The sequence below is a fragment of the Thamnophis elegans genome, chromosome 14 (assembly GCF_009769535.1).
Source record: "Thamnophis elegans isolate rThaEle1 chromosome 14, rThaEle1.pri, whole genome shotgun sequence".
In the NCBI taxonomy this organism is placed as follows: Eukaryota; Metazoa; Chordata; class Lepidosauria; order Squamata; family Colubridae; genus Thamnophis; species Thamnophis elegans.
Genome location: NC_045554.1, coordinates 21977425 through 22120403, shown reverse-complemented (window position 1 = coordinate 22120403; position 142979 = coordinate 21977425). Strand labels below are relative to the sequence as shown.

The following is a 142979-nucleotide window of genomic DNA, read 5'->3' as shown; positions in this document are numbered from 1 at the left end:
TCTCCAGGCTCCTCAGGAAGCTCATCTCCTGCATTGGGATCGTCCCCTGGGCTCGCCTCCACACCATAGACCTGCAGTGGTTCCTACTTCCCCACCAGAGGAACAGAACATCCAACGCCAGCTTCAAGGTCCTAGTGACCCCGCAGGTACTGCTCTCCCTTCACTGGTGGAGGCCTTCCTCTCTGGCGAAGGGATCTCTGTTCAGGGAACCGGACAGGCTGGTCCTCACCACGGATGCAAGTCCGTTCGGCTGGGGAGCCCACCTACAGTCCCAGCTGGCCCAGGGCTGGTGGACACCGACGGACCTGTGGAGGAACATCAACTGGCTGGAGCTAAGGGCAATCCACCTAGCCCTGCGGACGGGCTAGCAGACGGTCACCGGGAAGCACATCCTGGTTCTCACGGACAACATGGCGGCAAAGGCTCACATCAACAAGCAAGGGGGCACCCACTCCGTGGCTCTTCGCGATGAGGCAAAGTGCCTGGGGTGCTGGGAGGAGCGGAACCTCCTGTCGATTCGAGTGGAGCACATCTCCGGAGTGGACAACCAACAGGCAGACTGGCTCAGCAGGGAGACGGTGGACCACGGGGAGTGGCAACTTCATCCCAGCACCTTTGCCCACATCAGCCAGAGGTTCGGTCATCCGACAATGGACCTCTTCGCCACTCCATCGAATGCACAGGTTCTGAAGTTCATATCCCGGTTTCCCACACAGGAGGTGGTGGACACCGACTCACTATGTTGCAGGTGGCCGGCAGGCCTCCTGTACGCCTTCCCCCCGCTCTCTTTCATACCAGGGGTCGTGAGGAAGCTAGTGGCAGAGAGGGCAGAGATCATCCTTGTAACCCCTCACTGGCCACGGCGACCCTGGTTCGTGGATCTGGTGGAGTTGTCAGTCCTTCCCCCTTGGCGTCTCCCACAGGAGAGGGTAGAGCTGTGCCAGGGGAGTCTGATCCACCCAGACCCAGAGTGGCTCAATCTAACCGCCTGGTCTTGAGCGGGAGCAATTGAGGGTGTCCCAGATCTCTTCTAGAGTCATCAGCACCCTGGAGGCTTCCAGAAGGAGATCCACTACCTGCATCTACGACGTGACATGGGCCGCCTTCGCCGTCTGGTGCCAACCCAGGCAGGTAGAGCCTTCATCAGCCTCCATCCCTCAGGTCCTGGACTTCCTCCAGGACGGCTTGGATAAAGGTTTGGCTCACAACACCCTATGCAGACATGTATCAGCTCTAGCCATCATTCTCCGAGGGGATGGCTCACAGTCCCTCTCCCAGGTTCCAGTCATCAAGAGATTCCTTAGGGCAGCAGCCAACCTCCGGCCTCCGGTGGTCCACTGGTTTCCCACCTGGAATCTTCCCCCAGTTCTCCAGGCACTCCTGGAGCCACCCTTCGAACCCCTTAGGGAAGTTACCCTTCAACTTCTCACCCTCAAGGTTGTCTTCCTTGTGGCCATCACCTCGGCCAGGAGGGTTTCCAAGTTTAACGCTCTTTCTTCTAGGGCCGACCTCTGTACTTTCCACAATAACAGAGTCGTCCTCAGACCTGACCCGGCTTTCATGCTCAAGATCAATTCCCCCTTCCACAGGGGACAAGAGATCAATCTCCCAGACTTCTGCCCTCACCCTTCCTCTGAGAGGGAGAAGTCCTGGCATCACCTAGATGTAAGAAGGGCCCAGCGCATTTACCTAAAGCGCACAGCCCCCTTCAGACGGTCAGAGGCACTCTTTGTCTCCTACCACACATCTGCCAAAGGCGCCAAGGTCTCGCCTACCACCATCAGCAGGTGGATTAGGCTGGCCATCTCCAAGGCCTACGAGGCCCGAGGGCTGCCCGTGCCACAGGGCATTACTGCACACTCCACTAAGAGTGCAGCCACCTCAGCGGTCTGGTCCACCCAGGCCCCCATCGAGGACATCTGCAGAGCTGCAGCCTGGTCTTCTCCTTCACCATTCATCAAACATTACCGGCTAGATACCTATGCCTCGGCCGAGGCATCCTTCGGGAGGCGGGTTCTTCATGGTGTCCTGGACACTCGGGCAACTCAGGCCCAATAATCCCTCCCATGGACATCTAGCTTGGGTATGTCCCACACAGTGACTCCTCCCACGCCCCACCTTGGAGACTGTCAGTTGGTCCTACCTGAACTGCATGTCTCAAGGGTGGGCGTGGGAGCAGTCACTTCCTGCCTGTCAGGCGCCAGCGCCGGGCCTGAGTGGCATTCACAGACCATTCACGTTTCAGGAAGAGAAGCTGCCATTGGTTTTGTTTCCTTCTCTTCCCTTCCAGGTCCTTCTTACGAACCATCGGTTAATCTGAGGAGTCTCCAGGAGGAACAGAGGATGTGACCTCAGATTTCCTCAGTCTCCAGGCAATTGGGCCGTAACAATACCCACACAGTGACTGCTCCCACGCCCACCCTTGAGACATGCAGTTCAGGTAGGACCAACTGACATTCTATAATAGGAAATAATAAACTTACTTAACCAAGAAAAAGTTGTATTCAAAATATTTTGAATATAATCTATTTATTCACATGGAATGAAAAAAGATGGCAACCATGGCTGTGCAATCAAAACTCTGCCCATTAATCACAGTTGTTATCTTAGCTTTACTGACCCCACAGCAGAGGCCCCATTGATCATTCCATTGTTCTAAACAATGTGATGTTATCCCTGTGGGTTGAATAAAAATTAACAATAAACGTATCAGGCATAAGTTATTATTTTCTAAAGAGAATTTGCTCAGACTTCAGTTTTCCCAACAGGTTTTGTTTAAAACAATTCCAGCAGCAATACGTACTATGGCAGCACTCTTGTTTGTGAATAAGCGCATGTCTCTGGTACTGCTATAACGAATATAGTTCCCAAGATACATCACAAGCCAATTGGACCTCTCGGGATTGCTGGGATTGTAGCATCGTGGTCTGCTTTTGCTTGCTGTATGAAAAATTATTCCAGTTATTTTTAAAGAAATCTAATTCCAGACACTGGTCTCTTTGATACATTTTTATCCTGGTTTTTATTTTATAGTTTTTAAAGTACTTTAAAGCACTTGCATTTTTAATACCACTAGAAAATGCTATAAACAAACTAGCTAATATTAATACAATGCTAAGAATTAGGAGTTAACAATGTTATGGGATCCAGACTGGTGGCAATTACTGGTATCGTTTTCTTTCTGACTGTTCCTGGCAGAAAACCAGCAGGATCAGTCTGTGGTCATCTCAACTCCAAGACTTGAGATCAAGACAGATATATCACACTGTCATAGTGACACATAAATAAGGGATTTCTACTACAGCAAGCAGTTTGAAATAGATATATGACTTTTTCTTCCTCCTTTAAACTTGTGAGGGAAACTTTATGTGCAGGAGTTTTGACAGACCTTTTTACATGAGGACTCCAACTTAGGTGGACATTGGCTTTTATAAGCCAACCTATTTCAAACTACATTGAAGACTTGTAGAGACTTAATGAACCTCATTCTGATGTGAAGGTCCTTGTGCCATGTGCTGATCTGAGAAGGTGTTACATGTGAGCTATGTATGGTTACATGTTGGGCCTATAGTCAGCTCTACATGCAGCACCTCTTGCGAGGGAAAGAGAAAGAAAACTTCTTCCATGGCCTTACCAATCAGATAAGCTTTGATGGAAAAGTAAATTTCTTCTTCCTTATCTTTGAACATCACAATATTTCCATTCAGTTTGTTCACTCTGCAGAATGAGAGGTATGGAGTAAATATTGGCCAGTAGAGAGAGAGAGAAAATCTCAGAGAAGCAGACTTCTTTCTTGCAAACTCATTAGCTTTACTAGCTGACCACCACTTAGCCAAACTATTAGATAAACACATAAAAATAAACAATCTCTTTGATTCAGAATTCAAAATCTTATTGGGTGTAATGTAAGTTCCAACAAGCAGAACATAAATAAAATGTTGAATGGAAGAAGCTAGAGACATTTTAAAGATATTTTAAAGGATTAATAGAGTTGGAAGGGACCTTAGGGACCTAAGCAGGGGACCCTACACCATTTCTGACAGATGGCAGTCCAGTTTCTTTTTGAAAACTTCCAGTGATGAAGCTCCCACAACCTCCAAAGGCAAGTTGTTCCATTGGTTGATTGCTCTCACTGTCAGAAAAGTTCTCCTTATTTCCAGGTTGAATATTTCCTTGTTCAGTTTCCATCCATTGTTCCTTGTGTGGTCTTCAGGTGCTTTGGAAAATAGCTTGACCCCCTCCTCTTTGTCACAGCCCCTCAACTATTGGAAGACTGCTATCATGTCTCCCCTGGTCCTTCTCTTCCCTAGACTCTTCCCTAGGCAGGCCCACTTCCTGCAACAATTCATCATATGTTTTAGCCTCCAATCCCCTCATCATACTGGTTGCTGTTCTCTGTACTTTTCCTAGAGTCTCACCATCTTTTTATAGTGTGGTGACCAAAACTGGATACAGTATTCTAGGTGTAGTCTTACTAAGGCTTTAGAGAATGATATTAATACCTCACTTGATCTTCATTGTATCCCTCTGTTAATGCAACTTAGGATTGCATTGGGTTTTTTGGCTGAACCACTGCTGGTTCATATTTAATTGTTTGTCCTCTAAGACTCCAAGATCCCTCTCACAGTTACTGCTGTTAAGCCTGGTTTCACCCAGTGTACCAAAGATAGGAATGAGTATACAATTAGTGTACCAATGATAGGAAAGAAAATTGACAACACTCTCATTATAAAATGCTTATAACAATAACCGCTTCATAGTGCTTTACAGACCCCTCTAAGTGCTTTACAAAGTCAGCAACTTGCCCCCAGCAATCTGGGTCCTCGTTTTACTAACCTCGGAAGGCTGAGTTTAAGCCAAACTCCTGGTTATGGGCAGTTGGCCTGCAATGCGGTATTCTAACCACTGTGCCGCCATCACTATAATTGCTTATAGAAAGCAAGTCTTCTTTTTCAAAAAATGCTAAAGAGTGGGGATGTTGGAACATGTGAGAGAGTTGTATGGGACCTATTCTGAATTAGATCTATTTGTTTCCCAAAGATGTGTCCAGCTCTAGCTCCTCCATTCCTAATTCCCATTAGTTGGATACTGCAGTGCCATCTATCTGGAGAGTTCCAAAGTGAGGTAGGACTCCATGTCAGCATATTGACATGGCTACATACTTACATTTTTTGGAATGTCCCACAGCTGGTGTTCAAGGTCTCACTAGCATTCAACATATCACCATTAAGAAACATGAAGAAATCAGCCAAGCGTCTATCCAGCCACAAGGACACCTCAGCCTCTTCGCTGCTAGAAACCACACTGGGCCACAGCCCAGCCAAAAGAGCTGCCTTGGTGCTGTTTGGAAGAATGTCCTGCAAGAGGAAAGCTGTAGAACTAAGATCTGAGTGCTAGAAATCTAACCAGGGATGAGAACAATAAAAAAACAACAATGCCGATACATCTCGTGGGCCAATTATGCCCTTTCCTTGACTGGGAGGACCTAGCAATTGAACTTTGCCAGCATTTCAGACAAGGCTGCCCTCTAGGCCATCTGCAACGGGGTTTTTTAACCACAGCAACTTTAACATGTGTGTACTTCAATTCTCAACCAGAACTGAGGTTGAGAAAGACTGTTATGAAAGTTATAGCTGGTTCAAAATGTAGCAGGGCAAGCAGCAACGGACATGTGTCACTGCTGTGCCATGAATGCAATTCAAGGCGCTGGTACTTACTTTTAAAGGCTTTCATGGCATAAGATCTGGTTACTTGAGAGACTGTGCCCCCCTCCCCCAGCCTTTTTGGTACATTTAGCAGGAGTGGGCGGACGGGACGACATCAGTTTCCTTCTCTTAAACGGTGTCACAGATTTGTTTTATTGGCTGTTTTTAGTTCAGCCTTTTAAAATGTTTGTTTTTGTCATTGTTTAATTTAGTATTACATTCTGTAAGTTGCCCAGAGTCCCTGGAGTGGGCAGCTATATTAAATCTAGTTTATAATAATGTTTATACTGTACATACATATTATACTTAAAGCTCACTTTCTAATAGTTTGTTAAATAAGCCATAACTGTTTCTTACAATAATATTTTTCTGGTAAAGTCTGTCAATAAATAAGCCAGTTTTATTATAGATCTTTAACACAGCTGTCAAGAAAGGATCATCATCAATGAATCCCTCTCTAGAAAACAGGTCAGCTAGATCATATGCCGGAACAGTATTCACAATCTGAAAAAAAAGAAAAAGAATAGAAAATCAGCATCCAAATAAGACTAGTGTCAAGCGCTGCAGGGGGGAGGGGGTCCAGCCCCAAGTTCCTGCCCAACTGCCCGTGCAAATCCAGGAATCAGCTCCACCAGCTCCCGCACCTTCCCAATTTCGGGCAATGTTTGATGGGACTCCTGGAAAGCTAGCCTATTTCCTAAATGGAGTTTGGGCACACATCAACCAATACAGAAATCAATACCCTTACGACCAGGAACTGGTTTCGGCCGTTACGGAAGGAATGAATGAGGGGGAGGCATCCGAATGGGTAGCAGAGCTCCACGATGAAGCAGCTCCTGAATTAGAAGACGCTGATGGATTTGTTCAACAGATGCGAATCCGATTTAACAGTATTGCCGAACATGTGGAAGCGGAAGCACAAATCCAAGGGTTGAGGCAGGCCAGGCATCCCGCAAAAGAATTAGTTTGGGAGTTTAGGAGAAACTCGTTCAAGAATGCCCTAGATCCTGAACTGAGAGGGCGTGCAGCATCCGAGGGGTAACGGAGCACATCCAGAATTGGTATACTACTGCAGTTATTCTGGACCACGACCTCAATCCCCACCAAAATCCGACCACTGAAAAGCTGGCTAGAAGACCCCTGGGATGCCGAACCCAAACAAAGCAAGCCAAGCCATCTACCCCCAAATCAGCTGGAACAATAAAGTGCTACTGGTGTAGCCAACATGGGCACAGAGCTTTGGAATGCTTGGACCTGGCCCCAATCCCACAAGCGCGTACCCCGCCACAAGTGGGACAAGAAGGACCCCATGAAAACCACCCAAAAAGAGTCATCTCGCCGACCAAATGGACGAAGTCTCTCCCCAACCTGAGGAGACAGTCTGCCAGACGGTGAAACCCTTCCAGGCTCAGCAGAGGAAAACAGCAGCGAAGATGACCTGATGATAACTACAGCTGTCTGCCCCTTTGTCATCAAAGCCAAACTTACATTGTGTGGGAAGGGGGTAGAAGGGAAGGTAGAGGCAGTCTTTGCCACGGGCTGTAGATGTTAAATAGGAGAGGGGACAGGACCAAGCCCTGCGGCACCCCATATTTGAAGGGCCTAGGGGTCGACCTCTGTCCTCCTACCAACACCGACTGCGACCTGTCAGAGAGATAAGAGGAGAACCACCGTAAAACGGTGCTTCCCACTCCTACCTCCCCCAGTCTTTGCAGAAGGATACCATGGTCGATGGTATCAAAGGCCGCTGAGAGCTCAAGAAGCACCAGGATAGAGGAAAATCCTCTATCCCTGGCCCACCAGAGATCATCGGTCAGCGTGACCAAAGCAGTTTCGGTGGAGTAACCAGGCCTGAAACCCGACTGGAAGGGATCAAGATAGTCAGCTTCATCCAAGAACCGTTGGAGTTGAAAGGCCACCACCTTCTCAACAACCTTCCCAACAAAGGGTAGGTTGGAGACTGGACGATAGTTATTAAGAATAGCTGGATCTAGAGAAGGTTTCTTAAGGAGGGGTCTCACCACCGCATCCTTTAGGGGCTCCTGTAGAGAGGTGTTAATAATTCTCTGGAACCAGCCTCGTATAACCTCCTTGCTGGCAGAAACCAGCCAGGAGGGACACGGGTCCAGTAAGCAGGTGGAGGCACTTACCGCTCCCATGGCCTTGTCCACTTCCTCAAGAGTAACAGGTTGGAACTCAATCCAAGAAATCCAATCAAGGCCCACCCCCGGCATCTCGGCAGGAACTGCCCTAGTGGAGTCCAGGTCCATCCGAATCTGGGCGACTTTATCCGACAGAAACTGAACAAATTCCTCAGCTCTTCCCTGCAAGGGTTCCTCCACATCCCTCCCCTTCAGAAGGGAGCGGGTAATCCTAAACAGGGCGGCCGGGCGAGATTCTGCGGACGCAATAAGAGTGGAAAAATGTGCACATTTTGCCGCCCGTATCGCCACGAGATAAGCCCTAATATAGGCTCTTAGCAATGCTCAGTCAGATTCGGAGTTACTAGCCCTCCAGCGTCGCTCTAGGCGTCTCTTTTGGTGCTTCATCTCCCGGAGTTCCTTGGTAAACCAAGGAGCCCTCCTGGATCCACTGCCATGGAGAGGCTGCAAAGGCGCAATCCAGTCAAGAGCCCCAGCCACCACTATATTCCAAGCAGTGACCAAGGACTCTGTTGGGCTGCGGGCAAGGGAGTCAGGTATATCCCCAAGCTCCGTTTGAAATCCCAATGGGTCCATCAGTCGCCTGGGGCGGAACCACTTAATCGGCTCCACCTCCCTGCAGTGGGGGAGTGGTTTCCGAAAGTCCAGCCTCAGTAGGAAGTGATCTGACCATGACAGGGGCGAGATCTCAATGCCCTCTAATTTCAGATCACGTCTCCACTGCCCCAAGAGAAACACGAGGTCGAGCGTGTGTCCCGCTGTATGAGTTGGGCCCAGAATTACCTGGGTCAAGTCCATGGAAGCCATGAACTCCTGCGCCCCATCAGAGCATTCGCCAAGAGATGGCAGGTTGAAATCCCCCAATACTATAGGTTTGGGGAATTCAACCACCAGTCCGGCTACTGACTCCAGGAGCGCAGGCAGGGTTGTTGCAATGCAGCTGGGAGGTAGGTACATTAGCAACAAGCCCGTTTGACCCCCAAGGTCCAACTTCACCAGAAGAGACTCACATCCGACAATCTCCGGAGCAGGGATCCCACGAGAAACCAGTGACCTTCGGATGATGGCAGCTACTCCCCCACCCCTTTTCTGATGTTGCAGTTGGTGAAGCACCTGAAACCCTTCAGGGCACATTTCAGAGAGGGGGACTCCTCCCTCATGGCCCAACCAGGTTTCAGTAATACATGCCAGATCTGCCCCCTCGTCTAATATCAGGTCCCGGACGAGGGGAGCTTTGTGAATCACAGATCTGGCATTTAGCAACAACAACCTGAGGCCAGGGCCCTGATCATCCTTGCCATATGGTCTTTGAGATGAGCTATTTGGGCTGGAATGAGGGAGTTCTTAGGTCCCTTCCCAATAGTCAAAATAATTAACCCAGTAACAGTTCAACTCAGCCCGCCTAGAATCCTAGGGAAGATTCAACCAGTTTTTCACTGTAGCTTGCTGAAACCTGTGATTGGGTCTAATTTAAGACCACAGACCCAACCAACCCCTTCTCCAGTAGTAAATCAGGGAGAAACTCACTACAAAGTGAAAAAATAGACTCTAGATTATATAGAGGTCATTTACAATATTTAGTACATTGGGAGGGATACCCTTTGTCTGAAGCTACATGGGTAAAAAGTGGAACGTAAAAGCTGACAAGTTAGTGAAACAATTTCATGATAAATTTCCCGATAAGCCAAAGAGGCTCCCTGGGGGAGGGAGGTGGTTAGTTATACTTATGTTAACCCCCTACATTATTCTCTTTACAGGTCATGCTTTTCTTCTGAGGGGAGGCTGCCTGTCAGGCCTGCAAGCCATCTTTTCCTTTTGGGACTTTAGGCCTGCAACACTTTCTATTATGCATTTTCTATTGTGGGAACATGGGAGGGGGGATTATACGGAGTTGGGTGATATGTAGCCATAACAAAATTATTTCTAGAAAGCCAAGGTCACTCTTTATCTCTACGCCTGTCCGGAACTGGATGGGTAGAAGCTGCCAGTGTGGCCGTGGGAGATTGGGCCATGAATTTGTTGGTGTAGGGGCAGGCTCTTGAACTTTCAACTGGGTGAGAAAACCTGGAAGCTTTCAGATTCGGGCTTTCCCAGATGTGCCAACATGGCTCTCTTAATAAATTAGAACTTTGAGGAATCCTTTGCCTTGGACTCTGGTTTACTTTTGGATGCTATTTGGAACCTTGACAACTAGAGGCTAGTGAGGTTAGCATAGCGAGGTAGCAAGAAGGACTCATGCCCTGATTGTACAGGAGAACAGATAATTTTTTTTTTGTGGGGGGGGGGGCAATGCAGCTCCCCAGTGTTGGCTAAGTGGGATATTTTTCACGGGTCGTTCCTGCATGAATGATTGAGAGCCAATTTGAGCTAGTGGTTAAGGAACTGGGCTAGAAACTGGGAGACTGTGACTTCTAGTTCTGGCTTAGGAAAGAAAACCAGCTGGGTGACTTTGGGCCAGTCCCTCTCCCTTAGCCCACAACTTCAGGCTCAGTCAACAAGCCAGCCAACCAATTCCTACCACAACTAATAGATCAACAATCTGCTGAACAACAATCTGAAGCAGAAATTAGGAAGAAAAAAAATCTGCATGCATATTTAGATACAATTTTGTTGTGAATGAATAACAACAGTACCTTTGGGAGGTCAGAGGAGGGAATTAAAGTTTCCAGATCCTTCAAAGTCAGGAAGTCAACAAAACCCTGAAATGTCTTTTCTAGAAACACCCAAAAATTGGTGTGTGAAACATAGCATCGAAGAGAGGAGACTGAAGAAGTCAAAGAAGGGAGGACAAAAGATATTTCAATAAAAATCAGGTAACATCATTTGGTAATTTTTAAATTTCTCAAGTAAAAACATTATCAGGATGTTTAATATTTGAAACATCAAGCTTGATTTTTCCAAAATTAGAAATTTATACTTGATTTAAACATTACCCTTTACTGAGGATGAAAGTAAAGCCTACATCCTTAGTAATAATCATACTGATATTTATTTAAAACATTGATAATGTGAAGTTCCTCTTATGTATCATTTTAACAATCATTACAAGAACTCTGTAAAAGGTAAGTCAACACTCTGAGCCCCATTGGAGGATCCAAGAGCAGAGGGATGTAGCCACAGGGGAACAGAGCATCCTTAGGCATCTAACCAAGTCAGCTAAATAGGGTTCTTGTGAAAGTGTCCTTCACCCCTTATAGTCTCTGCTGTTCTGCCCCCTCCATCCAAAATGCAGCACACCAGCCTTTTGCTTGGGGCAGCTTAAAGCACTGGGACTGCTCTGATTACTAGTTACCTGAGATCACCCTAAGGATGGCTTCGAAAACTTTCTGTCGGGTAGCATTGCCAAATTGACCAAGAGAGCCATTTAATAGAGTTACTCTGTAATACAGAAAAAGTATTATTACTCTCAATCATTCAGAAAGAATGCAAAGTGCTCAAAAGGGCTGATATGCAAGACAGACAGGTGCAGGTGCCATGAAGGCTCCTGTCTACATATCTAGCTTAGACTTGAGTGTGTTGTGCAACAAGGCAACAAGGAATGTAAAGCCTACGAGAAAATAAAGAATCCCTCCAAGCCATGAATCTCTTAGGAAAGCCAATTGTCTCACATCTCCGGTCTGTAATATATAACATAATATAATATAATAACATCTATTTACTAAAACTAGTAAAGTCACATATTTATTTGGACAGCCTTATAATCCAGTAGATAGATATGGTGTGTGTGTGTGTGTGTGTGTGTATGTGATATGTGATATATGACATATGAAATATGACAAATCTATAACAATAACAATTAATATGGCGCTTAAAATAGCAGAATTAAAGAACTTATTGAAATGAAATAATTGTAAATATGTAATAGAGCTCATACACAGCATTGACAGCAGAACAATTTCTGGTCTCCAGATCCTCAAATAAGAGTGGAACAAGTGAACTGTTTATTCCTGATATCAATTTTGGGAGATATTGCATCATCCAGTGTGTCAACTCCACATCATCTGCCTTTCGAAGTATGGGCTGGGCTGCCACCAGCAAGTGCTCCAGAAGGCTGGCTTGGACCTCCTTTGGCAGGCTAACATTGTCCTTGAAAAGGAAGATCAAGCAGAAGAGTGTGACTGAATTATTCTATTATTTCTTGAGAAAGGTATTAGATGAAAGTAGAAATTAGATGTTTGGGCACCAGGTGGACTCTCTCATAATCAGATGATACTTTGACAAAAGTTTTGCAATTGTGCCTATTCCTAATATCTATCCAAGGATTTCCCTTGATGGGTGCACTTCCGTTTCAAGGGACCTGTTCCATCTGAAACTGCCTTAGAATAAAAGTCACATCCTGCTAATGAACTCTCATCAGTGTATCTCCTCCTCACTTCATCTTGGCTATAATACTCATTGGAAGAATAACAGGTTGGAAGTCTTCTAGTCCAACCCCCTATTCAGGGAGGCCCTATGCCATTACAGTCAAATGGCTGTCCAATCTCTTCTTAACAAATTCCAGTGATGGAGCACCCACAATGGCATGATGTTTCACTGATTAATTGTTCTAACTGGCAGGAAAATTCTCCTTAATTCTAATGTTTAATTCTCTCTTTGTTAAACTTCCATCCGTTACTTCATGTCTTGCCTCAGATGTTTTGGAAAATAGGTTGATCTCTCTCTTTTTTGTAATAGCTCCTTAGATATTGGAAGACTGCTATCGTGTCACTCCTAATTCATTAAACTAGACATACCCAATTACTGCAACTGTTCTTCATGTGTTTTCGCCTCCAATCCCCTAGTCATTTTTGTTGCTCTTTCTGTATTCTTTCCGTGACCCGTCAAAAGCGCGGTCGACAAAAGCACGGTCGACAAAAGCGCGTACCTGACGTCATCAGCAGCGCGACGAAAAAAATTAAAAAATAAATTAAATTAAAATTAAAATAAAATTAAAGCAAGCCGATTCACATAAAGGTAAGGGTTAGGGTTAGGGTTAGGGTTAGGTTAAGGGTTAGGGTTAGGGTTAGGGTTACGTTAAGCGTTAGGGTTAGGTTTAGCGTTAGGGTTAGGTTTAGGGTTACGTTAAGCGTTAGGGTTAGGTTTAGCGTTAGGTTAAGGGTTAGCGTTAGGTTAAGGGTTAGCGTTAGGTTTAGCGTTAGGTTAAGGGTTAGGGTTAGGGTTAGGTTAAGGGTTAGGTTTAGGGTTAGGTTTGGGGGGGTTAGGGTAAGGTTTTCGCTTTAATTTTAAATTTACCGCTCACAGCGCGATGTTTTCATCGCGCTGTGATGACGTCACGTACGCGCTTTCGTCGAGCGTGCTTTTGTCTACCGCGGGTTTGTGGTGGAACCATTCTTTCTAGAGTTTCAACATCTTTTTTATATCATGATGACCAAATAGAGTGGTAAGGAAAAAAAGATGGGGAATAGATCCACATTTTTTAAAGGATGTATTTTATACATGAATCAAGACTCAAAGATGGAAAAGCTAGCTTTCCAATGTGTCCAGAAAAAAATGAATGATACATCATTTTAGAAAGTTTACTAAGATCAATGTATGAGAACTATATTATGTAGATTCTAAGTATGACTTTGGGCCAGTAAGTCTCTCTCAGCCCAGCATACCTCACAGGGTTGTTGTTATGGGAAAATAGGAGGAGGAAGGTGTGAAGGAAATGCTTGTTATTTGTAAAAATAAAAAGGTTGGATACACATTAAATAAATAAAGTATATGAAATTATGTAGATAAATCAAACAAATAAATGATTTCTAGAACAGAAAGTTACCTCAGTGAAACATGGAAAAAAGAATAATTCAGCACCATATAGGAAAGACAAAGCCAGGAGGACACAAAAAAATAAGTAATTGGAAGCCATCTTATTCAAATAAAATTTTCAAATAAAAGAATTAGTTACTGACTTTTAGCCTACAAACTCATCCCCCAGTGTCCTAACTGTGACTCAAAGATGCTTCATTAAATGTTCTTTTGGGACCCAGTCCCATGAGGCCATCTTCGTCTCATCCAACCCATGAATTTTATCTATCTAATCCAATGTTAATGCAGTGTTTCCATCTCCTCCCAAAACAAGTCTTGTGGAGGCTGGTGGCAACCACAAATTTGTCAGTCACATTTTAGCCCCATGTGTGTAAATAGTTTGTGGTTCAGAGTGTCATACAAATTGTTAGTTGGTCTTACCTGAACTGCATGTCTCAAGGGTGGTGTAGGAGCAGTCACTGATAGGGTATTGTTACGGCCCAATTGCCTGGAGACTGAAGTAAATCTGAGGACACTCCCTCTGCTCCTCCTCCTGACTCCCCAGATTAACCAATGGTCCAGATGAAGAAGAACCTGGAAAGGAAGGGACAGAGAACCCCCCAACCTCCTTCCTGGACCCTGACTGATCTGTAGCTATCTACTCAGGCCCAGCGCTGGGCGCCTAAGGGTGGGAAGTGACTGCTCCCACACCAACCTCGAGACATGCAGTTCAGGTAAGACCAACTGACAGTCTCCGAGGTGGGGTATGGGAGGAGTCATTGATAGGGGCATACCAAAGCTAGATGTCCATGGGAAGGATTATTGGGCCTGAGTTGCCCGAGTATCTAGAACATCCTGGAGAACCCTCCTCCCGAAAGATGCCGAGGCATACGTATCTAGCCGGTAGTGTCTGATGAAAGGTGAAGGTGAGGACCAGGCCGCAGCCCTGCAGATGTCCTCGATGGGGGCCTGGGTGGCCCAGGCCGTCAAGGTGGCAGCAGAGAGAGAAGGCGTACAGAAGGCCTAGCGGCCATCTGCAGTGTAGGGAGTTGGTGTCGATTGCCCACTGTGTTGAAAACCACGAGATGAATCTCAGAACCTGAGCATTCAATGGAGAGGCGAAGAGATCCACAGTCGTGTGGCCGAACCTCTGGCAGATCTGAGTGAAGATGCTGGGGTGAAGTTGCCACTCCCCGTGGTCTACCGTCTCCCTGCTGAGCCAGTCTGTCTGCTGGTTCTCCACTCCAGAGATGTGTTCTGCTCGGATCGATAGGAGATTCTGCTCCGCCCAGCATCCCAGACGCTTTGCCTCATCGCGTAGAGGTACAGAGTGAGTGCCTCCCTGCTTGTTCACGTGGGCCTTGGCTGCCACGTTGTCTTTCAGTACCAAGATGTGGTTCCCGGTGACCATCTGTTTGAACCGCCGAAGGGCTAGGTGGATCGCTCTGAGTTCCAGCCAGTTGATGCTCCTCCGCAGGCCTGTCGACGTCCACCGGCCCTGGGCTAGCTGGGACTGCAGGTGCGCCCACCCCCCCAGCCGAACAGACTTGCATCCGTGGTTAGGACCAGTCTGTATGGCTCCCTGAAAAGAGAACCCTTCGCCAGGGATGGGGACCTCCACCAGCAGAGGGAGAGAAGTACCTGGGGGGGTCACTAAGACCCTGAAGCTTGCATCACTTGTCCCGTTCCTCTGGTGAGGGAGGAGGAACCACTGCAACTCTTTGGCATGAAGGCAAGCCCAGGGGACGATCCCGATGCAGGAGATGAACTTCCCGAGAAGCCTGGAGAGAAGAGCTATGGGAACAGATCGAATCCTGTGAATCTCCTGAATCAATTCAACAATGCTGTCCCTACGCTCCTGGGAAAGAAACATCTTGCCCTCCACTGAATCAATGATGGTGCCCAGGTGTTGAAGTCTAGTGGAGGGGACAAGGTGACTTTTCTCAAGGTTAATAGAGAACCCCAGGGACCTCAGGGTACTAATGGTGGTACTGAGATCCCCTTCTGCACGGACAGCCGAGGGGGCTAGTACGAGGATGTTGTCAAGGTAACAGTGTAGGTGAACTGGGAAAGAGCGGAGGTGGGCTGCAGCCATGGCCAGCACCTTGGTGAAGGTTCTGGGGGCCGAGGCCAACCCGAAGGGAAGAGCCCTGTACTGGTAATGAAAACCCCGGTACAAGAACCTGGGAAACTTGCGGTGATCAGGGGCAATCATGATGTGGAGATAAGCCTCCGTGAGGTCAACGGAGGCTAGGAAATCCCCCTGTCTGATCCCCTCTAGGATGGACTTGAGGGAAGCCATTTTAAACTTCCGGTAGACAATCCTGGAATTTAATAGCTTGAGATCTAGGATGGCCCTTCCCCCCCCCCAACTCTTGGAGTCTAGGAAGAGGTGGGAATAGAACCCTAACTCTTTCTCCCCCTCTGGAACTGGTTCGATAGCGTTAATCTCCAGAAGGTGACGAATGGCCTCGGTCATGAGGGTGCGCTTGACCGGGTTCTTTAAATAAATAAACTCCATAGCATATAATCACATGTATACTATTACATAGTCAATTTAATGTTGTATTATTAAGTACTTACATCAATTCATCTTACCATCTACTACCAAAGAGAAAAAATAAAAACCCAGTTATTGACTCTTCTGCTCCCCATACACCATATTTATACCTTATCCAACACTTTCTTCCCCCTCTCTCTTCCCCCTTTCTACATCCTGTCTTCCCTCCATCATTTTCTACTCTACTTCCCCTTCTTTTCTCCTTCTCCTCTCTCCCCTTACCGCTCCTCCTTATAAACCTCATCTTCCCCCTTCACCCTCTATCCTATCCCTCTCTTCCTTGACCGGGTTCTTGGAGGAGGGAAAGGTGCAGAATCTACTGGGGGGTTGGGAACAGAACTCCAGGTGGAGTCCCAACCTGACTATCTGGAAGACCCAGGCATATGTGGTGATGCCCTCCCAGGGGTCTTCGAAGGAAGAGAGGCGAACGCAGATGGGGTGACCCGATCCCGAATCACTTAGCCCTGCGGAAGGGGTGGCCACCCCCCCTCGAAAGGGCCACTTGCCGGGCTGCTGGAACCTATATCTATCCCTGGAGAATTGCCTATACCCCTGTCTGGGATACCTGGGAGCAGAGTACCTCTGCTGTTGGAGATCCTGCTCAGGTGGCCGATAGGATGATCTCCTGGAGTAAGGTGCCGCCCAGTGGTCTGCACGTCTGGATGTGGGCGGGAAGGCCTTCCTCTTGTTTTTGTCCTCGACGAGGATGGGGTCCAATGAGGGTCCAAACAGCTTGTCGACTGTGTACTTTGCTTTCGCAAGATGCCACTTTGCCCAGAACTCGGCCTGCCAGTGGCGAAGCCATAGGAGACATCTGGATGCCACTGAGGATGACAAAGCCCTGGAAGAATACTTTACCACGTCCAGGGTAGCATCTGCCAAGAACTGGGTCACCGCCATCAACTTCATGATGTCCTGTAGCAGTCTCATGTCTGATGCTGGTGTCCTATCCTGGATCTGCTCCAGCCATAAAAGGGTGGACCTATTAAAGAACGAGGCGGCCGCTTCCACCTTGATCGCCCATGAGACAGCCTGGAAGGTCTTGCGCATGACCAGCTCCGCTCTCCTGTCCTCTGCCTTCAGGCAGTTAGAGATATCTCCTGTCATCACGGCAGAAGCGGAAGCCACTGGGGCATCCATGGGAGGAACCTGTAAGGCTTGGGCGAAAGCAGAATTTAGGTTATAAAATCTGCGATCGTTACTCCTTGGGGTGGGAAAGGAACCAGGCTTGGACCACTGGGACTTGAGGTCCTCCAAGAAGAGGTCTGGGGTGGGAATCTCTTCCTTCTCTACCTGGGGCCTGTGGAAGGAGCCCTGCTTCTTCCCCCCACTAGTGCTAGGAGTAGCAGAGTTCTGACTACCAGCTGGGGGCGGATCCAAATCTGTGGTGGCTTTGGCCTTGCACAGCAAGGAACTGAATAAGGCAGGAGGAAATAAAGTTAAAGATTGTATGATAAAATGGGCTCAAAATATTGAAGAACCAATAATGTTGGATACATGGGAAAGAATCTGGGTAAGAAATGTGAAATTTACACAAGCTCAAAATCTGAGAGAAAATTTTTACAAGATGTTCTATAGAAGGCATTTAGATCCTAAAAAGTTGGCTTCTATGTATCCGAATGTACAGCCTAAATGTTGGAGGTGTGGTTCTCTCGATGCTACATATTATCATATATGGTGGACCTGCCAAAAGGTTAAGGCATTCTGGATAAAATATGATGGGTTATGCAAAATATTTTTAAAAGAAGGATAAAGTTTACTCCTCAGTTATTTTTACTAGGTATATGTACTGATTTTACAGTGGCAGAGACTAACTTGATTCTGCACCTAATAACTGCAGCAAGACTGTTGGTGGCACAATACTGGAAGAAGGAAGACTTGCCTACAATCCAAGAATGGACATTGAAAGTCACAAACTTAGCCGAGATGGCTAAAATATTGGCATATCTTAAAGATCACTCAAATGAGAGATATAAACGAGACTGGAAAAAATGGATTGACTATATACAAAATAAATACGGGACCAAGAAATTCCAGTTAGCCTATGCTTAAGATCAGAAATGATTTAAACTGTTTAAAGTTAGTTCAGTAAGAAGAAGCTAAGGTCAATGTAGAATGTCATTAATTTCTTTATTTCTTTTTTCTCAATAGATTTTAGACTGTGTTAGTTAAAAATCCATACCGTGTACGGGTTCCGGGAAGTCGGGGGGGGGGGAAGGAGGAGGGGGGTTGGGGGGGCGGAGGGAGGGAGGGGCATACAAAAAAATTGTACTTCAATGTTTTAATGATTGACGAATGATGAAATATTTGTGTTTTTTAAAAGAAATAAAACCTTTTTTAAAAAAAGTAGGAGAGAGGGGAAGAAAGAGGAGAAGGGGAAAGAGAGGGGAAGAAGAAGGAAGGAAGGAGAGGAGGAAAGAAGAAGTCAGAGAAGGGAGGTTGAGAAGGAGTAAAGTTGTTGCAAAATAAGATGGAGGCACAGGATGGCAGGGAAGTGACCCAAACTGTATTCTATATATTGTAAGAAAATAACGATAAAGATTAATGATGAATAGATAAATGTTAATAGCAATTCTAAGAGCGTATATTTGTGAATGAACTTGAAAGAGAAAATTAAAAACTTTAAAAAAAAAAAGAGGTCTGGGGTGGGAATCTCTTCCTTCTCTACCTGGGGTCTGTGGAAGGGGCCCTGCTTCTTCCCCCCACTAGTGCTAGGAGTAGCAGAGTTCTGGCTACCAGCTGGGGGTGGGTCCAAATCTGCGGTGGCTTTGGCCTTGCGCAGCAAGGAACTGAATAAGGCAGGAGGAAATAAACCTGTGATGGTAGGGGCCTCTGAGGCTATGGCATCCTCGTCCTCTGAGAAGCCCAAATCCTTCTGCTCCTCCTCCCCTGATTCCGAGCCCTCGCTAGCAGTGGAGGGTGAGAGGGCACTGGGATCCCTAGGGGCTGAGGACCCTGGCTGGGCTGTGTGCTCTCGTGGGGCCCCATGAGTAGACCAGTGCCTGGCTCCCTGGAATTGGTGCTGCATGCCTGAGGCAATGCCATTTGCAATGGCTCTGGCTAACACATTCTGGAAACTCTCAGAGAGCTCTGGGTAGGCAGGGGAGAGGCTTGGGGGTTCCCTGCTATCCCTGATGCCAGGGGATTGAGGGGCCAAGCGTTGCCTGGGGGAACTCGTTGCCCTGTAGCCAAATAAGCCACCCCTCGCTCTCGGGGAATGGGAGGGCAATAAGGGAGGGGACAAGGGACTGCCCTCCCTAGAGGCTCTCCCTGGACCTGGAGTGCCAGGATCCTCAGCTAAGGGAGAAGGCCTGTGGGGGGAACATGATCTGGCTGGGGAAGCGCTGATGGTATCCCTAATCCTCCTTCCAGCTGCTCTAGTTAGGGAGGCCTCCTGCCTGGGCCTCTCCCTCCTGGATGACATGGAGGAGCACTTCCTGGGAAGTGATCTCCCCCTAGACACCGAGCCTACCTCCCGAGAGGTTCCCTCGCCCGGGTCTGAACCCCCTGGTGAGCTTGGAGCAGCCGCTCCTCTGCTCCGGGTGGCCTCCGCCATCGCAGTACTCACGGTTAGCAGGTTCTCTCTCTCTCTCTCTCTCTCCCCCCCCCTCTCTCTCTCTCCCTCCCTCCCTCCCTCCCTCCCTCCTCTTATGATAAATCGGGGTCTCTCTGCGATTCGCGGATCCGGCGCTCCTTCGGATCCACGCTCTTCTCAGCCACCCGCCGATCTGTGGGTCGAAAAGAGACTGGTGCACCGCTCTACACTGGGCCCTCTCCGGATAACCGGCAGAGCTCAGGCCCGACAACTCCTCTCTGCCACGCGGTGCTAGGGTGCTGCGGTGACTGTGACCAGTACGCCTCCAAGCCTCATACATGCTCCCTTGGATTCAAATGGCAACCGTCGATCATGCGGTCCGATCGCCTGTGGTGGTTCCGGCTGAAACGCTCCTCCTTCCTCTTGCCGCAATGCCTCCGATGTCCTCGTTGATCTGTCCGCTTCTCTGCTCGAACGGCCGTGGCGTGCGAGGTCTGGGTTCCTGCCCCCCCGGGTGTCAGTGGCTCGGGGCCCGCAAGATTGCAGCAAGTGCAGCTCGTGCTTAGGCAGGTAAGGGGTGCAATAAAAAGAGGTAGGAGGTTCAAAGGCAAAAAAATTCCAAAAAGAAAAAGAAAAAAATCTGGAGAGTCACTGAATAGATCCTCTTAGGCCGAAGACTGAGGTTAATCTGGGGAGTCAGAAGGAGGAGCAGAGGGACTGTCCTCAGATTTACCTGTCTCCAGGCAATTGGGCTGTAACAATACCCTATCAGTGACTCCTCCCACATTCCACCTCAGAGAGAAGATTTGACGGAATTGCAAAATCAATATAATTGAATGCAGCCTTAATGGTTGCAAACACTTCATAAAATGTAATGCCACCTGATCTGCTGTCATACCTGTCTGCTGAATTCGTTAATGTATTCTGTCAATGTAGCTGTTGTTATGAGATGCATCACACTCTCAACATCTTTGGGTGTCTTCAGAGCTCCATCACTGGCAGAAAACTGTGCAAGTTGCCTGACTGTTAGTTTCTTGAGAACAACCAACTAAGAAGGAAAACGGGCAGTGGAAAAATGAGAACTGCAATAAAACTACAGCTTTCTAGCCTATATATTCAAACATCTCAACTCTTTTTTTTAAAAAAAATGCTCCTATTTTTCACTTTTTCATTTACAGAGAAATCCTAAACTTATGAAATATTTTCATGATACAATTGATCCACAAATAAGAGAGGTCTGCATTCAGTACATTTCTCTTTTAATGAATTGACCAAGTTTTACAGAAAGATTTCACTGAAGATTGAATTCAATGTTGAAAAAGTGATTGTAGATAATGCACATTTATTCTATGTTCTGCAATACAATCAGCATGGTCACAGTAGTCCCAAAGGGGCTTTTCAAAAAGATAACTTGGTTTTCTTTGTTTTTTTCTTGAAAATGATTTACTTCTCATCCATGACCTGGATGATTGAGAATCGCCATAGACGTATGTATGGACACAGGAAGGATCAGCTGCCATGGAATTTTGCTCCATCATAACATATCTGAAAATTGAAGCGTACCTATTGATGGTAAATGGTATACCTGTTCTTTTCTTTTTAAAAATTTGTTTAACTTTTTTAATAAATACAAATAATACAAATATAGTAAATACAAACAGAAAGAAAGAAAAAAGAAAAAAACACAAATATTATAGTGTACCACCACCCCCAGAGACCATTTAACCCCCCCTTTATATTTCTTCATCTATAACAACCAAAAGATATACAATATATTCTAATTGTGTCCTTACACCCTCCAAAGGAACATATATTGAGTAGGTTTATTCCCTTTGCCTTCCACAAACACTTATTTTATAACATCCCCCCATATTTCATTATAACTATTTACTTTAATCATCCCTTTTTAAAATTTAATTTCTGTTGTTAATTTACCATTTGTTGCCATACTCCAAATTTCATTATACCACTCATTTCTTTATTCTTTGAATATCCCAATTTCATCCTCAATATTTAGCCATCACTAATCTAGCTGCCATTATCAAATTTACAATCAATTCCTTTTTTTGTTTCATTTAGATTCCATTTTTCCATGAGCAACAGTAATGCAATCCTAGATGACATCTCTAAATTTACCTTCGACAGTGCTCTAATTTCTCTAAACACCATGTCCCATATTTTTGTGCACTATCACAATCCCACCACATCTGTTTATATGTTCCAACCACTTTCTTGCACCTCCAACAAATCTTTGTATATTTACCATCTATTTGATTTAATTTACGTGGTGTTAGATACCACCTCCATATCACTTATCATCCATTTTCCTTAACTCTTATATACACTTCTATTCCAAATATTTTTCCAATCCTTATCATTTATTTCTTCCAAATCTGATTCCCAAATTAATTTTAAACCTTTTGCTGCTCTTCTAATTCAGTTACTATTTTATATACTTTCCCTATTCTTCCTTTCCCTATATAGTCTTCATTCATCTCACATTCTTTTATAATCATTTCAAATTTTGTTAACTGTCTATCTTTCTCCTTGAATCTTTCTTCCACTTTTATCTCTAATTTTATTTGTTACTTACTGCGGGAAAATACTTGAAGCTGATTGGCCAAGCCGTTTGACAGCTCCCTATAAAAGGGCTAGCTGCCAAACGGAGCGGCACTGGATTGTACATAGTTGTTCTAATAAAGAGCAGTTGAGCCTGAGTCTGTCTCATCCATTCACCCAACTTAACACTGGTGACGAAGGTGGGATTGGAAGACAACTAGGCATAAAAAAGAGTGGCAAGTTCAAATTTGCTTGACTGAACAAAATGACAATGCATGCCCCTCCAGCTCCTTTTGACCCAGCTACCAAACACTGGGATTCCTACATGATGCGGTTTGAGTGCTTCATGGTAGCCAACGATCTTCTAGGGCTCTCCAACAACCGAAAAAGAGCCATGTTCCTGAGCTACTGTGGGCCAGAAGTCTTTGACACCTCCAAAGTTCTCTCTGAGGCAATGCCGTTTATTTTATTCCTACTCTTAGGTAGCTCTCCTGTCTCCCTCCATCAGCAACTGCTCTATAGAAACAATGCACCTCTAAGCTCATTGCTTCTTCATTGCTACTCTGGTCAGAGGCCACTTGCAGATAGACCTGGCTTTTATTTTGTTTAATTCTTTTCCCTACAAACATTTTTTCCAATACATCTTGATTACAGATCCTTTAGTTGTCTTATTATAACACAATAATATGAAATAAATGTTTCATAATAATATGAAATAAATAAATAAATATCACCCAAAAAATGTAAAAACATACAAAAAGAAGGAAATGGTTGATACAAATCAAAGTTGATCAAATACAATAAGACTTAGGAAACTTCATTAGCCAAGAAGTAAAGACTGAATCAATTACTTACACCACTGAACTTGGAATTCAAAGAAAGAAACTCTTGATACTTGGCATATTGGCTGAAACGTGCAAAATTGACCAATAACCATGAGGTGCTGTTGAGGTCCTTTGTGCAAGCTGATCCTGCAATTAAACAGTTGGCAATAAGGTTAGATTATAAAGAAGCTCTAAAAGAACTAGGATGGTGTGGAAGTACAAAGTCTTGCATTTTAAAGATCTCTGCACCTACTTTTCCAATTGAATACTTTCTTTTCTTATTCTGTCCCTATTCCCTTCTCCTGAAATTTATTTTTCCCTTTTTATTATATTGTCATAAATTGTGATGTTTATACAATATTATTATTAACATTCTATTATTAAGATAGCTTAATGTGCTGAACAGAAAAAAATGTCAGTATTGATTATAACTGGATGATAATATTACAATCATAAAATTATTTGTTTTTTTCACATCACAGTATTAGTTATATGATAATGGTTTCAATCTTAAACTTGTAACGTAAATTGTCCACTAAAGGAGGGGAGGGTGGGGAGAGATAAAGGAAACAAATTTAACAAAAGGTAAAATACCTAAAAGACAAAAAAATATTTCCAAATCCATTGCTCAGAATTTCAATTATCCCCAAATCAAGATAGATTACTGAGGATAGGGTTCCATTTGCTATCCGAGACATTTAGAGTGGGTGCAGTTGGGGGGCTCATTAGCCCATTCATTTCATGGAATATTTAAACAACAATGGCTAGGTTTGAATCAGCTGTGATTTGGCAGTTTGTGGCTTGTGAGTTGTGTGAACTCACAATTTCCTGTTATATTAGAGTAGTGCACATAATATGAATGGGTCTAGCTAAACTGATTTAAACATTTTGAGTAATCCAACCAGCATATGGAAAGAGGACATTAAAACATATGATGAACAGTTGCAGGAACTGGGCATGGCTAGTCTAATGAAGAGAAGGACCAGGGCAGACATGATAGCAATATTCCAATATTTGACGGGCTGCCACAGAGAGAAGGAGGGTCAAGCTTATTTTCCAAGGCACCCGAAGGCTAGACAAGGAATAAGGGATAGAAACTGATCAAGGAGAGATTCAACCTAGAAATAAGGAGAAATTTTCCAACAGTGAGAACAATCAACCCATAGAAAAGAAGTTGCCTTTGGAAGTTATGGGAGCTTCATCATTAGAAGCTTTCAAGAAGAGACTGGACTGTCATCTGTTAACTCATGCTCATTCTTTGGGGGCAACTCATAAAAGGAGTGGAGTTCGATTACATTGTCCCCCCACCCCACCCCAGGTGTTCCAGATGACCAATCAGCAGAAGGACTGAGGGTTCCCTGCACTCCACGGGGTCTATTGAAAAACTGTGGGAAGAAGAGGGGAACGACCGTTGACTTACCTGTGCTGCGAGGGGAATCCAAGCATGGGTTAACTTTGTCCATTAGCCTAGAGACTGAGTTATGTAAATTGGTGACCACGCCTCCTCTGACTGGATGGGTCAGTTTTGTACGTAGCCCAATAAGTTGGAATAGTCATTTCAGAGTAAGTCAAGTCATAAGTCAGGTAAAAGTCAGTCATAGTCAAAGTCACGAACAGCCCTGGCCAGCCGGAGCTACGGGCGGGTTTGGATTCCCCTCGCAGCACACATAGAAGGACCGTTCAGGTAAGTCAACAGTCGTTCTCCTGTGTGCTGCTTGGGGAATCCAAGCATGGAACATGCCAAAGCAATTAAGAAACAGGGCGGGAGCCAGGCTGGCCAGGGTCCCCTGTGGAAGGGAGCACCTGCTGCAAAACTCGCCGCCCAAAGGAAGCCTCGGCCGAGGCATACACGTCAACCCTGTAGTACTGGATGAACGGGGATGGTGTCGACCAGGTAGCCGCACTGCAGATTTCTTCCACCGAAGCCTGCGTGGCCCAGGCTGCCGTGGTGGCCACACTTCTGGTAGAGTGAGGAGTGATGCGCCTGGGAACCGGACGAGACTGGCTGTCATAAGCGAGAGCGATGCACGCCTTCAACCATCTGCCTATGGTATGGGAAGACACCTTCTGTCCCATGGAGGATGGTTGAAAGGACACGAAAAGCGCCTCTGATCGCCAAAAGGATGGAGTGTGTTTCATGTAGCGACGAAGAGTTCTGCGCACATCCAGGTGATGCCACTGGCACTCCTGCGGATGAAAAGGGTTGGGGCAAAAGTCCGGAAGGACGAGTTCCTGAGCCCTGTGAAATAACGTGTTGACTTTTGGAAGAAAGGCCGGGTCCAAACGGAGGATGACTCTGTTGGGATGGAATATGCAGAGATCCGCCCGAACTGACAGCACTGCCAATTCGGAGACCCGCTGGGCCGATGTAATAGCCACCAAAAACACAGTCTTAAGAGTCAGTAGCCGAAGGCTAATGGATGTAATAGGTTCGAACGGAGAGGCCATGAGCGCCCTGAGCACCAACGTCAAATCCCACATAGGGTAACGGTGTATGGTCTGAGGCCGGATGTTAGCCGCTCCCTTCAGGAAGGCTTTGACCTGTGAATGCTGAGACAAGGAACGTCCCTGACCGCCCACAATCACCGTGGAGAGGGCCGTAACCTGTCTGCGAAGCGTGTTGGGCGCCAAGCCTTTGTTAAGTCCAGATTGCAAAAAGTCTAAGACTTGGGGAACTGAAGCTTGGAGGGGGTCCACCCAGGCATGGCGGCACCACCTGCAGAAGGCCTGCCAGGTGGCCTCATAAATACGAGTGGTGGAAGGGCGACGGGCCGCTTGGATTGTGTCGATGACCTCACTGGAATAGTGAAGGTCGGTCAGAATAGCCCGCTCACGTGCCACACGGCTAACTGCAGCAACTAGGGGTTCGGATGTATGAGGGCCCCCTGGTTGAGCCAGATCTGGTCGTCCGGGATCCTCCACGGGCATGAGATCGACAGGTGCACAAGGTTGGCATACCAGGGGCGCCGGGACCACATCGGGGCCACTAAGAGGACCTCCACTTGCTCCGTCAGTATTTTCTGGATGACCGTCGGAAGAATCGGCAGCGGCGGGAAAGCGTAGAGAAGGCCGTCTGGCCACAGGCTGCACAAAGCATCCACTCTCTCCGCACCAGGAGTCACGTACCTGGAGTAAAAGCGAGGCAGTTGCGCTTTGTGAGGCTGCGCGAACAAGTCCACTTCCAGATGGCCGAACCGGCGAGAGAGTTGTTGGAAGAGGTCGGGGTGGAGTTGCCACTCTGCATGATCCACCGTGGCTCTGCTCAGCCAATCGGCCTGGATGTTAGAGTCGCCCGATATGTGCTCCACCCAAAGGGACAACAGTCTGGACTCTGCCCAATGATGCAACTTCTCTGCCTCCAACATGAGGGCCCTGGAATGCGTGCCCCCTTGGCGATTGACATGCGCTTTGGAGGCCACGTTGTCGGTCAGGATCAGCACGTGGTTTTGAGTCACAATGTCTTGGAATTCTTGCAGGGCCAGTCGAATGGCCCGGAGCTCTAGCCAATTGATGCTGTTGGTCAGCTCCCGATTCGACCAACAACTCTGTGCCACCCGATCCAGGGCATGGCCTCCCCATCCGAAGAGGTTGGCATCCATCGTAACTTGGATGTGGTCCGGCTCCTTGAATGGGCACCCTTTGAGAAGCTTGGAGGATGCCCACCACCGAAGGGATCTGAGAGGCTTGGGCGGAAGTTGAACTTTGAGTTGTGAGTGGCTGGTGTGGGACCTCTGATAGGGGAGCAGGAACCATTGCAGTGGTCGTGCGTGAAATCTGGCCCAGGGAACGATGTTGATGCAAGAAATCATCTTCCCTAACAGCTGAGAGAGTAGGGCCAAGGGCACAAGCCACAGAGCTGACACCTGGGATGGCAGTCGTTGGATACTCTGTCGCCTTTCCAGGGACAGGAAGACTTTGCATGTGGTGGAATTGATGATGGTCCCTAAGTGAAGCAGCGATGTAGTTGGCTGCAGATGACTCTTGGGAAGGTTCAGTACGAAGCCGTGCCTCCGCAGGGAGTCCATTGTTACTTGTAGATCCCATAGGGCCTGTTCCCGAGAGGGCGACAGGACCAAGATGTCGTCTAAGTAACAATTCACTCTCACCAGGACTTAGTGAAGCGAGGCCGCCACCACCGCTAGGAGCTTGGTAAAGTGCAGGGGGGCGATGAAAGTCCGAAAGGCAAGGCCCGGTATTGGAAATGACGGCCTGCGAAATGGAAGCGAAGAAACCTCCGATGTGCCGGATGGATGGGCACATGGAGGTACGCCTCCTTGATGTCGACTGAAGTCATCATGTCGCCCTGGCGGATGGATGCCAGGATGCTCTTTAAGGACTGTATCTTGAACTTCTGATACTTGATGTACCAATTGAGTCTTTTCAGATCTAGAATGGCTCGCCATCCTCCTGAGCTTTTGGGTACCAGAAATAGGATGGGGTAAAACCCTAGACCTTCCTGCCCTTTGGGAACCTGTTCTATTGCATTGATGGAGATGAGATGGTGTATTTCGGCTTCCATGAGGCGCCGCTTTACTGAGCACCTGGGTACGGGGCACCTGATGAACCGTCTTGGGGGGATGGAGAGAAACTCTAGGGTGAGGCCCAGCCTCACCACCTGAAGGGCCCAGGCGTCAGACGTGGTCTCCGCCCACTGATGAGCGAAGGCCAGAAGACGCCCGCCCACCGGCTCCTCCCTTTGGGAGTCACCGGTACCTCCAAAAGGACCGGTTCCCAGATCCACGAAAGGACCTCCTGTTGTGGGATTGCGCCTGATGCTGTTGGCGCCCCCTATCCCTGGCCCCCGCACCGTCTTGGCCGTGGTCCTGTGGCTGGTGAAAGCCCCTGTTGTAATGGGGAACAAAGGGAGCCGCTGTGTATCCAGAGTAGCCTCCCCGAAAGGACTGCCGTCTGTTATATGGCTGCTGCCTCCTGGTATTGCGCCCCCAATGGAGGGAAGAACCTTGCATTTGTCCCTGGTCTCTATGAGTATGGGGTCAAGAATGGATCCAAATAAAGCACCGCCCTTGAAGGGCGTGGACGCCGGGCGCCATTTAGACTTAACATCAGCCTGCCAATGGCGGAGCCACAACAGGCGTCATGACGACACATTGGACACCACAGCTCGAGAAGCGAACTTGGCAGCATTGAGAGTGGCATCCGCCGAGAACTCTAGGGCAGCCATAATCTTGGTGATGTCTTGGTGAAGACGCACCTCATCAGGGGCCAGTCTCTCCTGCAACTGTTTGAGCCAAAGCACAGAGGTTCTATTAAAGAACGATGCCGCAGTAGCAGCACGCAAGGCCCAGGCCGCAGCCTGGTGGGTCTTACGAATGACAGTCTCAGCTTTACGATCCTCTGCCTTCAGACCTTCAGAAATTTCTGACGGAATCAGAGCAGGGGAAGCAAGGGTGGCTACTGGCTGATCCACAGTTGGGAATTGCAGAATGCCTTCCAAGTCAGGAGTGGAAGTGTATAGCTTCCTGTCCCCGTTGCTGGGCGGGGCAACCGCAGTCGATTGGTCCCATTGTTTCTGAATAAGATCCATGAAAAGCTTTGGGGAAGGGATCACTTCCTGCAGCGAGACTGGTTCAGCAAGGCTTACTGCAGAGCTATCTTTAGGAGCCACTTCTCCCATATGAGTAGTGGCCTTAGCTTTATATAATAAGGACTTGAATAGTGTGGGCTTAAACAGGCCAGAGGAATTAGGCTGATCAAAGATCAGGCCCTCATCATCAGAGAATTCTCTATCTATCAACTCCCATTCCTCCACCAAGGCTGAATCCTCACTATAAGTAGAGGGGAGAGGCGAAGAAGGCCCTGCCTGCAGATCTGGGAGATCTACTTGTGGAGCTGGGAGAGGAGGCCCAGCCTGGGTGCTGACAACCACCGGGGCCTGGTTCCTATGAAGCAGCTCAGCATCCACCCCCCTGGATATAGCTGCAGATATCATCTGGTAAAGGTCTGGGGATAGACCCTGGTCATAGCCTTCCATAGGCCTTAGGCCTGCAGCAGTGGGAGTAAATGTTGCAGAGGGCCCAGCACGTGGCACTGAATAGGCCGAGGCAGCCTGGGCCTCGGGCATTACTGAAGGGAGTTGGATCCCCAACCCCTCCGCCCCAGCTTCAGAAATAACAGGTAAGGGGCGATCAGGGGACCAGGCCTGGTGCCCTGCTGGCTGTGGAGCTGGCGAAATGCGCTGAGGTAATAGCATGGGGAGGGATTTCTACCCTCCCCAGAGGCTTTAGTTGCTGCCTTAGTTTTATCTTTTTTCTTGTGGGCCTTATCCGGAGCCCCAGAGGTCTCCCTGGGCCTCTGGCTGGTGGCTCTAGAGGCGGCTCTGCCAGGCCTCGAACTAACCCCTGCCTGGGCAGCACTCTGGTTATCGCTAGAGGGCTCAACTGTACCTCCCAAAGAAGAATGATCAGCCATTGCAATGAATTAAGATGCGAAAAGACTCAAAAGGCACAAAGCACAGTGTTCACTTTGCAAGTAGAGCAGGCCGCGTGGTCTGCTGAAGCAGCGATAGCATGAACCTCCCTCTAAGTCAATCAGAGCTGAAGTGAGGGAAGTGGGAGGGCCGATGAGTCAGCAACCCATTTGGGCGCGAGGAAGGCAACGCCCGAACTTGTGGCCTACAGCGCCTGCACAAAGAACGCTCCCAAAATGGCGACCGCAATTCGGGCGCCAAGTTTGAATTTGCCTGCAGCCAGCCAAATGCCACCCGATACCCCCACAATGCGAGTCCCTTCGGCGGCGGCAGCAGCGCACTCCCGGAATGATCAGCGGACCAGCACTGGGCAAACCGCGCCGCGAACGGTGGGTGGATTCCAGATGAAAGGAGAAAGCCAAGCCGCAAATGGCAGGCATCCCATAAGTAATCGAGGCGGCGGAAAAGCCCCAGGCACAGCGACGGCGGTAGCAGTGAACACCTCGCGCCGCGATCATATTCGCCTAACCCAAACCAACAGCTTCAAGAGCCTGCCGCCCAGCCTTGTTTAAAGGCTCCAGCAGCCTACAGCCAAGCCTCAAATCCAACAGCTCCAAATGCTAGCCAAATACCTGATCCGAAGCAGAGAGCCGCAGGAGGACTGGGCAGGCAGCGAACTGCCGCCTCTCCCTTTGCCATGCATAATCAATCCAAAGCGCAATCATCCACTAGTAAAATCCAAGATGAGGTAGAAATTTGTCTCATTAGTCCGGAGAAAAATTGGTATACGTCTCTTCTGGCTGGACTGAGTTAAAAAACTGACCCATCCAGTCAGAGGAGGCGTGGTCACCAATTTACATAACTCAGTCTCTAGGCTAATGGACAAAGTTAACCCATGCTTGGATTCCCCAAGCAGCACACAGGAGAAACATGGATTCCCACCAAATTAGAGCTAATATTGAATGAAATGAGTGATCTTCGCACCGATTGTCATTGGATATAGGATGGGAGGCAAGCAAATTTTATAATTAAATAAATATTAAATAAATAAGAGTAAATAAGAGTTACTGCAAGCATTCTAGAGACCCTGGGAAAATAGTTTTTCACTGTATATTCTGATTGGTTCATCTTTTTACTTAGAACTCCAGGGGAATTAGTTTCTTCCGACCCCACCAGGAGTAGGAAAATAAAGGCCCTAGCTTAACTTGCAATTGCCCAACATTTGGTCCAGCCCAGTGACTACACTGCGGTGTACTTCAGATCAGCCATCAAGAGACCACACCGAGAAATATACCATTGTTCTCTTACCATTAGCATTCAATCCTCTTAAATAAGGAAGTTGGAACGAGTGGAAAACTTCATACTGGATGTGATGATTCATCTTCATAAATTCTGCATCTAATCCTTTAACACTGAGAAACAGAAGTGTGTTTTGGAAAAGAGAAGAGATAGATAGAAAAATGAAGACCAGGATAAAGAGGAAGAAAAAAAAATCTTCTGAAGCAAAGTTAAATATTCACTGTTTTGTAGGACTAGCCTACTCCAATCTGGGGTCCTTCAGTTGTCATCTGTGGCCTTTCTCCAACTTGATGCAGCCATGTTGGCTGGGAATTCTGGCAACTGCACTTCCAAAATATCCAGAGGGCACCAGTCTGGAGAAGCTTGAGCCTAGGTGTCCATTTAACTTCTAAAGAACAATGCCTAACCATTTCAAACTGGGCTCTAAAGCCTCCAAAATGGAGGGAAATTAATTTTTTAGCCCTAAAATAAATTGTTTTGCTCCTCTCTGGACCAAAGCAAAACCAACTTGTGCAACTTCCAAACAAATCCTAACAGCCCTCCAATTAGAAGAGCTAGCAAAGGATAAAACTTCTTTCTTACTGCAGGGTCATTCCTAACTGCATTGGAAGAAAGAGAAAAAAAAAACAATTACAACAATAACAATAATATAATGAAAAACCACTGGATCATTATGCTTGTCAGGAAATTAATATGATATGTGTCAGTTCTACTTCCAGAAACAGGTAGTATCTATATATCTAAAACAAAGGCTGATCAAATGAGGGCAAAGCAGATATTCTATAGGTCACCTATAACTTGCAGCAAATACACCTATGAGCTATGGCTGAGTCAGAGGTCCCAGAGGAAACGTCTCAATTTCCTTATTTAATACCCTCCTTTGTTTATACATAACAAAATACAGAATTCAAATGAGAGAAGCATTATTGCTAATTTCTGAAGGTTTGGTTTTGCAGGATCATCTCATAATAAAACTCTTATTAGACAGGCTTGATAGGAAGAGATAGAAAGATCTCTTAAAGATGTTCTGGAGAACATTATAAAAATATTCAGCACAGATTGCAGCCTTGCTTCATGACCTTGAGTGAGGATTTCAGATATGTGAATTCCAATTCTCAGAATTCCCGAAGTATAGTAATATCCTAAGAACTAAAGTGCACATAACTACAAGTTCTCAAATTAAGAAACTCTTTACTAGATAAAAGAGACAGATGTACACATGGCCTGAACTGAAGCAAGTTGTTGTTGAAAACTACTGCACCCACATATGTAATTCAACACTGTCTTTGTAGAGTTAGAAAGTTAATGCTGGGGTTAAAATGAAAGATTTGCATATAAATATTTCTATACACCTAATAGTCAGACAGCTATTTGCTGGCTATAGGAAAATTAAAATTTCAAAATAAGTGAAGTTTGAGAATTGACAATATTCCTCTCTGGTAGACATGCTAGCAGGTATTATGCAATCCTGGGAATAACTGAACAGTCACAACTGAACAAAAGATTAATAGTCCCATCACATACATTGCCTGGTATTGCTCACACTGCATGGTCTCATTGTGAAGACACTGGAGCATCTCTGGTGAAATTCCCGAGATAAAAAGGCGAAGTCTTTTCTGGAACCAGGAAGTCACAAAGGCGGTCTCATTGAAACGATCTTCGTTTCTTAGCTTCTCATCCCACAAAGCTCGCAATATGGCAGTTTTTGCTTGATTGGAAATTAGGGAAGAGTTCACAATCTGGGGAGGAGAAATAAGAGTTGCAGAGAAATTGCAGCCTAAGGGGAAAATGGAACATACAGCACAAAAACGGAACATGCAATATGGTGGGGATAGAGTTTTAATGAATAGTGAACTCAGAGAACATTGAGAATAGTTGGAAGTTGAGGAGGCCTTCCTCTCATTCATGACCAAAGTCCCCTTGAGGCAACCGAAAGTCTTCCAGCACTTCTTGCCAAGCCAGTTCCATCTCACTCAGCGCCTTACGCATCTAATGTGAAACAACTTCAGGAAAGCAACTGCCAGAGTCCCCTTGTGGGGGGAAAAATCCCTGGCAACTGTTCTCCTTGAGAGAAGAGACAAGATAGTGGATGTACACTACCCAGATGATGCCCACAGATCAGGTGCAGCAGTTCACCTATGAGTGGGGCATTGCCCAGTTAACCTGTCTAACTACCTGTTAACTATTACCTGTTAGCTAAAGCAGTGTTTTTCAACCACTGTGCCGCGGCACACTAGTGTGCCATGACATAGTGTAAGGTGTGCCGTGGGAAAAACACTTTATATATAGTCAATATAGGCACAGAGTTAAATTTTTTAAACATTTTCTAATGGTGGTGTGCCTCGTGATTTTTTTCATGAAAAAAGTGTGCCTTTGCACAAAAAAGGTTGAAAAACACTGAGCTAAAGAACCTCATCTTATTTCAAATTTTGGAAGCCCACTGGGCAAATGGCTACAAAGACTATCAGAGAAGCAGGAAGGCAATTCTTTAGTCATAAGTTCTCTAAATTCTCCCCACATCACGGCAGTCCCCAAAAGAGGTGACATGAGGGGGAAGTATGATAAATGGGATAATTAAATTAACACCTTCTTTCACCTTTTCCTTCTCATTTCTTTCACAAGCCTGAAAAATAAGTGGCAGTCATGGGATTCGCAATTTGGCAACTGGAGTAGGCAGGTGTGGAGCCCAAATTGCGAGAGGCTGTAGAAGAAAGCCTGGGACCAGGAGCTTGGCTTATGTGAGAAGCAGCAGCACCACCGTGGGTCCTTCACCTGCCCTTTGCTGTAGATACATGGGATTGTCTACCCTGCAGGTCAGCAGCCCTAACTGGAATATCCCACTGGAAATATCAGAGGGTGAAGAATAAACATACAAGACCTCATAAAGATGAAGCCAATCAAATAACACGCTCCCAAGCATTCTGGACCTCCCAGATGCATTGGAGGGAAACTCCTCTTAGACCCAGGCCACATGGGCTATTTGTAGAAGGCTGCCCTCACTTCCATGAAGCACAGGGAGCTTTATCGGTTCCTTATCCATCATTCATTAGTAAACTCACAAACTGCTTCCCTAACAGCAGAGTAGGATTTATTGCTCACTATCAAGAAATAAGGAAGTAGGATACAGAATCTTGGGAATGGAATAAGCAAAATTCCTGCTCTCATTTATGAGTGAATTTAGTAAGGCTCTGGGAATTGCCTGAACTCCCTTTCTCTGACTGTAGAACTAAAGGACTAACTGCCCTTTTCCCAAATAAGCCTAATACTGAAACATGAATCTGCTTTACATTTGCAGTTTTGAGATAGTCCATTTCTTCTCTTATACACAGAAAATTAAGTTTCCGCCTATTTATTTAATTCTTTTTGTATTATTTTGGTTGAGAATTATGTGAGCTGTATCTATCTGGAGGGTATCAAGAATAAAGCTTATCAGTCAACTAAGAATTTAACCAAACAGGCCCTCCTTATATAAGATGCCTACAAACGGTAGTCCTATCTTCACCTTCCCTTCCCCTTTTTGTGCCTTCAAGTCAGTAATGGCTCTTGGCATCTGTCTGCACTCTCCTGCAGTTTTCTTTAGGGCAAGCTTTGCCATGGCTTCCTTCATGCCACTGAGTGAGTGTTACTGGCCTCATCCCTAAAATGGGACTGGAGCACAAAGTTCTCCAAGCTTCTAGCCACAACACAAACTGGCTCTCGCCTATCACACCATAAGCAATAATCACATATTGTGTGAATGCAGGCATTGTATCTTTACTTGAAGTAGTGATGAACACAGAGAAAGAATACTTTCTACTTTAACAGTAGGGTTTTTTTTACCTTTTCATTAAATTTCTCCAGGGCATTGATCAGCTCTTCCCCATTTACTTGATTTAGAAGAACTCTCACTATATTGGGTGGAAGGTCATATTTTTTCCTCAGGGTGAATTCCAAGGCTTGAATTATAAAGGTACTATTAACATGACTGAGATTCTGAAGCTAGGGAGAGAGGATTTAAAAAGTATCAGTATTGGTGAACAAAAGCAGTTTGATATGACACAGTACAGCAAAGTGGCAGGGAATTAGACACTAAAGCCAACTTTTTCATCTAGCTGCCTGTCAAGATATTGATGGATTAACAGATGTCCTTTTCCTTTTCTGAAATCTTCATGAATAAAATTGGACAGACTTTCTCATAAAGTGGGAGGGGTCTCCAATCCCCAGGCCACAGCCTGTTCGAAACTGGGCAACAGGAAAAATGAGGAAGCACGTGTACGTGAAGCTCCATTCACACAAGCGGTGGGGCCTTGCGCTCAGAAAGTTCTATGTGTGAGAGTGGAGCTTGATGCACAAGCACAAGCCCCTTCTCCTCAAACCCCCTCTGCTCGCGTGCGAGTGCCACACAGAGTTGTGCATGCACACGTGCGCCTGCCACTTACATCCCCACACTACACTGGCCCATCAAGCTGGAAAGGTTGGGGAACACAGTCCTAACGTAATCCCTCCAACCAATGATGCAACAATTGTATTTTTACTTCTTTAACAAGGATGGCTTGGTTTGATTTTAGCCACTAGTTGTGTACAGGGCTGACATCTTTATGTTGCAGTGCACATGAAAAAGGCATGGAATTTTGACTGTACAGTCATAAGAGTCATCTTGACGGTCTTAAGCCATCCACCCCAAAATCACCAAAGTAGTGAGGAAATATCAAACTCAAAACAAGTAGACTCCTTATGACTTGTGTTTGAGGCACCCTCTTCTAAATCTGTACTCTGTATAGTCCAGTTTTTCTCAAGTGCCATCCCCACCCCCACCAAGACCAGGGTTCCTAACAGTAGACACCAGAGAAGGTGTTGGGCTGGCCAAGTCTGGCCTGACCTCTCCTAGCTGATGAAAGACCAGCAAAGCCTTCCTCCAGCAGCACCTTCCTAGCCCTGGATCAAGGATCTTGCAAATCCCAAAAGAGCTTCTTGAAAGCATAATGCTCTTGTGAACTGAGCACACAAGCAGCATTCTCATTAAAATCCTGGAGCAGCCTTATCTTACTCTACTTAATCAAATCAGGCTGTAAGGCAAGCACATGGAGAACTTACGTTGTCGCAAACGAGATGAGTAAGGTTGGCAGATATTTTGACATCAATTCTGTAAGAAAAGGGGGGAAAAGACAGGCATAGAGGGACAATGCCAGAAAGGGCTCCCAAGAATGTAGCGAAAGCCATCCTAATTCCACACATTCAATAAACCTGGGCCATTTTTGAAGCAACTGACATGTATACGAGCCACCCACATCCTTAAAAAGACCCCATCCCACCAAAAATATTTAATATTTTCCAAAGAATTTTCAAGTTTTGATGGATTCTTTTTTTCCATTATTAACTTTGTGCTGTTTATTCCTTATTGGATTAGAAAAAAATATTCCCCCTTTCCATTTTTATACTCCTTTTGGATGCAATCTGAGTTTCCCTTACAGTTTCAGAGCTTTTCCACAATCATGTCTTCTTTTATTCTATGGTTGTTGACAGGTTTTGTTATCACCCGAAAGGAAGATACAAGGCAGAAAGATGTGCAAATGTTCCGTAATATAATGTAGCTCCCTCCAGATGCGTTGGGAGTACAGTCCCGCAATGCTCAATCAGTTAGAGGATAGCAGAACACGGATCTATTCCATCCTTCATTTTAGCTTGCAAAAAATCAACTCAAAAATATTGTCTTCCTTGCAGCTAACCCCTTGCTTCCCTACTCCCCACTCCATTCTGCAAACTGCCATATTATGTAGCAGCTCGAGTTCCCAATGCTCCTTATGTGATCTATAGAAATCAAGAAACCAAACTTTTTGGCAATATGGCAATAAACAGTGACATTTTTGCAGAATAAAATATTGTTCAAAACTCAAGAAAAAAATAGAATGTTAGTCCTGAATGTGGACAAGGTAATACCCTTTTATGCTAATTTCACTTTTGTTCAGAATCTTCCCAGCATCCGGAATTTATTAATTGATTTATAAAAATACCTCTCTATATCTTCACAAACTTCGGAAGCTGCAAAAATAAAAGCAAAAAAAAAAAAAAAATTAGCAGGCTTCTCCCCAAAAAGGGATTGTTAGGAGAATGCCAAACCCCAAGCGTTGCAATATATTACGTACCATTAATCCTGGCAGCGGGACACTAAAACAAACAAAAGTATAAAAGTGCAATTAATGTTGAATCCTTCAAATGTCAGTGAATTCACAATCGTGATGCAAGTGTTTATTGCAAACTATGATAAAGAATCATAAAATTTTAACTTTAAAAAACTAATCTAGTCTTTATTTCTGCAGATTTGTAACATTGCCATAAAGCTAATACAAGTCTTTACAACTGGCAGGGAGAATATTTATAAACATAGGAGCCTTGCTTAAAAATGTTTGGCATCCATTCTCTACCATTTCTCTCCTTGTTAAGCTGTTTCTCCTTTTGTGATTCACGCCCCTGCCAGGAATCTTTCATAGTTAAGAGTCAGGCAGCTAAGTTAATTTTTGCCATTTTTTTCTTTAAGAGAATTACAAAGTAACTCAAAATTTGAAGCTCCACAACTATGGAACCAGGATATGTACTACAGTATACAACAAATGGGTGAAAACCTGTGTCCTTATCATTCCGTGACAGCTTCTTTCCTAGGACACTCAGAGAGGAAATTAATCTTTTGCAGGCGTTGCATGCAAAAGACCAATCACAATGCTCAATCCACCATCTTGCAAATTTTGGCAAGAGCAGGACCGCACCTTCACTGTGTCAAAAGAGACAAGCAACTTACCGATGCACCTTCAACTCTGGCTACGAAGAAGGCTGCAAAACAAGGAGGAGGCCATTAGAAAGGGCCCTTGGCTTTTTCCAGTCAGACCACTTAGCCCCGATTCTCATTTCCCCAACTAGGAAGAGTTTTCAAGTGGACACTGTGACTCACATCCTTGTGACTGGACATGTCAGAAAATAAAGATCAGCTCACCTGCGAACTGCACAATTTTCCCCAAATATACGTGCCCGAGGAAATCTACTTATGCTGTGCCTTCTGCTTACCAGCATTCTTTTGCTTCTGTGTTGTACTGGGTGGAGGAGATGGGGAGCGGGGGCAACAGGACAAGAAGGGGATCAGCTGTTTTGTGATTTAAATGTATAAGAAATTCCCAAGAAATGCTGTATTCCATCCATCAGTGAAAACTGACTAAGTATACACAAGCAAACTGCTCCTCTGCAGACTTTGAAGCTTTGCAAGAAAGACAGATTCAAAGGGCCTCACAGAGCTTGGCGGAGAAGTCTGTGGCAGAGCCCCAGCCATGGGGACAGAAGGGGCCCAACTCAGCCCTGGAGCTGAGAGTCACGCCATCCCCAACACAAATGAGGATTTCAAGAGACAAAACTCCTGGCCTCCAGTTAGAAGGCTGGGTTACTGGGATTTCCAATCTTAGCACACCTATAGGGATCTACGTTAGGAAAAGCTGATGAGAAATTCTTTGAATAAATATCCAGAAGAGAAAGTCTAAGTGGAATCAAAAGTCCAACAAGAAATATATTCAAATCATTTTGTTATTAGCCTAAGAACTGCCTTAAATTTAAATTTAAAAGCTGCAGTGAGGAGAACATTTGGGGAAAACACACAGACAGCTGTAGAAATATCTTCTTCCTGGAAAAATTTGCCTTCTTGCAAGAATTTGCAGCCAGTGGAACTGCATGAGACAATGACCAGATATCAGTTTCAGACATTTAAACATAATGCATTGGCTGCTAGTCTACTTCCGGGTGCAATCCAATGTGTTGGTGATCACCAAAGGTGGGTTTCAATTTTTTTTTTACTACCGGTTCTGTGGGCGTGGCTTATTTTGTGGATGTGGCTTGGCAAATTTATGTTTCAGATTGGAGATGGGAAATAAAATATGCTGTAAAACTTTTTTTTAAATAAAGCAGCAACTGGAGCTGTGCCGAGTTGAATGCAGGAGAGCTGGATGGTCCAAAGAGTGCGTGGTTTTGTTCATTGCCTGTGAGCTCGGGGGGGGGGGGCGGGGGGCAGCAGCCGAGCAACCAAGCAAACCATCTGCCTGCTGCCAAGCACCCTGTTCACGAGTAAACTTGCTCATGAGTAAACTGCAGATTAGAGGCAGACGGCAGATCCTGGCATGTTCACTTGGCTGCTCCCCACCCCCCACCCCCGGAGCTTGTAGGCAGCAAACAAAACTGACGCCTCCTGCCTCCATGCATCGAGGAAGCAGGGAGGCTCAATCCCACTTAGGAGGCAGTGGTTGCAAAACTCCCTGAGCAGCCCATGCTGCTTACCTGTGTGTAGGCACTAGGAGGCAGTTGTGCGGATGCATATGGCAAAGACGAGACAGGGAGAGAGTCGGAGCGAGCCAGTTCGGGGTGTGGCCAGTCAGCCATCACTACCGGTTTAGTGACCCAGTCCCAATTATCACTACCGGTTCTCCCAAATCCATCCGAACCAAGAGCAACCCACCTCTGGTAATCACCTTAAAAGCTCTTCATGGCATGGGTCCAGTCATCCCACTGGGATTGGCCTATCCTTTCCAGACTAGGGGAGGAGGCATGCTGCAGGTCCCGACAGCCGGATTATTCTGGCTGTTGGGTTCCAGGAGGAGGCCCTTCTCTGCTCTTGCCCTCTAGAAAATCTCCACCACCACCCCCCGGACCGCCATGCTGGCCCCAGCCCTCCTATCCTTTCGTAAGGGCCTAAAGACATGGCTCTGCCAGTTGACCTGGGCCTCCAATGCAGAAGCATCACTGTGTTTCATTAACAAGAGATCCCACCCTGCCCCCACTCTTCCCATCTATAATTGGATTGTAGCACTTGTTGGTCTTGTTTTTAGTGTATATCTTTTATGATTGTAAGCCACCCAGAGTTACCCTGTAGGAAGATGGGTGCCCAATACATTTTATAAATAAATAATAAATAAATAATCTCTAGAAGGGATGAAGCCATGTGACAGAAAATGCCATAACTTTTATAATTGAGCTGTTTTGGCAAAAGGTGGCCATAACCTTACTGGAAAGGAGTTCGTGTAGAGGCCCGTTGGGAGAAAATAGCAGTGACATACCTATATAGAGTGCAAAAACTGCTAACAGGAATGAAGGCTGACAAGCCTGTGCCATGGTGGGTCTCATCCAGGCACTGTAAAAAGAAAACAGCCATCAGTTGTGCAATGTAAAGTTTCTTAAAATGCATCTCAAAGGTTTCAAAAGGGAAGGTGGCAAACGTTGCAGCTTGACCTGTTTTATCCTCCCCATGAAAGCAGCATACTGGCCGAGCAACCTCATCCATGTATCCATTCATGCTTTGAGACAGATCATGCTCAGTAATCATTTTGCAAGAGAGCAATCTCAAAAACTCAGGCATGTACATTGCCTGGCAAAGTTAAGGTTCCTAATCTGAACTGTTGCTCAAGGCAATATAGGAAAGTTAAGCCAACAGGACATCAAAACAGAGAGCCAGCAGGAATCCATTCTTAATAGCTTTTTCTTAGAAAAATCAAACTGTGGATGAATACATTCATTTCTTGATCCTTTGCCTCTGGTTTAAACAATAAAATGTATAACCAGGAAGCCCAAATCCACAGACTCTGGTGCAAAAATGTTTAGAGGCAAATGTTAAATTTTGGAAATTTCATGAAGAATATGGTAAAAATGAGGACTGTCAGTAATGGATTGCCAAAACTACGTGGACCATTTGGAAATTCCAAACAGTTCACAATCCAGGTTTTACTATTCAGACTATTTTTTCCCAGTTCCCATATTTCAGAGTTATTACAATGCAATTGTTACCCCACAATGCTCTAGTGAGCTTTGAGTTATTTGATAAAAACAAGATAGCTCTCCAAATGCCCACAAGGAAAAAAAGATTGGGAAACGGAGAACGGGTAAAGGGAAATTATAGCACCCTAAGCAGTAAATACAGTCAATGGATCCTTGTAGATAAAGGTTCACCCACCTGTATTTAGGAGTCGAGGTCCTCCTGATGTATGTTAAAGAACAAGTTTTTGCTGGATTATCCTGATCTTTATCCCTTGAAAGAGGCAGGACAGGTATCAGCTTTCCACAGTTGCTTCAGAAGGAGACTAAATTATGGTTGGAGGATGACCATAAACCCTCTTTTGAACACTCAGGCAAACTCCGCCTATCAGTGGAAGCCATGTCAAAATAGACATCTGGTTTAAAGGCACTACTCCCAATTAGTAGTATTTATGCTTATTTATCAGTGGTTTGGAACGTGGAGTTTCTCACATTTTGAAAAGGAACAGATAAAATGATGAAATTTCTTTTCAAATGTCTTCCTGTCACACCTGCAATATATTAGTCAGATGATCAAAGTCATTAGAGGTGAACATGCTATACAGTTTGGGGCAGTGGTGAAATCTAAAAATGTTCCCTACCGGTTCTGTGGGCGTGGCTTGGTGGGGGATGGCTTGGTGGTCATGTGACCAGGTGTGCATGGCCAACTTGTAAAATGTGGTGAAACTCACTTAACAATGCTCTTACTTAGCAATCAAAATTTTGGGCTCAATTATGGTCAGAAGTTCTATCTATCATCTATCTATCTATCTATCTATCTATCTATCTATCTATCTATCTATCTATCTATCTATTATTTATTTATTTATTAGACATATACCGCTTCATAGGGCTTTCAGCCCTCTCTAAGCGGTTTACAAATTTTTAGCAAATTAAGTCAGCAACTTGCCCCCACAGTCCGGGTCCTCATTTCACCCACCTCGGAAGGATGGAAGGCTGAGTTGACCTTGAGCCGGTGAGATTTGAACCGCTGAGCTGCAGATCAGTCAGCTAAAGTGGCCTGCAGTACTGCACCCTAACCACTGCGCCACCTCGGCTCTTTTTCTTTTTCTCTCTCTCTTCCTATTTCTTTCATTCTTTCTTTCTGTGTCTCTTCTTTTCCTTCTCTCCCTTCCTTCCTTTTTCTTTCTTTTTTCTCTCTCCTTCCTTTCTTTCACTCTTCCTATTTTACAGTCTTTCTCTTTGTCTCTTTTCCCTCTCACTTCTTCCTTTTTCTTTCTTTTTTGTCTCCTCCTTCCTTTCTTTCCCTCTTTCCTTCTTTCTCTTTATTTCTTTCCTTCTCTTTCTTTTTTTCTTTGTCTCTCTCTCTCTCTCTCAGGGTGTACTTTGTCACCATTGCTGCTGCCAGGCGTACCCACTTGTCTGCTCGCCTCCCTGATTACCTGCTCACCTCCTTGCTTGTTGCTGCCTTGGCTGAGGATTCCTAGGCTCCTTGCACAGCCACCAGTGCCGACAAACAGCTGATGATCGGCTCCAGCATATGTGCGGTTGTTTGCAGCGGTCTTTAATGAGCTCAGGGCAGCGGTCCTGAAGACTAGGTGTAGCAGCGACATTTGCTGTGCTCAGGAAAGCGGCACAGACGTCTGCGTGTAGCAGCAGGCTATCATGGCTTGTGACCAGACTCAGGCCAGAGTGAACATGCATGGGTGGGGCCGGAGGCGGGTTTAAATGATGGAGGGAATCACTATTGCATGTCACTGAGTGTTGGTCAGAGCGTGCCAGAGCGGGAAGATAAAGAATTACAAACCCCAAACTGCCTGGTTTATTGTCTTCAGTGAACCAGACAGGATGTCAAGGCTCAACTTTGCAAGCATGGCTGAGGGGACGCAGCCTGGTCTGGAAGCTGCAGGCTTGGCAGAGTCAGAGGCACTAGCGGAGCTTGCTACCCCGGAGGCCTTGCCCACGCCTTCGGTGGTTCCTGATGTGTGGCTTAAGGAGCGGCTGGCAGATAGGCCTCCTCGGTTAGTGTCACAGGAGGCCTCCGACTTGGTTCAGGGTAAGCAGCACGACCCGTGAATAGTGGGGGAATGGTAGTCAGGTCCTAGGCAGTCCCCCACCCAAGGCAGATGTCCCGGGGCTGCTGTACATGCGCACCTGCTGTTCTGGAGCACCACCGCCGCAGCCCCCTCTCAGCCCCAGAGAAGCGGCTGCCTGCCCACCCATTGGCCAGGCTGGGCTGGACACCAACCTCAGAAGGCAAGCGGTATGCGGGACTGCCGGGAAGGCCAAATGGAAGGCAGGCAGGCAAGCATGGCAGGGCTGCAGGGAAGGAAGTAGGCTGCTAGCTTCCTTCCCCACAGCTGGCCAGCCCCGACATGCTCGCCTGCCTTCCATGCGGCCTTCCGTTTGCCTGCCTTTGCAAGCTGTCCCCGTGGAAGGCATAGCAGGACTGCGGGCCACAGGGAAGAGTAGGAGTGGCAGGCTGGGATGGTGGAAAGCAGAGATTGGGTGGGGTGAGCGAGCGGCAACTGGAGAACTGGTTTGGGGGCATGGCCAGCCATCAGTCTTTACCGGTTCAGTGACCCAGGCCCAATGTCTGCTACCAGTTCTCCTGAACCGGTCCGAACCGGTAGGATTTTACCCCTGGTTTGAGGATACCAAAGCAAGCTTTGGATTGCAAAATTCTATTCTGCTTTTTGGAATGAAAAGGACATTGGGGCATTGAATGGACCGTTGCTCTCTTTTGAAGTTGTGGTGTTAATATAGTCAAGTTCCTTATGAAGAAAACTAAATTTTGTGAAGTTTTGTTCAAAAAGCAATAGAAATGCAAATTGTACTGATACCTTGTACTGTCAACCCTCCAGTGATTTAGACAAAAACCCAGCAAGAATATATCAGGCATTGCTTTGTGGGTATCATCAATTTCAAAGGTTTCTTGGGATTCAACTGCACTGAAGCAAACTTTTATGGTACTTAAGAGCAGAATCCTGTGGGGATTTTGCCAAAGGCCAGTTAAAACAGAGGCCAGTAAGCAAGAATATCAAACTTCTTAAGTTCCTAACAATTTGCAGTAATATTTTAAAAGAGAAGGATTAGATGGAATGCATGTGCCTGTAAATTAGAAAAAAGTCTCCCTTAATAGGGTTGGTGGTTCTTGTGGATTTTGGGGGGGGGGAGTAGGAAAAAGTATTAGCGAAGAGACACTGGACCATTTTACTACTTGTCCCAATTGTTCGTCTACACCTGCAAACAGGTAAAACTATCTTAAAACTTATTAACACTTTGAAGTCTGCGTTCTTTGCTTGACTTTCATCTACTTGCTGATAATAAAGATATTCAATAGTTTCAGAGCAGGTTGGCCAGGTTTATCTTGACTTCAGGGAATTCCAGCCAGGCCAGTATGTCCTCATTCTTGGACAGCCCCTCCTAGAATGCCCTGCCATTCTCTGGGTCATGTTGACTTCTCTTTGCAGATGATTATCTAACATTGCTCACAGATGGCCTCAATTTTGTTGAATGTTTCTGTAAAGAAGTAGAGAAATCTATCTACTTGATCATCTACACTACATATCTCCATACTGGAAGCAAAAGAAAAGCAAAAAGAACAATTGATTAAATGAAGCTGATTCCAAATATGGATTCTGGCGTGTAAGAAATGGCATGAAGCTAACTAGGTGGGAACTGATGCAAGAGGCATCTATCTTTAGATCCTACGTACATTGCAAATATCCAGAACATGAAGTAAAGGTATTAAGAACACTTCTGAAGTGCTGGAATGCACTGAACACCTGTGGAACTTACTTGGCTGAGGGCTACAGATGCCCGGGGCCAAATCTTTTTGCTTCCTGCCTCAGATTTTTACTCCATCTCCAGATTGGGGCAAAGTTAGTGACTAACTTTAGCCCAACCCTGCCAGAAGACACAGGGGAGATAATAGATTGATTCATCACATTCCACTAAACCTGTATGGAATTTATTTATTTCTCACATTTCTATCCTGCTGTAATGACCATAAAACCCAAGTAAAACACCCATGGTACAACACTCATAGAAACAGTACAATACCCCCAAGATAAAAAAAAATTAAGTTAAAAATGGCATAACAAAATGGCATAACAAAATCAAAAGCTCTCAAAACTACTCTGTCTTTAAAAGTTTCTGAAAAAGGCTCTGATCTCCCAGGAGGCTGTTCGGCAGCATGAAAAAAGCAGCACCTTCTTGTGGCAGTCTCCAGCTGAAAGTGTGGGATCAATAGCAGTTCCTGTTTGATCCATCAATACTGGTGGGAAGTGGAACAGAGCTATAATGGGCTTATAGGTGAGAAGCAGTGCCTTAAATTGTACCCAGAAATGAATCAGCAGCCAAAAGTCCACAAATTACAATAATGAGTTCCCAATGACCACACTATGGAGTTTTTCAGGTGTTTATATATCACTTTTAATTTGAATATCATAACTGCCTGAAAGTTCAAAGATGAGTTCACCAGAAATTGACAGGATTTTATCATCTTGTGAGATTCTGAATGATTTTTAAAAAAAATTGGAGTGGAATGACATACTTGATGACATCATGGTTTCAAGAATATAAATGAAATAATGTCTGCTATAAATGTAAATCACCAGAAATCAACAGTAGTTTAAATCTACCTTACTGAACAAACCCATAACACCTATCATTTCTAGTACTAAACATTTGGCTGTCTAATCAGGCAGTGATTCTAAAGTAGTACGTACCATTATTTATTTTGATAATGTTTACAAATATGAAACAATAATTAACAAGTATTCAAAAATCTTACAAAAGTCATAAATAAATGCACAAAACATCACCATACATCATGTTTTCAAATGCACAAGGAAATTATTTCATAATCCCAGTTAGTGCAAATTTTGAAACTTTGGGGATAATATGCAGTGGGAACTAATGTAACACAGCTGAATTCACAAGTCACCATGAATTTTTATCCCAATAGATCTCTCATCTTACAATTCATAAAACATCCCTTTAAGAAATTAGATTTATATTTCTTGTCAATTCCAAACAAAAGTTTATCAAAAGCCCAAAGAGCAGGAGGGGAGGGGAGGGGAGGGGAGGGGAAGAGAGGATCATAGAGCTGAAAGGAACCTCAGTCTTCTACTCCAGCCCCCTGTATAAGGCATCCTAGTCAAAGGGTTGTCCAATCTTTTCATGAAAACCTCCAGTGATGGAGCATCCACAACTTCAGGGGGCAAGCTGTTCCATTGATTAATTGCTCTGTCAGGAAATTTTTCCTGAGTTCCAGGAATTTGATTATTTGATTATTTTCCTGCTTGGTCTCTAGGGTGCAGAGGTGGAAACAGGCCCCATTCTGACTGCTGGGGAAAAAAGAGTCATGCGAGCAAGCAATGTCACAAAAGTAGCATATCTTATCCCGAAGTGTTTAGCCAAGGAAACACTTAAGCAATTTCCCGTGCTAGCATTACATTACACCAGGTGTCCCTTATTAGTTTCACACAAGTACTTCAAATTGAAGTAAGAGTGGAATGGTGACCTAGAGATGAAGACACTCAGCTTCACTTGGAAGGTTGAAAGTTCAATCCTAGGCAGCAACAGATATTTCTCTATCAGGGCACAAAGAGAAAATATCTGCTGCAAACTCCATGTAGGCATCAGGAAGGGCATCCGGTCAGTAAATGCTCCGCCCCACTCATTCACCCGACTCCACCCCAAATCCAGAGATTACAGGATGATAAAAAGAAAAAAAAACATTCAAATTGAAGTAAATGATAAACTACTAAGGAACATGCAAGATGACCTTTCCACTTCAGTTAAAAGGTGGACTGTCCTAAAACATAAATTGTTTCTACTCAGTGGTGTCAAGGGGAAATATGAGGAAATGTGTGAGACCAGCTCTACCTTTTTTGTATAGGCATCATGACACTGTGCACAAACATGCTTGCAGCACGACAGCCCATTGTTTTTTCATTTTTAAATTGAGAGGATCTTATAGTCCACCTGCAAAAAGTGAGAGTCCTTACTTCCTGGGGAGAAAAAATAGATTTTCTCTCGTTATTGGTTTTATTAATGTTATTTTATAAACTGCCTGTAGATAATTAAACAACATAAACTTTAAATCCCTACTCCTGATATACTGTTTCTGACAATATACCTACGGGTAAAATAATTGTTCATTTCAGGAGACAAATTAGAAGAAATATTTATGTAGTACCTTTTTGCAACAGAAGCTTCATATATTTAAACCACAGGAGTTAATTCTTTAAAAAGGCAAGATTTAAATGTGTGAAGCTTAAAAAAAAATCTCAGGCTCTCTATGAGTGAAAAAATGATTTATTAACAATACAGTGGAATACATATTGAACAAAAAACAAAAAGCTTATTTGTAATCTATAAATTAGATTATCTGTAAATCTAGTACTGGGTAATCATTATGTCTTTGTTGTACAAAGTTTAAACCAAGTGAAGTAAAAAATCATCTTTTGGTGGGGTGGTTCAATTTTCCTTTAGTTTTCCAGTACATCTGCCACTCTATGGAAATATTGAAATCCTTTCCTGTTTTCAAGAATCTTGTTACCTGTCGATGTAAGAACTAATAAATCTGCTTTGTTCTTGTGAGGCTGCAAGAAAGCTGCAACTCATTTTAACTTGGATAATCTAAAAAAAATTAATATAATGGCCTGAGTTGTGATTTTCCCATTTTAATAAACATTTCAGTGTAAAAGGAGCATGAAAGGAAAAATCATACCATATTTCTAACAATCCAAAGATATGGCTTGGATCTATTCACACATGGACTTTTCTGACAGAAACACACCAGATTTCAGAAGATACTTTCAGGAATTTCTGCCCTGATGTCCAGTAAAATGGTTTCTTCTCCAGTGGTGGAGAGAGCATCCAGGAATGGGTTAACTCCATCTGTCAGCTAATTGGACTGAGTCTACAAACTGTGATGACACACCTCCTCTGCTTGCTCCTCCCAGCTTTTTGTCTCAGTCTAGCTAGAACAAGAGATCTTTGATCAATATCAGGCTGGCTCCCATTCAACTTCAGTAGAGGAGCCCTTCATTCCAGCATGAATGGCTTTTAGCCCAACCCCGCTGAGGGCTGCGTGGTTGCAATCCGACTGCAGGCAGGCAGGGCGGATAGGGCAGCGTCCATGAGCATAGCTTCGGAATGCTGACCCGAATGCTCCCAAAAGGTAGCAATCAGCTCCGGCAGTCCAGCCAAGCAATTAGGGCAGGGCTCACAAGCCTGGCTCCATGGCACTGACCCTGGGGCTAGATTTTGCACACCAAACTCGGAGGGGACGCGCATGCAAGGAGTTGAGTCCCTGGCATTAGGAGGGATTCAAGCCGCGCAGAGATCCCGATTGGAGCCCTTAGCCTTGGAAGCCCGAGGGTGGAGAGTCCCTGCCCAAATCGTGGGTATATTCCATAGTGCCATGTCTCTTGCTGGTGCAGAGCAGCGGGGACTGTTCCGGGCGTGCCTGCCACGTGGCAAAAAATAAAATGGCAGCCACCATGTCCCTCAGGATTAAGGCCTGCAAGGAAAACGAAAGACCCTGAACGCAAACCGGCCAAAAAGGCCTCTAAGGCCACAGAACATGATGAGAGATGCCACCAGAGAGCCCTGGATCGTGAAATTATACAGGCCCAGAGGGAGACAGTCTGGAGGTCTGGCGACCATTAACCCATGGAGCAGGCCAGCCCCTACCCTTTCGCTTTGCAGCCGTTGAAGCTGCCTGGGCCTCAAGAAAGTCTTCAGGCAGCTGCATGGTTGCCAGATAGCGCTGAGGAGCAACTTTCCCCTTCTGCCTCTAATCTGCCTGGCGATAGTGAGTTTTTCTTCAGCTCACTTCCATAGCATAGGTCTTCAGTGGCTGCCATGCAGCAGTCTATGAGACAGAGGGTTCCCTCTGCAGAGGCAACCTTCCCACCCACTGATGCCGATCTCTGTTCTCAGGAGCAAATAGAGGCTCCAACTCCTGCCATTATGGTAGCCATTATCTCCGAGGCCATCAGAGAGGGGATAGCTGCAGGATTACAAGAGAGCAGCTTCAGTGGCTTCAGACCACATCAGGCTCCGAGCTCGCATGGAGCCCCACGAGCCTGAAGAATTCCTACTTTCCCTAGAGCACTACCTACCTGCCTCCTCCAATCAGGCTTCATTAATTTAATTTAATTTAATTCATTGTCAGGGAAAGAAGCATACAAGAACCTAGAGCTGTCTGATGACGAGGGCTTAATGCCCGATCAGCCTGCCTTTGTTGGTCTTTTTCAACCATCTTTGGTCAAAACCATCAGTACTGTTCAAAGCAAAAAAGGCAACCCATATGGGGACCAGTCAAACAACGCAGGAGGCACCACCTGGGTCAGGGGACCTGGTAGATTCCCTCTTCAAAGAACCAGCCATGGAGAGAGAGGTGGTTTCATCCCCCAGGCTCTTCCTGGATGTAGTGCACAGACAGGAGACCAGTGGTGAGTTGCAGGTGGTACGCCCCAGTACCCGCCTGCCCGCGCTCCTTACCTGTCTTTAAAATCTTCAGCGCTTCCGCGGGCGATGCATACAGCGCCTGCACAATGTTCCACCGAGCAGCTGGAGCATCCCGGAGGTTCACGGATGCGTTGCTGGATGGCAAGACACTTATGTGTCCATGTGGACAACCCTGGGCCAGTTCCAACCGTACTGGTTAGAACGGGATCCAGAACCCACCACTGCAGGGGACCTCCCCTGGGACAGGACCCTACCCCAATAGTCAGGACAGACCTTTTTCTAACATGGGCCGGGATCTATCCAAGGCCCTACAGCAGTGTTTCCCAAAGTGTGGTACACGTACCCCCAGGGGTACGGGAAGAGTTTGGTGGGGGTATGCGTTGCACCGGAGTTTGGTGGGGATCATGTGGGAATATCCACTGCACCGTGCTTAGCTGCGCCCACAGAACAAGGAAAGAAATAGGCGCGTATTGCAGTTTTTACATGGGAACTGGGGCCATCGTACATTTTATCGCAACTCATTATGGCGGGAACTTTTGCGCATCCTTCGCGCAGCTCGGGTTCGGCCATTTTTAAACTGTGGGAACATTAACAGTTGACGTTGAGCCGCGGAGCTGCTTAAACGCCGGAGAATTGCAGTGTTATCTAACGGTTAGACAGTCTTGTGAGGCATGACACGGCGTGAATATACTGCACTTCGTTACAGAGACAACTTACTTCTTTAATAGTTAGTTCCGGGCGCCTGTTATCGTGCTTTAGTAAGTTCCACTGATTTTGATTATTTTTATAAAATACAATTTTTATCCCTAACAGAGATTATGGATCGCTGGTTGAAATCTGGAACTACTAAACCGAAAGAAAGTAATGATTGTAGTAGCAATCAACGAACAGGAAATAATGAAATTAACGACGAATCAATTTCAATTCTGAAAGAACCTGTTAAGAAAAAAGCAAGGAAAGTACGACAAAGAATATCTTAAATTTGGATTCTCATGGACTGGAGATGAAAATGAGCCTATTCCACTTTGCATCATTTGTTTTGAAAATCTAACAAATGAAAGCATGAAACCATCCAACTTAAAGCGCCATTTTGAGACAAACCATAATCAGTACAAAGATAAACCCATAGATTTTTTTGAAAATAAACTTAAGGATTTAAATCAGTCTCGAAAAGTAATGTGGGGTTTGACAGGAGGTGACAATCAAAAAATACTAGAAGCTTTGTATCGCGTGTCGCTTTTAATTGCCAAATGTAGTGCAGCGGAAACCATTGGCGAAATTTTAATCAAGCCTGCAGCCAAGATAATGGCAAAAGTAATGATAGGAGATAGAGCGAAACAAACTTTTGACCGCGTTCCTCTCTAAAATAATACAGTTCATCGACAAATCATTGATATGTCTAATAATGTAAAACAGATGTTATTATCTGATATTTCTCAAAGTCGTTATTATGCACTGCAAGTCGATGAGTCCACCGACATTGCGAATTTTGCAAATCTTATGGCATTTGTTAGATACAAAAAAAATCAAGAAATTCATGATGACTTTTTATTTTGCCAGCCTTTATTAGGTCACACAACAGGAGAAGATATCTTTAATGTTATGAATACATTTATGCAAGAGAACAAAATTGATTGGAATAGATGTGTTGGAATAAGCACAGATGGAGCAAAAAGTATGGTCGGAATTAATAAAGGACTCGTTGCAAGAATTCAAAATGTTGCTCCAAATGTCATATCCACACATTGTTGCATACACAGAGAGGCTTTGGCAACACGTAAGATGCCCGCTGATCTACAGAAAGTTCTGGATGAAAGCATGAAAATCATTAACTACATTAAAATCCGTCCTTTGAATGCATGACTTTTTTCGCAAATATGTGAAGAAATGGGAAGTAGTCATACCCAGCTGCTTTTTCATACCGATGTTCGTTGGCTATCTCGGGGAAAAATTCTAAACCGATTGTTCGAACTTAGACATGAACTTCAATGCTTTCTTAATGATAGATTTGAGTTGAGAAATTGTTTACATGACTGGAAATGGCTTTGTAAACTAGCATACTTAGCAGATATATTCTGTTTTAAATTGCCTCAACTTATCGTTACAAGGCAAAGAAATTTCATTGTTTCACATTCAAGATAAAGTGAACGCTACCATCGCAAAACTAAATTTATGGCAAAAGAGAGTTGGGAATGGAGAAGTAGACTCGTTTCCCTCTCTTCATGAGTTTATAACAAGTTCGGCTACTAAAATTGAGGCTGATACTCTGAAATACATAATACAGCATTTGGAGAGTTTGCAAGTTGGCTTGAAAAACTATTTCCCTGATTTAAACAAAAATATTGAATGGATAACATATCCGTTCAACATTAACACAACATCCATGCCAGAAGGTTTGTCCCATGCGGAAGAAGAGCAATTATTGTAATTAGCTTCGGACGGATTCTTGAGAAATAAACATAAGGAGTGTACTTTAACATCATTCTGGTTACAAATGCAACATGTGTATCCGGTTTTAACAGAAAAAGACCTGAAATACATCTTGCCTTTTCCAACTTCATATTTATGCGAAGTTGCTTTTTCTGCATTTGTAGACATTAAATCGAAAAAAAGGAACAGACTATTGGACGTGGAACCGCATCTCAGATTAAAATTAATAACCAGGGAACCAAATTATGATGATCTGTCATCTCAACATAAACAATTTCATCCTTCTCATTGAATCAAATAAATGTTCTTTATAATATAACTTTCGTTTATTTTGCGTATGTACCAAAAAAAGAAAAAATAAATATATTTTGATTTTTATTAAAGCATATGTTTTTTATGAGGGGTACTCAGTGTTATGAAAATTATAGAAGGGGTACACATATGTCAAAAGTTTGGGAAACACTGCCCTAGAGGTCCCTATAGTTGATGTCCCTATGGCTGCATTGTCAACGTCATCAGTCATGGCTGGCTCTCCAGAGGAAGCCCTCTGGCCAGAGGATAAGAGAACTGAGAACTGAGCAAACCTTAGTAAAAGGCCAGGATGGCTGTTAAAGCTTCCATGGCAGCCTCTTTTTTTAATAGAGCTTCATTGCTCTGCTTGAAGCAACTACAGGAAAGGATCCCTCTAGGTCAGTGTTTTTCAACCACTGTGCCGCGGCACACTAGTGTGCCGTGACATAGTGTAAGGTGTGCCATGGGAAAAACACCTGCCGAGTGTTTTTGCCTCGGGACATCTCTGTGTCCCGAAAGTTGCTTTCGGGACACAGGGATGCCTCTATTAAGTCCCTGCGGCCCCGCGTTTACTTTAAAAACGCGGGGACCGCCAGGAGGTAGCACACGCAGGGACGTCACTGATGTCCCATGCGTGCGCCCATAGCAACAATCTCGGAGGACCGGAGCAGCGAGGAGAACACGCGCTGTCAACTTGGTAAGTGTTACCAGCGGGGCATCTCCTTCGGTGTTCCGAGCACCGAAGTGGGACAGTACACAGGGAATTACAACCTAATGTTGGGGAACTACAACCTAATGTGGGGGTAACTATACTGCCATCCTAATGTGGGGGTAACTATACTGCCAACCTAATGTGGGGGAAAATAAGATATATGCAGTGTGCATAGGAATTTGTTCATAGTTTTTTTTTAACTATAGTCCGGCCCTCCAACGGTCTGAGGGACCGTGAACTGACCCCCTGTTTAAAGAGGAGACAAGTGCAGTAAGTACTGAGTGACAGTGAGACAGGAGCAGATACTGCAGTGATGGACAAGTTTTTGAAAAGGAAAGAACTGGACTCTGAACAAAATTCGCAGCCAGATGAGAGCCCAAGTATGAGTGGGGATCAAAAGAAAGCAAAGATGGTTAGCTCAAGCAAATTCTCTGGCACAAGGCAATATAGCGAAAGCTATATTTCATTTGGATTTACTTTCACTGGAGATGCAAAGAAACCAACTCCACTGTGCGTGGTGTGTGGTGGAAAGCTATCTAACAGTGCTATGGTCCCAAGTAAACTTAAACGCCATCTCCAAATGAAACACCCTTCACTTCAAAATAAGAATGCGGACTATTTTGTTCGCCTGCGTGAAAACACGGAGAAACAGGCAACTTTCATGAGAAAAACCACAAAGGTAAATGAAAGAGCTCTTAAAGCTAGCTATCAAGTTGCTGAACTTATAGCCAAGTCAAAAAAGTCGCACACTGTGGCAGAGACATTAATACTTCCCGCCTGCAAAGCTATTGTAGAGGAGATGCTAGGACCTGAAGCAGCTAAGGAAATAGCCAAAGTCCCACTCTCAGACAACACAATTTCCAGACGTATTAATGACATGTTGGTTGGTTTACTGAGGAACTCCGGGAGATGAAGCGCCGAAAGAGACGCCTAGAGCAACGATGGAGATCCAGTAAGTCCGAGTCAGACCGAGCACTTTTAACATCCAGCATCAGAGCTTACCTCCGGGCAATTAGGACGACTAAAAGAACACACATTGCCTCTCTGATTGCTTCCGCTGAGTCGCACCCAGCCGCCTTGTTCAGGATAACCCATTCCCTCCTAAATAGGAGGGATACGAGCGATCCTTTGCAAGGCAGAGCTGAGGATTACGTCCAATTCCTCGCGGATAAAGTTGCTCGGCTTCGGGCGGACTTGGACTCCAATTGCGCAGAGCCAGCTGAGGCACCAGGGGGGAATCTGGCAGGACATCACTGGATTGATTTTCAAGCTGTTACCCCTGAGGATGTGGACAAGGCCATGGGAGCTGTAAGTGCCTCCACATGTGTACTGGACCCGTGCCCCTCCTGGCTGGTCGCTAACAGCAGGGAGGTGACACGGGGCTGGATCCAGGCAGTTGTAACCGCCTCCCTTCGGGAGGGGTTCTTTCCCCCCGCTCTAAAGGCGGCGGTGGTGAGACCCCTTCTGAAGAAGCCATCTTTGGATCCAGCCATTTTAAACAACTATCGTCCAGTCTCCAACCTCCCCTTTGTGGGGAAGGTTGTTGAGAAGGTGGTAGCCTTTCAGCTCCGGCAGTCTTTGGAGGAAACCGATTATCTAGATCCCTTCCAGTCGGGATTTAGGCCTGGCTACAGCACGGAAACCTCTTTGGTCGCATTGATCGATGATCTCTGGAGAGCCAGGGACGGAGGTCATGCCTCCGTCCTAGTGCTCCTTGACCTCTCAGCGGCTTTCGATACCATCGACCATGGTATCCTTCTGCGACGACTGCGGGAGGTGGGGGTGGGAGGCACTGTTCTACGGTGGTTCTCCTCTTACCTCTCGGACAGGTCGCAGTCGGTGTTGGTCGGAGGGCAGAGATCGACCCCTAGGCCCCTGACTTATGGGGTGCCACAGGGTTCAGTCCTGTCCCCCCTCCTGTTTAATATCTACATGAAGCCGCTGGGTGAGATTATTCGACGGCACGGGATAAAATACCATCAGTATGCGGACGATACGCAGCTGTATCTGTCCGCCCCATGCCAACTCAGTGAAGCGGTTGACGTGATGTGCCAGGGCCTCGAGGCTGTTAGGGACTGGATGGGGGTTAACAAGCTTGTTCTCAATCCAGATAAGACCGAGTGGCTGGTGTGTTTCCTTCCTACTAATTGGCCAAGTGTTCCATCTCTCAGGCTGGGGGGTCAAACAGTACGCCCCTCAGACAGGGTTCGCAATTTGGGAGTCCTCCTGGACCCACAGCTGACTTTTGAACATCACTTGTCAGCTGTGACCAGGGGGGCATTTGCCCAGGTTCGCCTGGTGCACCAGTTGCATCCCTACCTGAACCGGGAGGCCCTCACAACAGTCACTCGCGCCCTTGTGACCTCTAGACTGGACTACTGCAACGTGCTCTACATGGGGCAGCCCTTGAAGAGCATTCGGCGACTCCAGCTTGTCCAGAATGCAGCCACGCGAGCGATCGTGGGTGCACCTCGGTTCACCCACGTAACACCTATCCTCCGCGAGCTGCACTGGCTGCCTATTGGTCTCCGGATACGCTTCAAGGCGCTAGTCGTCACTCATAAAGCCCTTTATGGTATTGGACCTGGGTACTTGAGAGACTGCCTGCTGCCAATTACCTCCACCCAACTGATTAGATCCCACAGATTAGGCCTCCTCCGAATTCCATCCGCCGGCCAGTGTCGACTGGCAACTACCCGGAGGAGAGCCTTCTCTGTGGCTGCTCCGACCCTCTGGAACGAACTCCCCGTGGAGATTCGAACCCTCACCACCCTCCAGGCCTTCCACAAAGCCCTTAAAACCTGGCTGTTCCGACAGGCCTGGGGCTAAAGAACCGTTGCCCCCATCTTGAATGGTATGACTGCTGTGTGTTTTAAACCATGTATTGTTTTGTGTCGTTTTTTAATTTTATCTGTATCCCCCCCTTCCCTGGTTGAGTTGTGAGCCGCCCTGAGTCCCCTTCGGGGGAAAAGGGCGGCATATAAATAAAATCAACATTCAACAACAACACATGTCTGCAGACATCGAAAGTGTGGTTTTGGAAAAGATCCGTATCAGTGAGAAATTTGCATTGCAACTTGACGAGTCTACTGATATCAGTGGACATGCTCAACTTTTGGCCAAAGTCTCTAAAGACAGAGAGAGACTGAGAGCTGTTGATGAAGAGCTACATGTGTGTCTTTCTTCGATTCCTGCCAGAATATCAGCTTTGTGTTCAGAAAAACAGGCCCAGGTTTCGCACTGAGTAAGTAAACAGAAATATGAACAATTATAAAATAATTTCTTTTTGCTTATTTGATTCCTATTCAAGAGAATTACTTTATATATAGTCAATATAGGCACAGAGTTAAATTTTTTTAACATTTTCTAATGGTGGTGTGCCTCGTGGTTTTTTTCATGAAAAAAGTGTGCCTTTGCACAAAAAAGGTTGAAAAACACTGCTCTAGGTGACACTAGGTCATATCAAGATATTAATAAATTGAAGGCCGCAATGGAATTCTCAGCAGATGCCATGCTGAATGCAGCGCTTTTCGCATCCAAGTCCATTGCCATGTCGGTAGCAACCCAATGTCTCCTACGGCTCCGCCAGTGGCAAGCAGATGCCAGACATAGAGACTTGCCTCTGCCCCGTTCACAGGGGGGGGGAATTTTGGGGGGACTCCCTGGAGCCAATCCTGGTTAAGTCCAGGGACAAGCGCAACATTTTGCCCTCCCTTTCCCAGACTCTCACCCGGCTCAATATTTTCATTGCTCGCCCGTTAGAGGGTCGGATGGAAGATTTGGTCTTGCTTGGCCACAAAGGCCGAGGGACAACAGCTCAGGTCAGGAAGGAGTGGAAAGTGCTTTTCCCCAAAGAGATCCTTCCGGGGTGATTAGGTCACTCCTTTTGGCATCAGAAGTGACTGCCTAACAAACCCTCCCACTGGGGGTTGCCTGGCCTTCTTTGCCAGCCAATAGGAAGACCACAGGTGCCTGGGTCAGGGAGATGGTAAAATTCGGTTTCTCCCTGGAGTTCCTCTACACACACACACACACACACACACACACGCACACGGACACACACACACACCAAGTTCTTCATCGGGTGTCCTGGATCAAAGGACCGGGCAAAGCGGCTCCTGGTGGAATCAGCAATACATCATCTACTGGATATTCAGGTGATCCAGCCGGTTCCAGAGGAGCAGCAGGGTCAGGGGTGGTGGAGATCCCTAGCCATCACCAAGGGTTGCTAGTTCAGAGAGCCAGAAGACCTGATATTAAAAACAGACACCAGCATCTATGGCTGGGGGTGGGGGGCCACATCTGCAATCACTGATGTCTCACGGACAGTGGACTCAGGTGGACCTGAGCCACAGTATAAATTGGCTCGAACTCAGGGCAATACACCTGGCCCTTATATAGTTCAAGAACAGGGTGACGAACAAGCACATTCTGGTCCTAACAGACAACATGGTCGCAAAGGCCCACATCAACCACCAGGGGGGGACCCATTGCAGGTCCTCATGCAAGAGGCTGAACAGCTGGGCTTCTGGGAGGAGACACACCTTGTCCATAAGGGTAGAGCATATTTGGGAGGTGTGCAGGTAGACTGTCTCAATCGAACTTCAGTTGACCACGCGGAGTGGCAGCTGCACCCGAACCTGTTCCAGGAGGTGATGCAACGATTCCGCCTTCTGGTTGTCAATCTATTTGCCACCCCAGACAACAGCCAGCTGCCCAGGTATTATGCCAGATATGCGACACCAGAAGCAGAAAGAGTAGATGTGCTTCGCAGTCTGTGGGCTCCGGGACTGCTGTACGCTTTCCTTCCTCTTCCACTCATTCTGAAGATCATCAGGAAGATGCTGGAGGAAGAGGAGCTCTTACTCCTGGCGGCCCACTGGCCAAGAAGTCTTTGGTTCACAGACCTGGTGAACCTATCGTGACTCGTCTCTGGAGAATTCCTCCGACAAGGATCTCCCTCAGCCAGGGGCCTGTGCTACATCCAGAACCACAGTGGCTCCAGTTGACCACCTGGCATTTGAGTGGATAGTTGTGAATGGGGACAATAATTCCTCCAGGATCATCAGGACAATCCAGGCATCTAGGAGGTTTTCAACCAACCGCATATATGATACCACCTGGAAGGCCTTTTGTGATTGATGCTCTAGGAAGGATCTCATCCCTTACAGATGTTTCCATACCACTGGTCCCGGAATTCCTTCATGAGGGACTGGATAGCAGGCTATACCCTGTCTTCAGTTTTGGCCTGTGGAACCTTGGATTCACTTGCCCAACATCCCTTGGTCCAATGATTTTTAAGGGGGGAAACTAACTTCAGTCCCCCTGTGGTGCACCGATACCCCACTTGAGACTTATCTAAAATGCTGAATTCCCTCACCAGGGGCCTCTTTGAACCTTTGAGAACTACCTGCCTTCACTACCTTCCGTTGAAGGTGGCATTTCTTGTGGCCATTACATCGGCCAGGTGGGCATCAGAACTGGCAGCCTTGTCGGTTAGGCAAGATCTTTATGTGTTCCACTCTGACAGGGTGGTATTGTGACTGGATCCATCCTTCATACCGAAGATAAACACCTGGTTACAGAGGGCTCAGGAGCTAGTGCTGCAAAACTTTTGCTCTGACCTGGTCCATCGTCTGGAGCAGAAGTGGCATACTCTGGACGTGCAGAGGGCCCTCCGTATATACATCAGGACTACCTCCTCCCTGAGGTAGACAGAATCCTTGTTTGTCTCCTTCCACCTGACCACGCTGGGCAACAGGGTGACCCCTTCATCTTTGGGATGGTGGATTAAGGCATACATAGCTAAGACCTATGAACTATAGGCCTTGCCAGTGCCAAGGCACATTACATCCATTCCACTAGAATTGTGGCTACAATTGAGGCGTGGGCAACCCAGGCCTCGATAGAGAAGGTCTGACAAGCTGCCACCTGGTTTTCTCCATCCCCTTTTATCTGTCACTATAAACTGGACATCTTCACCTCGGCTGAGGCAGCATTTGGCAGGCGTGTTCTGCAGAGTGTCCATATGGAGCAGGGGACTTTGGACTGGACGACAGCCCACCCATAGGACAGCCATGCTTCGGTATGTCCCATTCCTGGATGCTATCTCCACCACTATGGAGAATGGGCATTGGTCTTACCTCATAAGACCCGTTCTCTGGGAGGTAGAGATAGCATCCAGCCCCACCTGGATTGGTGTCTGGTCCTGGGTCCACAAGGAGACACATCTTCATCACAACACGTCAGTCTGCTGCAACGCCTTTGTCAAAAAACTGGGAGAAGCAAGCAGAGGCGGTGTGTCGTCAGTTTGCAGATTCAGTCCAATTAGCTGACAGATGGAGTTAACCTATTACTGGATGCTATCTTCACTCCCCCCCTTAGAACAGGTGTATCAGGTAAGATCAACACCCAATCTATTAAGCTATTTTGAAGACTTTGGGCCAGCACACTGCCTACCCTATGGATCTGTTAGGATAAGAACTGAATTAATGTATTACCGCTTTCCTCAAGGAAAGGAAGAAAAAATGCAATTATGGACAGTAAATTACAAATATTAAATATTGTAAATGAATAAATAAATAAATCCATAGAACATCTTAGTAATATGTACTACTGTCAGTTTTACATGCTATTTGGTTTTTAATTTTTTTTTACTTTGTAGTATATTTTACAAGCCACTTAGAGAACTTTGGTTAGACGTTAACAAAGAAATGTAACATGCTTAAATACATCAAAGCTTGCATAAAAGTAGTTGATTTAATTTGCTTGATGAACGAGCCAATTTTTAATCAATGTGCTTTTGTTGTATTTTTATTAAGTGCAGTTTAAAATTTTAAAAGTTTATAAATAGTTGCTTTGGACAGCGAGATGGGCAGCACTGAAATTTAATAAATGAAATAATAAAAATAGAAATAAAAATGAAACTGCTTTCATTTATTGCAATGTGAGATCTTTTCAGACTATATCCTGAAAGAGTGCTTATAACCTTTTAAAAAATCAATTAAACAATTAAAGGCTTAACTGTTTAATTGATTTTTTAAAAAGGTTTCTAAGCAGACCTTTAGGATAATACACATTATTATTACACAGACTCCAGTCAATTGGATAAACCTTGAAAATGAGGGATTTTATGTAATGTGACTGAAACACATCTTGCAATGTGATGTATTCTCTTCTGTGATTCAGATTCCATACTGATTTCCTTCAGTATGAGTGCCAAAAGGGCAGCCAGGCACAAGAGGGAAGGTCAGGGTTAGAATTTCACCTATCTTGCTATTTTGTGCAAGCTGTATCATCACAATCCTATATATACTTTTTAAAAATGCATATTATTTAACTGTGGTTTACTGCCAACAATATGGATTTAAGGACTGCAGCCACAAACAAGACAATTTGCAAGTGTGAGTATCCTCTAGTGAAAAGAGCTGTTTAATGCACCAATTTCAAAGACTGAAATTAGAACACTGGGAAAGCTGAGGGAAGGAATTATGCACAAAGTAATCTATACCAGTTGTGGTTTGTACAAAATTCTACTTAAACTGTGAATATAAATAACATACATTACACTTGGTTACTAAAGTTTTAAAATATTGCCAAAAATTTAAGCAGTTTCACAAGATCACAGGTATACCGTGGGCAGGAAAGATAAGTGTAAAACCAAGGAGATAAAACCTGCATTCTATGTGGAAGCCCTTCATACAATCCCTGGAATCAATCAAAAGGCACGATTTCAAAACCTCTCACAAAAAGTAAGCATTTTCTCCTTTACTTAAGGGAAACTGGAATGCAGTCCTGTCATTTAAAAGTCAAAAATAGGCTTCGGGGGGAGGAGCCTGCCGCCGTCGGGAGCTCAACGAAGCTCCTGTCAGGATTCTGGTTCGTATATCTTATAAGATCTATAGATATCTCCCCTTTCTGGCAGAAAGGGGCAGGGAGAAGGTCAGTCGTTAGGATCTCTTTGTAATTCATAGCTTTTTTTTGCTGTGAATGGAGAAGAGGTTCAACATTAGCTGAGCCTTTACTCCGGCCAGTTTTCCGCGCTGCCTTTTTTGCAGCCCCAGGCAGATTGCCCCCCCCCCCCCAGGACAAAGCTAAGCTATTTAAAAGTCAATCCGGGCGGGGACCATTCCTGAGGAATTTCTTCTATTACTATCTAAAATACCAGCTTCAATTTCGCAAAAGGCTCCCTTTCTTTTTTAGCTGCGTCACAAGATGGCGATCTCGTAGCTTTTGTGTTTGATGTGACGTACTTAGTCAGCCCTACCCTCCTGAAGGCTTCTCCGTACTAATTGCTAAAAGATTAACTGAGGGGAGCAGAGACTTTGATTTTTGGCTCGCTTGATTGCTTGTCTTTTATTTTTACTCTGGAATGGCTCCCAAATCTAAACAGAAGCGCTTCCTTAATAACATATTTCCAAAACTGCTATGAAGCCGCTACCCTTGCCTCCTACACCCTCCACGGGAGATTTGTTAACACAAGAATTTCTTCTCAAAACGCTTAATGATTTCAGACAGGAAATTAATCAACTGATATCGGATTTATATGATCAATTTGATGCTAAAATTGCTCAGGCAAAGAAGGATATGATCGGAGTAATGACAGTCATGACAGATTATATTGCTGAAACGGAGGACAAATTGGAACTTTTGGAAGAAACTAATCTTAATTTGATATCCAAAATTCAAACGTTACAACAGGAAATTGAAAATGCTCAAAAACAACTTGTCATGATAAATTATAATAAGACTGCCTTTGCAATAAGAGTTAGAGGATTGCGTGAAAACCAACAGGAGAATTTGAAACAGATCTTCTTTGAGGCTTTCAGCCGCTTGGTGGGAAGTCCGGGATTTAACTTTGATTGGCAGATTTAAAGAATTTACCGCCAGAATTCGTGGGTAGCAAAACAGCGACAGCTTCCGAGGGACATAATTATATACTTTACCACAAGGGAATCCAGAAATGAGATAATACAGAGGCTTTACAGCAAGAGGTTGAGAATTGATGGACAGGACTTGATTGTTTTTAAAGAGATACCACCTCAAATATTAAGAACAAGGAGAGAGTACGCTTTCTTAACCGAAGAACTCAGAAATTCTCAGATTCCATACAAATGGGAAGTCCCAGCTGGTATTACAGTTACATTTGGCAACCAAAAACACCGCATTAATTCTGTCTGTGAAGCCCGAGAATTTTACTACGAGACCCTGAAAGCGGGACTTCCTGATTCATCCGGACCTGGAGAGAGACAAGGAGAAGGAGAAGACAAACAGCGAGACACGTGGCTACAAGGCGGAGGGTGTTGCTTTCCTCTTCCGGAAGGGCAGAAGACTAAAGAATAAAGACTTAGCGATGTTCTTAAAGCTTTATGATTTCCGTCTGGGATAAAATGGAAAAGTTGTATATCGATGATGAGACATGGAGACTGAAAGAAGCGTTGCTGATTGTGGACACATATTGTATATAAGATTTGTCTGAACTCTAACTCAAATTGCGCATGAATTATTTTCCTAGGCGAGGAGAGCGGAGATTGCGATCTTTTTGAGTTGTGGTCTGGGACGAACGGAGTTGGGAGGCGCGTGGGAGAGGGAAGGGTAGCGAAAGCTTAATTAGATTACCTGGGGCTAGAATGCAAGCTGATGTTTGTTTGAATTGCTATTTCAATATAAGGTCAAGAAAGATTGGTCGGAGAGTCTTCAGGAAAGTGGAGTAAATATGGGAGGAGCAATGGATGCGGATAAAATATATATGTGGATATGGATAAAGGCAGGGTGGAAGGTAAAAAAAATTTACATGTGGAGGTGGGTAAGGATAGAAAGGGAGGTGTTGGAAATGAAAAATGAAAGAAGTACTTGAGTTTAATGGTTTTATAGAAAGGTTTGGATATTCGGATAAAAAAGAGATAAATTAAAGGTCTGAATAGATAGACAAAGCAATGAGACTTTTAGTTGGGGAATCCTAATTGATCAACTTACCTGGCTCTAATACAGTTTGAAACCCCGCAAGTAGTAAAATAACCGAAATTTGGAATGAGCTACATTGTTTAAGATTTACAGATAATGGGAAGCTGTGTTAACGTAGTGGGTTTATTGACCCTTCTTGTTTCTCCTTTCTTTTTGTGTGTGTGTGTGTTTTTTTTTATTTTGTATTTTTTACTATTCTCTTTTTTTTTTTTCTTTGGCTTTACTTTTATTTTATTTTTTTAATTTTAAAGTTAGCTGGCCTTATTATACTCAAATGCTTGTTAAAGAATTATGCCGGGTATGGGACCTGCGAAGCCGTAAGGGGGTTAGGGAGGGGGGATTATAGGGGGGAGGGGGGAGGGTGGAATTACAGTTTCAATTCTTAGAACAATAAGAATTCACTTGTATACTGCGGCTCGTTTTTCTTTTTTCTTTTTTTCTTTTTCTCTTTTATTTTTTATTTTTTAAAAAACAAACTGAAATGGATACACCAAAGCGAGGAGAAGAGGGAAAGAGGAGGGAGAAGTAAAGAGGGAGTGAGAGGGAATGTAAGGAGGGTGAGATGGAGGGAGGGGGAGATGTCTGAGGGGGAAGGGAAGTAGAAGAGGGGAATGCTGGAGGGGTGAAATGAAAGTTGGAGGGGGAGAAGAGAGGGTGTATGGGGGAATGAAGTGTCATGTTGGGTTTTTTTTTTCTCTTTTTTTTTACGCACAGTATATAAGTGATTGTATAAAATGAAAATGAAAATGAAATAAATAAAATGTATTTAAAAAAAAAAAAAGTCAAAAATAAAAGTCATTTCTCCATCGTACTTCAGGCAACAATCAGGATCAAAAAATCATAAGCTACACCACACAAAAGAGAAGATGTGGGAATATCATGTCACATCTATTTGGTATTCAATTACTGTATTCAGACTTTAATAGCAATAGCAATAGCAATAGCAGTTAGACTTATATACTGCTTCATAGGGCTTTCAGCCCTCTCTAAGCGGTTTACAGAGTCAGCATATCGCCCCCACAGTCTGGGTCCTCATTTCACCCACCTCGGAAGGATGGAAGGCTGAGTCAACCTTTGAGCCGGTGAGATTTGAACTGCTGAACTGCAGATAACAGTCAGCTGAAGTGGTCTGCAGTACTGCACCCTAACCACTGCGCCACCTCGGCTCTTAAGATCCATCGGAGTATAAGATGCAACAAGATTTTGAAGAGGTAATTTTTTTAAAAAAGTTTTTTGTACTCTGCAGGCCTCCCAAACCCTCTGCACGTCCATTTTTGCGAAAAATGGGATGTGCGGGGGGAAGGTTTCAGTGTATAAGACACACCCAGATTTTCACCCTCTTTTTTGGGGGGGAAAGGTGCATCTTATACTCTGAAAAATATGGTAACTTAAAGCCATTTGAATATTTTATGCATTTAGAAAATGGACCACAAACATTATTTTTAAAACAAAAATACTGTTGTGAGAATAATTCAGACATCTTAAAAATGTATTATTTACTACAACATTCTGGAACAGATATTACTATTACATTGATAGACTATAGGATGGCTATCTCTCAAACATCCCTACAAGTTAAAACCATGAGTTTGATTTAAATTGGCAAGCAAATAGTTTAAAAGTCAAAGCTGTGCTTTGATGATAAAAAAGCGGAAGCCAGCCAGGCAGTTTTGTGCATACACGTATCAAAATATCCTTCAGGGATGTCTACAGGGTGTTTGTATTTAGAATTTGGGATAAATTCTAAAGCCCCAGGGTAAAGAGAGATGGTTTCAATTTCAATCGCAAAGGAGTAGCCATTTCATTCCGGTGCCCATTCAGATAAGCACTGCTTGCAGTGGGTTTGTTGTTTCTCCATCTCTTGGGTCTTTGTTTCAGATGTGACCTCATAACTTGGGACAGCAGATGGATCTTCCTGCTTTTCTTCCTCCCCCGCCCAAATGCCCTTCTCTTTCAATTCCTGGATCAGCTCATCCAAGTGGTGTATAAGATGCTGAGGGACCCAACTGCTGTCGAAGGAGGGAACAAAGGGGTCTGGAGCGTTTCACTTCAACTAATTCCTCTGGTTGGAATACACAAATAAAATGCATGCAGCATCATCCGATATGGAGCATTGTCCTTCTTAAAGCTATAGGTAAAGTCCCCAACAACTGGGTGCCCGATGGCACTGCAATGGACCCGGAGCTGATGGGTTCTTCCTAAGAAAGAAGATGTACAAGGAGAACAAGTTTCCAAACAGGGAAAGTTAGTGTCAACTCATAAAACATTTGCATGTCTGTTATCAAGTTGCCATGGTGAGGAAAAGTGTGGGGGGGGACGGTCTTAAGTCACAGGTTGATAAATGGCATATAGACAACTTCCTGTACTTAAAGCAAACATGCATGCTGTTGCACAAGGTCATCAGTAGACTACTGGAAACAATCTTGCACAAACAGCCTAAGTGTCAGGTTTCCGAAAGATGCTCTAATTAATTCATGAGCCTTGAGCCAAGTTTCAAAAGAAATCCAGTCATTTATTAGGAACACCATTTCGGCAATACCCCATTGCAGTCAGATCTGACTTCATTTAAATTATGCCTGAACTTTGCCCGCGTTTCTCCCCCTCCCCTCAGTAATCATAAATCACATTCTCCAACAAGGTGCACACCTCACAAGCCTGCTGTAGTAATCTGAGATCCAACTCTAGCCGAAGGTATGTGTGGAATGCGCTCCCCCTCCTTTCCTCACCATGGCAACTTGATAACAGACATGTAAATGCTTTATGAGTTGACATAAACAGTGACTTCTCTTTTGCATTGCAGAAGATAAATTTTATGCTAATTCTGGGGGAGAGATCTCTGTACCTGTGAGAGGCTGTAAAAGCACTTTTGTTGCTGGCTCTCCACTGTACAACCCATATTCAAGGACTACGAGTTCTGACCGACAAGGTTTCGGGCTTTTGCAACCTGTTAAGAATTAGACGTTATTTTTTATTAAGAAGCAGTAACAGTAATTCAGCAGTTTCAAAAATTCCAGCATATAGTCCAGCAAGGTACATTTCACTATTATGTTTGTTTAAAACATTCTCTGAATACATGAACTATCACTAAGGATTGGTTGAAAACCAAACTGTCTTAAACCTGGTTCATAAACCAGTGTTTGATGCACAGACACTGTCCTTAAGTTAGATACAAAGCAGATAAAAGCACAATGGAGTATAAAGAAAGAAATCATAAAGGCAGATGGCTGCTTAAAAGGCAGGAAGCTGCCTGCACTTGGCCAGCTACAAAGTCATCTGCATTAGACTGTATTTCCTGGCAGAAGAATTTCAAAGTTTCAAAGGGTATCTCTTCCAAGTCTGCCTAGAGGATTGGACCGTAAACTTGCAGCAGCCAAAACAGGTACAAAGCAACAAAGCATTCAGGGGCCGAGTGCAAGTAATTAAAAGTGAAGGAAAAAAATGGAAAGGGGCTGACATTGCGACGGTGCTCCAAGCTCGCAGTCGATATTTCTTTTTTTTTTTTTTTAATCTATTTTATTCATTTTCACATTCCATTTTACAATCACTTATATACAGGGTATTTGCTATAAAAGAAAAAAAAAATTAAAAAAAATAAAAAAAAATAAAAAAGAAAACACAACTCATCATTCACAACCCCACCTGACACTTCCATCCTCCATACACGCCATGATTTTAAACAAGAAATTAAGGAATTTGTATTGGAGCTATATGGTGATTTAAAGTCTAAAATTGACCAAATGAAGGCGAATACGTTTTGCACGCAAGTGTCTGCCCTGTCAGATTATACCGCTGAATAGAGAATAAATTAGAAAGTTTGGAAGAGGCTAATTCTAATTTGACTACTAATATTCAAATATTACAACAAAAAATTAGAGACACTCAAGAACAGCTCGTTATGATAAACTTTAATAAGAAAGGCATTCGCAATAAGAGTCAGAGGATTCCGCGAAGAAGAGCGAGGAGAATCTGAAACAGACCTTTGTTGAAGCCCTCAGCCATGCGGTGGGAAGCCCGGGACTTAACTTTGATTGGCAGATTCGGAAAATTTATCGCCAGAATTCGTTGGTAGCGGAACAGCGACAGCTCCCGAGGGACATAATTATATATTTCTCCACAAAAGAATCCAGAAACGCGATCATTGCAAAAATTTTACAATAATAGTTGAGAGTTGATGGCCAGAACTGATTGTCTTCAAAGAAATACCTTTCCAGATGTTAAAGGCAGAAGGGACTATACCTTTTTAACTAAAGAGCTTAGAATCATCAGATTCAATATAAATGGGAGGCCCCAGCCGGCATTACGGTCACATTTGAGAATCAAAGACTTCGTCTCAATTCTGTTTCGGAGGCTCGAGATTTCTATTACAAGACTTTGAAGGCGGGACTTCCTGATTCACTTGGAAAAGAGGAGAGACAAGCCGAAGGAGAAGGCAAGCAACAGACCACATGGCTGCAAGATGGAGGGGGTAGCTCCCCCTCCCTCGGAGAAGCAGAAAAGCGGAGTTTGAGGATTTAGACATTCTAAAATATTCACTAAAGTTGTGGATTGAATGGGGGTTTGCGACCTCTCTCCGGCAGAAAAAGCGGAATTTATTGGTGGGGTGATATTGAATGTATATATGTAAAATGCATGCAGAATGATTTACGCTGTTTAAATCTTGTTAGAAGGGAAAGTTTGAAGAGATTATTTTAAAATAGAAGGTAAACTGATTCTTGCTGAAACTATTATTTGAATATGTGGAATGATCTATGCTATTTAATTTTTATTAGAAGGGAAAGCTTGGTGAAATTATTTTGAGCTAGATGTTAAACTAATGTTTGCATAAATTTGATAGTGGCAAATATTTGAGAAGCAAGGGATGAGGGTAAAATGCATGCGGAATGATTTACGTATATTGGTGGGTGATACTGATGTATATACGGAATGAATTTCCGTTGTTTAAATCCTATAGAAGGGAAAGCTGGTCCGGATCATTTCAAGATAGAATGTAAACTGATTTTTGTGTAAACTATACTTGATCCACGCTGCTTAAATTTTACTAAGAGGGAAAGTTTGGGTCAGATTATTTTGAATTATTGTTTGAAATTAAGGTTAAGAAAGGGAAAGTTTGATTATTCTTCTGTAAAGTAATATTTGAATATGTGGAATGATCCACGCTGCTTAAATTTACTAGAAGGGATTATGTTTGAGTTAGATTGTATATTGATGTCTATACAAATTTGGATAATGTTTATCTGAATACAAGGTTAAGGAAGAGGAATGGGAGAGTCTACAGGAGGTCGGGGTAAATAACAAAGAAGCAAGAGACGAGAATAAAATATAGATAGAATGACTTATACTATTTAAGCATAGATAAAGATGGGGGGCTGAGCTTAACACAAAGAGTTCTTTTTTTTTTCTTTTTCTTTTTCTTTGTTCTTTTCTTTTTTTCTTTTTTTTTTTGGTTTTTTTTCCCTTAATATATTACTTTTATTTTTAATCCATATGAACATAAGATACTTTAGATAGAAGGCAGTGCCAGGTGTGGGCCCTGGGAAGTCGGGAGGAGTAGGGACGGGGATTTATGGGGGGTGGGTGGGTGGGTGTTACATAGTCGCATAAGAACAAGAATGCACTTATATACGGTTGTTCTTTTTTTTTCCTTTTTTTTCTCTTTTCTTTCTTTATATTTTTTTTTTCCCTTGGTTTATTTTACTTTTTATCAGATTATAATAAACAACACTTGAATAAAGGAATACCCAAGGAGGGAGGTAGAGGGAAAGAGGAGGGAGGAGTAAGGAAGGAGTAAGGGGAATGCAAGGAGGGCGTGTTGGGAGTAAGGGGAGAAGGAAGGTTTTGAGGGGAAAGGGAAGTAGGAGGGAGTGTTAGAGGGAGGAAAGGAAAGTTGAGGGGGTAGATGGGGGCGCAGTCGATATTTCTGCCGCTGGGATGGTCCATTCGGACCTAAACCGTCCCGCAGAGAAGGGGCACCTCCTGCTGATCTCAGGGACATTGCAAAGTCCCTGAAAGATCCAGGAACAGCAACAGAAACACAGCTAATGAAGCTGCTGAAGTTGGGACAGCTCCGGAACAGGAAGAAAGCAAAAAGAGAAAGTGTGTCAAATTGGTGAGGAAATTTTATTATTAGAGACTACCCCCCCCCCCAAAAAAAATTAAGTTAAATTAAAATTGAAGATAGAAGGCTGTAAGTGGCGAAATTAATCTACTTAGTGTGTTATCCTATTTCTTTTTTTTTTTTCATGGATGGAATTTTTGCAAAGGCTCCCTATTCTTTAAACTGAATAAATTAATTTTTTCTTCTTTTTTCACTTTTGCTTACACCTTTGGATTAAAATTTCCCTTCTTTTTTTATAATGCTTGATTGGATTGATTGGATTGTTTTTGATCTCCATTTAAGGGTTTTTTTTTCTTTCTTAAGCTGGAATGTAAAGAACGATAATAAGAAGGATTATAAGAGGGTTCTACCAACAGAAGGAAAAGCAGTTACACTTCTACTTTGAGGCTGGAGGCTGAATACATTGTTTTTTCTTCTTTCTCTTTGATCACTTGAGAGTCAAGGTTCTTTCAGTTTGTTTACTGACAGTGATAGTAGGAAGAACACAAGTTGTTTATACAGGTGCCTTTTGGAAGTTCTATCACTAGCTATTGGAGGGAAGACAACATTCTGACTTGAAAGATAATAAATGAACCTGTTTATTAAAGTAGCCTTGAACCCTACAGTGGCAGTGCCTGCAAAATTGGAAGAATGGCGCAGCAGGAAAAACAAACTGTAACATTGCAAATGATTATGTTTGAAATTCAAAATCTATTAGTTGTGACAGAGAGAATTGAAAAGAGATTGGAGAATATGGAGTACAAACAGAAAAAAATGATGGAAAAACTGAGGATGTTTATCAAATGAAGAATGTGGAGGACAGAGTTCAAAAATGGAAGAAAAAGATGAGCAAAGAGATAAGAAAACTGTGGATACTGACAACAAAGGGAGCGTAGTTGGTAACGGCAAGAGCGGAATATGGAATGGGAAGATAGATGGATTGGAACTCTACCCCACACTTCAAAGCACAGAAGAAGAAAAGAGAAAAAAAATGATGGAGATGAGGAGAGAAATCTTGACAGAAGCACCAGTGATAATCAAAGATAAGCTGATGGAAAGAGCAGGTGCTGGGTTTCGAGCTTTTATGAGATACGAAAGGAACAACATGTTGCGAAGAGAAGTTCATACAAGATTTATTAAGAAAGTAACTAGAATATTAATGCTACAAATGGCAAGAGATTATAAGACTGCACTATTACTGGAAAGATACAGTTGATGCAATGAAAATGTATATAAAAACTAAGCTAAATTTAGTTTTACTAGTAGTATGTATAAAATGAAGTGACAATAGCTATAGTTAAATAATGATTAATAATGATAAACTACATTATATTAGTTTGATAATATGAATTTATATAACAAACACATGGAGAATATGAGAGAGGTTAAAAACTTTATCTAGAATAGGTGTTATAAAGATGTATTGTGATTGGATGATTTAGGATGATTTATAGAATGTTATCATATAATCCTATTCTAGATTTTTAATATTATATATAAAAGGAGGTAAAGAACTATTATAGTCCAAATTAAGGTTGAGATATAATAATCGTGATATATATGAATATATGTGAATTTAAAATATGTGATTTGATATGAAAAGCAAGTGATGACTATGGAAGAGATGAATGGAAATACTGTAACCAACCGACATACTTTCTACAATTTGTAATGGAAGATGTTTTTTATTTTATTTTTATGTTTGTTTGTCTTTGTTCAAAAATAAAAAAAAGTTTTAAAAAAAGTAAAGAAAAAATAATCTGTTAGTAGGCCTAGAGGCAAAACTGTTTGGCTGGGATCCCTGATTCTTTGGCATGCAATAAACCAATCTTTGAAAGCAGAAAAGGCACTTCACAGTCATAGCAGCCTACCATCGGTCCCCTCAATGCACATCATGTGAGTCAGCCCTTCAGTCGTATTCTTTCCTATAGCAAAGCAGATCGTCTTCTTTGGCTCCTGGATGTGGCCTCTTACCTGTCCAAACAGAAGACACTTCAGAATAGTGATGTACAATGCCATGTTGGTTGGTTAGATTTATATCTTGCTTTTCCTCTAAGAATGCAAGGCACATACATTATTCTCTCATTTTTTCCCTCAACAACCACCATGTGTGGGGCTAGGTGAGTGGAAGTAGCCCAGAATTCATAGATAGTAATAACAATTGCACTTACAGGGCTTTACAGCCCGCTCTAAGCAGTTTAGTCAGTCTCTTGCCCTCAACAATCTGGGTCCTCATTTTACCTACCTCGGAAGGATGGAAGGCTGGGTCAACCTTGAGCCTGGTGAGATTTGAGCTGCCAAACTGCAGGCAACCAGTGGTCAGCAGAAGTACCGTATTTTTCGAAGTATAAGATGTAGCTTTTCCCCCCATAAAGAGGGTGAAAATTGGGTGCATCTTATACACCGAATGTAAGCCCCACCCACCCCACCCACTGACCCCCACCCTTTGGCCCCTGCCTCCCAGCAATTTACCGCTTTGCAGCAAACTGGGGCTGGTGGAGTCTTCAATAAGCTGTAGCAATCCCTGCAGCCTCTAACAGCTGATGATCAGGAGAAATTGAAAGTGAAACTACCTGTTTGCTCCACATGGCAAATTGCTGGGAGGCAGATTTTTTTTCTTGCGCTAATCAGGTTGTTTGCTGCAAGGAGGTAAGTCAACAACTATAAATGCCTATAGAATGTTCAAGCCTAGAGACTGAGTTACGTAATTGTTGACCATGCCTCCTCTGACTGGAATAGTTCAGTTTTGTACGAAGGCTCATCCAATCCAGGAGAAGCAAAAGAATCAGCAGACAAGAAGTTAAGTAGGTAAGTGTGTGTGAGATGGAGATAGTGTCTGTGCCCAGACCAGCCGAAGGCGGGTTTGGATTCCCCTCGCAGCGCACATGGAAGGACTGTTCAGGTAAGTCAATGGGCGTTCTCCTGTGCGCTGCTTGGGGAATCCAAGCATGGGACATGCCAAAGCAATGAGTGTCAAGGGCGGGACGCAGGCTGGTCAGGGGCCATGAATGATACTACAACCCTCTGTAAGACACATCACCCAAAGGAAGCCTCCGCCGAGGCATACATGTCCACTTTGTAATGATGGATGAAGGGCGACGGCGATGACCAGGTTGCCTCCCTACATATGTCCTCCACTGAGGCCTGCGTTGCCCGTGCTGCCATGGTGGCCGCACTCCTGGTGGAATGAGGAGTGATGTGTCTGGGTGCCGGTCACAGATTCGATTCTTAAGCGAGGCAATGCACGCCTTCACCAGCGTCCAATTGTGTTTGAATGACACCTTCTGACCCGTGGAGCGGCTGGAAGGACACGAAAAGACCTCTGATCTCCTGATGATGCCGTGGCCGCGTCACATAGCGACGGAGCACCAGGTGAACAATCAAGATGGTGCCACTTCCATTCTTGAGGTGTGACGGATTGGGGCAAAAAATCTGGAAGGGTGATTCTTGCGCCCTGTGGAACAAAGGAGTTGACTTTGGCAGGAATGCCAGGTGTCCAATCGCATATGACTCTGTCTTGATGAATACACAGAGATCCTCCCGCACTGAAAGTTCCGCCAGTTCCGAGACTCTTCTAGCGGATGTAATCGCCACTAAAAAGATGGTTTTGAGGGTCAACAATATAAGACTGATGGTACGAATGGGCTCGAATGGCTTAGCTGTGAGGGTTCTAAGTACTAGGGCAAATCCCATGTAGGGTAAAGGTGGTTTGAGATTAGACGCACCCTTCAAGGAGGACCGGACTCTTGGATGGCGAGCGAGGGAATGCCCCTGGGAGCCTCCCACCACCATCGACAATGCCGCAATCTGCCTTCATTGTCCAAGCCTGACTGCAAAAAGTCTAGGACCCGTGGAATAGAAGATTTAAGAGGGTCCACGGATACTGTCCGGCACCACCTGCAAAATGCTTGCCAGGTGGCTTTATAAATGTGTGTCATGGATGGGCGGCGAACAGCTTGGATCGTGGCGAAGATCTTGTCAGAGAAGTGCTGACGCTTCAGAATCGCCTGCTCACGTGCCACATGGCTAATTGTAACAGCTAAGGGTTCGGGCGAGTGAGAACCCCTTGCAAGAGCATTATCCGGGCGTCTGGTATTCTCCACGGTCAGGAGACTGAGAGGTGGACCAGGTCGGCATACCAAGGGCGTCTGGGCCACATTGGCATGACCAGGAGAACTTCCGCCTGCTCCAGCAGAATCTTCTGGATGACCAGCGGTATGAGTGGGAGAGGCGGGAAGGTGTATAGAAGACCCTCCAGCCAGGGGCTGCGAAGGGCGTCGTTGCCTTCCGCTCCTGGAGTATAATACCTGGTGAAGAACCTCGACAGATGTGCATTGTGCGGTTGAGCAAAGAAGTCCACCTGGGGCCGGCCGAAGCAGTGAGCCAGTTCCTGGAATAGAGCCGGATGGTCCACTGTGGTTCTGCTCAGCCAATCCGCCTGTACATTGGCTGTGCCCAAAATGTGCTCCGTCCGAAGTGGTAACAGGTGAATCTCCACCCAATGGTGAAGGCATTCCGCTTCCAGCATCAATGCCCGGGATCTGGTGCCCCCCTGGCGGTTGACATGTGTCTTGGAGGCTACATTGTCTGTGAGAACCAACACGTGGTTGGTCGACAGCAGGTCTCGAAAGTCGCGGAGAGCTAGGTGGATCGCTCGAAGCTCTAGCCAGTTGATGCTGTTCCACTCTTCTTGGGTGCTCCAGTGACCCTGCGTCACCCAGTCCAAGGCATGGGTTCACCATCCAAATAGACTCACGTCTGTTGTTACTACAACATGGTCCGGCTCCTTGAAAAGGCACCCCTTGAGGATCTTTGAAGAAGTCCACCAGCGGAACGAGCGTACCTTGGGAGGCAAACGGACCTTGGTCTGTGAGTGACTGGTGTGAGGCCTCTGAAATGGGAGCAAAAACCACTGGAGAGGACGTGCGTGAAACCTGGACCACGGAACAATGTCTATGCACGAGATCATCTTCCCCAGCAGTTGGGATAGTACTGTGAGGGAAAGAGAATGCTGCGATTGTACTTGACTCACCAGGGTCTGAAGGCTTCGGTGTCTGTCCTGGGAAAGCAACACCACACACCATTCGGAGTCGATGATGGTCCCAAGATGGAGGAGGGACGTGGTTGGGTACAAGTGGCTCTTTGGAAAATTCAAAATGAAGCCGTGGAGTTGCAATGCTTTGATTGTGGTCTGCAAATCCTGTCTTGCCATATTTGGGGAAGACGACAGGATCAAGATATCGTCTAGGTAACAGTTGACCCTTATCGGAATTGACCGGAGGGATGCCACTATCACCGCCAACAATTTTGTGAAGGTCCGCGGGGCCGATGAAAGGCTGAAGGGAGGGCGCGGTATTGGAAGTGGCGCCCAGCAAACTGGAATCACAAGAATCTTTGATGTGTGTATCACACATGGAGGTAGCCTCCTTGATGTCTACAGAGGTCAGTAGGTCACCTTGTCTGATGCAGGCCAGAATGCTCTTGAGCGACTGCATTTTGAACCTCTGGTATTTCAGGTAGAGATTGAGCCATTTCAAATTTAGGATGGCCCGCCATCCACCCGAGCTTTTGGGGACCAAGAAAAGGATAGAATAGAAACCTAGTTTCTCCTGTCCCTGAGGTACCCTTTCTATAGCGTGTATGGAAATTGGAATCCATCAGGCACCTCTTTACCTGACACCTTGGAACGGGACCCCTGATTAAACGTCTTGGGGGAATAGCGAGAAATTCCAGAATGAGGCCCAGCCTCACTTTCTGAAGGGCCCACGCATCGAAGGTGGTTTCTGCCCATTGAGGGGCGAACAAAGTGAGCCGCCCGCCAATAGGCCCCACCTCGTGTGAGTCACCGGTATCTACAAAATGGCTGCCAGAATTGCTGTTGCTGACCCTGCTGGCAGCCCCTGTCCCTAGGCCCAGAGCGGTCCTGACCTCTATCCTGAACCTGAGGAAACAGCCTGGAATAGGGAGGGACATAGGGGGCAGTGATGTATCTGGAGTCTCCGGCCCGAAAGGACTGCCTTCTTTGATATGGTTGCTGCCTCCTGTCTCCGCGCCTAGCGGTTGATGGAAGCACCTTGCGTTTGTCCCTATTTTTGATCAAAATAGGATCCAACGCCGCTTCAAACAGAGGGCCCCCTTTAAAAGGGGTAGAAGCCAGGCACCATTTGAAACATAAATCAGCCTGCCAATGGCAAAGCCAGAGGAGCCTGCGGGATGCCACATTGGAAGCTACCGCACAAGATGCGAACTTGGTCGCGTTGAGTGTAGCATCTGAAGAGAAGTCCAGTGCTGCCACCAGCTTATTTACATCCTGGTGTAGGCGTAGGTCTTTGGGAAGAGGCCTAGACTGCAGCTGTTGCAACCAAACCAGTGAAATTCTATTAAGGAAAGATGCTGCCGTGGCTGCCCATAATGCCCAGGCCATCGCCTGGTGCGTTTTGCGGATTACCAGTTCGGCCTTGCGGTTCTCGGACTTAAGACCCTCCGAAATCTCAGAAGGAATCAATGCCGGGGAGGCCAATGCTGCTACTGGGGGGTCCACAGTAGGAAACTGAAGGACCTCATCCAGTTTAGACGTGGAAGCGTAAAGCTTCCTGTCCCCATTACTAGGAGGGGGAACAGCCATTGGTTGGGACCACTGTTTCTGAATAATGTCCAGAAATAGTTTCGGGACAGGAATGGCATCCTGTTCCTGCACTTGTTCTGCGAAAAAACGGTCAGTGGAATCAAGTCCCACGGCCATACTAGCTTGGATGGTGGCGCCACCCATTTTGGTAGTTGCCTTGTACAAAGAGTTTGATAAGGTGTGCCGAAATAAGCCGGAAAAAGCCGGTGTATCTTGCACTGGCCCATCGTCATCTGACAATTCTAGGGCAGCAGCGTCTTCCTCCTCACCCAGGATAGAGCCTTCGCTGTAGGCCGAAGGTGGAGGCGAAGGAGGATCAGCCTGAGAAATGGAAGGGTCTCTGGCAATGTTAAGAGAAAGAAGGCGCTGGGCTCTGCGCTGCAATTCCGCGTCCACCCTCTGAGAGATGGCTGCAGAAATCATATTATGCAGTTCTGGGGGCAGATCAAATTCGGGCCCATCCCTGGCCCTGAGGCCTGCTGCCATGGGTGTGAATGTAGCCGTAGGCTGAGAGTGGGGGTGTCTGGCACGTGGTCCTTTATTTTCCTCCCCAAAATCTAGGTGTGTCTTAGACTTTGGAGAGTCTTATACTCCGAAAAATACGACACCCTGTAGTACTGCACTCGCCACCGTGGCTCATCTGGGTCTCCCCCTCCTATTCCACTTTCATCATTACCACACCCTGGTGATATGAAATGTTATTGCTGCTATTAAGAGACAATACAAGGTAGTACAAAAATCCTATCTGAGGAATAAGAAATCTATAGGGCATGTACATATCTACAGAACTAGAGAATCTGAATTTTATTCATCCATCAATTTGTTTGATTTATAAAGAGTTAGTCCTCCACTTATGACTATACATTCAGTGACTGTTCAGTTACAATGGTGCTGAAATTAGTAACTTATGACTGGTCAATGCACTTACGATGAATGCAGCATCCTGTAATCATATGATCATGATATCCGCCCTTGGCAACTAACCAATGGTTGCAGTGTCCCTGGGTCATGTGATCCCTATTTGCAACCTTTCCAGTTGGCTTCTGACAAACCAAATCAATGGACGAAGCACTTAATAACCACAGCAAAAAAGGTTATAAAAGTATCCAGTCACATGATGACTCACTTAACAACCACTGTCAGACCTGCCCCAATCCAATCCCTTAGGAAACAAAGACCCTCGATTCCATTTGGTTAAAGCAAAGGGTTCTTTTACTAAAGGTGTTGGTTGCAGTAAAGTCAAACCAGCTCTAAAATATCCCATGCTCACTAAATACAAAATAGGTGTAAATTTGCCCACAGCCCACCTCTCCCCCTATGACCAGTTTATTTCAATCAACCATCATCATCCCCCTTCTTCCCCCTTCCAAATTTTGATGGCAAGATGCCTGTGAGGTACCAAGCTGAACCAGACACTGCTGACAGCCATACTGCTTAGAGAGGGACGTTCTGGCAACAATTAGGGTCGTAATTTCAAAGGCTACCGGTAATTGCTCATCTCTCTGTGGGCAGTTTACAATTAAAATGTAACAACCACCCCTCCAAAAAGTAAATGAAGCAACCATTCAAAAATATGTTACAATTAAAAACTATACAGTACAGTCACCAGGACAGCACAATAACATCAAGAACAATTACAGCTATTTTTATGGGCTCCACACCACTTTCTGATCCCCAGGTCAGATGGCAAAGTCAACTTTTAGGCCCTTCTGGATAGCCAGAACGCCAGACCAGCCAGATACCCGAGCAGCGGGAGGATGTTCCATAGGGTGGCTACAACATGAGAAAACCTCTCATCAGATGACACTTTTCCAGTGGGCAGAACTCACAAGAGCTTTTTCTGTTGGGATCTGATGTCCAGGACCCATGGTGGATGTCACTGGAGAGTCAATCGTCCCTCAAATAACCTCCCCCTGCCATGTAGCATTTATAGGGTTATCACCCAGCGCCTTAAATTGCACTCAGGAGCAAATTGGTAACCAATACAACTGATGCAACAGAGTTGTAACATACACAGATCTAAGTGTGCATAACAGTCTGTGCTACACCACTGCTTTACACCAACTGAAGTTTCCAAAACCTTTTCAAGGACAGCCTCGTGTAGAGTTCATTACAGTAATCCATGCAGAAGGTGACCAGGACATAAGTGACTGAGCATAGTCTCCTCCTCCAGGAATGGGTGCAAGTGGCACACAATCCAAAGATATGCGAAGGCTCTCCTAGCCACAACTGCCACCTTTTTTTTTTCAGGCAGGAGTCCATGAGGTCCAGAAGGATATTCAGACTGCCACCAGGTCTGTTTGGTGAGCTACAACCCCACCCAGAAACCAAAGATTTAAGTTCCCAGATCCAGGTGGCCCCAGAACGCAAAGCTACTCAGTGTTGCTAGGATTGAGCCAAAGCCTACTGCTCCCCATCCAAGCCCCTATGATCGCCAGACTCTGACAGGAACTTGGCAGCATTGCTTATTTCACTAGGGACAGATATAGCTGGTGTGCATTAAAAGCAAAGGTTATGGATGACCTCATCCAATCCTCCTATAGATGTTAAACAGGAGTGGAGACAGTAACAAACTGCAGCATTTTCCCCACAATCAACACTGACTGAAACCAGCCACTGAGGGAGGACGGAAGAGACTAGCTCAATTACAGTGCTGCACCTCCCAACCCCCACAGCAGGTCTAGGAGGATACCATGGCATGAGGCCACAGAGAGACAAGAGGTAAACAATACATCATCAAAGAATTACCAGCTCAGACACACAACTAATGGTAAACAACAGCCTAATCAAGAAATCCCCAAGAACACTCCACAAGCTTGAGAGGGAAAGTGACTAGTATATAAAGACAGCAACTCCCCTCTCTTAAAGCACTGATGATCTTATCTAATTTGGTAATGAAATATCTGCAAGAAAACAACCAAGCTCTGAGAACATCAAAGACCCCACAGCCAAGAGGAAGGAGGAGTATATTACCTCCATCTTGCTTTCACCAGAGGTCTTGTGGTAAAAGTATAACCGATGCTGCTTCTGTCCTATACCCAGGCCTGAATCTCAACTGAAATGGGTCCAGATAATCTGCTTGGACCCTCTGAAGCTCTTCCACAATCATCTTCTCAATACTTTTCCTAAAAAGGAAAGCTTGTATACTGAACAAAAATTGTCCAGAACGGTTGGATCCAGCAATGGCTTGAGGAGAGGGCATGCCAACATCTGTTTAAGGGGTGCCAGCACCACCCCCGTAGTTGGGGGTCTTTCCTAATTCAATAGCCACCTCCAGAATGGCACAGTCCCGGGCCAGCTGGCAGAGCCAGGTCTCCAAACTCTTGATGATATTCGTCCATCGAGTTCAAAGAGGACCTTGACATCTATCAGGTTGTGGGCTGCCCATGATGTGTCTGCAGGTGCCTGTTAAGGCCTATACGAGCATGAAATGTTCTGCTACATGTTGGGCAGACATGTGTGGGCACCATTGTTGCAGCATTTGCAGCTCTGGCTTTGTGGAGTGCTTGTTTCTCTTGTGCTATGGTTGTTCTTCTGTCCTCAGATGTCTGGCAGCCTTGGTAGATAAGTATGCGCCATGTTGATCGATCCTTGCAACATAGCCTGTCCAGCATGTCTGGGCTTTCATCAGAGGGTGTGAACTGATGGCAGGCCTACTCTGGAGAGGACTTCTGTGTCTGGCACCTTGTCCTGCCACTGGATCCTCAGTATTCTATGGAGGCAGATCATGTGGAAGTGGTTCAATTGCCTAGTGTGCCTCTTGTATACAGTCTCACTGGCATACATCGGGGTAGTTAGCACTACTGCTCGGTAGACTTTGAGCTTTGTAGCAAGGCTTATTCCATGCCGGTCACACACGTTGGTCAGTAATCTGCCAAATGCAGAGTTTGCTTTGACGATTCTGCAGTTGACCTCAATGTCAATTGTCACTGAACAGGAGAGGGTGCTGCCAAAGTATGTAAATATGTCCACTGTTTGCAGCTTTTGTCCCTTCTCTGTGATGGTGGGCACTTGGTGTTGGGCTTTTGGAGCTGGCTGATGCATCACTTCAGGTTTTTTTATGTTGATAAGGAGGCCAAAGTTGTCACATACTGCTGCAAATTTGCCCACACTGGCTTGCATTTCCTGCTCTGATCCACCATTCGGACACTAGTCTAGAAAAGAGGAGGTCGCGTATCTTGGTGAGAGCCTGGAGTCTTCGCAGGTTGAACATTTTCCATGGTCCTGTATCTCAGCTAACTCCACAGGAAATGTTCTGGAAGGCAATCTGACAGTATGGCTGAAAACATTATGCTGAGTGGTATACATTCACAATTCTGCTCTTGACACTTCTCTTGGAACTGTCGGGCTGCGAAGATCATGTTCACAGTGCCACACCTCTTTGCAGAAACCACACTGAGTCTCAGGGTATAAACCCAGTTCCAAGTGATCAGTCAAGCCGGTTCAGAACACTCGTGCAAGGATCTTGCCTGCGATGGAAAGCAGTGATATTCCCTCTATGATTGTCACAGACTTGTCGATTCCTTTTCCTCTTGTAGGTGTACAATGATGTATCTTCAGTTCCTGATTAATGGATCCTTGATTCCAGAAAGACTGAAACAACTGAGTGAGTTTGTCAACAAGCACTGCACCGCCATCCTTATAGACCTCTGCTGGGATCGCATGAGAAACTGGGTTCTTGCCACTGGACAGCTGGCTGATGGCTTGTAAGGTTTCAGTCTTTGATGGTGAGGCATCCAGGCTGTGGTTGATACCCACCTGGGGCATTCTATCGATTGTCTCATTGCTGATGGAAGATGAGCTGTTCAATATGGATTGGATGTGCTCAGCCCATCACTATAGAATCAGTCTTCTCAGTGATGAGAGTTGCACCATCTGAGTCCAGTAGAGGGGAGCTCCCTGGGGGCTAAGATCCATACAAGGATCTGAGGGCTTCGGAGAATAATTTAGCATCATTTCTATCAACAAACTTCTGAATTTCATATGCTTTGGTACTCAACCAGGAGTCCTGCATCTTGCAAAGCTTGCTCTGTACGATCCTGCAAGTGTTGTTGAAGGCATTCTTCTTAGCAGAACGGGTCATTCTGATAAGGATCATTCTGATAAGCACGGTGAAGGTGGTGCTTTTCAGCTAGTAGGTCCTTGATCTCCTCATCATTTTTATTAAACTAGTCCTGCTGTTTCCTGTGTGAGGGTCCAAGAACCTTTAGTGCAGAAGAGTGCATGATATCCAGAAAGCAGTCCTTCTCAGCTTTTCCCTCTAATTGCAGCTCTGAGAGTTGGTTGTCAAGATTTTTTGCTAGTGAAGCTGCTGGGTTGGGTTTCCTCAGTTTACTGATGTTGATCCATTTCATCACAGCTTTGTTTCCCTGTGGACGTCTCTTTGATGTGAAAGCTTAATTTGGAGATGACGAGTCTATGGTCAGCCCAAGGGTCAGTGCTCAGCATGGCTTTGGTCACCCTTACATCCTGTCTATCTTTCCTCCGCATGACATAATCAGTAAGATGTCAGTATTTGGAGCATGGGTGCATCCAGGAGGTCTTTTTGCATGTGGGCATGCAAAAGATGGTATTGGTGATGATCAGATCGTGAGCCGCACATGTCTTCAGTAGTAATAGGTCCATGATGGCGAACCTATGGCACGCGTGCAAGAGGTGGCATGTAGAGCCCTATCTGTGGGCATGTGTACCATCGCCAGACGCTCTTCTGATTTCTGGTGCACACATGCACGCTGGCCAGGTGGTCTTCACAGGTGCCAGAGCGCTAGAAAACGGCCTGAAAACGGCCTGAAAAACAGCCCGTAAATGGCCCCAAAACAGCCTGAAAACTGTCCAAAACTGGCCTGAAAAATGGCCCCAAAACACCCCAAAAACACCCTTTAAAACACCCTGAAATGACCAAAAAACATATTTGTATGCTGGCCAACTGGTCTTTGGGTTTCTGGCCCTCTGGTGCATGCGGGCACCCACATTCCGGTTTGGGCACTTGGTGCCGGAAAGGTTCCCCATCACTGATATAGGCCATTGCTGTTACATTTGCCAATTCCATTTTTTCACAGGCAGAATGATTGGATCCTTCTCTCACATTGAAGTTGCCAAGTACAATCAGCTTATCGGTGTGCTTCACGGATGAAAGTAGGGCATTGAGATCTTCATAAAACTTGTCCTTTACTTCATCTGGGTTTGTCATTGTGGGTGCATAAGCACTGATCAGTGTAGCCTGTTTTCCTCTCAGTAGTGGGAGATGCAGTGTCATGAGACAGTCCTTTATGCCCTTGGGAAGACTGGAAGGTTTGCAGACAAGATGATTTTTAACCACAAAGCCAACTCCAGATTCACGGTGTTCGTTACTGCTGCATCCACACCAGAATGTATAACCACCTCCTGTTTCTGTGAGCTGACCTTCGTTGGCTAGATGAGTTTCACACAGGGCTGCAATATCGATGTTAAATCTTGCGAGCTCTCTCTGGGGCTGTTCTTTCTGGTCGATTTGCTAAGGGGTTGTCTTGAAACATATGTTTGTACCATGTGCCAATGGTGAGTGGTGTCACCTTACGTTTTCTTTGAAGTTTTGTTATTCGACCGCATGAAGAGGGATCCCCTCCAGCCGTGGTAAGCTGGACAGAGTTCTATGAAGCAACAACATTTAGGGGACCTTTTCTAGCCTCTTCCTCTTACTACAGAGGTGAGCAGTGTGGTCCTAAAGAGAGCTGCTCAGTCACTCCGATAGATGCCGAATTTAGCTGTTGCTTTGGTCAGCAAAAGATGACCATTAGACCTGAGTTGCCTGTGTGCAGGTCTGTGGCTCTCAGTGTATCCACACCTGCTGCTTCGTTGCTCGCCCACCACCGCAGGACTTTGAAGGTCACAGGAACTGGGAGAATGTCAAGACATGCGTGTGAATTGAATTAAAGTGAGGAAGAGGTGTGCATAGTCAGCCTCACCCTCTCTTCCCAGATTCCATCTTGCTCCAATAGCACAACAAGTCAAGACAGTTGGAGATGGGCTGGGCGCAATGGTAGACCAGCGTGTCTTTTGTGTCTTGCTGTGCTCTTAAGAGTACCACATTGCTTTCAGAGAGGGCCTTCATTACCATTGTGCTATTCAAGGTTACATCCGCTCAATCCACCGGAATCTGTCTTTAGATGCTCAGGATAGATAAGTCCCTATCTCACCATAGGTCAATGACCCAGCAGCTACTCTCAACCTAGTTTGGCCAGCCTGCCGAAGCTGTTGCCTCGGTGTAGCCCCTGCGCATGCTACAGCTACTAGGAGCCTCAGGTGAGAACTGAGTGACAAGCGGGGACCAAAGGTAGACGAGCTGCCCTAAAAGGACACGGCATGCCCCTATACCAGAGGTGCTATCCCTCCCTGAACACTCCATACACTTAGTGATGGTCGAAAGAGCGGGTGTGGATCTTACATTGGGAGGTTCAACATTTCAAAAGGCAGGAGCCACAGGAGAAAAGGCTCTTCTGTACCTCATCAGCTGAAATTTCATAACTGACACGATCCGCAGCATGTCCCCTCCCCCATTGGTGGGAAGGACCAATACCCAATGAATGAGATTGCAAAAAATCTGGACCCAATCTGGACCCATGCCATGAAGGGCTTTAAAGATGATAAGTGACACCTTAAATTGCATCCAGAAGCAAGCCGACATCCAATGCAGCTCACAGATCAATGTAACATGGGCCACCCTAAGGGCCCCAAGAAGTTTCCACACCACTGTATTCTGCACTAGTTGCAGCTTTTGAATATACTTCAAGGGTAGACCCATGTAGAGTGCACTGCAATAGTCCAGGTGTGAGATGACCAGGACTTGGGTGACTGAGTGCATGAATCCCAATCCAAGAAGGGTCACACCTGACATACAACACAGACATGTGCAAAGGCTCTCTTAGCTGCACCACCCCCTGCTCTTTGAGCAGGAGTCATGAGTCCAGAAGTACTCCCAAGTTGTGTATCATATCTGTTTGAGATTGTGCAACCAAATTCAGAACTAGAAAGGTTGAATTCCCAGATCCAGAACACCAGGCACCCAAAACCAGGGTTCAGTGGAAGCATTTTGCCCCCCATCCAGATTTCCACAGCCTCCAGGCACTGCAAGAGGGCAGCCACAGCATCACTTGAGTCATCAGGGGTGGAAATATAGAACTGAGTATCATCCCTGCACTGAAGTTACTTCAATCCATGGTGATGAAAGATCTTACCCAGCAGCTTCAAAGATCTTAAAAAGAAGTGGAGAGATACCGAGACCTATGTCACAGCACAAAAGGGATGTAGGACAATTGATTGCAGCAACATTGCTGTGCCCACTTCACCCCAGGCCCTCCATCAAAGCCCATCTATCGTACGGTATTCATTCTCAGCTGGCCCTCTGCCAGCACTCCTGCTCTGTCACTGGCCCCCCCATCCTCTCCCCCCACCATGTGGCCATGAGACTCAGGGACACTTATCCCTGGTGGATTCACAGTACAGGACAACTAACCGCCAGCCAATCCGCATACTGAGGGATGGGCCTCTGCCTCCCCATTGGATGGCAGAAGCCTCAGGCAGCGAGGAAGTGGGGACAGAGTGGCAGGTCCACGTGCAAAGCCCCTGATCAGCCTGCATGTTTTGCACTCATGCTTCAGTGGGGGCAAGAAGCAATTTGCATGGCGGGGCAATTTTCATGGTCCGCCTAAACAGAACCCAAATAAAATATGAGGATAATATTTTGTTTTAAAATGCTTTGGTGGTAAAGCCATAGAAGCAAGTGGAGCACCAGGGAGGGGAGGGGCAGTGGACACCGAGACCATGAGTAACATGGAGAAAAACCTTCCTTATGGAGTGCCAAAATTTGCTTACTCTACCTACAATAGTCACCATTCTCCACACTTTCATTGGCCTGCACCATGGCTTCCTCTTCCTCTTCTCCTCTTGGCTCATTCTTACTCTCTCTCCTGCTTCCCCCCTTTCTTGCTCTTTACCTCCAGCAGCACCTGAAAGAAGATCTGCACACGGACCTGCCACTGTCCTCCACCTTCCTGGCGCCTGAGGTTGCTGCCGTCTAATGGGAAGGCAGAGGCCCATCCTTCACCGTGGGGATTGGCTGGCAGATAGTTGTCCTGCACCATGAATCAGCCAGGGATAAGTGTCCCTGGATGAATCAACCATGACCACACGGTGGGGAAGAAAGGACCAGTGGCGGGGCAGGAGTGCTGGCAAAGGGCCAGCTGAGAATGAACACCTGCAATAGGTTGGTGGGCCTGGGGTGAAGTAGGCGTGGCAATGTCACCACAATCAATTGCCCCATTCTGCCACAAGGAGCATCCTCCTTTACATAAGGACCTCTCTTGTTATATGACAATTCTTTTCTTATCACCCAAACACACTACTGTTCAGCGAAGTCTATCCTCTTAATTCAAAATTTAAACACTCAGAAAGATTTTCATTTCCATTTCTACAGTCAAGAAACCACTGCAGTCTGGTTGTCACATAGTGGAAAGAACAGGGGTAGTTTACCAATGCAAGATAGGCCTTGGTGACTGTCCGATTTTTGAAACACGCGTACACACTGCCAGCTGCCTCTCTGTTCAGTGCCACACAAAGTGCCCCGCTGGTGGAGAAATCCAGCTGGTGGCAAAACCTAGAAAAAAATACCCAAGATGTGTTAATATGTAAACCCAATTAAAATATCTGTAGACCCCCTACTCTTATGCCGAGGCCTAAAAGATGGTCAATTTCTGGTTTAGAGCATTTGAAGGACTAGACTTCTTGGTGGTATCGCAGCGGTTGCTTTTTGGTGGTGGCACCCTATTGATGCCCACTCTCTTTCAGAAGCAAATAGCAACTTAGGAAGGTATGATAAAAAATTAAAACACAATCAAAACCAATCAGAAGGCAAAACTAGTAACATCACGCAAATATAAAAGAGCAATATAGCAACAATAGAAGCATTGCTCTAAAAGAAATTGTACATGATTTGAAAAGCCAGCAGTCCAATTCGCAGCAGGAAAATCGAGTAGCTAAGAGAAGGCCCTGCTTGTGCTGAACTCCAAGGATTGCTCCAAACAGGAAAAGCTTCAATGGGCAAGGAAATAAAAGCCGCATTCCCAGATGGAACAGCATTTGAAAGCATTCTAGTTGCCCCCTCTTAACAGATGAGATTGAGGTCTCCATCATCAAGAACCATCACGCTGCCCCTCACAGAAACCTCCCCACTTACCTGAAGCCATAATAAGTGTCTGGATCAGCAAGTTCTGGAAATCGGTATTTCAGCTGACTCTGCAGAGTCAGCTTTTCATACCACATCTTGCTGTCGATGCGGACATCCCAGTGCTTGTTGACCACAATGAAGTCCTCACTTTGATACAAAATTGACAAGTTGTCAAAGCTTACAGGCTCCATACTGGCAAACCCTTTGGAGAAAAAGAAAGGAGTTCAGAGCTTCCATAACTGTTACACTTTATTTCTTAGATGTTTGATAATTACAATGAACACCATTAAAGTTATAAGAAAAAGGCCATTGATTTCCTGCAACTACCAAAGGACAATGCCACCCACAAACCACTCTACCACCTTTACCCTGGGGAAGCCACTCCATACATATATGGACTCCCAAAGATACACAGAGGGAACTCCACCCATTGTCAGCAAAATCAACTCCACTATCTACCATGCTTGAAACATCTAATCCTATTAGCTCCTCCTCCCCCTATTAGCAACACCACCTATCACAGCGATGGCGTACCTTTTTTGGCTCACATGCCATAAGGGGGGGGAGCGCAGGGAGATCATCTGTGGGCGTGCCATACCCATAATGCAATGCGTGAATCCCCCCCGTATGCATGCGCGCATGACAGGTGCCCCCCCCCATTTTTTGCATGCTTTTTTCTCCCTCCCCAGGCTCCAGAGGCTTTATAGGAGCCTGGGGATGGAGAAAAATGGGTTTAAAAAAGGCTGAACTCAGCTTGCCAGCCCGCACATGCACGCTGGCCAGCTAACAGGGCAACGCTTCATGTGCCCTGACAAATGGCTCCGCATGCCATAGGTTCACCATCCCGGACCTATCACATCAACAATTTACAAGACTTTGTCAGCAAGTTTTGGAACTAAAACTGGATCTGGATGAGACTATGCAATGAAGAATGTAATGAAGAATGAAGAAACTGTAATGAAGAAACAACTGCTACAAAACAGCACATTAGGTAACAGAACTACACTCAGCCCAAACTACAAATATGCCATGCTGGACCTCTGCCTGACCACGTATTCTAAATACAATGAAGGTTTCTACAGACAAAAACACAGTTGCACCATGGGTTCATGTGTTTTCTCCATTGTGGCCAATCTCTACACAAAAGAGATAGAAACCAAAGCCCTAAACTCCTTCACAGGAATTCCATATCTCACTGATATGATGATGGTGATGTTCTTCTATTGTTTTTGAAGAGGATCTTGACATCTAACAGGTTGTAGGCTGTCCATGATGTGTCCATAGGTGGCTGGTAAGGCCTATATGGGCATGAAATGTTTTGTCATATGTCAAACAGACATGTGTGGACACTATTGTTGCAGCATTGGCAGCTCTGGCTTTGCAGAGTGCTTGCTTCTCTTGCGCTATAGTTGTTCTTCTGTCCTCAGATGTCTGGCAGCCTTGATAGATCAGTGTGCGCCATGTTGATCGATCTTCTGCTAGGGTTTCTGGAGCCAAAGTTGTCGCATGCTGCTGCAAATTTGTCCACACTGGCTTGCATTTCCTGCTCTGATCCACCATTCAGGGCACAGACGTCAGCAAAGAGGAAGTCACGTAGCACAATCTCCTTTATCTTGTTGACAGCCTGGAGTCTTCGCAGGTTGAACAGTTTCCCATCGGTCCTATATCTTAAGCTAACTCCCAAGGAACTGTTCTGGAAGGCATCTGACAGCAGGCTGAAAACATTATGCTGAACAAGGTGGTTGCCAACACATACCCTTGTTTGATGCCACGTGTAACAGGAAAGGCCTATGAAGTTTCTCCATGATCTAGAACATGAACTGTCATACCAATTGGAACTGACGCACCATCAGGATGAATCTATCAGGGGCCCCAAATTTTGACATGATGCACTAGACCTTCACGATTGACACGATTTCACTTCACTCACTGATATAGATATGATATTCAGGTCAAGATTAAAACACAGAAAGTGAAAACCTTCACCAAACACTTCAACTCTGTGGACAGATACAACCACTTAAATTTCTACTGATATAAAAGTCTTTATATTTCAATTTTACTTAGAATCATTATTTTTACGATTTGCAGGTAAATTTTATACTGCGCTGACTACTTTTCCTGATTTTATATTCTACTTGGAATGTAATAGTGATTTTCAAGTTTTTGAAAATGTACGGCAAGCTAACACATCTCCACCCAAATACATTGTGGCTTTAAACAAAGGACCAGTGACTAGACTGGCAAAAAACTAAGCAAGAATTTATCTTAAAAAGTATATACGAATTATGGGACAAGATAAATTTGAAATATTAGCAGTTTTGCTATAAAATTTAGGAGCCTGATACTCCCTTTGTGCCAATGCAAATCTTGCATTAAAACGTAGGTGTGTAAATGATCCAGTACCAGTGAAAGTCTGTATGTTTTTATCTGAAAACAAGTCATTCTGAGCACAAGAAGAGCTGAGCTGGAAAGTCATCTAGCCCAATCTCCTTCTTGGTGTAGGATTTGCTGCAGCATTACAGATGCCTGCAATGGCTATTCGACCACTATTTGAAGATACCCCAAGATCACTTCGTGTGGCAGCCTATTTATTCCATAGTTGATAGATCTTATCACCCGGAAACTCTTCCTCATGGTCCTAAATACCACTTGCTTGGTTTGGGTTTATTTCTTACAAAGTGTATATCCTGTTCCCATTCACAAAATTCAGCGAGTTGTGCGAACCCCAAGGCTTCCTGAAGTTGAGGCTTAGGGCAGAAGGGGCAGCTTGAGGCCCCGGGGCCGGCCGCTCTTTTGCACTCCTGGAACAGCCGCCAAGCCGAACTATGGAAACTAGCAGCACAGCACCTGGTCACCCTTAGCCACACCCGCAAAACACACCCCGCCATTTTCTGGGCGACCCCCGGGTCAAAAAAAGGGAGGATGGGCACTACCTAAATTTGATAAACAAAATATAAATAAACACGGTTGCGTCCCCGGCTGAGCCTAGCAGAGAGCTCGTCTAACGGAAAAAAAGTGGGAGTGAAAGAACTCTGCTCTCCCGCCATTCGCAGATTTGGGGCCAGGGAAGCGATCTCTCGCCCCTTCATTCGGGGCCGCTTCTGGCGGCAGCTACCCCGGGAGACTCCCGGAGCGTCCTTCGCCACTCCCGCCCCTTCCCAGCCTGGGCTACGTCCTGGAACTTCTCGGGGCTTTCCCCGCCGAGCCCCACCCCATTTGGGCTGAGGGGTCGCCGGCCTCAGCCCAGCCTCCGCGGCCGATCCCGCGTCCCCTGGTGCTCGGGAATTTCGGGAGGGAGTCGGGAGCCAGGGCCGCGGGGCCCCCTCCCGACCCACCGACGTCTCGCCCCTCGGGGCGCGGCTGCGGCTCAGGACTAGCAGCGGAAGCAAAGCGGCCTAGAGAGGCACCGGCCGGCGAGGGAGCAGCCCACCCACCTGCCCGGTCCCGACTCTCGGCGAAGGCCGCCCCGCGAGCACCACCTCCCGGCCGCGCGGACCAATCAGCACTTCTCCGAGCCGCCAGGGGGGGAGAGGATGGGCAGGAGGCTCTCCCGGAAGTGCGGGTGCCCGTCTGGCCCTCCGGCCGGAAGAAGGCTGTCCCGCCTGGCGCCACTCTTTTCCGCCACCGAGCGGAGCGGGAGGAGCGAGCGATGGAGGACGACGGGCGGGAGTTGTACGGCATCGAAGACGAGTTCGAGGCGCAGTTCGCCGACGAGCTGGAGGTCCTAGCGGAGCTAGAAGGTGGGGAGACGCGGGGGGAATACGCCGACGTGGCCTCTTCTGGGGCAAAATGAGGCGCGCCCCCAAGAAGGGAGAGCGGCTGGAGGGCTGCAGCTTCCCCAGCAGGAGACGGACTGCTTCACCTTCTAAGCCTTTGGTGGGCTGCAAAGGAAGCGCCCTCGGCCGCCCGAAGGAATCCTTAAAGGCTCCCGAAATGCCGCTGCTTAGAGCCAAACCTCGAACGGCCTCCGTTCTCCCGCAAGACATAAGGGACCCGTCCTCAGTTCTCCCCCTGCGAAGGAGAGCCGGCTCTCGGGAAGAGAAGGCTGAAAGGCAGCCAGGGGGAGAGGGGAGCTCCGTTGCAGGGGTAGCGCCCCACGGGGAGACCGGCAGGGAAATCGGATCTGTCTCGGATCCGACCGTGACTGGACAGCGCTGAATGGGAAGGTGCCTCTTCGGGAATCCTCTCTCTTTGACCCGGTTCTAGAGGGCCTTTCGCCCCTCTCACTGGAGAGTCTGGATCCCTTGAAGGGAGCATCCTGCAGGCAAACTTCTCGTCTTCCTTGGGCTGAAATCGTCCGGAGGTTGGATTTGGCCCATGTAATCCATCACTGTAGCATGGGGGATGATTAGGAATAGGTTTACTCAGCCCAGCCGGGATTTGTTTTCGATCTGCGAATTGTTTGATTGCTGTCCTCTTCCTTGCAGGTCCAACCCTACAAGTGAGATGCAATAAGGTATCCAAATTCCACAGCCAAAAGCGAACATTTGAAGAGGCGCTCTCTGCTGGGGATTTGGTCAAGGATCTCCATTTTTCTCTGGAAAAAAATGGCCCAGACCAAGACCCGCCCAAGAAGATGCTGGGTGAAGGTAAACCAAAATGTGAGGGACCCAAACACCCCCCAACAATCACAGAAATGGTAGAGGATCGTCTGATCCAAAAGTTTAGCACAGCTCACAGTGAGTTTTAAAGTCTATTATACAATAAAAATGGTTTTATCTGCTGATGTGCAAAAGGATGGCTGTTGCATTTCGAGTTTTATTAAGGAATTAAATACAATTTGACTTTATAAGGGCTGTAGCTTTGACATAGAGTGCTTGTGCTCTTTTATCTTGGGGCAAAAGGTGAGATGGCATCTTTCAGCAACAACCCCCCCCCCCCCCCCGATACTTCTTTGGGCTCTTTAAAGAGGAGGTTGGCATGCTGCAAAGCAAAGAAAACTTTTCAACTTTGAAATTAGTGCCCCAAAATGTTATCCCTCAAGGACTTCAATTCCCCAAGCATTCCAAACATTCTGAAAATAAAGGGTCTTTCCAATTTTAGGGAAGCTGCCAATAAAGGAAGAGACAGGGTATTATCAAAAGGGAGCTCCAGGAATCTGGTACAGCTACTGAAAAAGTCACAGCCAAAGTCCCAGTAAAATGACCTTGGGAATCGTTGGAACTTATCTTTGGAGGAAAATGGGGACTCTGGGGGGAGGGGCATTTGATTGATAGCAATTCCCACCTCCCTCTCATTCCCACTTCCCTACCTGACCTTTTATTGTCATATTGCTGTTTTCTCTTTTTTTTCATTGTTTATTCTATTCCATTAGAATTTGCTACTGTTATATTTACACTTTTTATTTTTCTGTTTTTATTGTGAGTCACCTACAGTAGCCCCAAAGTGAAATGGGCAGCAAATAAATTCAACAAATAAATAAAAAATAAAGATTCCCAGAAGAGGTTCAGATTATCTGGCAGGAGACAGAAACCCCTGTCTAAACCAGGAATGGATAGCTTTTCTTTGGTGGGGGCTGCAGGGGCATGGCCAGTGGGGTGATGATCCTCCAAACATGGACAAGGCCAAAATATTCAAATTTTTAAGACTTGCAGAGACTTAAGACTATTTTATCCCTAAAAAGTGACAAAATTTGGAAAATCCATTTGATTTATGAACTGGCTGACTGGAATTATAGAGGCTGAAGTCCCACCCTGCTGGAGAGTGCCAGATTGAAGAAGACCCATTTACAAGTAAAACAGCTGTTCCTTCTTTGCTTCCTGGCATTCTAACAGCATCAAAACCAAAGCGACGGCGACTTGAAGCTGTGAAAAGGCTGGACTTTGGGCAGCTCAACAGAATTGTCTCTGAAGACTCACCACAGGATAGTTCAGCACCAACTCTCTCTCCAAATGACCTTTCTGCATACCTGGATGAAAGGTTAGCTCATCAAGACTAACAAAACATGGTGGTTTGAATGATACTAGATGCCTTCGTAGGAGTTTTCCATCATTCCAGTGGGAGATTTGTAAAATTCAAATGCATCCCAGACAATAAAAAATAGTGTAAATAGATGGCCTTTTCCTATCAAAATAATTTTTTGACATAGGATTTGAGCTCTTGATAGGCTACTAAACTGAACTACTGTTGACTATTCAATGGCAGGGGGCATGTACAGAAAGCCATAATGATTGCCATCTAATGATTATCCGCCACCTTGCAGTCCAGGTTTGGTAGCCCAAGACTGAGGGAGGTTAGTGGGCGCCAAGAGAAGGGTCTGGGAGCACATTAATGAAGGAAGAGGAGTTATAAATAAAGTTGTGTGATGTGGTTACAAAAACATGCATGTTCCCTTTGGCTCAAGGCATGTGGTTGCCAGATAGTTGAAACTACATTGCTTCTCATGACAAATCAGATGAGTTGTAGTCTGGAGGCCACTAGTTTGAGGAAAACTGACTTTTCCCTGGGCTGCCTTTTCAAACGTTTGCTAAGAGCTGTTCTTCCTTTCCTACTCTATAATTGTGTAGAAATCCAAGACCTGACGTCGCAGATCAGGGGGAAATAAGTGACATTATCCTGCTGCATGTTACGCCTCCAGGAAAGAAGGAATCTGGAAAGATCCTCAAACGTCCACCCATCCTGCAAGACTACATCAACGTGACCTCTACTAATGGCACACGAGTCTTCATGGTTGTGAGGGAGGATGGGATGGCAATGGAGGTACGAATTGAAGAAGTTTGTGCAAACTCACTGTGGTCTTTTTCCGCTTGCCTGGAATGTGGGGGGACCGGTGGGAGGTGGGTTATATCCTGCTAGGGTTGTTTTATTCATTGGAATTCTTTGTCTGGTTTTACAGTTTGCCAGCTCTGTTAGTTGGAAGCGACAGAGACCACTTCACCTGCTGGGTGTCCCATTTGCCTACCTGAAAGAAAAAGTAATGGAAGAGGTACATTTCTTCTCTACTGCCCTCCCCTTCTCAAAACAAAATCCTGCCTATGTTTCCCCCCCAGCCTGGTTCATCTGGCTTTTGCATCAACATCTGAAGGTTTACTTGTAAGGCTGAGAAGGCTCCTGAAGGCTCCGGAGGTCAAAATTTGGCCCTATCGACAAACTGGAAGTCATCATTCCCAAACTTCCGGGTTCCCTGTAGGGCCGATTTACGACCTCTGGAGCCTTCGGGGACCTTCAGGAGGCTTCCCTGAAGGCTCCAGAGGACAAAAACCAGCCCTGACAGCAAACTGAAAGTGACTTCTGGTTCCCCATAGGGCTGATTTTCGACCTCTGGGACCTTCAGGGACCTTCAGGAGGCTTCCCTGAAGGTTCCGGGGGGGGGGGGAGCAAAAACCGGCCCTACGAACAAACCCGGACTTCCGGTTTGTCCGTAGGACCGATTTTTGCCCTCCAGAGCTTTCAAGGAAGCCTCCTGAAGGCCCCTGAGCGTGCACTGGCCAGCTGGCAGGGCAATGCCTCACGTGCCCTGACAAATGGCTACACATGCCATAGGTTTGCCATCTTGGCTCTAGATTGTCCATCATACCCAAAAAAATATTTTCAGTAGTTTGTCTTGCATTCTCAATGTCTTTCATAGAGGTTCTATCATTTTGTGGACAGACCGCTCTGATCCAATCTCCCCTCAGGCATCAATTTTCATATAAGTCTACTTACATGAAATACACACACACACACACACACACACACACACAAATCCTTAAATACATTATAAAATATTACTTTATCTTCAATTTGTGCATAAATTTGTGCAGAAAATTAACAATTAAATATACAAAACATTTCTCATTTTAAAATAAATATACATACATACATACATACATACATACATTCTTAGTTCTTATTCCTATCAATAAAAATAGAAGAAAGTATTTTTTAAAAATCAATGTGCAATGTGCACAAAGGGGACTTTGGCCCCCATTTTTTACTTCACTGAGGTTAAGAAGCACTGCTGTAGAGCAGATATTTTCAAGCTTTTTCAGATTGTGGAATCTGTTTTTCAAGCAAAAAATCCTATAACCATGAGGTAAAGTCCAGTGTTAGAAAACTGGCAATAAAATGTTCCCTGTCAGGTGACTATTAATCCTATTGCTATTAATCCTGCATGTCAACAACAGCTTTACTGCAAGTGAATGTTATGGATTCTCTTAATATCTATGTAGTTGCCATTTATATCTGATGCAGATAGACAATCAGTGGAATAGAGAATGGATTGTATTAGGTAAGCTCCCCATTGGGAGAGCGAATATGTTCAGAGAAGCGTTGTGAGCGTTGTGTTGGAGAACACACAAACCAGCATACAGAGACACTGCAGTTTAAGTAGGCTTTTACTTTCGTGGAAATAGAGGTATCAGAGTCCATCAAACAGTCCAAGTCATACACAGTTAAGACAGTCAGTCATCAACGTCTTTCAGTTAAGGGATAATCCAAATAACATAGTCCAGCAACATATAATCAGTTCGGTACTCAAAGTTTGCTAGCAGTTGCAAAACTTACAATAGCTCACGGCACTTTCTAACAGTCAGCTTCCAAACACACTCAGATCAGATCAGCCCAGCATCTAACGAACAGAGTCATTCTGGCTCCCTCTTATGGCCGATTGAAGAAAACCAATCACATTTTACAGTATGATTTAAAGAAACAGGTACAGCATTGCTATATGATTTATTGCCAACCCAACCATTAGATTATATTCCTAACAGATTGCGTTCCTAACCCTCCAGCTTCTATTCTGATTGGAGAGACTTTAAAATGAAGGGGGGGGTCCAGAGGATTCTAGTTGGTATGTTAATGTTCGTGGCTAAACACCCAAGGATGATGAGAAATTCTCCTTTTTAATAAGACTTGCTAAGGATAAAAATGTAATTTAATTGGCTCTTGGTTAGCCAAATTGATTACCCAAAATTATATGTATCTGAAAATTGTATCACATGATCAATCCTCAGAATTCACTTATTGACAATAAATCTGATTTATATATGCAAATTTATATAAAAGTTATTTGAATTTTGTAAAATTGACTCCCCAATTACTATCCCAGAAAATGTCACTAGTATAAGCATAAAGTAAAGCTATTGCACTTGCAAAATTAATATTTCAAATGTACAAAAGTTACAATTTGTATTTCCCAATTATTTTGGAGAACAGTGTTTTACGAAACAAACGTATATTCAATGAATGTGACAGGATTGCTTTTCCTTAGAAAAAATTGCTGCACATGCCTTGGTGCATCCATTTCGCCCTTAAGATCCCACAAAAACCCATCCTTCTAATGGAATCCTAAGGTTCTGGGAAGTACCGTTTTGTTTTGTTTTTTTGTTTTTTAAAAAAACTCTTCTAAAGAACTTTGTGCCAGTTGTCCTCCGGTCAGAATCCAAATGTCGGACAAACTTGTTTTTGCTCTCAATCCTCTTTGCATTGACTGTGTTAGCTTTTCTCATACAATTCATTCCGTTTCTTGGCACCCTCAGGTTGAAGACTTCCAAGTTTTCATTAAATATGATTTTTCTATTACATCTGAACTGGGAGCACTTGGAACAAGCCCGGAGCCACAATTCAAATTGTCTTTGTTAACCACAATCTCACAATCAGATTTTACACCAAAGTTATATGGCTTCATACAAGAAGTCTCCAAATGTGATGGCCAAAGGAACACACAGAGAGCTTTTGTTGCATACAAATTCAGCAATAGGATATTTGAAAACTATTATTCCTATATTATCCAGATGAGATCCCTACTGGATAACCAATTCTGTTCTATAATGAAGATGTGGCATTTTAACCATGGAGGATAAGTCTCTCGATTTCTTATTTTATAAGTGGTTGAGTTTTCACTTTTCACAAAGCCAGCATGTAGTTTTTTATCCTCTGTATTTCAGCGCCAGAAACAGATCCTTGAGTCTTCAGAGCAGCTGATGGAAGTTTTGAACAGGTAAGCTTCATAGCTTCTCTTCTGATAGCCCAGGGAATCCCTTTGCCAAGTGAGATCCTTGGTCTGTATCGCAGACACTTGGGTTTCATGACCTGATGCCTTCCAGCTATTTTGGGCTCTCAACTCCTGTCACTTCTAGAGAGCACCATAATATAGTCAAAGTTGCAGAAGGGAGAATTCCCATTGGTCCTCTGGGGCTTTGTCAGTTCCTGGGAAAACGCAATTCGCTGGTGGTAGCCTGTGTTTCTCCGCACATTCGGGGTTTCTCAGGCATTGTGTCGTCTGACGCCCCGTTCTGGGCTTGCAGCCTTTCTGCGATCCCTTTGCTTTGCAGAGAGAGGGAAGCACCGTGGAATTGGACTGCCTGAGCCAAAGTGGTTCACGGGATCTTGAGACTTGGTTTTTGAGCAGTACCAATCCATTCCACTCTTTCCTTTTCCTTTTCTGTCCTTCTATCTTCCTTTGCTTTTCCTTTCCCTTTTGCTTTCCTTTCTCCTTTCCTTTACTTTTTCCTTCCTTTCTTTTCCATTTCCTTTTCTTTCTCCATACCCAAGTATTATGAATGTTCACTTTCTTGAGTTACCTATGAGGTAATAAAGGTGGGATAAAAAACTCAAGTCCCATACCTTTCATCCTGTGATTTCTACTTCTCATGAATATGGAGCAAAAGTTTGAGGATGGATTGGTGCAGAGGCCAAATAAATGGTATCTTGTTTTGATAATTGCAAATTGACAGCTCTCTTTAATGATGGAAGCAGAATCCTCATCTCTGTAGATATATTTTCAGAGCCCTTTTGATATTGCTAGCCGAAGTCAGCTAATGTTAGGGCTTTTTGCTAGCTTTTTTTTAATGCACGATAACTGAGGAAGTGCTAATGAATCACTACTGAGTGACTTGCACAGCAGATTGCTGCCAAAAAACCAGAACTTTTTTGTGTTTTTCTATAATGTCATGTTTTTCCTGTAGTTTTTGGAAGTGAACTAATCAGGTTAGTCTGCTCACTACACAGTGATTATTCTTTCTTCTGATTTCCTGAAGTAAAGCTCAAGAACACGTCTTCGTATTGCTCAGATAAGACAGTCACTTCTGAAAGCCGTTCTGCAATCTTATCACCCTGCTTGATTTTTTTTTTTTTTTTGTTTCTTAAAGATAAATACAACTAGACCGAGATGCTACTGTTGGCGTTAATTTCACTATGTAATTAACTAATTTCACTTTTTCCTTTCTTCTCCTTTCCTTTTCTTCTTTCCCATTTCCTTTCCTTTCCCTCCCCCTCCCTTCTCTCCCTTCCTTCCTGGGGGTCTGAGGGAGAGGGAGGGGACCTTTTCCTCCTTGCCGCCCCTCCCCAACATCTGCTCTGATGGCAATTATGGCTTAAAAAAATCAGGTGCTCGGGCATGAAAATGTGCCGCTCAAACACTACTTTTCTGCACACAGTGAAAAAAAATTAGAGGGAACATTGCTCAGGACACCGCTATAGAGCCTTGCATGTCAAAACAACAACACAGGGACAGTTTTTTCCCTTGTACCATCCCTGCTGAACACGTACCATATTTTTCGGAGTATAAGACGAACCTTTTTTTCTCTAAAAAGGCTGAAATTTGGGTGCATCTTATACACAGAATACAGCATTTTTTGCCTCCTGAAGCCCCGCCCCTTCCCCAAAATGGCCGTGCATAGCCTTGGAAGCTTTCAGAGAGCTCCTGGGGGCTGGGGAGGGCAGAAATGAGTGAAAAACAGACCATTTTTTGCTCAATTCTGTCCCCCCCAGCCCCCAGGAGCACTCTATAAGCTTCCATAAAACTGCAATTTTTTTGACAAAATAATGGCCCATTTTCGTGAAAAAAGGGCGTTTTTTGCTCATTTTTAGCCCCACTCCCCCAGGAGCAATCTGCAAGCCTCCCCCCCAAGGCTATTCATGACTTTTTTTAAAAATGGGCCCATTTTCACGGAGGGTTGCAGAGTGCAAAACCTTTTTTTTCCTTTCAGAAAGCTGTTTCGTTAGAGGGATTGATTAGAATTACATTGGTCAAGTGCTATGCCAGCAGAAACAAAGTTAGGTGCTACAGGTTGTCATTGATTTCCTTCACCACCACATGGATAAATACACCTGGAAACATCTACCTACCTACCTACTCTCTCTCTCTCTCTCCCCCTACCTATCTACTGTATTTCTCTCTTTCTTTCCCTCTCTATCCCTCTATCTACCTACTTACTTTTTTTAAAAAACTGCCTCTTCAAAACCTGGATGCGTCTTATACTCTGAAAAATACGGTAATTCAGTGCTGTTTTATGTCTAAGGATACCTAATCATGTAGTAGGATTGTATTACTATTATCCTTCTCATCTTTCCTATTACCTACTCCTATTAGTATCTTAGGACTATCATTAGTTGGTTGTATCTTATGATTTATTACTTTGCTGCTTGTAGGAGAGCTTATGCGCCGAATCAAATTTCTTGTGTGTCCAATCATATTTAATCAATAAAGAATATTCTAGTCTAAAAAAATATCCAGAAGGGGTTTCCAAATGGAAACAAAATTAGATATGTTCTTTATTTTAAATAACACAATTTAATCATAACTACTTTTTTTCCTTGCTGTGGGAAATAGATGTTTCCCCTGCGCGCTGCTTGGGGAACCCAAGCATGGGTTAACTTTGTCCATTAGCCTAGAGACTGAGTTATGGTAATTGCTGCCCACGCCTCCTCTGACTGGACATTTGGCATTCAGTGAATGTGAGCTTGAGCCCTTTCAACTTAGCTTACATGGCAGATCGTTCTATTACCGGGGGTAGCGCTGGGGCTTCCACGTCTCCTCAGTTGTCCTCCGATGCCACTGGGGCCTCATCTAGAGTGGGCAGTGCTTCCATCAAGGCTGCCAGCGTCAGACCCCGGGCCATTTCAGCAGCTTCTATTAGGGCCGCTAAGCGCACCAGTAAGTCCAAGAATGGGCCTAGGGATCCTCATCTCCCAGGCCCCCTCCCACCCTACTGCCTGAAGGGCCTTCTACCTCCGGCCTAGCTGGAGGTAGGTCCCCAGACCTTCCCCTCTTTCAGGATCTTACAACTGCAGGGCCTGGCTCAGGCCTTCAGGGCTCGTCTGATTCTCGGGGGCCCAGCTCAGATCCAGCCCCCTCCCATTCAGGGGCCTCAGCCATCTTTACTCCCACAGTTGCTGGCAGCAGACCGGGGGATATCCCAGAGTTTGATCTCTCCCCTGGGCTCAGGGACATGATTGCCACTGCCATATCTAGGGGAATGGATGCAGAGTTACAGCGTAGGAGTCAACGTCCTAGAAATGTGGATTCTGCCAGGGATTTAGCCACCTCTCAGGATGCCCCCCCCCCCCTTTCCATCTACAGCGAAGGGTCTGTTTTAGGGGAGGAAGGTGAGATTTTGGATTTGGAATTATCAGATGATGAAGAGCTGGTTCAGGATAATGTTCCCTTCTCGGGCCTCTTCAAACCATCCCTATTCAAATCTCTTCTTTACAAAGCCAAGGCCACCTCCAATTTGGGGGGAGCAACCATCCAGGCCAGCACCGACGTGGGCCTTGATCCCACGGAGCACTTGTTCGCTAAACAGGTACAAGAACAGGAGGCCAAGTTGTTTCTGGACGTAATCCAGAAACAGTGGGCCCAGCCTACCGCAGTTTCACCACCCCCCCCCAGCAATGGAATAGAAAGCTTTATGCTTCCACCCCAGAATTGTATGCCATTTTACAGTTTCCCACTGTTGATCCACTGATAGTGGCCTTGGCTTCCCCTGCCCTTATTCCATCTGAGATTTCGGAGGAATTGAAGGCAGAGGACCGCAAGGCGGAGCTCGTTATTCGCAAAACTCACCAGGTGGCTGCCTGGGCATTGCGTGCCACTACGGCGGCCTCATTCTTCAATAGAACTTCCTTAGTTTGGTTCAGGCAGCTACAGGAGAGGTTAGGTCCAGAGGACCTGTGCCTTCATCAGGATGTGGCCAAACTGGTGGCGGCTTTGGAATTCTCCTCGGATGCCACGCTCAGTGCAGCCAAGTTCGTGACCTGAGCTGTGGCATCCAACATAGCTTCTCATCGCCTGTTATGGCTATGCCATTGGCAGGCGGACATACAATCCAAATGGCGCCTTGCCTCCACCCCCTTCAAGGGCGGTTCTCTATTTGGTGCAGCGCTGGATCCTATACTGATTGAAGCGAGGGACAAGCGAAAGGTGCTGCCTTTGACCGCTAGGTGCACGGATCGGAGGCAACAACCATATCCATTAAGGCAGCCCTTTAGTTTTGGGGAGTCGGGGTACTCATCCCTCTCCTACACCCCCCCTATCTAATAGATCTTTTTCCCACTCCGAGGAAAGGTTTCAGGACAGGTCCAATACTAGGGACAGAGGTAGGAACTAGCACCAACAACAGGCCCAGGCCTGGTGGCCCCCTCATGGCCAACAACTGGTCCTTTCGGAGGTACCGGTGACTCGCTACAGGTTGGCCCTATTGGCGGGTGCTTAACTACTTTCATTCGCCAATGGGAAGCCACAACCTCATGGGCTCTTCAGACTGAGGCTGGGCCTCACTCTGGAGTTCCTGGCCATTCCCCTGAGATGTTTCATCAAATATCCGGTACCCAGGTGCCAGGTAAAGCGGCGCCTGATGGACACGAAAATCCAGCATCTCATTTCCATCAGAGCAATAGAACAGGTGCCAAGGGGACAGAAGAGTCTAGGTTTCTACTCCATACTCTTCCTAGTTCCCAAGGCCTCGGGAGGATGGCGGGCCATCCTAGACTTGAAACGGCTCAATTTCTACCTCAAATACCAAAAATTCAAAATGCAATCACTCAAGAGTATTCTGGCGAGCATTCGCCAAGGCGATCTCCATCGACATCAAGGAGGCCTACTTGCACATTCCAATACATCTGGCCCATCAAAGGTTTCTGCGCTTCCACTTCACGGGGCATCATTTCCAGTATCGTGCCTTACCATTCGACCTATCATCAGCCCCGCGGACCTTCACCAAACTGCTAGCGGTGGTCGCAGTCTCGCTGAGGTCGGTTCCCATAAGAGTCAATTGTTATCTCAATGACTTCTTAATCTTATCGTCTTCCCAGAACCAGGCTTATCGTGACTTACAACTGACGATCGACGCCCTACAGGATCATTTATTTGTGCTGAACTTTCCAAAGAGCCACCTGCACCCAACCACGTCCCTGCTACATCTCGGGACAATCATCAACTTGGAGACTTGTGTGGTCTCTCTCTCTCGACGGAGAGACAGCAGAGCCTACAATTCCCGATGAGTCAAGTGCTCAAGCAGAGGTCACCTTCCCTTGCGGTAGTGTCCCAACTTCTAGGGAAGATGATATCTTGCATAGATGTTGTATCTTGGGCACAGTTCCACGCACAACCACTGCAGTGGTATCTACTCCCATTCACACCAGTCACTCTCTGACCAGGGCTCGCTTACCGACCAAGGTGTCCCTATCGCTCCATTGGTGGCTGTCGTCCCGCATCCTCAAGTGATGCCTTTTCAAGGGACCGGAGCGGATTGTGGTTACAACGGATGCGAGCCAATTCAAATGGGGGACCCACATCCTGAATCGAGTGGCGCAGGGTCGTTGGACTGTCCAGGAGCAGAACAACAGCATCAATTGGCTGAAGCTACAGGCCATCCACCTAGCCCTTCGCGAGTTTCAAGACATGGTCATCTCCAACCATGTACTGATACTCATCGACAATGTGGCCTCCAAGGCACATGTCAACCGCCAAGGGGGCACGAGGTCCAAAGCCCTGATGATGGAAGCAGAACACCTACACCATTGGGTGGAGAACCATCTTTTGTCAGTCCGAGCGGAACACATATCGGGCACTGCGAACGTCCAAGCAGACTGGCTGAGCAGGACCATGGTGGATCAAGCGGAGTGGCGCTTGCACCAAGCCCTGTTCCTAGAACTGTCCCGCCGCTTCGGCCACCCGCAGGTAGACCTGTTCATCCAACCCGACAACACACACCTGCCACATTATTACATTGGTTCCAGGTACCAGGAGCGGAAGGCACCGACGCTCTCCGAAGCCCTTGGCCAGTGGGCCTCCTTTATGCCTTCCCGCCTCTGCCAATTGTGCCGCTGGTCATCCAGAAGATTCTGACAGAGCAGGCGGAAGTGCTGCTCGTCGCACCGATGTGGCCACGACGCCCCTGGTATGCAGACCTTGTCCATCTGTCCGTCTCTCGCCCGTGGAGAATTCCGGACGACCGGATACCCCTCTCGCAAGGAGCCCTCATCCACCCAAATCCACAGCTGTTACAGTTAGCTGTGTGGCACGTGAGCGGGCGATCCTGAGTCAGCAGCATTTCTCTGATAAAGCCATCTCCACGATCCAGGCGGCTCGCCGCCCGTCAACAATGTGGGTAAATTGCACATTTACGAGACTACCTGGCGAGCATTCTGCAGATAGTGTCTGTCAGGGCTGCTTCACTCAGTAACCAAGAAAGAAACCACTCAACCCCATTTTGCAGAATCAAGAGTACTTCTACTGGTTATAAGTAGATAGTAGCTAAGCAGGATCTGAGGCAAAAGCGCGTGCAATCATAGATATCAATATGTGACCCATTCCCCTCCCCTTGGTAACCCCAGCCCATAGTCCAATCCAATTACTCCACAGGTGTCATGTGGGAGACATCTTCAAAAATCATCATCAGGTTGGCATGCCGGACAGTTGGCCTTGGCGGGAAATTCCTCTCCCTGCCACATGCGCAGTAGATGGTGAGAACAACTCCTTTTCTACAGTCACTCCTGCACAGAATATTTCCCACACCCAAATACCATGCCCCCCTCCCCGTTTCAGACAGTGTCAGACAACGGGTGAGGACCCAACCGGGGCGACCATACCACAGGTATTGGACTTCCTACAGATGGGCATGGACAAAAGACTAACACCTAACACCTTCCGCCATCAAATTGCGGCTCTGTCTACCGTAATTGGTGGTGGGCAAGGCCAACCCATAGCTCAATACCCAGGGGTGCGGACCTTCCTGAAGGGAGCGGCGAACCTTAGCCTGCCTATTGTTCATCGCTATCCCACCTGGGATCTCTCCCTAGTTCTAAATGCCCTTATGGCGGCTCCATTCGAGCCTATTTGGACCATCTCCCCCAGGTTACTGACTCTTAAGACTGTCTTTTTGGTAGCCATTACATCGGCCCCACATGTGTCCGAGTTGGCGGCGCTATCCGTCCGAGACAACCTCTGCATCTTCCATCCGAACAAGGTCGTATTACGTTTGGACCCGACCTTTATTCCGAAAGTCAACTCGTGGTTCTACAGGTCCCGAGAAATCACTCTCCCTGTCATGGCTCCTTCACTTAATAACCAAGAAAGAAACCACTCAACTCCATGTTTCAGAATTAAGTGTACTTTTACTGATTATAAACGATGAGAACCAAAGCAAAGCTGGATCTGAGTAAAAGAGCGTGAAAGCAATAGATATCAATACATGATTCATCCCCCTCCCCTTGGTACCCCGGTCCATAGTCCAATCATATATCACCCAACTGTCAGGTGGGAGACGTCTTCAAAAATCATCATCAGGTTGGAATGCTGGACAGTTGGCCTCAGCGGGAAACTCCCCTCCTTCCACATGCGCAAATGGATGGTAAGAACAACCCCCAATTAACAGTCCTCCTGCACAGATTATTTCCCTCACCCAAATACCATGCCCTCCCTCCCCGTTTCAATGGCAGCCGAAAAGCAAGCAGCAAAACAGAGGCTGACATCCCCAGATTTCTGTCCACGGCCATCTCACCCTGAGAACGATGTTGGCATCATCTTGGCGTTCGTCGTTCACTTCATCGCTATGTGAAATGCACTGTGTCGTTCAGAAGGACGGAGGCCCTGTTCGTGTCCTTCCAACCTGCCACCATGGGCCACAAGGCATCGTCGCATACATCGTCTGCTGGTTGAAGGCGTATATTGCCCTAGTCTATGACTGCCAGTCCCGACCAGTTCCCAGTCGTATCACTCCCCATTCTACCAGGAGTGCAGCCACGACGGCGGCCTGGGCAACGCAGGCCTCGGTGGAAGACATCTGCAGGGCAGCGATCTTGTCATCACTGTCACCCTTTATCCGTCACTACAAGGTGGACGTTTATGCCTCTTCAGCTACGGGACCAGACCAGCCTCGCTCCTGCCCCTGAAGTTTATTGCTTTGGCATGTCCCATGCTTGGATTCCCCAAGCAGCGCACAGGAGAATGACCGTTGACTTACCTGAACGGTCCTTCTATGTGCGCTGCAAGGGGAATCCAAACCCACCCTCGGCTTCGGCTGTTCTGGACCTGGACTTCCATGTTTTCCTATGACATTCTGACTTACTTTGACTTCTAGACTTATTTGCTTCTTTCAAGCCAGCTGATCCTTTGTGCAAAACTGAACCAGTCCAGTCAGAGGAGGCGTGGCCAGCAATTTGCATAACTAAGTCTCTAGGCTAATGGACAAAGTTAACCCATGCTTGGATTCCCCTCGCAGCACACATAGAAGGACCGTTCAGGTAAGTCAACGGTCGTTCCCGCTTTGAAAGAAATTCAGCCTTATGAGATTATGTTGAAATTTACCTCTAGATGAAAGTTTCCCTGGTTGTCTTTTTGTTAGCTTTATGGGAGATTTCTTGGACAGTGCTGGAACATTCAGAGGTATGCTTCTTGCTTTAACCACGGCTGTGCATAAATCAGAAAACTGTCCTTAATAACTCTTCCTTATTTTTAGCACCACAGATTCACAGGATTTCCTTGACTTGGAAACTGCTTGAATACTTTTGAGTTAAAACCTCTGAAATCAAAAGGAGTCTGCAAGATTGTCCAATCAGCTGCTATGTTATTCGTCTTAATTAGATAAGGATCAATTATGCAAAATGAGATACCTTAATTTGAAAAGGTTATACAGATTGGAGATAGTATTTTTTTTTCTTTTCTGCATTTTATACCATCAAATTCCAGAATTTCAAAGTTGCTTTTGATAAAAACAAAAATTAAACTTGAGATATGGGGGGAAAAAATGGGTTTAAAGCCCTTTTAACAGCCAATCTGGAGCAGAGTTCCCTCAATTTGACATAGAACTTTTCCCAGATACTGCTTTCCAGCCAGATTCTTCTTCTTGCAGACTGGGGGCTGATGAAATTCAAGATGAAGCCCCTGGGCCTAATGGGGAAGAAGAGAGCGGAGACAGATCGGAAGCAGAAGCATCTGCCCAGCACGCTCTCTGGGTTGACCAGTTCACTCCCAGACGCTACGTGGAGTTGCTCAGTGATGATGTAAGAGTTTCCTTCTGGGCATCCTATAGGTCAGAGTAGGTAGCTGGATGCTCTGCATATCTTTTGGGACTGCAGTTCTGTACTGCTCACCATTGACTATGCTGGTTAGCCTGATAGACGTGGGTGGGTGTATGTCTGGCAATGTTGCATCTCTAGACATGTTGCAATGCAACAAGGCTAGCTGGATGTACTCCAAGAGAAGCCGAGTATTTTTGTTGAATTGCATATTTCGCTTAGGTTTCATGTGTTTAATTTAGTTTAGGCTAAAGTCCATATCATAAGTCCATAAAATAGTACAGAATATTGAGATATAACAAATAATGAAATGATCAAGTAAGATGATCCCAGCAGACCTCAATTTGATCTAGGTAGAAAGCTCTCAGTTGAGTTTCTCAGAGTGAAAGGTGGTGTAGGGGTAGATGCAATGAGTATGTTTGCTTCCCACAATATGGAGATTACAGTTATATATTTGGGAGAGCAGTTGCGAAGCAGCATCGCATATAGTGTCTCTGGGGTGCCCAATGATAGAAACCGTAAGGTAAGGTAGCCTTCCACGTAATATATAGGTGAGTGTATTCTTATAGCCGGGGCTGTGGTGCTGCTGGGGGGGGCGGGTTGGGGAGAGGAGGAGAATGTCCTCTTACAAAGATTGAGGACAGATCTCTAAATTGTTAGCTTTCAATATCTCCCTGCAGGTCCCATTCTAAAGTACAGTGGTACCTTGGTACTCATCCTTAATTGGTTCTGGGAGGCACGATGAGTACCAAACAATGTTTCCCAAAAGGAATAACATAGTGAGTCACGAAGCAGCCAATAGCGACATGTTCTATCTTGTGCATTGAGTACCAAGCAAAAGAGTACTGGGAGCCAAATTTTCACGTCAAAATGTATTGAATACCAAATTTGATTAATTTCAAAGCAGTTGAATACCAAGGAACCACTGTATCCAGGGGAGGAGCACCATTACTCACAGACCCAACTTGCTTGCTTGCTTGGACTGAATTGCTTGACTTCCAGCTATTTAAGGGGTTGGATGAAGCAGGCAGATGAAAAGGCAGAATGATAGCCTGCCTTTTATTCCTCCTCCACATGTTTAGTGCATTTGTGTCCTTTAGTCTGATTTCTGTATATATCAGAAGATTCATGCAAGTGGTAAGAAATTTTAAAAATTAAGATTAAAAAACTGGAGCAAAGTAAAAGCAAAATGGAATAGTGTAAAATAAAGCAATAGAAGCAGCTGCTCCAATAAAGCTCATTACAGGAGGTGTTTCCTCATCACTATTTTTCTTCCTCCTACTTAAATTTCTTGCAGTTATTGAATGTTTAGATCAACATTCTCCCATTTAGTTTCCAGGAATGTGAGTGTAACTGGCATGGCCACTATTGAGAATTCTGGGAGCTGAAATTTCCCAGGGTGGAAATCATTAATGCAGACAATGTACATTCAGAACCAGAAGAAAAATTTATATGGACAGTGTAATTTGCTTCAGTAGGAAATTGTTTCTTCAGACCTTTGAGGAGTTCCCAGAACAAAGAAAACACTGTGATTGCAATGTCACAGGTGAACCAGGTTATATTCTAGTTGTGAAAGCAGATAATTTTGAATCAGACATCAAATTTAAATGAGATAGGCCTAGCCTATCGTTTCCTTCCAGGATTTTCACTAGCAGTGATGACTGGAAGGCTGTTTTTTTTCCCCCTGGGTAACAAGTAATGTCTTGTGCATGTGCATAAGTGTAGACTTTCAGGCTGTTTCTGTGTCATGTGTATCTCTATCTTGAGAAGCACACTGCAGGCAGCATATATGTCCTAGTTGTATCTTACTTTTACCTCACAGGCTAAAATCTTTCTGATCTGTTTTTGGAGAACTGTCCTGCTGACAGAAAGATGGACAAATCACATGTTTTTTTTCCAATATTCCTTTGAGTGTAGAAAGAGTAAAAAGGTTCCAGGCCACTCGCAGCCACCCAAAACAAGGTCTGTCACATTCACCTGTTTGAATAGTTTGGTCCGAGTTTTGATGTAATTTGTGTATCCCTGGAGTTTCATCCATTTCACCTTCATCACCTTTGACTTCAGTACACAAATCGGTGCCTCCTGAAATGGCTGAAGCTGTGGGATGTGCTGGTGTTTGGGAAGGAGAAACCCTGCAGGAAGGCCCCACTGCACTCCGGGACCCACCTTCCTTTCAAGCCTTCCAAAGACCAGGGAACCAGGTGGAAGACCAAAGCACAGGTGACAGAGGAGGTGTTGGAGTCTGAACTGGATCAGCACAATCGACCAAAATGCAAGGTGAGGAAGCAGGTCACTGGCAAAGACTCAGTTGAAAGCATAACCTTTGTACTTCAGGTTAGTCAGATCATTTTAAGCTTATCTGTTCTTGACCAGAATTCCTGTCTTGCGAGCTGAAAGTTGCCAAGGAGCAGTGAACTCACAGCAAAAGTTAGATCTGAATTCCAGATCCAGTGGGTTTTTTTCAGATACACATCAAACGGAAGCTTGCACATCTAATTTTGTCTTATTGGCATATTTTACTGCTGCTCTTCCACTTCCATTTTGCATCTGTCTTAGCCTCCAAGCCAGGCAGAAAATCTTTGGGAACGGCTTCATCCCCTTCCTGGATAAGAAAAGAAGGGACTGCAGGGCCCTTAATATTTGGATGCCAATGAGACTTGGTACTGCTGGTGGATGCCCCCTAAAAATTAATAGCTGATAGTTTAGGGTACATGGTATCAACATTTACACCTGTTGCAGATGCATTTCTGCGTCTTGCGCCATCTGTCTATATGAATAATGCCCCTGGGCATCGAGGGCTATAAAGGCTTCTTTATTCAATCCTTTCCCCTCCGTACTATTGATTTTTTTTACACCACGCTAAGCAGCAATGAGTTTCGGAGACCCTTTAAAATGATTAAATCACTTTTCTTCTGCTTGTAGATTGCTCTCCTTTGTGGACCACCTGGCTTGGGGAAGACTACTCTGGCTCACGTCATTGCAAAGCATGCTGGATATAACGTGGTGGAAATGAATGCCAGGTAAGTCGTAGTTCCTTTTTTTCAGCGTTAATGAAGTCAGACAGAACTGCTGGGCAGTGGTGAGTCCTGGAACATGCTTAATATATAAACCAATCTAAACACCTGAGCTCCAGTCAAACTCAGGCATCTGTTTCTTTTCTGTGATGTGTTGATCTCTGATTTAACTGTGCATAGGCATTGCCTTCCCTCAGGTCTGCCAGGTGTCCATGTGAGTACCTGCTCTCCTCTTTTGAGGTTGATAAATAGACCCTGTCAGGTCTGCCTCCATTCAAATCCTAAGAAAGAAAACCCCCGACTTCATGGATTAAGAAAAGAGGTACTTTTACTAACAATAGATTTATAGATTTATAGATTTTAATAGCATTTATAGGCCGCCCTTTTCCCTGAGGGGACTCAGGGCGGCTTACAATAATAAAGGAAGGGGAGTGAAGACAAAACATAAAAAGAAATGTGCAATAACTGAAAAATACTAAAAACACAACATTCTCTCAGCATTCGGGAGGGGCGGAAGAGTTTATCCCCAGGCCTGACGGGCTAGCCAGATCTTGAGGGCTATACGGAAGGCCTGGACTGTGGTCAGGGTACGAATCTCCACGGGGAGATTGTTCCATAGCGTCGGAGCAGCAACTGAGAAGGCTCTCCTCCGGGTAGTCGCCAGTCGGCACTGACTGGCGGATGGAATACGGAGGAGGCCCGCTCTATGCGATCTGATGGGACGCAGGGAGGTTATTGGCAGAAGGCGGTCTCTCAAATAGTCAGATCCACTACCATGGAGCGCTTTATGGGTGGTAAGTAAGACCTTGAATTGCACCCGGAGATCCACAGGCAGCCAGCGCAGCTCGCGGAGGATAGGTGTTATGTGGGCGAACCGAGGTGCGCCCACAATCACTCGCGCGGCCGCGTTCTGTACTAGCTGAAGTCTCCGGGTGCTCTTCAAGGGCAGCCCCATGTAGAGCACGTTGCAGTATTCCAGCTTAGAGATCACAAGGGCTCGAGTGACTGTCGTGAGAGCCTCCCGATTCAGGTAGGGCCGCAACTGGCGCACCAGGCGAACCTGGGCAAATGCCCCCCTGGTCACAGCCGATAGATGGTGATCAAAACTCAGCTGTGGATCCAGGAGGACTCCCAAGTTGCGGACCCTATCTGAGGGGTATAAATTTTGTCCCCCCAGCCTGATTGATGGTACGGTGGTCAAATTATTGGGAGGAAAACACAACAGCCACTCGGTCTTGTCTGGGTTGAGCACCAGTTTGTTTGCTCTCATCCAGTCTTTAACAGCTTCCAAACCCTGTTCCATCACGTCCACCGCTTCATTGAGTTGGCACGGGGCGGACAGATACAGTTGAGTATCGTCCGCATATTGGTGATACTTTATCCCGTGCCTCCGAATGATCTCGCCCAGCGGTTTCATGTATATGTTGAATAGGAGGGGGGACAAGACCGACCCCTGTGGCACCCCACATGTTAGGGGCCTCGGGGACGATCTTTGCCCACCCACCAACACCGACTGCGACCTGTCCGAGAGGTAGGAGGAGAACCACTGCAAAACAGTGCCGCCCACTCCCACCTCCCGCAGTCGTCGCAGAAGGATACCATGGTCGATGGTATCGAAAGCCGCTGAGAGGTCAAGGAGAACCAGGATGGACGCAAAGCCTCCATCCCTAGCTCTCCAGAGATCATCGGTCAATGCGACCAAAGCAGTTTCTGTGCTGTAACCTGGTCGGAAGCCGGACTGGAAGGGGTCAAGATAGTTTGCTTCCTCCAAGGTACGCTGAAGCTGGAGGGCCACCACTTTCTCAACAACCTTCCCCACATAGGGAAGGTTGGAGACTGGACGGTAGTTATTAAGAATAGCTGGATCCAGAGACGGTTTCTTCAGAAGGGGTCTCACCACCGCTGCCTTAAGCTCGGTGGGAAAATGCCCCTCCCGAAGAGATGCCACAGCAACCGCTTGGATCCAGCCTCGTGTCACCTCACTGCTGTTGGCAACCAGCCAGGAGGGACACGGGTCCAGTACACAAGTGGAGGTACTCACAGCTCGCATAGCCTTGTCCACATCCCCAGAGGCAACTCCCTGAAACTCAACCCAGAGATGGTTTGCCAAGTCTTTCCCCTGTGTCTCAGCCGGCTCTGCAAGAGTGGAGTCCAGGTCCGCTCGAAACCGGGCAACTTTGTCCGCCAAGAACTGAACATACTCCTCAGCCTTACCCTGTAAGGGGTCCCCCGTCTCCCTCCTATTTAGGAGGGAGCGGGTTATCCTGAACAGGGCGGCTGGGCGGGACTCGGCGGACGCTACCAAGGAGGCAATGTATGTTCTTTTTGCCGATCTTAGAGCGCGAGTATACTCCTTGGTGCATGCTGTTACAAGTGCCCGGTTCAATTCGGACCTGTCTAATCTCCACAGGTGCTCTAGGCGTCTCCTCCGGCGCTTTATCTCCCGGAGCTCCTCGGTAAACCAAGGAGGCCTCCGGGGGCCGCTGACCCGGAGGGGCCGTAGTGGCGCAATCCGGTTTAGAGACCCCAAAGCTGCCGAGTGCCAGGCAGCGACAAGGGTCTCAACCGAACTGTGGGCGAGAGTATCTGGAATAACCCCAAGCTCCGTCTGGAACCTAATGGGGTCCATCAGTCGCTTGGGGCGGAACCACCTGGTCGGTTCCTCCTCCCTACGGTGGGGGTTTGGCCTCCGGAAGTCTAGCCTCAGTAGGCAGTGGTCTGACCACGACAGGGGTATGATCTCATTACCCCTCAGACCAAGATCGTAACTCCACTGCTCCGAGAGGAATACGAGGTCGAGCGTGTGACCCGCTGAGTGGGTTGGGCCTCGAATTACCTGAGTCAAGCCCATGGCTGTCATGGAAGCCATGAACTCCTGCGCTCCGTCAGAGCGTTCACCGAGCGAAGGCAAGTTGAAGTCCCCCAGAACTATGAGTCTAGGGAACTCAGCTGCCAGCTCGGCTACTGACTCGAGGAGCGAGGGGAGGGCTGCTGCAACGCAGTTGGGAGGCAGGTACGTAAGCAGCAGACCCACTTGACCCTTGAGGTCCAGCTTCACCAGCAGGGACTCACACCCGACAAGCTCCGGAGCAGGGATCCTACGAGGTACTAAAGACTCCCGGATTACAATAGCCACACCGCCACCCCTTCCCTGGGCTCTCGGCTGGTGTAGCACCTGAAATCCGGCTGGGCACATCTCTACGAGGGGGACTCCTCCCTCCGTGCCCAGCCATGTTTCAGTAATACATGCCAGGTCTGCGCCCTCATCAGTTATCAAGTCCCGGATGAGGGGGGCCTTATGAACCACAGACCTGGCATTTAGCGACAGCAGCCTGAGACCAGGGTCCTGATCACTCGCGCCATCTGACCTTGGAGTGGGACTCCTAGGGCCGGAAGGAGGGATCTCTGTAATATAGCGAACCCTCCTTCCCCAATGATGGCCTGCCCTAAAGTCCCCGCCGTATCTGCCTCTCCCTGTTATGACCGCAATGCTCCGACCCTCTCCCGTGGATATAGCCCCCCCAACCACCCCAATGGCCCCCATATAACCCGCCAGGTCCTCCGAATCATTCATACTCAAACTCTCACACAAGCAGTCCTCACTAATAGAGTAAAATTAAAACACAAATACAGCTAAATAAAAATAAAAGTGAGATCATTCATACAACCAGACAATCCCATGCACTCAACATACCAGTTAAAATTAGAAAATGATAGGGTTGCGCAGGTTCAAGATAGTATTAAGTTCGTAATAGTCCAACGTAATAATCCACCCTCTCCTGAGGGGGGGAGGGGATCACACCCTAATGGGGGGCTCCACTCTTCTCCTTCTTCTATGCCCCAAAAAAAAGTCCACAGCCGGAAGGTCAAAGTTCGATAGTATACAAGGCAGTCGTGTGTAATAAAGGGGAGGCAAAAATGCATGATGTTTATGAGCAAGAATTGTTCAATCCTATTCCCCTTAAAGTCCCAGTGAAGATCAGCGGACCACATAGGCGAAAGTCTCTTTCCTAGGGTTGTGTAATACCCATAGTCTGGTGGGCCAAGATCTAAAGCTGGCCCCAGCTGCTCAAGGCAAAGGGGGGGAAAGCGATGGTTTTCTTGATACCCAAACCTTGTCCCTACTGCTGCCATTATCTGTTGTTCCCAATATTCCTAATAACAAGGAATAATGATTCAGGCAGCTGCGATGGTAAATGGGACAAGGCTGGGGGGAGGGAGGGGCGTCCGGACCTTCTTCCTCCTCCTCAGATCGAAACGTCCTACTCAAGGCTCCATCTTCTGTCCTCCGTTCAGTCCCCTAGCCAAGCAGACAACGGCCCAGGGACCCTAGGAGTGGACAGGCAGCTGGCAGCAGAGTCAGCAAGATAACAATGCACTGAGAGCAACAAAAGCAAGGCAAGATCTGGGAAAAATTGGCTTGAAAGTTACACATTGAAAGTCACCCCAAACCCATCCCCCCCAGGGTCCAGACGAGAAAGACCAATCAGCATCCAATATGATGTTATGGGAAAACCTTCAGCAGAGGCCCAGGATGGCTGGCCTTGGAAAAGCCCAAACAACTCCACTCAGTTGATGGGTGCAAACCTCCCTATTTCTATGGCAGCTGAGGGCAAGCAAGCTGTAAACCAGACTCTGGAGATCCGGCTGACATGGACCCGAAGAGTAGGGAACACAGCATTGCTTCCCTTAGGAGGATTTTCACATAACAGGAAAAACTACTCCACTGGTTGAAGCCACGGCTGCGCTGACCCAGGACCAGGTGCAAAACTGCAGCCATCTCATCTGCAGCTGTGCTTGCTGCGCTGAACTCCATGCACCCTGTGCTCAAATGTTTTCTTACTCCTGCTGCTGACAAGGCGCCCCCAGTCTGGCTCTTTGTGAGGCAACCGTTATACGAAGCCCTTCCTTCACTACCTTTAACCCAGAATGTTTATTTCAGTGATGACCGTAGCCCAGATATCTTCCAAACGCAAATTGAGGCTGCCACTCAGATGAAATCGGTGCTGGGGGCCAATGAGAAGCCCAACTGCTTGGTCATTGATGAGATAGACGGTGCTCCAATGGTAAGGGAATCTTGGCTGATTTATCAGACAGTTCTTCTGTATTCTGCAATTAATCGCACTTAGCAATAGCACTTATATACCGCTTCACAGTGCTTTACAGCCCTCTCTAGGAGGTTCACAGAGTCAGCCTCTTGCCTGCAACAGTTGGGTCCTCATTTTACCGACCTTGGAAGGACGGAAGGCTGAGTCAACCCTAATGATGTGAGAGAGCTTGACCTTCTATGTGAGTCCCTTTGAAATAATTTTGGTCCGTCCACATTCTCCTCTCAAGGATGAACACATCTAGCTTCCTCCATCTTAAGATTTCTGTGAATCTTTTTTAAAAGAATCCTTTTTAAAGGAGGGGCTTTATTCTCCATATGGATACATTTGTTCTTCTGCTTAGGATGTGGCCCACCTGGAGTTTTGCATTTTCTTTCCCTTGTTTGCTAGGATGAAATGGTTTTGAGTATTTCACACACAGAACAAGAGACATTGTGTTCCAGTGTTCAAATGGCGTATACTCTGTCCTTGTTTGGCAACTGCAATTGGTCCCAATGGTCGCTAAGCAAACCCCATGACTGAGAGACACTGAAGATTGCTGGTTGCTGCTGTCTCGTTTACATGAAGTTCTCTTATGTAGCAATGCTCCCACCCAGGCATGTGTTGTTATTCGGCACAGAAATGTGGGCATAAGTATATCAGAAATCCTGTTTATTACCAAGTTTCCCCGAAAATAAAACCCAACCAGAAAATAAGCTCTAGTATGATTTTTTGGGATGCTCGTAATATAAGCCCTATCCCGAAAATAAACCCGGGTTAAGATCGTCAGCCAGACGGATGCATTTAGTATCGTATTTCCCCAAAAATAAGACCTACCCAGAAAATAAACATGGGTATGTTTATTACTGTCAGGCTTGCAAATAGTTGCAAACAGAAGTAGTCACTAAATGAGGACTGGCTATAGAGCATTTGCAGTGTTAAACAAACCTATTCATTTGAATTGGTATTTTCTGCTGGAACAGGCCAAAAACATGGTGAATTTTGGTGACCATGGAATGCGGAGACCAACCTGCTGTCATGGTTCTGAGTGGAAGACACAGTCATTGATGGTAGCTCCCGGTTCTTTACAGACCATAAAGCACACATTCGGTGCCATTGTAATTTCAAATGGTTGTAAAGTGAATGTTCGTTAAGCAAGGACTACTTATACCATATGTGGGAGAGTGGCCGCATATGGTGGGTCCATCATCCAATATATTCAAAAAAATTCCCCAAAGAATAATATTTTTTATTTAAATGAACATGTTAAGATATGCTAAAGGAACAGTAGAGGCAACAGTGAAGCATGTTTTCTGAGTTTCTGTTTAGAAATATTTTAACAATTTTGTCCGATTCTGTTTACCACAATACAAAAAACAAATACTAAGACCCTAGATGGACTGCAAAGAAAAGCAACAAAGTCTGCAGGCTAAACCACATGATGGATGACTGAGGGAACTAGATATGTCTACTCAAGGATTAGGGGTGACATGATAACTGAGGAGCAATCACATGGAGGAAGGAGTTATTCTCCAAAGTACCTGAGGGCAGGACAAGAAGTAATGGGTGGAAGCTAGTTAAAGAGAGATCCAACCTAGAACTAAAGAGAAATTTCTTGACAATGAGAACAATTGGTTTGTGGAGAAGATTGCCTTCTGGAGTTGTGGATGCTCCATCACTGGAGATCTTAAAGAAAAGACCTCCAAGGTTCTTTTGCCCTATGATTTTATGGGTAGAAACTATGGCAGATGAAATAGTCTCCATGTCCAGGGGTGTAGGATATCGTCTGGGGAGCTTTAGCTCTACCTTCTTCTTGCTTGTGATATGACTGGTTAGTGATGTAGTGTTCAACTAGATTGATTCAGGATGACCCTTCTCAGAGTTTTCTGGCCCCCTGTGCTATCCCTGCAATTATTTTGGCCCTTTTTATCTTTTCAGGCATCTATCAATGTGCTGTTAAGCATAATCAACCAGAAAGCTGGGATGGCAGAATCTGAAGACCGACCAAGTGGGGCAAAGAGCAAAAGACAAAGTGGGCTTCTGCTACGGCCAATCATCTGCATTTGCAATGACCAGTAAGAGATTGTGTTTGGGAGAGTATATGTGAGAGCACGCACATCTTTACAGTAGATAAATTTATCATCTGTTCTTCCTCTTTAACATTACATCGTAATTTTCTTCTTCCCATATTTTATCCTTTCTAATCATCAAATCTTAAATAACCAGTTCATTATTGGGGTTTTCAGCAGAAAGGCCATAAGGGGGTTTCTGGTCACATATGTCCTTTCCTTAATCAAAAAGTCATTTTTACCATTTGTCAAATACTGTTATTGTCACCAGCCATTCCTCTGTTTTGGATGTTTTCATAGCTTTCCATCTTTGTGCATATTTTTCCCTTCTGTTTTTCAGATACGTTCCTGCTTTGCGGCTTCTGAAGCAGCAAGCTTTTCTTCTCCACTTTCCTTTAACTTTGCAGTCTAGGCTGGTCCAGAGGCTGCATGAGGCAAGCACACCCAACCGCATGGTTTTTCTATTTCCTTTTTTGTGATCATTTTGTCTGCAGTAAGAATATTGTATGAGTAAGCATCAAAAGATAGACCTGCTTGGTCTTTGACCCAGACAGTACCAGTAGTCTTCACCCACAATTGAGCTCAACATTTCTGTTGCTATATGAGGTTGTTCTTAAGTAACTTTTGCTCCATTTTTTTTAACCTTTCTTGCCACAGTTAAGTGAATTATTACTGACCTTGTTTGTCATGTTATAAAAAGCCATCACATGACTCCGGGATGCTGCAGCCATCATAAATATGAACCAGTTGTCAAGCATCCAAATTTTGATCACGGGACCATGGGGATGTTGCAACAGCCATAAGTGTGAAAAATGGTCATAAGTCACTTTTTCAGTGTGATTGTAACTTTGAAGAATCACTGAATGAATGGCTGTAAGTCTGGGACTACCAGTACAGAAAAGTGTGGAAATAATTGATTAAATTGTTTTCCCTTTTAGCCTGCAAGCCCCCTAGTCTCTGCAAGTTGCAGAATATACCTGGTTTCTACTTGCTTGTTTAATCCTGTGGAAAGAAGTTCCTCTGATCCTTCTGTGGCCAGTAATATCAGAAGGGACATCTCATTGATGGTTCTCCCATGTTAGAAGATTGACTTATCTGTTACTCTTAATGTTCAAAAGCTAGATAGAAACAATACTGGTCTAAAAGTTTTTTGCTCCAAGCAATAGTCAGGATTTTGCTAATTACTTATTCTTATACTATCTTATTATTATGTAATAAAAAAACGTTGCTAATATGTTTTGTGTATGCAAAGCCATCTGTGCAGCAGCATAATGCCCATCCTTATGCATTTCAGATTGCCATACTACAGGGCATGAAAGCTGATATTGGGGCACTCACAACATTGTGTGAGAAGACCGACAATGACATTCGCTCTTGTATTAACACTTTGCAGGTTAGTTACATTATTGGCAGATTCCGTTTTCCCCCATCTTGTAAGTTGAAAGCAGGGATTTAATGCCATACAAATGCTCTATTATTGTTTCATCACCATGCTCATATCTTCTTATTTAAAAGGTTATGCATAAACACTTCACTATTGTGATACTGTTGGGCCACTATAAAAATGTGCTGCTTGAGAACCAGATATGCAGCTCTAAAAGGCAGGCGCCGAACTCAAACATTGCTGCATATCCATAAGGAGTAGAAGTTTGCCTGTTTGGTAAAAGATTCTCAGACAGATGAACTTGGTGTCTTTTGTTTGCTCAGATTCTTCCTGAGCTAAGCTGGGCATGATCAGAATCTTGACACTTGCCTTCCCTTCTCCATTTCACCCCATGTGACCCAGTCTCCTCTTATTCAAGTTCCTGTATAGCCGAGGGAAGAAAGAGCTGAATGTGAGGACAGTTCAGACTGCAACAGTTGGCTTAAAGGACCGGAACAAAGGGCTGTTTTCCATCTGGCAGGAGATCTTCCAGCTGCCCAAAGTGCGGAGGTGAGAAAGAATTGCTCTTGTGTCTCATTCAACTGAGACAGAAGGAGCCCAATTGCAACCATTGTGTGCTGGTTAAGAAGATTGACCTGGAGACCAAAAAGACCCTCTTCAGGCCCACAACCTCAATGAAGTGGGCCTGAGCCAGTTGTGCTCTTGCAGCTCAACCTACCTTGCCAGGATGGCAGTTGGAGTAAGTGTAGGAAGATGCACAATATAAATCATCCATTACTGCTGGGGAACAAATAAGAACCTCCATTATCCATATGGATCAAAGCAAACCCAGTCATGCGTTCAGTTTTTAGTAGGCTGTATTTACAAAATTGGCTTTTTTAATCTTGATTCTCTGAAAAATCCTTTAATTTTTAATACTTTGACATTCTTTCTTAATCATTGTTTCTGAGGTCCGTGAAACAGGTTTTGCTGAAATTTTTCAACTTTGTATCCAGAGCTGTCCAATACAGATCTCAAGATGTTTTAAAACAAAAGTGGCTAAATCAGCATGGCACGGGGTAACTGTGTGAAGTTTCCAAAATATGACCTAATTAATTTACGAACCTTGAGACAACGTTCTAAAGAAATCTATTCATTTATTAGGATCAACATTTTGGCATGTTCTTCTGCGGAACCAAAACTGATTTCCACTTTATGGCGTGGAACTTTACCCCTGTATCCCCTCCCGTCTCTGAAGTGAGGCATGGGAGGAGTCACAACTGGTATTAACACCACCCTTTTGCCCGGAGACTAAGGTAAATCTTGAGGCCACACCTCTGCTCCTCCTGACTTTCCCAGATTAACCTCAGTCCTCGGCCCAGAAGGAGTGTTTTTCCTGACTCTTCCTTCACTTCAAAGATCTTTTCAACAGACTAATTCCTTTGTTTGGATCACCTCTCCTCATCCGTGCTTCGCCTGCTGCTAGCCCTAGAGCCTTGCCGCTTCTCTAGCACAAGCCCCAAGCGGCCCGATGGTTGCGGGGAGGGGAGCCCTTACCTAGCCACGAGCTCCGAGGAGATCCAGGCATCGAGGGATCGCATGAGGCAGAAGCAGAGGACATCCTCCCAGCGTTTCCCAAGGATCGGAGCGGAGAACTCTGACTGCAGGTTCGACGGTCGCCATCTTGGATCGCAATCATCTTAAAGTATGTGAGTGGGGCGCGTGGTTGGCGTGCCTGGTTACGGACGCTGCGGGCGCCCAGAAACTACCACCAGAGCCAGAGGGAGGCCTGAACTCCGCCGGTAATCCGGGGAGGGCCCAGAGTTTGGCAGTGGGCCGTCGTTCGGGCCACAGATCGGCGGCAAGCTTGTGAAGGCGCGGAGCCTTAAAGCGGCAGGACGCGCAGTCGAGCCGAGGCCGGTAGGAAGGAGGAGGTGGTGAACGCAACCATGAGTAGAATGGTGGAGGCGGCAAGGACCTCCAGGGTTTTTCCCCTAATCACCAGAGGGAGGTCCTCCGCCAAGAAGAGCACCTCCAGGGCCGTGAGGAGGGAGACCTCCAGCAAGGAGGTGCGGGTCACCAGGGCTTCCAAGAGGAGGATTAGGGACCCTATCAGTCTGTCGCCCTCCAGATCTCGCTCCCCCCGCAGGCTTCCCACACTGGAGGAGGCCCAGCCTGATTCCCTGGGATTCCCAGGGGGCTATATCAGAGGGCGCAGTTCCCTATCACCCCCCCTTATCACCTGCCCACCCTTCGGGGGTATGGGGGGATCCCTTCGGGCACAGAGCTCCTAGCCCTTCCAGGTGCTGGCTGGCCCCACAATCACCAGGCTCAGGCGATTTTCTGCAACCCCTAGATCTTCATCCCTCTCTCCCAGAACTTCCTGAGAGCTTTCAGGAAGTTCTAGCCATAGCACAGGGGATAGCCACAGGGATGAAGCACCAGTCCCAGGGTTCCAGAAGAAAGACTTCCCAGGGTAACCCCAGGGGTCATCAGGACCATTCCAGGTCATCTGCCCCCAGAGAGACCAGGTCATCCTCTCTCTTCACTGCCAGCAAGGGCTCGGATCTAGAGGAGGGGGAATTGAAGGACATTGGGTTTTCAGAGGACGAGGACGCCCAGGTCCCTGAGGCACCCAATATCACGGTCTTTTCCCTCCCTCCTTGTTTAGCTCCTTATTACGTAAGGCCAAGGCCACGGAAGACCCGAACAACAATCCAGAGCCCAGCCCAGCAGCTGTCACCCCTGGCACAAGCAGGGGTGGGGGGGGACAAGAAGAGGCCCTTCCACAGGCCCCAGGTGGAGAAGGAAGAGATTCCTACCCCAGACCTGTTTTTGGAGGTGCTTAAGTCCCAGTGGGTTAGACCAGGTTCTTTCCCCAACCCAGGGAGCAATGACCGCAGGTTCTATAAACTTAATGCTGCCTTTGCCCAAGCTCTACAGGTACCTCCAGTGGACACTCCAGTTGCTAACCTGGCTTCAGCTTCCGCGGTGGTGACTGGAGACATCTCTAACTGCCTCAAAGCGGAGGATAAGAAAGCAGAGATGGTAATGCGGAAGACCTTTCAGGCAGTGACATGGGCAATTAGGGCGGCTGCGGCCGCCTCCTTTTTCAACAGATCCACCTTGCTATGACTGGAGCAGCTGTGGGACAGGACTCCGGCTTCAGACGTGAGACTGTTGCAGGACATCACCAAAGTAATGGCAGCCACCCAGTTCTCAGCGGACGCCACCCAGGATGTGGTAAAGTATTCTTCTAGAGCTTTACCTTCCGCAGCAGCATCCAGACGCCTGCTATGGCTACGTCATTGGCAGGCAAATTCCCAGCCAAAATGGCACCTGGCAAGAGCAGATTATACCGGGGACAAGCTGTTTGGTTCATCTCTGGATCCCATTCTTGTGGAAGACAAGAACAAGCATAAGGTCTTCCCGGCCACGACCAGGCGGTCAGAGCACCGACAGACTCCTTACCCCAGAAGAGCATCCTATTGTCCACCTGAGTCGGAGTTCCAGCAACAGAGGTACACTGCACCCAGATTTCCCAGACAGGGGGATAGGCAGTTTTCCAGGGACAGATTCAGAAGCCAACTGCAGGGCAAGTGGCCCTTTCGAAGGAAAGGGGGGTGGGGGCGGCCGACCCTTCCACAGGTTCAAGTGATCTGCCTCTGGATCACCCCATTGGCGGCCGCCTCTCTTTATTCACGGATTCCTGGGATTGCATCACCTCAGATGAGTGGGTCCTCCAGACTGTTAGGCTCGGGCTTCAACTGGAGTTCCACTCGCAGCCCCTGAATAGGTTCCGAACCTTCACCTCCTCTAGGAATCCAGCCAAGCGGGCCCTCCTGGGCAAGGCCATCCAACACCTGCTGGCCATCAGGGCAGTAGAGTTGGTTCCAGAGGGAGAGGGGATCAGGATTTTATTCTAACCTGTTCCTAGTGCCCAAGAGTTCAAGGGGGTTGAGGGCCATCTTGGACCTCAAATTACTCAACTCCAGATTGGTTTACCGTAGGTTCAAGATGGCTTCTCTCAAGTCCATCCTAGAAGGTATCTGACAGGGGGATTTTCTGGCCTCAGTTGATCTCACGGAGGCCTATTTACACATCAGGATCGCCCCTGAGCATCGTAGGTTCCTCAGGTTTTCACTGGTTCAGCTGGTTCAGGAGATCCGTAAGACTCGTTCTGTCCATGTAGTTCTTCTTTCCAGGCTTCTCAGGAAATTCATGTCATGCATTGGGATCATGCCCTGGGCCCGTCTCCATGCCAGAGAACTCCAGTGGTTCCTGTTCCCGCACCAGAGATGCAGGATGAGCGACGCGATCTTCAAGGTTCTCGTGACACCCCAGGTGCTCCTCTCGTTCCGTTGGTGGCTATCTCTAGCTCTAGGCAGAGGGTCCCTATTCAGGGAGCCAGCAAGGAAGGTGCTCACGACGGACGCGAGCCTATTTGGCTGGGGAGCGCACCTGGAGTCCCAAAGAGCCCAGGGCCCCTGGACTCCAACGGACCTGCACAACAACATCAACTGGCTGGAGCTCAGAGCCATCCATCTGGCTCTGCGACACTTCAAGGCAACAGTGTCCGACCATACGTCCTGGTCCTGATGGACAACGTGGCAGCAAAGGCCCATGTGAACAAGCAGGGGGGCACGCATTCCAAGGCCCTGCGCAACGAGGCCCTCTGGCTGTGGAACTGGGCGGAAAGGAACATCCGATCGATCAGGGCAGAGCACATCTCCGGGGTAGAGAACCAGCAGGCGGACTGGCTCAGCAGGGAGATATTTGACAACGGAGAATGGCAACTCCATCCCAGTGTCTTCCAGCAGATTTGCAGGAGGTTCGGCCACCTGACAGTGGATCTCTTCGCAACCCCGTCGAACACCCAGCTGCCAAGCTTCATCTTGAGGTTCCCGACAGTGGAGCAGTGGATGCAGATGCTGTTCGCTGCAGATGGCCGGCCAGTCTTCTCTATGCCTTCCCTTCCCCTCATCCCTGGGGTTCTGAGGAAGCTAGTGACAGAGAGAGCAGAGATGGATCTGGTGGCCCCCTACTGGCCACGTAGCCCCTGGCTGGCAGACCTGGTGAACATGACGACATCCCCCCATTGGAGGATTCCGCAGGGGGAGGTGGCTCTGCGCCAGGGGTCTCTGGAGCATCCAGACCCAGAGTGGCTCCATCTGACCGTCTGGCTCTTCAGCGGGAGCAACTGAGGGGGGGGGGGCATTTCTCCGCCAAGAGACTTTAGGCCCTTGAAATACCTTGTTTTGGCAGGGAAAATAGCAAAATATATACATGACATTGAATGCACTTTATTACGATATTTGAAGAAAGCTAGATACAACTTGGCTTTAAATGAGACATACATGATTAAGGAAGTTGCTTATTCTGTCACTGGATAATTGGATCTGCATCCTTCAAGCCAAGACTCTTGCCCTGCTCTTTCTTCTGTGTGCAGTGTGAGAGCATTTTTCTATTGAGGTGCCAGACATTAACATGCCACAGCTACCATGCTTGGGGAGCAGATAAGTCTGTATTTAAACATTTATTACTTTGGGGTTTCTACTCCTGCTTCTCCACTTTACTAAGGTAAAGCATTCATTCGTTATTTAAGATATTGACTGCCCTTTATCTGTTCCTTAAATAACCTAGAAATGTCATTTACTGTCTTTTCTTTCGCTCCTCCCAAAGAAACCAACCTTTGTTCTTATTGCTTTCTTTTTCTTGCCAAGGAAGAACTTAGGAACAGACTCTTCCCTTCCAGCCAGCCTTCTTCTTAGTGGAGCTGATGATGACTTTGGCAGAGACGCAGGTCAGACGGCCATCAGTTCCTCCACTCAGCAGTTCCATCGCATTTTGCACCTTAGTGTTTCTTCAGGGGAATATGAAAAGCTTAGCCAGGTACCTACCAGTGTTGAATTTAAGTTCATTTCCTCAGTTCAAACCTGTCTCCCCATCTCACCAATTGTGTTTGGTTGCTGAAAGAGTTCTGTTGACTCAGAGAGGGAGGGAGAGAGAAAAACAATTTTCACAAAAATAAAAAAGCATGAAATAACATGACCCATTATCTTTACACCACCATCACTCCAAAATTATACTTTTCACTGGCTGGTATCTTAGAGCAAGATTTCCAACTCTACTAAATGTGGTGATCTTGGAAAAGTTGGGGCCTTTTATTTTTCAGGGCTCTGTGGCTAAAGACAAAGTCAACCAATAAATACAGTTCTTCTGGGGTTTCCCGATCTTGAAAGGTCTGTTGAATTCAGTCCATGCAAAATCATTCTGCTGTCAGTTGCCCAGGTGCTCTTCAGTTCAGCCAGGGGTGTTTTCTCAGGAGTGTCCTGCTCAGAGACAAGACTCCATTTTCTATCAGAGGTGATACTCCCTTGAATTGGCAACAGATGCTTCAGGGATGAAGCTCAAGTAAGTTGCTTTTATGGGAAGACGCCAAAAAAGCTCTTACAGTACCAAATTCAGCTCTTGCAGATACTGGAATCCATTAGAAACATCATCCTAGTAAGATCAAAGAAAACGTATTGACTAGGAGAATAATTGCACAACAGGTTAGGATTAGGTACTTATTACAAGAAAACCTCTTTTAAAGAGGGTTTTGGGATTGCAACATATTTATTTTCACTGCAGTTACAGAGAATGTGCTTGGCTGGGGAAGCTGTTGGGGCGTGGTTGAGAGTCCCTTTTCCGAGCGGGGCCCTTCACATTTATCATGCCATTTCCTTGAGAGCAAACCAAGGATGCACTGTGACTTTTCCTGCGCTATGGCCTGGCAGGGGACAAGGATTCCTAGGCAAATCACCCAGGAGTTGGTTGTGTTGGAGTGCCGGCAGACCATTGGTGGGAAAGGGGCTCTGGCAGGGGGCAGCCAAGAATAAATGCGATGGGTTGGCTGTGGGGGGACCCTGCGGTGGAGTGGGTGCAGCCATGTTCCCCTGTTTAATTGTCCTAGATCCCATCTACACAATGGTCTGGTCTAGTCTCGGACACTTCTGTTGTGGCTGGCTTCACCCTGGCCCTGTTTTTTGCAGGGCTTGTATGACAATTTCCTCAATATGAAGGTGAAAGATTCCAGCTTGGACTCGGTCTGCTTGGCCTTGGAGTGGCTTGGCTTCTCTGATCTGCTGGGCAAGGCAATCCTGTGCAGCCAGAGCTTTCAGCTGATGAGATACTTGCCCTTCCTCCCAGTTTCTTTCCACGTGCTCTTTGCTGCTTCCAGTATTCCCAGACTGACATATCCGCACAGCCAACATGAGGTATGAATGGAGACAAAACCATCAGGGACTGGCTAGGAAAAACAAAAAAGTGAGTTTAGCATCGGTCACCTTCATGATTCACAAAATCCCCTGATGATCATGAAGTGGAGAACTACCCTTCCCTCTCTTTGGCTTCTGATGAACCTGTTTCAAAGTTCATATGCCTCTTATGGAGATGAAGAGTCATAGTTTAGGGATAAAAATTGCACTTTTGTATGCAAATTCAGACAGTCTCAAGTTCAGTTTAGGTCTGAGAGAGAAAACTGCAGAAAACTCCTAAATGCAAGATCTACTGAGTTGGTGTCAACCGTTCGAGATAGAATGGGAAAGAAACAAAGGCCATAAGAAAGATTAGAACCTCATTTTATTATAATAATCATGAAAGCCTTCCAACGGTTTTCCTTCTTTCTCTTTTATACCAAAGATAGTCAGGGTGGGGTAATCTTGACTTTCTTTCTCACACCCATCTGTTTTTCTGAACTAAGTTCGCGTTTTCCAAACAGACGTTGCATTCTTCCTCAAGGCTGTCATCTGTAGAAGGCAGCTTCTTAGGGAGGCTTTGACAGCCAACCAACCTGTCGCGGCCTTTTGGGAGAAATTGCACTCTGTCAATATTCTGCATGATGGTGACGAAATCTCTTTGGAACTTTGCCTGCCTGCCAATGCTTCCTGTTCTTTTTCTCACTCAGGCTCTATCAAAACTGACCCAGATGCATCACTTGGTAGATTCCATGATTTCTGGAATTGCACCCAACTCACGCAGTCGTGTCAGACCTCAATCTTTTACCCTTGAAGCCCTTTGTCTCCTCTTGGAGATTATTTCACCAAAACTGAGACCGGTAAGAAAAACTTTTTCCTGGGGATGGGAAGGGTTTCATAGGTCAGGACTGGCTGAACGAGCAACACAGTGGCTAGAGAGACAATAAGAATCAAATCCTTAGGTCAAAGACATAGCCCCTGCTTTGATCTCTTTTGCAAGGCATGAAGGAGAGCCAGTTTGTGGAGGTGTAATCCTGCCCTAGGCACAAAGCCAGCTGGGAGATCTTGGGCCAGCTTCTCTCAGCAGACAATGGCAAACCACTTCTGAGATCTCGCCAGGATAACTGCAGGGACCCATCCAGGCAGTTACCAGGAGTCAATGACTCAAAGGCGCAAGCACACACACACACATGAATGCATTTACAACGCATTCTGGCAAGTGATGATAAACGATGCCAGCTGAAGCAAGAATGGAGAGCTGCTTACCAAGAAAGGCAGTTTTGTGCCAGCCTGCCTTGCCAATTATTCTCTTGCTTAAGACCTGTCCAAAGATCGACATTGCTATAGCCCCCAAATAAAAATATTCCTATGAATGGAAAACCATCAACTCAGGAAATGTTAGCAACATCTTCTTTTCTTGCCATGCTAATCTCAAGAAATATTGGTAATGTATTCCCTGAAGTCTTCCAACTGTTGAACAGTTACATATATCTATCAGTGCTGGAAGATGCTGCCCAATTGCTCTCAACATTCTGTGATTCTGAGTGAGCTCTGCCTGGCGTGGTGTGGCCTATCTTTGGCAAGTTTCAGAGGCTGGTCTAAGCCATGAGTTAACTGTTTTTGAAGTCTGCATGTAAGAAAACAAAACCAAACAATTTCCTTCCCCCATTTGGTGGTGTTTGAAAATGGCAGCCCATTTAGGAAGGACAGTGTTATTCTTTCCCAGTTATACAAATTGCAGTCTGTTATGGCAGGTGGGTAGGACAAGTGCCATAATGCACCTCCTGACACAAATGGTGCAATTATTAATCATTGATGCTAGTTACATTGTGTCATTGCAACATGTGAGGCATTCTGATGTCATTGTGGCCTTCGTCAGATGCCCAGGGCTCTACCATTTTGCCTGGGTATTAGTGTATCCAGGAAACTCTTTTGTTATCTCCCAGGCTCCTAACTTATTTCATTAATTATAACTATTAATTGGAAAGCTTCTCAGTACATGGACCTATGGGTCACCTTTGATTCCTGTCCCATGAAACTGAATGATGTTACACACTCAGCCTCAGCAAATGGCATTAATCAGAAGAACCTGGGGCTTCAAGAAGCCTAATTTTGGAGATAAAATCTGTACCAAACCCAGATCCAAATTCAAATCCACAGTCACTGACTTTCGATCCAGCGTTCTTGGTTGAGGTGTTATAGGGGTGGATTACATTGGAGAAACAAGAATTGATTACATCATGCTGTCCCACTTACACACAAATGTAACAGTGGTTTAGTGGGTTTCTTAGTCTTGGTATTGCTCAGCAATTCCCTTCACAAAAAAAATTAAGTCCAGCCAAAAGCAGACCAATGCTAGTCCACAGAGCAAACGTTTCCCAAGCAAGACAAATCCACCAGGCAAAATTAAATCCACAACACAAGAGGATTCACAGGCAGGAAAAGTCCAGAGTTCACAAGGCACAATCCAAAATCAAATTGATACCAAAACGGAATGAATTCATAGCAAGGCAGGAATCACAACAACCAGTAAACACAACTAGGGAATGAATACATTGTTCCAAGTATTGTCTCCATCTGTCTGCTGTGCTAAATAGCCAGCTTCTGGTGCAGCCCATCAAGAGGGACAAGGCTGCCTCCTCATGAGTAATCTGGCTAACCTCCTCTGCCATTGCCTTTGCCCTATGGCACAGGCGGCATGCAGAGCCCTCTCTGCAGGCAGGTGAGCCGTCGCTCAGCTTCACCACGCATGCACGTGTGCCCCCCTCTGACCAGCTGGTTTCTAGGTCTCTGCCGTGAATGCACGGGAGGAGGGTGCATGCAGGAAGGGGATGGGGTGCTCACATTGCATTATGGGTGCCCACACGCTTTCGGCACGTGACGACAAAAAGGTTAGCCATCGCTATCATATGTGTTCTCGGATCAGATACAGAAGGCAGTTCATCATTAACCAGATGCCGCTGTATGCTTTCCCAAGTGAAGCCCCAGGGCTGTCCTGCAGAAGCTGTGCTTCAGCCAGATCACTCCCAGCCGGCTGCTGGGAGCCATTGACTCCCTCCTTCCAATCATACACTGGAAGCTTTGCCAGAAAGTTGGGGTTGAATGCAGCAAAAATTACTGGGAACACCAAGTTGATAAAGTTCTTGAAAATGAACAGGTCAAGATCCTGTGGAACTTTCAGATCCAAACAGATAGACATCTGATCCACAGCAAATCTGACATCATTATTATGGAAATAAAGTATGTTTCATTGATATTGCAATACAGGGTGATGCACAAATTGAAGAAAAAAAGCTTGAAAAAAATGAAATAGCATGGAATACTGCTATCATGTCCCCCCTAGTTTTTCTTTTCTCTAAACTAACCAAGCCCAAATCCTGCAACCGTTCTTCATGTTTTAGTCTCCAGGCCTTCAATTGTCTTTTTTGTACTTTTTCCAAAATCTCAACATCTTTTTTGTAATGTGTTGACCAAAACTGGATTCAGTATTCCAGGTGTGGTCTTACTAAGGCTTTATAAAGTGGTACTAATATCTCACATGATTTTGATTCTATGCCTCTTTATAGAACCAATTAGCTTTGTATTAACTTTTCTGGCTGTTACCACAGCCAGAAAATATATATTTATTTATTTATTTAAAGTCACAACCCCTGGTATGCCCAAATATGGGAGGAAGATCACACTTCCATTCTCTGTCCTTCGGCTCGTCACAAGAGACCATCCAGACAGAAACCCAATATTTTTTACTGTTGCCTTTTTGTTACATTTGTTATATTTGTGCTGATAAATAAATAAAGGGAGACTCCTTATCAGCTGAAGCCAGGGAAGAAGGTATACCGTATTTTCACGACTATAAGCCGCACTGAAAATCCTAAAATTTGATCCAAAACCGGCAGTGCGGCTTATAACCCGGTGCGCTTTATATGTGGAAAAAGATCTCCCAGCTGCTTTCGGGGCTTCCTGGAGCGCCAAGAAGATTCGCGCTCTCCTCCGCTCCTCGCGACTGCAATAGATGTCCAGAAGCGGCTTTTGGGGCTAATGGGGATTGGATTTCCAGCTCGATAGCCCCTGCCGCTTCTGGACGTCTATTGCAGTTGTGAGGAGCCGAGGAGAGTGCGGAGAACAGCGCGAAGGTTCTTGGCGCTCCAGGAAGCCCCGAAAGCAGCTGGGAGAGGCGCACGGCTTGGTTTCTCCTCCCTGGACGTCGCAGCAGCAGCCCCAAGCGCACCGATCTCAGTGTTTTTCGCATCGGGGTGTGCTGCAAGAGCATGCCCCGATGCGAAAAACACAGAGGTCGGTGCGCTTGGGGCTGCTGCTGCGACGTCCAGGGAGGAGAAACCAAGCCGTGCGCCTCCCCCAGCTGCTTTCGGGGCTTCCTGGAGCGCCAAGAACCTTCGCACTGTTCTCCGCTCCTCCTCGCGACTGCAACAGATGTCCAGAAGCGTCGGGAAACGTGCGGCTTATAACCCGGTGCGCTTTATATGTGGAAAAAGTTTGAAAAATTAACGCTAATTGATACTGCGGCTTATAATCCGGTGTGGCTTTTGGTCGTGAAAATACGGTATATTTAGAGTCACATCCCCTGGTAAGCCCCAATTATGGGAGGAAGCTACTTTCCTATTTTTTAAAATCAAATTTTAATATGGTATGAAAAATAATTGTAAATCAATAACCTAATAATCATAACCTCATGATTATTCATTCTGTGTAAGTTGTAGTATTGACCATTAATTTGATGCCTTTAGTGGAGGAAAGATTTGGTAAAACCTGTTGGTACTGAAGACTCCATGATATCTCCACATCCCTCCAAATGCCCGTTTTGGAGAACAGCCATGGGATGAGGCCTGGCCTCCTCTGTCTCCTGCTTCAAGCATCCCACCAGTTTCCTTGCTGTGAAAATCAAAACACTGGGCTAATTTGAGCTTTGGCCTGATCGAGCAGATCCCTTTTGATGTCCTTAAGACATAATAACTAACTAGAGCGGCTTTCAAACAGAATTGGATGAAGGCATGGAGGAGCGTCTACGTTATCTCCAGATCGAGGAGAACTCTCCCCAAATGTTACTGGAGAGAGATGAAGGAAAAGGGATGTGGTTCTCTGCCTCCTGCTTGCAAGTCCCTCGGAAGCTGGATGGTGGGAGAATGCTAAATGAAGACGGAGCTTGGGATGATTCATTCTTACCTCCTTAGGTGAACACACAGCTGTACAGTCAGAAGGAAAAGGAGCAGCTATCGCAGCTGATCAATATTATGCTGACATACAATCTTACTTACCATCAAGAGCGGACTCCAGAAGGCCAGTACATCTATAAGCTTGACCCGTAAGTACTACCTTTTCAGGTAAGCAGGTAATTTTTGCATGGTTTCACAATTGTTCTCACTGGAAACGCAACATCTGGTGCAAGAGTAGCCTGCAGTGCTGAGTCCCTTGTGAAAATCAGACATGCCAGTGGTGTTGCTGCTGGGCAGAAGAACCGGCTGATCAAATGCTTCATGTTCAGATATACCAATGGTATTTCAAGCTAGCAAATGGGACGGTTGAGTCCTAGTTCCCTAGGCTTCCTGAGGATGTTTCAGGGTGAATGGAAAGCCAACCCTGCAGAGAAATCCCTCTGGTTTTCTAAAGTTTTATAAAGGCTGTGTTCAACATGACATAGCTGGAATCTGAAAGTGGTTGGGGTCTGTTCCATCAGTTCAGCTGCACGGTTGACCCACCCTGGAATATTTCACATACATAGGGATTAACTCAAAGATTCCTGGATATGGGCAGGAAGGGCTCTAATGACCTTATTGTGTAGGTTTGGGTGTATTTCCAGCTCTTCTGCTCTTATTTCAGTAGGGTTTACAAAACCTTGTTGTGATCCAAATGCCAAATTGTATTCAAGTAAAAGTGTGGGTGTGAAAGGGATGGTTGGCTTTGTTAATGCTTTGGGTCTTGTTTCCTTTTACAATAATACTGCTGCCTCGGTTGCAAACCCCAGGAATGTGGAAGAGGTTTGTAGGTTTCCTGATCTCCCGTTTCGGAAACCGTTGACTTACCAGGCCAAGCAGCTCATTGCGCGAGAGATCCAAGTGGAGAAGATGAGGCAGATGGAGGCCCCTCGCCAGGTATTGCCTCCACTTGGGGAGCCCCCGGGCACCATTGGCTGGCTGGCTTGGTGGCCTGTTCTGAGGAGTTAGCAGTTCGCCATGCTCGCCTTACAAACGCACCTTTGGACCGGATCTCAAAGTGTGAGATGCCTGTGCTAGGTGGCCAGCCTTTGGTGGCAATTCAGAAGAGCCAAGCTCTCGTTTCATTGCCTCATTTGCAAACAGAGAGTCCAAAGCAGGTGGCTGCACCTGCACCCGCCCATCCCCACCCCACTTTCCCCACCATGGAATTATTATTCATTATGATACAAATATCCTGAGGGCTTCTGAGAAGAAACATCCCCATGTTTCCTGGGAAGGGGGGGGGTGGAGTGCAGGGATCTTTTTTTTGCCCATCCCATTTCTTCAATCTGCCACTAACTCCCAGGTGTAGGTCCAAAGTGATCTGTGATGCATTAAAAGAGAACAAATACTTTTAATCTGCTCTTTTTAAAAAATAAACAATTTGGAGAAAATACACAATGGGGGCATTTTGGAATTGATCATAAACATTTAAATTTTAAGTCTAACAGTTCAAGATTACATACAGCTCTGGTAAAACTGATGTAATTTTCCCCTTGTTTCATTCTTCTCCCTCCTGAACACCCCAATGTTTCTCTGCTCTCCCTCAGGCATTAGAGGCCAGGTCACTCCCCACAGAGGCCAGCCGTGAAACGGGGACAGGTGGAGAGTGCCGTAAATCTAGGATCAGGAACCACGAGCAAAGTCTTGACCAAATTGTGAAGAGAGCGACAGTTGAGGAAAAGGTGATGACCGTATATAAGAGCTGGAGGGGCAGGATGGTGCAGGATTGCAGAGTTTGGCCAAAGCGTGCATGGCCTTGTGTGTGTGTGCCTAAAAGTGTGCCTAAAAGAAACCCCACACTTTCTTTGGCCTGAGAAACCATATGAGTTGCAGGGTTAAAGATTCTGGAATACATTGCTAGGCAGCTGGAGTTGCTGAGCTGTCAGAACGTCCACTAAGTAAGGAAACTGGTTCATGAAAAATTACAAATTGCAAATGAGAAACATGACTTCAGCCCCCCTAGAAACTAGTATAGTTTTTTTTTTATTGGTGATTTTTCATCCACTCAGACTAGCAAAGTTGCTGATATAGATTGTTCTCAGAACTGATATAGTTCTCAGAAAACCTGGCCATGCCAAGGATGTATCCACAGGCTTAGGACAAGTTTGGAAGTGTTGACATGGTAGTCCTGAGGAGAATGGAGAGATCCAAGTTTGTAAAGGTGCTACTTGTAGAGATCAGTGGCCATTTTGCCAGTTGGTGAACCAGTTCTGCCAAAATGAAGGCCATGAAGTAAGGAACCAGTCATAACCCCTGATTCACCCAAGGAGGAAGAGTTTGTTCCAACCCTTGAGGGGCACCTGAGGGGCTTTTGGCTTTCTGGGCAGGGTGGCACGTTTCCCAACAAGGCATCAGCTTAAAGCCACCCATTTTGCCTAGAAACAACAGTGGGGTCTAGATGGAGTCTCGGGGGTATTTGGGAATGGAGATCATGAAGCTAAAGTTGAATTTAGCCTTGTACCCTGTCAATTTCCTATTTTGTTTTATTGTTGAAAAACATAGAGAGAAATTCAGTAAAGAAGGTACCAAATTGGGTTCCTTTATGCCCCGGGGGCCCTGGTGGACATCCAGGTTCTGGCAGAGATTGTGAAATAGCTGCAGCCTGTTGTTTTTGTGCTGCTCTTTGAGAAGAGTAAACCTTTTGAGTGGGGGAGGGGTGGGGAAGAGTAGTTGCCGATGATCTCTGTTTCCCTCTTCCTCCAGCCAGAAAGAGACTTCTTTGGCCAGGTCATCCTCAAGAAAAAGGCAGCCCCTTCACCAGGTAAGATTGGGGCTGATGGGAAACATCCTGTCTGGGGAAATGGTGGGCTAAAGTATGGTTCAGCTCCCCCGTCAGACTGAATTTAAATGTCTCTTCAAGGAGAGAGCCCTCATGGGGAAGAGGAGTTGTTGGCTGGGCTCTTTCATTTCATTTTCATTTCATTTATTATATTTATATGCTGCCCTTTTCCCCCGAAGGGGACTCAGGGCGGCTGACAAATCAAATCTGGGAAGGGGGGGGGGGTACAGACAAAAAAATAAAAAACAAACAATACACAATTTAAAACACACAACAGTCATACCATTCGAGAACGGGACAACAGGGTGTGATACTCCCTTGCTCTCTGTTATGAAAGCCTACTGAGAATGATGGGAGAGAGCCAGTCCTTTCTAGCTTCCTTGGTTGGCCGTAGTAGCATTCACTGGGTTAGAAAGTTATTTCAATTTGCAGCACAGAAATTGTAGTTGTTTTGAGCTTTGGCCACAAGTGAAAGGATTGCTCAGCCCCAGGAAAACAGAAAGCCCACCTTGTCCCTGTGGTCTCCAAAAGCAGGGACAGCGAAAGTTGTGGATGAGATTTCAGCAGTCAATATCCTCTGCAACCATAAAGTAGCATTTCCTGAATCCCCTCCATGATGTTTTCTTTAATCTTTTAAAATTCTTAATAAAGTGCTGACAAAAACAATGAAAAGCTGGCAAGCCCCTTCAGCTCATTAAGTTAGTGGTTCTTAAACTTACAGTCACTATAAATGTATTGTGGTTATATGGACTTGAATGTTTTTCTGCAGTTTTTACTTGTGCTTTTTTATTGTGACGAATGCACCCCCAGTGAGGGACATGATATAAAAATATCTTTGATTTCTGCTTTGATTTCTGATTTGATCAGGTCTGCCTTGAACTGAGAACCAGAGAATGGCTCAGGCTGGTTAAAGAAGGCAGCTCTAACTATGATTGGTGATCAAGGCTTGCAGCTTGATGATTCTTTGTCCTTGGGTTCTCCAACTTCACCTATCAAACTAGTAAATTAGGGTTATTTTTGCTATTGTTCCCCTCCAGAGCTGAAAAAATAACCTTAATCTCCCCTTCAGGTAGAATAAGTTGAAGAATCTAAGGACGAGGAAATCATCAGGCTGCAAACTTTGATCCCTGATTGTGGTTAGAGCTGTCTTCTTTAACCAGCCTGGGCATTCTGGTTCTCAGTTTAAGGCAGGCCTAATCAACCACCTCTTGTTTATAAGCAAGTCATATAAAGAAGAGAGAAAATTTTAGTTGTGTGGTTCTAGTATCCATTTTGACTTTATGATCACCAAAGCCCTTACAATACAATTTTTTTCTTTTCTTTTTTCTTCCTAGAAGCTGATCAAGTACTTGATAAAAATACAGTAGAAAAACAAATTGGAAAAGCTGTTGGGCAAAGTGATGTTTGGTTCCGGTTTAATGAAGGTGTTTCCAATGCAGTTCGGAGAAACATTTATATTAAAGATTTGTTCTAACATTTAAAAAAATAAAAAATAAAATAAGGGCATAAAAAATCAGGCAAAAGGAGAACTTTTTAATGTATTTTTTGGTATAAAATCCTATTTTGGAGTAAATAAAGACATGCTTAGTATTGCTTTATTTCATTTACAAACTTATTACACTCATGCAGTTTTTTACTGCAAAACTGTTTCCTAAAATACAAAAAAAATGAAAATGCTTATAAAATGTATGTTTATATCTAAAAAAAAGAAAGAAAGAAAGAAAGAAGACAGCAAACAAAATTAGAGTTACAAGAAAGAGCAATTGGTGGGGTTCTTAAGGACTTTGATTCTGCTTCACTCTTTCTGGTTACAATTAATTTCCATTCTTTTAGTTAAGTGATTCAAAATAGGAAGTCTCCTCCATACAAATTTATCCCTCCCAGTGGTTTCCAAATCATGAACTGACAGGTTTAAAATAAACATACTGCAATGTGGCATTGGAGGCTCCCATCATTCTGTGCCAATGAGGATAAGCCATGTTCATCCTGGTTCTCTCCCACCACACAACAGATGGCCAGGCCACTCTTTCCCCGTGAGGATAATCCGGCTTTCTGCAGGACAACCCCTTGGAAGCAAACCCACAGCCAGGATCTGGGAGACATTGCAAACACAGTGCCGTCAGACTTTCAGAGGGAACAGCTGTGGGAAAGCCCACCTTCAGAGCCCCTTGTGCACAAAGCTGGATCTCCACTTAAGCCACACCCACCCCAAGAGTGCCCCAGAGACCAATAATTGGGAACCCTGTAACACAGTCCTTACATAAGGCCCCAGCACTAACAAAGGACTAGGAATGAGAATTTAGCAAGAGTGGCAAGCAAATAACTTTGGAGCCTTCTGTTTATGCAAATTTGGAGCATATCCAAAGGAAAGCATTTGTCAATCAGGGATGGTGCTGGGCTAAGAATATGGACTAGAGGATTGTACATTTTCCTCTTTCCACCCAGGGGTTGTTTTTCATGCGTTCTGGGTTCAGAAATGGATCTTCTGGGATCCCATCCTCAATCCATTTAAGGAATCTACAAAGAAACAGAAAGCAAGATCTCTCACTGCTAACATCCAGTGTTATACTTTGAACTCTTGTTATACAGATTGATGAAATCATCTCCAGGAGTAAAATTCTCATCTTTAAAAAGTGTTGTTAAATTACTTATAAATACAAATGCAAGCAGGAATTTACAGGAAAGTCATGAGAAGTTATGAGGAGGAGCGGCAGAATTTTGTTTCAGAGCCTTAATTTTTTGCACATCCACATCATTCATACGAATCTCTGGATGGCTGCATTTGGTATAATGGTATTTGAAAATCTCCAAAACTCAGGAAATCTCTTGGATACTTTTCTGTAATAATCTCTTCTGCCATCACAATAAGATATTTTTTAAAAAGGTAGTAAATCTGCATGTGATTATTTTAAAAACAGTTATTGAATAAAAGCATGTATCATGATATCACAAAAGGCAGGAGATTTCTGGATGTAGAATGTGAACAATGTATTCTCCGTGCTGCCCTCCATCCCTTCTTCCCCTGAGCCTTTGAGTCAAACCTGGTTCATATAGGTGAATACAGGTCCAAGCAGTTTGCCTTCTGACACATTAACAAACCCAGCTGGCTTTATGTCTAAAGGGATGCTGGAAGAGAATGACCAGTGTTCTCTCTGCTAGTCTAGTGTGTTTGAGCGCTACATCAAATCATCTTTACTTTTGTATCAGGAGGAGGGGAATTATACTCTGAAATGCACAGCAGAGGTGATTTCTTTCCAGAGATGTAAAATAATGCCAGCAGTGGAATTCCCAGCCTGATTTCTCTGCACGGAGGCTTATCAATAGGTTATTCTGATCAAAAGTCATCATCCGACTTGGTTTGGTTTACTTCAACAACCAGAATGTTGGAGAAACTCAAAATATGGCCTGGGTTTGCCAAATTTCAGGCTGGATCTTTCCAGTTCTAACTGGAAATTAAATCTGGAAATGTAAATGTGCAGATCCAGCCTCCATGTTAACTTGTCTCTACTCATTTCCCAAGTTTGCATGGAATCCTGCTCACCAAATGGGTAGAGTTCACAAAGTGTACTAATTGCAAATCACCAAAAAACCCAACTGTGTTTGAATGCAACTGTTCATTATTTAACTGGTCGAGTTGTACTGAACATAAACAAAAAGACTGATACATAATAATTGGAACAAAAACTGAATAATCACAATTCCTGCTAGCCCCTCTCCCTCTTATTGCACATTTCCCACTCATTTTCAAGCCTTTTCTCTGCAACTTTAGGGGCTGGAAACTCAAGGGTTGTAACATTCTAGTTCTCTACACCAAACAGTATCTGGTGAACTCACTCAGGAATTGTTTTTGATGACACCTCCCGCTTGTAAGCCAACTGATACTTAAGGCTTTCAATTTCCTTTTTCCACTGGGGGGGATCCCACTCATCCATGGAGCCTGGCCTCTGTCAATTTTTTGATCAAGGAAGGAGGAGAGACGCCTCTCTAAAGAGAAAAACAAAGGAAAAAAGGATTCAGTCGTCTGGAGGGATTCCTGTCGCAAAGAGCTTCGGACGAAAGGTACTGCCACTACCATCAGGTTTTTTGCCTGCAATACAGGAAGCCTGCACACAATTGAGTCCAAAATTTCTGTTTGCTAAGTGAAGTATTTCTTAAATAAACTTTGCCCTCTTTTACAACCATTCTTGCCATGGTTGTTAAGTGAGCAATACAGTTAAGTGAATCTGGCTTCCCCGATGACTGTCAGAAAGTCGCAAAAGATAATCACATGACCCAGGGACACTGCAAGGGCCATTTTGATTCATTTTTGACTTGTGTTTATGACGGTTGTAGTTGCCAAGGTTGCCAAGCATCCAAATTTTGATCACATGACTAGGGATGCTGCAATGGTTGTAAGTGTGAAAACGATCATAAATCACTTTTTTCAGTGCTGTTGCAACTTTGAATAGTCTTTAAATGAACTGTTGTAAGTCGAGGACTGCCTGTGTAGGCTAGAGATGAAGTCAAGATTTAATGCCAAAGGGCACCTTGGATTCACTATTAATTTCCATCATGGATGGATTTAACAGTACAGGTAAATCCTTGACGTATGACAACAATTGAGCTCAACATTTCTGTTAAGTGAGAGTTGTTAAATTGTTACATCAATTTTGCCCCAATTTACATTCTTTTTTTGCCACAATTGTTAAGGGAATCACTGCAGTTATTAAGTTAAGGACCTGGTTGTTAAGTGAATCTGACTTCCCCATTGATTTTGATTGTCAGAAGGTTGCAAAAGGGGATCACATGTCTCCTGCGCTCCTCCTGCTTTTGGCACGCGATGGCAAAAAGGTTAGCCATCACTGCCCTAGTGTGACTCAATGTCCATTTCTTTCATTTAAAGGTTATTGAGGTTACAAAGTGACTCCAGCATACATACATCCAATATTTCAAAGGCTTGTCCCCAAGATTCCCTGGGCTAACTGGGAAATAAAGCTCTCCCACCTCACGATTTGCATCATTTATCTGGTGGCATTAGCATTTAACTAACAAATCCTTCTAAATGCTGGGGGGTGGGGGCGGGGGGGCAAACAGCTGCTGTTGGCTAGATGAAAATGCAAAATTTAATCGGATGCAAAGAGCTGCTTTGGCAGACCTGCGTTGGTGGGTACAAAAGGGCAGGTGGCTGTCTGCTTCCAGAGCAATCGTTCTGTCTCTTGGCCTCAGAGTCCTCTGTTAGATTGGGTAATGGATAGGTACACACAGCTAACAGTAACAACAGCTCTTTGTTGTGTACAACAAGTGAGAACAATCCAGCAAAGGTTGAGTCTGACAGCAGCCCTTTTATAGGGAGCTGTCAGATCCTTCAACCAATAGGAACAAACCTCAGTTCCCACCAAAACAAAGGACCTGGGTGGAAACCATAGTGGAAGGGGTGAATATCTAACACCCTTCCCCTCCTGGATGGAACAATCCTATTTGTGATGTAGTCATGCAGGTAGGCGGGCTTTTGGGTTGCTCTGCCTGACCTGCACAGTTCAGTAGGAGGAGTTTCCTTGGACAGGTCAGATGGACCTGTTTGCTCCTCAGCTCCGCTTGGTGGAAGCTCCTGGAACTTTCCACAGGCTGCGGCTGGAGCTTCTAGAGCCCTGTTCCTCGGAGCTTGCTGTGGGCCTGCAACACAATCAGATAGTCCTCCAGCATACTCAGGCTTGAGTTGGCTGTGGAAGGAATGAGTGTTAGTTCCATTTGGGTAGGGCTTTGACTAACCCGTTCAGGAGTTACCTCTGGTTGTCTAAGTACGGAATTGGAGAGGCGGCCACGAAGTTGGTCAACATGCCTTCTCCAATTTCTTCTGTCCTCAAGCTCTACCAAGTAGGAGCAAGGGCCGGTGATGCCTATCACCGTGGCAGGCATCCACAGAGTTCCCTCAGTGTAGTTATGGGCATATACCGAGCCCCCTACGCTAAATGCTTGAATCTTGCTTGTGGAGTCTGGGGACGAGGCGGCAGAATAATTGGGGTGTAGCCAGTCTAAGTGAGACCTTAGCCAGCGACCCATGAGAAGCTCAGAGGGCTTCTCCCAGTGGTGGCGCTGGATGTGATGTGTTGAATTAGTAAATAGTGGTCAACCCATGTTTGCCAATCTCCCGTGCCCATCCTATTGAGGGCTTCTTTTGCAGATTGCACCATTCTCTCCGCCTGACCATCGGAGGCTGGATGGAATAGAGCGACCAGGGCATGCCTGATTCCCTGAGCTGCTGGGACGGTCTCGAACTGCATGGCCATGAGTTGGGGCCGGTTGTCAGAGACTAAGACGTCGGGCAGGCCATGCTTGGAGAAAAGTCTCCATAGCACCTTAATGACTGCCTCTGCCATAGTGGAAGTCATTAGGACTACCTCCAACCACTTCGAGTAGGCGTCCACATCTACAAGAAATGTCTGGCCATGAACTGGGCCTGCAAAGTCAATGTGCACTCTAGATCATGGTGCTTGAGGTCGCTCCCACTCCTTAGCAGGTGCCTTTGGGGGAGTTGGTCTGGATTCCTGGCACGGTGTGCAGGTGGCCACCCACTCTTTGATCTCCCTGTTCATATTAGGCCACCAGACATAACTCCTAGCCAAAGACTTCATCCTGACGATTCCAGGATGCCCTACATGTAAAGCCTCTAATACTGCAATTTGCAGTTTGGTTGGAATAACCACCCAGTCCCCCCACAGTAGACAACCACTCACAACCGATAACTCCTCGTGTTTAGCAAAATACATTTTAAAATCAGCCCCAACAGGCCCCTTGGGCCACCCCCTCCACACCCAGTTCAAAATTTGCTTGATCGTGGAGTCCTTTGCAGAGTGACAGGCAACATCACTAGATGAGATGGGCCCCATCTCCAGGCAGTCAATCAGGAGGACTGGCATTTCGGGGGTAGGGTCAGCAAGAAGTTCTGGTAACGGGCAGCGGCTCAAAGTGTCAGTGTGCCCCAAGGTGGAACCGGGTCGGTGGATGAGGCAGTAGGAATACGCAGCCAGGAAAATTGTCCACCTGGTCATGTGAGATGATAATGACACTGGTGAGGGGTGGTCACCAGCCAGTAAGCCGAACAACAGCTTGTGGTCTGTAACCAGTTTGAAGTCCTGGCTGTAAAGATATTTGTGGAATCTTTTTACTCCAGCCACAGCAGCCAAAGCTTCATGGTCCAACTTGCTGTATTCCGCTCAGCAGCAGACAAGGTCCTGGAGTAAAAAGCAATAGGGGCTTCGGTTCCATTTGGCATGCAGTAGCTGAGGACAGTGCCGACGCCGAAGGGGGTGCTGACGCCGAAGGGGGATGCGTCGTACGCCAGCACCAGCGGCAGGGTTTGGCTGTATTGGACTAGGAAGGAGTCTGCTGACAGGAGTCATTTTACCACGGCAAATGCGGCAGCTTCGGTGTTGCCCCAGGACCACTTTGCATTCTTGGCCAGGAGGCGGTGTAACGGTTCAGCAATGGTGGCTTTCTGTTTAAGAAAGACGCTGTAGAAATTAGGGAGCCTGAGGAACGCCTGCAGCTCGGTTTGATTGCGAGGTGTGGGGGCATCCTGAATAGCTTTAATATTTTGTGTAGTTGGGTGAATCCCAGAACCATCGATCAGGTACCCAAGGAATTCAACCCTTGGCACATTAATTTGACATTTTTCCTTTTTGAGGTGGAGGCCCTTGTCTATAATTCTAGCCAAAACTGTTTGTACATGTTTTAAAAGTTGTGCTTCATTTGCAGCCGACACCAAGATGTCGTCGAAATAGGGGACGACTCCTGGAATCCCCTGCAAAAGCCATTCCATGACGCTTTGGGACAGTCCAGGGGCGATACTAACGCCGAATTGCAGGCGGTGACATTTGAATGCACCCCTATGCGTCACAATGGTTTGAGCCTCTGCCGTAGCGCCATCTACAGGAAATTGTTGCCATGTTTAATTTTGCGAAGATTTTTCCTGGGCCTAGCAAATGTAGTAAGTGCTGTACAATGGGTTTTGTTGTAGCACTTTATTTATTGTGCACTTGTAGTCCACACAGATGTGGACAGACCCATCAGACTTGACAGGTGTCACAATAGGGGGTCTCCCAGCGTGCGTGGTCAACCAGTTCTAGGATTCCCTGGCTCACGAGCTTGTCAATTTCCCTGTCAATTTTGGGGCGGAGAGCGAAGGTACTCTCCTGGGTTTTAGCCTACTTGGTGCTATGTTGGGGTTGAAGCTAAAAGAGATTGGGATCCCCGCATACTTAACCAGACCGGTGCCAAAGATGTCATCGAACTTTTTAAAGATGGCCTCTGCGCCGTCGTCCTTCAATGAGTTTATCCCGGTCACCTCTAGGCCCAGGGCTTGGAAACAATCAAGCCCGAGGAGGCTCTGCAGGTTGCCGCTGACCACCGTCATGGGGAGTTTCCCGCAGAACTGCTTGAAATTCATGCGGAAAGTGCCTTGGCCAACAATGGGGACCCTGTTTCCCTGGTAATCGCACAGGCGGATGTCAGGGGTGTGTAGCTACTGTTTCTGTAGGCTCAGAATAACTTGCTTGAGGGCCGACCACAGTATAATCGTTAGTGACAACCCGTATCGATCTTCCTTTCGCATGGAGTGTCCTCTATGAGGACAGTGACCTTCAGCTTTTTTGGCCACCTGGAGCGGACTTGCCCTATCGATGTGTGATAGGTGACTCTCTGGTTGCCCTCTGAGTGCCATGGTGGCTTTTGCCAGGCCCCTGGGTTGGGCCTCTGTTGGCGGCTTGGTGCGTCTCTAGGCTGCAAGGTGGTGGCAGGGAATTCACTCTGGCATACCTTGGCGATGCGCCCCTTTCGCTCGCAACGTTGGCAAATTGTGTTGTGGAAATGGCAAGACGAATGGGCATGGTCTCCTCTCCTCTGCAGCTAGCGCAGAGTGGAAAACGCAGCTTGAATTTGCGTGCTGGTTGTGTGCGGCAACTGCGCATGCGGCAGCTGTCATCTTCCTCTCCTTCTGAGCTCTCGGATTCGGCCGCTTCACGATGAACTCAAGTGCTTTTCCACGCTTCTTGATGCGTGCATTGGCACTGCAATGCCTCAGTAGATTTGGCAGCTGATTCGGACGCCTTGTCCTTGTCCAATGCAATCTGCAGAGTAAGGTTAGATTTAGCGAGTAACCTTCTCTGCAGGGTAATGTCCCGTATGCTGCAAATTATGCGATTTAGAAACAGCTCGTTCAAGTCTCGGAACTCACAATACACGGCTGCTTTGCGAAGTGCCACCATGTATTTGTTAATCGACTCACCCTCCTTCTGGTTCCTTATGTTGAACTCATGCCGGCGAACATGCTTGGATGGCTTGGGCACATAGTGAGTCTTAAGCATTTGCTGTAGCGCAGACCAGGGAACAGCTTGAAGCGACATTGGCTCCAAGAGGTTTTTAGCCATCTCAAACACTTCCCGGCCACAATATCCGAGGAACATGTTTTTCTTGCGGCCTTCCAGAACGTCCATGAGGTCATTCGCCTCAAGGAAGCAGTCAAATCATAGCATGTACGATTCCCATTGCTCAGTGACTGGGTCATACGGAGCTGGTAGGGCGTGCATAGCCATTTTGCGTACAGAGGATGATTTAAGTTTGCCACTCAAAAATGGCCACTCGTTGCAGTGCTGAGGCTCCGGGCTGGATGCACTTACTGGAGTTCTATGCTCTTTTTGGTTCGCCTAGTTGCCTTCCAATTCCATCCTCGTCGCCAGTGTTAGATTGGGTAATGGATAGGCACACACAGGTTAAGAGTAACAACAGCTTTTTATTGTGTACAAGTGAGAACAATCCAGCAAAGGTTGAGTCTGACAGCAGCCCTTTTATGGGGAGATGTCAGACCCTTCAACCAATAGGAACAAACCTCTGTTCCCGCCGAAAGAGAAGACCTGGGTGGAAACCATGGAAACCATAGTGGAAGGGGTGAATATCTAACATCCTCCCTAGCAGAGCTGGCCCTATCATTTAACAAAGGGGACACAATCATTTAAAGTTCTTGAGCAGTCAAGTATTAATTGGCACATGGGTATTTTCCACTGGAGATTATAGAACAGAATAAAAACTTTGTTGCCACTTTAAAAATACACTGATCAGCTTACATTAAAATGATTTTTTTTGCATTCAGCTCACAAAAGATAACCATTATGCACATACCCACATACACACTCATATATGAAACATCGAAACATCACAGTCTAGTCTAATTTTGGTTGAGGGGGAAAGTGCAAATGCCAGCTCAATCTCATGTGATCCAAAGATATTTGTGGTAGCAAAAATGAGGATTTTAAACTCAGAAATATCTGGAAGACACAGGTTGTCTGTAGAAACCTCCATCTGTGCACTCAGCAGGGTCCAGAATACAAGGAGTTACCATTATTCTAGTCTTTCACCTTCCAAAGCTCTTCTTAGGCAGTCATCTGTGAGCTGTGACACCACAGCTGGTGGTTTTGAAGAATTTCTGGCCTCCATTTATGATGTTGCAACTCTGTGATCCAAAGAATTGATTTTTTGAACAGTTCTCCATATCATTGCACTGTTTACAATGTCCAATACAAAGCTCCAAAGGTCTTCCTTCCCTGCTTTTTAAAATCCCAATAATGTTACTTTCCCCCAAGGCGTCTCTCCTTGGATCATCAACAATTTCCTCTTTCTTAGTCAGAATTAAGTTCAGAATTGCTGGCTCCTTTGTTTCTTCTTCCAACTTCTGAAAAATGAAACTTTCATGATCTGTTGTTGGGAGTTTGTCTTACAGTAGGCCTGGAAATCTCCCATTAACCTGTCCTTTGGAGAACTTGGCAAGTTGACTTAAAAAGGTATTGTCCCCATTAGATGCTTTAGAAAGATGGCATATATGAAACTTTACAGTTGTATTAATTTATTTCTTGCTCCTTCCAATTATGGAAAGTTATCACCCAGCCCTCTCCCAGAAAAATTAAATATGTTAGGAAATACTGAAAAGGCAGAATATTATATTTCCCTGGATGTTGAAAGGAGAAATGTTTTAAAGAGAAACTCCCTGCAGCTTCCTACCTCCCCTCTCTTTTGTCAATGGGCCATTAAGAAGGCCAAGCCATTCCCTTTACATAATAAAGAGTTCTCCCCATCAGCTCCAGGGGGATGGGATTAAGACATCATAATATTGGCACTTTACCCAACTCACCACATGGCATCTGAAAACTCAACCAAATCTGAATTCAAAATGCAGCCTAGAGAGTTGCCCCTGCATGGCCCCATGGTCTGACAACCAATCAGAATACAAGCTCAGAATACATCCAAACCAAAATGGCTTTTTACCCCACAGACACATGAAAAATAATACGAGGTTATTCTAGACATAATAGAGTATTACGAGGCCCATCCAGAAAAGCAAATGGTACTGGTTTTCCTTGATGCACAAAAAGCATTCGATAACGTAATTTGGAAATTTATAACAATACTATTGGATAAGATGAAATTCGGAGAAAAATTTATAAAAATGATAGAAGGATTTTATAACACTCAGACAGCCAAAGTTCTGATGAATGGAGATCTAACAGAAAAGATTGAAATAAAAAAGGAGTCAGACAGGGATGCCCCCTCTCTCCTCTGCTGTTTATATTGACTTTGGAAACTTAACTAAATGAAATTCGGAAAGACC

At 45.7% G+C, this 142979-nt stretch overlaps 5 protein-coding genes and 1 long non-coding RNA gene across 8 annotated transcripts; 2 read left to right on the top strand and 4 right to left on the bottom strand.

The window, feature by feature from the left end:
- Positions 1–2867: 2867 nt before the first annotated feature.
- LOC116517439 lies at positions 2868–5431 on the bottom strand. Its single transcript, XR_004256462.1, has 3 exons — positions 5167–5431; positions 3635–3717; positions 2868–2940 (listed from the first exon to the last, which is right to left on the bottom strand). It is a non-coding gene; the product is annotated as an uncharacterized LOC116517439 (long non-coding RNA).
- A 26818-nt stretch (positions 5432–32249) lies between these two features.
- LOC116517881 lies at positions 32250–39189 on the bottom strand. Its single transcript, XM_032231061.1, has 6 exons — positions 39088–39189; positions 36924–36945; positions 36792–36819; positions 35875–35923; positions 34621–34779; positions 32250–32540 (listed from the first exon to the last, which is right to left on the bottom strand). Exons 1-6 carry the CDS (start codon positions 39187–39189, stop codon positions 32250–32252), a joined length of 651 nt encoding a protein of 216 aa, XP_032086952.1.
- Positions 39190–52356: 13167 nt separating this feature from the next.
- LOC116517991 (zinc finger BED domain-containing protein 5-like) lies at positions 52357–55799 on the top strand. Its single transcript, XM_032231195.1, has 2 exons — positions 52357–53354; positions 55488–55799. Exons 1-2 carry the CDS (start codon positions 52791–52793, stop codon positions 55719–55721), a joined length of 798 nt encoding a protein of 265 aa, XP_032087086.1. The 5' UTR covers positions 52357–52790; the 3' UTR covers positions 55722–55799.
- A 7959-nt stretch (positions 55800–63758) lies between these two features.
- Positions 63759–88846, bottom strand: RPUSD1 (RNA pseudouridine synthase domain containing 1). The gene is given in 7 exon segments (XM_032230238.1): positions 63759–64495; positions 64498–64638; positions 65283–65384; positions 70406–70508; positions 84667–84790; positions 85370–85562; positions 88798–88846. Coding segments are annotated over 6 exon segments (906 nt in total). The 5' UTR covers positions 85552–85562; positions 88798–88846; the 3' UTR covers positions 63759–64241.
- Positions 88847–88939: 93 nt separating this feature from the next.
- Positions 88940–132934, top strand: CHTF18 (chromosome transmission fidelity factor 18). 3 transcript variants are annotated; one of them, XM_032230217.1, is made up of 22 exons: positions 88940–89103; positions 89791–89952; positions 91138–91282; positions 91870–92062; positions 92199–92288; positions 95230–95282; positions 104416–104566; positions 106646–106858; positions 107504–107601; positions 112538–112661; positions 114621–114757; positions 115092–115185; positions 116046–116144; positions 116554–116684; positions 121838–122006; positions 123149–123373; positions 124063–124212; positions 128542–128672; positions 129333–129459; positions 130113–130247; positions 131269–131326; positions 132679–132934. In XM_032230217.1, the coding sequence occupies exons 1-22, from the start codon at positions 89013–89015 to the stop codon at positions 132816–132818; spliced, it is 2916 nt and encodes a 971-aa protein (XP_032086108.1). In that variant the 5' UTR covers positions 88940–89012; the 3' UTR covers positions 132819–132934. The 3 variants fall into 3 exon arrangements, with proteins under 3 accessions (XP_032086108.1, XP_032086107.1, XP_032086106.1); XM_032230216.1 differs by having other exon boundaries at positions 89791–89964; XM_032230215.1 differs by having other exon boundaries at positions 89791–90042.
- Positions 132935–133755: 821 nt separating this feature from the next.
- GNG13 (G protein subunit gamma 13) lies at positions 133756–135285 on the bottom strand. Its single transcript, XM_032230339.1, has 2 exons — positions 135179–135285; positions 133756–133861 (listed from the first exon to the last, which is right to left on the bottom strand). The coding sequence occupies exons 1-2, from the start codon at positions 135274–135276 to the stop codon at positions 133756–133758; spliced, it is 204 nt and encodes a 67-aa protein (XP_032086230.1). The 5' UTR covers positions 135277–135285.
- Between the last annotated feature and the right edge of the window lie 7694 nt (positions 135286–142979).

What these genes read in the sequence shown, in the direction of transcription:
- CHTF18 (XM_032230215.1), top strand. Translation starts at nt 89,013, where the DNA reads ATGGAGGACGACGGGCGGGAGTTGTACGGCATCGAAGACGAGTTCGAG. An exon ending in GGTCCTAGCGGAGCTAGAAG is followed by an intron (nt 89,104 to 89,790) that starts GTGGGGAGACGC and finishes TCTTCCTTGCAG; the next exon opens with GTCCAACCCTACAAGTGAGA. An exon ending in TCTGCATACCTGGATGAAAG is followed by an intron (nt 91,283 to 91,869) that starts GTTAGCTCATCA and finishes ATAATTGTGTAG; the next exon opens with AAATCCAAGACCTGACGTCG.
- LOC116517881 (XM_032231061.1), bottom strand. Translation starts at nt 39,189, where the DNA reads ATGGCTGACTGGCCACACCCCGAACTGGCTCGCTCCGACTCTCTCCCT. An exon ending in TCCCGCTGCCAGGATTAATG is followed by an intron (nt 36,820 to 36,923) that starts GTACGTAATATA and finishes TTATTTTTGCAG; the next exon opens with CTTCCGAAGTTTGTGAAGAT. An exon ending in GTTTGTGAAGATATAGAGAG is followed by an intron (nt 35,924 to 36,791) that starts GTATTTTTATAA and finishes CTTTTCTTACAG; the next exon opens with AATTGATGTCAAAATATCTG.
- GNG13 (XM_032230339.1), bottom strand. Translation starts at nt 135,276, where the DNA reads ATGGATGAGTGGGATCCCCCCCAGTGGAAAAAGGAAATTGAAAGCCTT. An exon ending in TCATCAAAAACAATTCCTGA is followed by an intron (nt 133,862 to 135,178) that starts GTGAGTTCACCA and finishes GTTTCTTTGTAG; the next exon opens with ATTCCTTAAATGGATTGAGG.
- LOC116517991 (XM_032231195.1), top strand. Translation starts at nt 52,791, where the DNA reads ATGGACAAGTTTTTGAAAAGGAAAGAACTGGACTCTGAACAAAATTCG. An exon ending in TTTCCAGACGTATTAATGAC is followed by an intron (nt 53,355 to 55,487) that starts ATGTTGGTTGGT and finishes CAACAACAACAC; the next exon opens with ATGTCTGCAGACATCGAAAG.